The sequence below is a fragment of the Tetrao urogallus genome (genome assembly GCF_951394365.1).
Source record: "Tetrao urogallus genome assembly, chromosome: 1".
NCBI classification, from domain to species: domain Eukaryota; kingdom Metazoa; phylum Chordata; class Aves; order Galliformes; family Phasianidae; genus Tetrao; species Tetrao urogallus.
This window is the reverse complement of record NC_136813.1, coordinates 144,482,927-144,606,626: the sequence shown is the minus strand read 5'-3', so window position 1 is coordinate 144,606,626 and position 123,700 is coordinate 144,482,927. Positions and strand designations below refer to the sequence as shown.

The following is a 123,700-nucleotide window of genomic DNA, read 5'->3' as shown; positions in this document are numbered from 1 at the left end:
CTCTCCCGAGTCCTCGGAGGGAAGCGAGCGGCGGCGGCGGCGGCCGGAAATGAGCCAAGAGAAAAAAAAGGGGGCGTGGTCAGCTCCGGGGGGGCGGGGCCCGGGGGCGCTGGCGCACACAATGGAACGCGGGGGGCCGGCGTGCGGCGGCGGACGGGAAGGGTGGGGCTGCCGCAGGGTCACGAGACCGCGCCGACGAATCAGCGGCCGCCGTTCACCGGCTTCTTCCGCAAACTGCGTTGGCCCCGCCCCTTAAAGGGGAAGTGCTAAAAAAAAATAAAAAAAAAAATAATAATAATAAAAAAAAAAAAAGCTCCGTTTTCCTCCTTCCTCTCCTCACGCACTTTTCTGTCGGCCGAGAAGCGCCCGGCAGCGGTGGCTCGGAGCAGGCCTGCAGCACCGCTAGGCTCCGCCCCGGCCCTACGCCGTCAGTCGCGTCCCGCCGGGCCCAGCGCCCAACGTCACTCGCTACAGCCGTAACCCCTCGCAGCCCCTCAGCCATTTGACGGTTTAACGGGGATTAGCGGCTGGCCAGGGGTTGCTCAAACCTTTTAACGCACATCAGCTGTCATTAGCGAGAAAACGCCCCAGCCCTGCTCTTCCTCATATCTGTGAGGCCTTCACGGCCTCGGCATCCCACCTCCCCTCACCGCCTGCTCCGAGCCCTCTGCAATCCTGTACTGACGAACGGAAGCAGGTATTCAGGAAGAGGCTATCACAAAAACCACCCCGTGTGACAAAAGCAGCTGGTGGAGGTTCCCAGCCCTCTGGCTGTTATCCTCCAGCTCCCTCACGTACTCCCACCCGTGAGCTTCCCGTATTTGGGCTTTATTTCAAGGAGAGCTGTCGCTGTTTCCCTCCAGCACCAGACAGAAAACAGGAGCAGGGCTCTGCTCAAACAGTTACAGAAGCAATCAAAGATTTGACGTGTCTTATCTGTCCCGAAGAGTTCTGGAGCAACAGCGTCCAAAGCCATACGTTTAAAGATGAAGCTGAAGACATCTGGCAAAACAAAACAACAAGCAGTAGAAAACAGTCTGAGATCAGAAAGCGTATTGCTCCCAGAACTAAAGTTGCTGGGGTTAACAATGACCGAACAGCATCACCTTAGAGACTGTTATGATTCTCGCTGTTTTTTTGCCTCTGATTGCTGCTAAATTCTCAGAAACATCCCAGTCAAAGAAGTCTCGTATTACCTCAGTTTATTTTGTCAGATTGAACTTCTTCCCTTGCTTGTCAAGCACTTCATTTTTTTAACCACAGCTGAGACTAATTTTTAACCTTTTTAAAACTTTTTAAAGTCCCCTTAGAATTAAAAGCTGACTGAAATAAGTCTATATACAGTTTTCAGACTCTCCAGAGGCCCTTAATCCATACTTCAAGAAGGAATTAGTGCCAGCTTTATAAAGATACCAAGGTGCACATAAACACCTACACGCTTTTAAAAATCTGGGCCTTACTAAACAACAAGTTTGGAGGAAAGCAGATGTTTCAAATAAGAGTTTTGTGACATTAGTCCCTATCTAGAGGCTTGCTCCTACCAACAGTTGCATGTAGCACATAGTTCCACTGAAATCTTACTGTACTACTTGCCGTAGTGAAACTGAGCACGTGTGCTCACTGGATCACAGCCTAAAAGTTAAGAAACTGGGTAGTTATTTGCTGCTCCAGAGAGTATCATAAGCATCAGTTGGTTTAGTTAAGCACTGGAGGAAGCTGACAGAAAAAAAACCCACCACAATCAAGTCCTTTACTTGTGTAGATTCCTCTCTGTTCAGCCTTAGAACAAACTTAGTGAACTGTACCTATCTTACCCAAACTGTGGGAAATATATATCCTTGGTGAATGCTGTCAGACCCGCATCTGTATTCTTCACATTAACGTACTGATACATTAGTACAACCATATCTCTTGCAATAGAGGTTTCACAGCCAGAAGAATATGTTAGTTCCTTAGGTGTTAGCTTTCCACATTTGGGAAATAAATATAAGCTGAAGCATATGGAAAATAAATAAATAATAAAAAAAAAGAAATCAGAACGAGATGCTACTTGTCATTTTTTTTCTGGGAAAAAAAACAAAACAGAACAGAACAAAAAACAGCTCCCTAAAACAAGGAAAGGAGAAAAAGGAAAAAAAAAAAAAAAAAAACAAAAGAAACTATGTAAATAGAGTAGAACTAAATAAAGAAATGGGAGAAAGCCTTCAGCATCTGTTCATTTTCCTAAAAACATTGCAGCTTTCTTAAATGAACCTCAATACAGAAGCACAAAACCAACTGCTGTTAAGTGTTATCTGCCAAAATAAAAACATTTTAAATTACTGGAAAACAGTAATAAAACAGAAAGTATTCTAAAAACCAGATACACAGGCCTATATGAATAACATTAAGAAAAGATTCAACTAGTTTAAAAAAAAAAACCAAAAAAAAACAAAACAAAAAAAACCCTATTTTCTAGAGAACAAGCACCTCTCCCTCTTACCTTAGTTTCCATATCCCCACACTGAGGACAGTAGTATTTATTCCTTGAGAAATAATACCCAGATGAATTAATTAGCTCATTATTGCCAGTAATTACAGTGGTTGTTATGTGCTTTGAGATAGCTGGGTGAAAGTACCGTAAGTCTGATTAAAACGAGAACCTGCTCAGGAAAGCAATAAGAAGAGGAATGTGAGGCATTGAACTTTTATCGTGGGATCTTGTTTGGCCTTAGCTGGTAGTAGTTGAAAACTGTAAGCATGCCCAGCTGCTCTGAGGGCTACAGGGAATGAGATAACATCCTGTTGTGCTACGGGAGTCAAGTGCTCAGAACGTGGTGTCCTAGCATCAATGCACAAGCATTTCTCCATCCCATTCGTGCTTGGGATGCTCCTATTTTCTTGTCTAGTTTCCAGCTGTTTTCCCTTCCTTGTGAGCTTTCCATGCCTGATGCCTGTGGCTAGCAGGTAATTTCTCCTCTGTGCCTCAACTGCCTCTTGCTGCTGCAGCTTCTCCTTGCTGGGAAAAGAAGGAATGACCCTTGCTTCCAATGAAAGACGGGGATCTGTATGCAGAGGGTCCCTCTTGGAGTGGGTCAGAGGGATGAGGAAATGATTTAAGGCTGCAATCTTTGCAAGCAATGCCAGAGCACATCGATATTTCTGGAAAGCAGGAGCCAGCTGTGCCTGAACAGAGAGCACTGCTCAGCGCAGTGTCAATGTTGAAACCCAGCGGCATTTTGATATGAGACATATTTTATTAAAACCATAAGAAGCAACCAGTCAATAGCTGGTTCTTGCAGCTAGCGTATACATAAAAGAAACGTCTGGCTGGCTGACAACAAGCAAAATGCTTGCAGTCCTCGGCCCCAGAAATGCAGGCTTCCTTAGTCACACAGCTTTCAATAGCTGCAAACACAGAGCTATGTTGCTAAATGTTAAGGGCTCAGCTGTTTACCAGAAGAATGTTTCCTCCTCGGAACACATGTTTTTGCTTAAAAGAACTTCTCCAAAACACTTAATTTCATTAGCAAATGCAGCATTATAGTCCTAACAAACATGCCATACAGTGTCCCTTTGCAAAAGCAAAAAGAGCAGTGTTGACTGCTGGGTGTAGCAGAGGGCAGAGGTGGGCTACATGTAGGAAACACCACTGCTTGAAATCTGGTGATTTAAAGCTGATCTCACACTCTGAAATGCGCTTATCGTTATGCACTGTTTTCATATTCTGTTCCACGTCAAAAGCACAAATGTGGAATAGCACCAGTGCTGTCCCAACATTGGCAAATCACCATCTTTCACTCCCGAGGCTCAGCTCTTCCCTTCAGCAGGGAAGTGATGCTTCCCCTCTTACATAAAGCACGTTGGGATCATTACACGGGAACGTCAGTGCCACTGTTTCTGTGTAAGTGCTCTTCTGTCTTCTAAATGAAATTACATTTAAATGAATACATTTACATTAGCAGCTGATTTATCCTGGAGTACTACAGAGATGAAAGCAGAAGGTTATAGAGTGAAAACATCATATTTTTAGTTAAGTTGCTTTGAGCTTGTGGATGGTGAAGTGATGGCCAACGTCTGACCAATTTGGTCAGCTCAGCACTGTGATCTAAAAATGATCTTTATGCAATGGAGCTCAAGCTAATATGGGAAATCTGTGCTGAAAGAATTACAGTGAAAGGAATGACCCTGAGGAAGCATGCTGTTCACATTCCTCTTACTTCTTTTGATTCTGGTATCCAATGGGAAAGTTCTTGATAAGCTTTATTGTACTGCAGAAGGTATAAACAGTGTGTTTTGAAATCTTCTGAGCTTAAATCCTAACCTTATTTTTTAATTTGCTTCTGAATTGTCCCACAGATATATCTGTCCACCTATATGTTTATAAAGAGCAAAATAGGTTTCTGTTATACCTTTTTCTAAACATTGTGTTCCTGAATGAATTTTTTTTTTTAAAGTGTACTGCAATATTCGTCTATATACCGAACTGCAATGTATCGCTTGATGTTTGCAATCAAAATTTAAAGTAGTAACATTTTTCTGATTTACTCATTTGCATGCTTCAGAGTATAAAGTGATTCTTGCAGTAAGGTCAGGAAGGAATTTACTCTTCAGCAGAGAATTGAACTAAATAGAGTGGCGTTCAGTATGGAGGGCATTGGCTTTCAGACGGAGCTAATGGGACCCTGTTTTTCACATGAGCCTTCGTGAGTGCTTTCCTTCTACACATAGGTAGAAGTCAATAATTAACCACAAACACCAAAATCCAAGTGATACTAATGCAACGCCTTGGTGTAAAACAATAGGGTTAATCATCAGTTACATACTTTCCTAATGCATTTGGCTTTATCACTTCTCTTCCCAGAAGGTCCATCGTGAATCCTCATGTTGCAAAATCCATGAGGTTTTTGTTCTCTCATTCTTTTCTATTAAGTGATGCTGACATCAGGTGGCCTTGGACTTTATGCTGTCATGAACTAAGTTGCTAGCATCCTCCGACTGCCTCGCACGAGGGGCCATGGAGATCAGGCTCTGATGGCGTTATAGCTCTATGTACTGTCCCACTGCAAAATTGCAGTGAACTTTTTAATGTGGTTTTCATCATACAGACATGAAGAACTTTGTTCGACTTCCGTTGTAGCTGAAGAAACATATAGGTAACACTGGGGGAACATAGCGGGCTTTCCCTGGTGATCACAGAAGTGACTTGAAGTTTGATGTTAAATCACAGAATCGTAGAATGGCTTGAGTAGAAAGGGACCTCAAAGATCATCTGGTTCCAACCCCTTGCCATGGACAGATCAAGCACCAGATCAGGTTGCCCATGTCCCCATTCAACCTGGCCTTGAATGTCTCCAGCTGTTATTACTTGATTCTCATTACTTACACAATTGTAAAAACTTTTGCTGTTTAAGAACCAGCTCCAAGGAAGAAAAACTGTGAAGTGGGAGATGCACAGAAATCATAAAATGCTGGGAAGTTCGGATTAGCCTTCCACCAACTCACATGTTGGAAGCAAGGAGTAGACACTTGGCACAAGGGTGTGGGCCCCATGAAAGAGACTGGGGCTCGGGGGCTGTGCCTGAGCCATCACTGCACACTTACTCCCTTGCAAGAAAAATCTTCATGACTTAGTTTGGCTGAGGTGGGTGCCAGGTTTATTGGGACATGGGCTGCATTGGGCCCATCCCCATGTGTGGGACCAAGGCAAGGGCTGAGGCACGGAATGAGGGGTGCATAGCTCTTTTCTGGGTGTTTTAATTAAATGATGGAGAGAAAGTCCAAGAAAATGCCTAAAATGGCCTGAGCCCTTCCTCCCTATCTGGAAATGGAGGCTGGCAGTTGGCACAGCCACCCCCAAGGGCTGCATTTCTCCCCTCTCTCCAATGCGGTGCAGACAGCCAGTGCTGAGGCGACCACTGCTCACATGCCTGCTCTGATGGTAATCCATCATCCCCCATCCCACAGCCTGGCCTAGGATGAAGCGATTGAAATCTGACAGGGCCCAGTCCTGCTCACAAGCAGAGGGCTGATTTTAAGAGAGGCTGCTGCAAGCCTGGAAACAAAACCCAATTAAAGCCTGTCATTGACAGAAATTGGCCACAGACCAGGCCTGGAACAGCTTTCCCAGTAAAAAATAAAAAAAAAATTAAAAATGGCTTGTTTATAATTTTTTTTAAGCCAGCACAAAGTTCAGGCAGTACATTCTGGCCTTGTCACAGAGCTAACAGATATCAGTGTCTGTAACAAACACAATTAACTAACAGGATGGTTGGGAAGGCCACATCCTGTACTCATCTATCGTGTGATGTCCTCCGTGTGTAGATCCAGGACGTGGATCCTGCATTTCTGTTACAAAATCCCCATGCATCGCTACAGGCTTGGGGCAGTGACTTTGAAAATCTTTTCCAACCTTAATGGTTTTATGATACTATGATCCATACCACTCATGCAATGGGTGGTCTTTGTGTGTCCAACACTGCTGGGAGATGGCTTCATTTGCAGGGTGCGTGGGTTATTGACTAAGGAGATGCAGAACTGATCTGCCTGCATGGGCCCTACTGAAAGTTGCTGCTACCCTTTGGTTTGTGACCTCTGTTCAGTAGGGTAAACTTGCTTTGCGTATTCCTTGCAGATTTAATTAGTAAGAGTCAGCAAATGGAGGCACACCTGAGCAAGGGTATTGCTAAACTAATTCATTAGTTTTACTAAGCTAAATGACGGCAGACCAATGAGGTGATCACACCAAGATCGTGATTAAGATTGAATACATAAATCAATAGTTTCAAATGATCTGGTCATCAAATTATATATCAGTCTATCCAAGTGATTTCCAAAGGTGCCACTGCAGATATCACTTAAGATTTAATCTCATCTAAGGACACTTTGAGGGCGAGAGTGACTCCTTCTAGGCTGAAACTCCAGTGAGCTTTCCAACAGATGCAGTGACTCCACCAGTGAAGAATGTATGTTGTGGAAGTTGTATGTCTTGGGGAAACGTGGCCTCCACTCCTGCTTGGATTGTTTGCCAAGATGCAGTACCTTGTCTTAGCTCTGTTTTGGGGCGTAAGGTGATACTTATCTCCACAGCAATTTTCCTTTAACACTTCCTCCTTAAAGCTAAAACTTATTTTTGAACTTTGTTGTGTTGAATGCAGCACTGAAGTCTTCCTCTGGGTGCTCGAAATGACATCTGACATGGTCCCTGAGCAGTCTTGTGCAGCGTGGTGTGAACCTTTGCCCAAGTCCAATTTGTCTTCCTGCATGAGTTACCCAATACAAGACAGAGACATGGTTCGCGTGGTGTTATTTTGGAGAACACATGCTACCAAGAAACGTGCTTTCCATGTTGTTACCGTTTGAATAGATAAAATTTCTATGAAGGTCAGCCTGTGTGGTTAGTGGACCAGTTGTGAACACTTATGTTTGAGCAATAAGGTTTTCTCAGGATCAGCCACAGTCTTCTCTGTGCCTGTTTTCTTGCCACAACAGCCAGTACAAAGTTGAGAATGTCTTTGAATTCCCAGCTGATGGGAGCTCCAGGCTTGCGGGTGATGCAGTGAAGGCTTTTCACATTTCTTTGTCACTAATGTGAGTTATAGTGCACCTGAGGCAAAACAGAATACTTCAAAATAAGAAATGAAAATGTAAAATAAAGGATGCCTTGGTTCCCTTTCTGCAGAAACAGCACAAATCAGGAGGCGAGCTCTCCACAGTGCTCTAGTAGAAAGCAATTTCCTGATTTAGGGAGATATGTAGCTATAAGGATTTAGACTGATCTCATCTATATGTATATTCAGTCTTTCCAAGATGTTATTGGTAAGAACACCTGAAATTTGAGTGTCTTATTTTATTGTATAAAACCTCTTTTATATTATTTTCTGGACAGTTATCCGTGTTACTTGCAGCCTGTCACAGCTTTAGGTCATCTGCAACTTTAACAAACCTCATCTTTCTTCCAGAAAGCAGCTGATTTATATTAAACCAGTGCATGGTCATCCACCTGAGCTGATCCTGACTGATCCTCACCCAGTTCAACCTTTCATGTTGATTGTGAACCACTGCTACAGACTGAAATAATGCAGAGTTTTGCCACCTGGTTTCATCCAATGACTTTCCCTGCCTGGTGTAGGGGAGCATCACTTGAGACCATGTGGAAGCCTTGCTGCCACTGAGCTGTGCCACATCTGGAGCTTCTCCTTCATCCACAGAGCCTGCTCTTCTCTCTTGGAAGGCAGTTCAATTGGGTTGGCAGGGCTAGCTGTTGACAAATCCAAGCTGCCCGCTTCTCTTGTTGCTGTCTCCTAGAAATTTGCAAATGAGCAGATTATTTGTTCCAGATTTTTTTTTCTTCTGAGAGTTGAGGTTGAGCTGGCTGGCCTGTAATTCCCTTGTCTCCTCTTCTCTTCCTTTTTAATGTGGAGATAAATTCCTTTGCCTTATTTTAATCTTTGGGTGCTCTGACATGTCTGCCACAAATTCCCCAAATTAACCACCAGAAGATAACTTGAGATAATATCCATCATTTCTGGATGAAATTTATAGAATTATAGAATCACAGAATTCCTTGAGTTGGAACAGACCCTTAAAGGCCATCTAGCCCAACTCCCCTGCAATGAACAGGGACACCCACAGCTCGATCAGGGTCCCCAGAGCCCCTCCAGCCTGACCTTGGGTGTCTCAAGGGATGGGGCACCCACCACCTCTCTGGGCAACCTGTACCAGTGCCTCACCATCCTTATAAAAGCTTTTTTCCGTATATCCAGTCTAAATCTCCATTCTTCCAGTTTGAAACCATTTTCCCCCATCCTTTCCCAACAGACTCTGCTAAAGTATCTGTCCCCCCTTTTTTTTTGCAGCCCCCCCCGTTACATTCTGAAAGGCCTCTCTCAGGTTTCCCCAGAGCCTTCTCTTCTCTAGGCTGAACAGCTCCAGGTCTCTCAGCCTGTCATCAAGGCTGTTTTTTTCACCCCCAGAATCATTTTTGTGGCTCTCTTCTAGGTGTGCTCCAATAGGTCCACGTCTCTCCTGTACTGAGGACTCCACATCCACACAGTGATTCTAAGAACGTTCTGCTCATCTGGGTGCCCTCAAGCCAATTCTTTACTCTGGGCTTACATCTCACTCTCTCTCTTAACTTCCTGCTTGGCAGTGATGTTTCCACTGAAGATCAATAATAGAAAAAGTATTAAGCACTCTGACTTCATCAACATTATTTATCAATAGTATTTGCTCTTTGCTGAATAGCAAAGCAATACTTCTGTGTGGTCTCATCTTTTGGAATGAGATGAAGTCCTCTTGGAGCTGTGTCCCATGATAGATCTAGAGGAGTCTAAAGCCACCTTTTTCTTAATCACAGAATCACAGAATGCTGTGAGTTAGAAGGGACCTCAAATCCCATCCACTTTCAACCCCCTGCCATGGGCAGGGCTTCCACTCACCAGGTCAGGCTGCCCAGAGCCCCATCCAACCTGGCTTTAAATGCCTCCAGGGTGTTTAAAGAGCAGGGGGAGAGGGTGGAGGAGGGCAGATTTTGTGGTGCCAAACTGGTTCATCCTGGCTTCTGCTCATGGGCTCACTCAAGTTGAAATTCAAGATGGCGAAGATCCATTTTGGCAATGAGATCTCTTCCCCAACCTGGACGAATTGCAGCTCTGCTGCAGACACATCTCTAGAGGATCTGCAGTCCCCAGGTCCCCCGAGTTCATCTTTTGGTGGGGAGGGCAGCAAAGAGATCACAGAATCTCAGAATTGCAGGTTTTGGAAGGGACCTCTAGAGATAACATTGAGACCGACCCTCCTGCTAAAGCAGGTACTACAACAGGTTGCAAAGCTAGGTGTCCTGATGGCTCCTGGATATGTCCAGACAAGGAGACTCTACAGCCTTTTTGGGCAGCCTGTTCCAGTGCTCCTTCAGTGACTGAAAAAGTTCTTCCTTGTGTTAGAATGGAACTTCTTGTGTTGCAGTTTCACCCTTTGTTCTACTGCTGCACACCACTGAAATGAATCTGGCCTCACTGACTTGGCTCCCACGCTTTAGATGTTTATAAACAGTGATGAGATCCTCTCTCAGCCTTCTCTTCTCCAGACTGAACTGTCCCAGGTCTCTTAGCCTTTCCTCGTATGGGAGATGCTCCAAGTGCTTAATCATCAAATCCTTGTCTGTCCCAGCCCCCATTTCGGCTGCTTGTGCTCCTCCACATGCTTCGGACGCTGGCGATGCTCTCTGCATCCTTTCAGAAGCCCCGTCGCTATGGTGACTGCATGCAGCTTTACCATCAGGTTGTTGTCCACCTATTTTCATTGGAAATGCTTCAGGAGCTTTGATGTTTTTAATGATTTTAAGTTGAATCACTACTGGATGGTTTTAGGTGCAAGAGGGAAATGATGCGCTGCAAACAGAAACTTTCGGAAGCCTTTGTGGTCTATGGTGACGTTCATTTATTTTTTAATGACTCCAGGAGTGTTTTCATCAATGTTGTATCAAGTTTGTGTCGTTGTCACTGTGTTCCTCAGAGCACATAGTGGAGAGAGAGAAAAATCTTCACTTTGTCCCCTGGGATGGATGCAGATAGCACCAAATTGCATCGTCATTGCACAGTTGGTGGCACAGAATCACAAAATCATAGAACTGTAGGGGTTGGAAGGGACCTCTGGGAATCATCTACTCCAACTCCCCTGCTAAAGTAGGTTCTGTACAGTAGGTTGCATGGGAAAGCGTTCAGGTGGGTTTTGAATATCTGCAGAGGAGGCTCCACAATATCTTTAATGGCAGAGCAGGGCACAGTGCTCTCAGGTTTGGTCTTCTGAAATGGAAAGAAATTCTTAAATAAAACTGCTTAAGAAGCACATGGCTTCCTAGGCACTTCAGCAACAGGTTTTGAGAAACATTTCAATTTTATGGACAAAATCCAAATGTTGGGAACCTGGTGTCCGCAGTCCCTGTGGAAAGGATCTCACCCCACGCATTAGGGGCTCCTCTGAGTCGAAAGATGTCAGCAGATGCTTTGAAGACATGCAAACAGCCCCTGGCCCAAAGTCTGCAGGGAGCTGTGCTGGGTGCTTGGCCTCTGTACACAAGATTGCTCAGCAGTGACGAGGAATCTCCTCCTGTCCCATGACTTTGGATTTTAAGAGGCTGCTGCTGCAAGCACTGAGCATGCTCACATTGGTTCAAACACTATTAAAAATATTTTCCAAGCATCTGGCTGGCTGTACATATCAGTGACAAGGCTGCTGGCATCAGAGGAAATCCCAACTTTTGTTTGGAAGAATGTAAACAATGGCTGTTCACAAAAGGGCTGCTTCATTCAGCATCCAGGAGAAAAAAAAAAATAAAACCTCCCTGGACGTTGCTTTGCCACTGGGTTCTGCTCACTACCATCCTGTTCTTCTGCCCAGGGGCTGAAGCCTGTGTAGGGACCAACAGTGGGGCTCTTCGGGAAAAGGTCAAGTTGAAATGCAGCATTGCACACAAAAAATACATGATGAGATGAACTCTTATCCCAAAGAGAGACCTTGTTCCCATTCAGTAGAGCTCTGAATACCATTTTCATTTTTCCTCCTTTTAGCACATCCTTTGTGAGGAACAAAGTTCTGAGTGAGCTCAGAGTTGTGTGAGTTCTCAGAGATCTGGGACATCTGAAGGGCTGTAAACACAAGAAGTGCAAAAGTCTTAAAAATCAGAGAATCTCAGAAACGTGAAGGTCAAAAAAGACCTCTAAGATCACCCGGTCCAACCTTCAGCCCAACCCCACCATGCCTACTGACCACGTCCCTCAGTGCCACATCCACATGGCTCTGGAACACCTCCAAGGTCGGCGACCCCACCACCTCCATGGGCAGACTGTGCCACTGCAGCACCACTCATCCTGATAAGAAATTTTTCCTGGTTTCCAACCTGAACCTCTTGGTGCAACATGAGGCCAACGCATCTTGTCCTACTGCTGTTGCATGGGAGAAAAGGCTGACCTTCACCTCACCACAACCTCCCTTCAGGTCCAGGATCCCACACTGCATGAACCACCCAGTGATCTTGGCACAGAGTTCAGCACTTTGTCTCAGCGTTGCCCTTGTTCTCCACTGCAGATAAAAGGTGTCAATTTAAAAATCCCAATTTACACTTCATTTTCATGTGAGGGAATTGGAAGAACCACAGTTGAATTCAGGACAAAGCAATAAATTATCACATTGTTGATCTTTTTTTGTTTGTTTCTTCTTCCAAATAACCCTTTTCCAACTATAAAAACAACCATCTTTTGCTCACCCTTCTTTGCTTCAGGACTGTCTCAAGCTGCTACCATCTCTTTTGTTGGACCACTTCAAAACACTGTAATTGGACTGAGACATAACTAGCTGGACTCCCAGGAGTGAACAGAGATAGCTGTGCTTGGGATTGGCCCCATGGTGGGTATGACACAAATCCATTCTAGGGGACCAATGGGTGCTGTGCAGGAGGAGGGCACATCTCCCATCCACACATATGAAGCAGGGATATAATCTGGCTTGCAGATAGCTGACGGTGGGAGATCTCAATGACGAATGTTTTCTCCCTTGTACCCTTTTCTGGGGTCACTTTTGGGATCAGGACAAAGCAGGGGTGCTGCAGTCCAGTCCTTGAGTAAATATCTTGGCCCCATTGCTACTTTAAACCCAGTGTGGAGAGCATGAGAACAGCTAGCTGAACTCACTGGGGTTTTCAGCTGCCCCTCATGTTCACCTCACAGCAACCCAGTGATCCTTGTCTTGGTGCTTTTCTAAGTGGGGCTGTCTCCATGGCCCATGTTACTTTAGTTTGTTGCTTTTAGAGTCCTTGAATATCTTTGTGTCTCAAGGAAAGCAGTTTTCAACAGCGGCAGATGCTGTTGTCACAAAATGGCATGGGCTGAGAGTAACTTGAAACTCCCCTAAAAAGCCTGGAGACCCTCAATAAGCCTTCAGGCGCTCTGTCATAGGTTGATGGTTGGACTAGATGATCTTAGTGGTCTCTTCCAACTTTAATGATTCTATGATTCTATTCAGAGATTGTCCATCCTACCAAGCTGTTGTCAGTTGATAAACCCTTGGCTTTGTTCCATGGCCCCAGACAGGCTCAGACCATTGTGCCATTAGGATGAACAGAGCCCTTGTGACGCTGCATTGCCTCTGCTGCTGATGCCATCATGGGACAATAGGAGAGGATGTAGCAATGGTAGTGGGAGGGCATCCAGACCAGGAGTAATTGGTGTTGGCTCCCAAAATGCCAAAATCTGAACAGTTTTGTCATCTTAGTATTTCGTACTATGGGGCACACAGCTGTGCAGAGGGCTTTGTATTTGCACTGGTAGTAAAACCCTTTGTTGCCTCCTGGTCCTAGCACTGTCTGCCCGCCCCGGGGAAAAAGTAGGCACAGCTGATCTTGCAAGAGCAGGCAAAGTACTTTCACTTAAGCAAGGAAGAATAAAAAAAAAAGAGAAGATAATAAGAGGAAGTGAGTAATTTAAAGCAGCAGGATCCAGAGAGTTCCCTTATCACAGAGACACTTATATACCAGCAGGGTACTGGGGTTGTGAATGCCCTGAAGGACAGCAGGGAAACCCTTCTATGCAAGAAGGCATGTATGCCGATGGCAAAATGAGCAATCTGGACTTTGCTAACTGCTTGCTGTGTTTTTATCCTTTCTGTGAGCTGAAAATTGCCTGCCACCGTGATGGCTTTCCCTGGGGTTCTTATCACAAGGCCCCAAGAACTGTTAAGTCCAGGCTCTGAGCTTCTCCAAGTTGAAGTAATTCCTATGGAGAAGATCTTAGAATTACAGAATCATTAGGTTGGAAAAGACATTCGAGATCACCAAGTCCAACCACTTCCTATTGAGAACATTCAGCATCGTATTTTAAGATGTTTGGTTGCCTAAAATGTTGATAGATTCATTAATTTTCCAGGGCACTATGCACCTGGAAGCCTTTAGCACAGCATTCTGGTTGCCTCTGTAGCTCTAAACCATGCCTCCATGACACTACCTACTCTGAATACCCCAGGGATGAGCATGTCAAGGTGGCAATCTTGGCATTTCCATGCCCATTGTGATGGCCTTGGTGCAGCACCAGGATGGAAACTGGGCTCCAGGAGATGAGGGCTTGGCATAGATGGATGTGCTCATCCAGCACCAGAGGGGATGAGGGAAGGAAATGCTCGTAGCTTCTTTGTAAACCAAGGAAAGAAATCATTTCAGGTTGGAATGATTTCTGCTCTCACCCCAACCTCAAGGGACACCAATACGTGGAGGCCCGTGGATGATTTTGCAAAAGTCAAACGTGCTGTGGAATGAGCAAAATGAAAATGAGCTTTAAATTCTGTGCAATTAAAACTGAGACACAGAGATGCTACAATTGAAAACCCCAGAGAACATAAAACACTGCAACCATTGCACTACAAGGCTTTGAATTTCTTTTATGTACCCCTCTGGTAAGTAAAGGCCTGATGTTCCTGCAATTAATTCAGTTTGCATTTCTGACACTGTGCAAGGAGAAGGAGAGAATGGGCATGTAGATTCTGTATTCTGGGTAATCCATGAGAAAACCTAGCACATTTTGGGGAGGAGGAAAAACTTTCTGTACACCCAGTCTAAATCTCCCCTCTTGTTTGTTTGAAACAGTTTGAAACCATCTCCCCTTGTCCTAGCCCAACAAACTGCTCAATAGTCTGTCCCCCTCCTTTTGTACATCCCCTTTTTAGATACTGAAAGGCCACTCTCAGGTCTCCCCAGAGCCTTCTCTTCTCCATGCTGAGCAGCTCCATCTCTTTCAGCCTATCCTTGCAGGGAGGAGTTCCATCCCTTGGGTCATTTCTGTGGCCCTCCTCTGGACACACTCCAGCAGGTCTGTGTCTCTCCTGTGCTGAGCACTCCACATCTGGGTGCAGTGCCCCAGGTGAGGTCTCGCAGCACAGAGCAGAGGGGCAGGATCACCTCCTTCTCCCTGCTCAGTGCACTGTTTTGGATGCACCCCAGGACACAGTTGGCTCTCTGGATTGTGAGGGCACATTGCTGGCTCATGTCCAACTGCCATCCACCAGTGCCCCCAAGTCCTTTTTGTCTGTGCTGTGCTCCATCCTTACATCCCCCAGCTTGTACTGATAGTGGGGATTGCCACAACCCAGGTGCAGACCTTGCATTTGACTTTGATGAACCTTTGATGAACCTGCAGTTCTCTTAGGCCACTGCTTGAGCCTTTTTAGGTCTCTCTGGATGCATTCCATCTCAGGTGTGTCAGCTGCACCACTCATCTTGGTGTAATCTGCAAACTTGTTGAGGGTGCACTCAATCCCACTGCTGATGTAACTGATGAAGATATTAAAGAGCATTAGTCCCAGTACCGACCCTTGAGGGACACCACTTGTCACTGACCTCCATCCCGACACTGAGCCATTGACCACTGCTCTTTGGGTATTGTCTCACAGCCAGTTCCTCGTTCATCAGACAGTTCACCCACCAAATCCATATCTTCCTGCCTTGGAGAGGAGGATTGCAGAGTACTCTGTCCAAGGCCTTAGTGAAGTCCAGATGGATGACATCAATGGCTCATCCCTTATCTACTGACACAGTTAAGCCATCAAGGGAAGGGGCTGTCCAGAGTGCAGCTCTGGATGGGAAGTCACAGATGAATTGCTTTTGGTTTCACTGTGACTCTGTATAGAAACTTCCCTGGCTTATCTCTTCTTTCCAGTGTGTAGTCACTGAAGACTAATATTTTTTTTAATCATCAACATTAGAAAGCAACCCAAACACACACAAACACCAACTGATTACCATAGTTGTGTACCACAAATAATAGAAATGTTTGCACTGCAATTCTTCTCCCCAGAGCACAGCGGGCTCTGAGTAACTATCTCTAACCTTGTGCTGCTGGGGTTGTTCATGTTACTTTCCATGGGAAAGCTGACCAGAAGAGAACACGGAGTCAGAACAAGAAAGCATGGGTTTTCTGAGATTCTAGCTCACCTTACTGTGTGCAGTATTTTCAAGAAGGCAGAGCGAGGCCTTGTTTCCATTCCTGCTGCTCCTTTGACCAGCATTCAATGTGAAGACATGCTTTGCATTAAATATCTCAAGGCACATCCATTCTGGTATGTGCCCATCACCTTGCCTTCGGCAGGCAGCCTCTGCCTGGATCATACTGCAGCTGGACCCAAAGCAGAGGTGTGGAGAGAAACAAATGATGGAAACAATTCATTGTATTGGGGGGCTCCTCATGTTGGGGGCTGCGTGAAGGGTTGCTCTAAAAGATTTCCCTACTGGACTGAGGAAGAACAAGAAGAGGTTTTAGATGTTGGGGGTTCGGTAAGTGCTGCTTTCAGGTCTGTTCATGGGGGTTTTAGGGACAGTTGGCTGTGCTAGATGGATGGATGGTTGGACTAGATGATCTCAGTGGACTTCTGCAATCTTCTGTGATTCTATACTTAAGATGTAAAGATAGCCCAAGACAGATGGAAAATTTGGAACAAAATTGAAGGACATTACGCTGTTATGAGCAGATATACACTCTGCTCCTCTTTCAGAGATAAGCGGATTTTATAGCAGATCTTTCTGGTTTCTATCTTCATATTTGTACTTCCTGTAGTGAAATCTCCTCTCTAGAGAAGGTGACACCTGCACACCCACCTTGGAGCCTCTGCACATCCAGCTGGGGAATGCCATCTCCTTAAAAGAAGTTATGAATAACTGTAGAATCATGGGATCGTTAAGGTTGGAAAGACCTCTAAGATCATCAAGTCCAACCATTAGCCCATGCCTGTCACCACTCTCACATGAGTGAGTGATCTCACATCCCTCAGTGTGACATCTAATCTTTTCTTGAACATCTGCAGCCACTGTGACCTCATTGCCTCCCTGGGCAGCCTGTCCCAGTGCAGCTCTATTATTTCTGAGAAGAAATTGTTCCTAACACCAACCTGAACCTCTCCTGAGGCCATTCTCCCTAATCCCATTGCTGTTACTTGGGATAAGAGCCTGATCCCACCTTGCCACAGTCTCTTTTCAGGTTGTTACAGAGAGGTATGAGGTTTCCCCTGAGCTTCTCTTCTCCAGACTGAACAACCCCAGTTCCCTCAGCTGCTCCCCATCAGACCCGTGCTCCAGACCTCTCACAGCTCTGCTGCCCTACTCTGGACACTCTCCAGGGCCTCCATGTCTTTCTTTAGTGAGGGGCCCAGAACTGAATACAGAGCTCGAGGTGTGGCCTCACCAGAGCTGAGTACAGAGGGACAGCGTAAAGGTCTTAGAAACTGTATTGAGAGCCTCTGCAGATCCAAAAGCCAGCCCAGTTACGACAGCACTGCGATAAGGAATTCAGCCTACTCTTACCTTACTCCACCTGCAGGTGCTCTGCTCAGCTTTTACGATGATCAGAAATGAAAACACAAGCTCAGGAACAGTCCTAGATCCAGATTTGTGGTCTGATCACAGTATAAACCGAACTTAGTTGGTATTTTCAGCTCCAGCCTTGCTCAGCCTCCAGCTTTTAAGCACTCACACATCAGGAAAATAGTGTTCAGTGCTACCCAGCTCTGCCTGGTGGCATCTCCTGGGATGTGGAAGGCAGCAGCCCAGTGCTTTGCAGTCAGATGCTGCCTGATGCTGCCCCTCTCAAGGAGCCTCTCACAAACTCTTGTAGCTTTCTGAGACTATTTTGTTCAAGGAAATAAATATTTTAGGACTCTGTCAAGGAATTTATTCCAGTTCATCTTCTATTTTGGATGCAATCTTTTAGTTCTGGCTCTGCCCTTGCCAACATTATGGGCTGTTATTTTGTTGTCATTCCTGCTAATGAAGAACATAGCTTTGCGTTCCAGCTCATGGTAATAACAGAGCTGTATCCCTAGTTTGTCTCGGCCAAGGCAGGCTATTAGGATGTTTTGTTTTGTCATGTTTCATTTTCTGAATCACCTTCAACAGGAGAGGAGCTGCTGGAAATGCACGGAGCAAGCTGAGAGGGAAGGAAGGAAAAATACAAGACCAACCCGTAGCTCCAGGCCCTGCAGGGAGAATAGCAATGACACTGCTTGCTTCCTATCGGAGTGCAGAGCTGTGTGCAAGGAAAGGCTCACTCCTGAGGCCCCGAGAAGCTGTGGGTGTCCCATCCCTGGAGTTCAAGGCCAGGTTGGATGGAGCCCTGGGCAGCCTGAGCTGGTGGGTGGCAGCCCTGCCCATGGCACAGGGTGGGACTGGGTGGGCTTTGAGGTCCCTTCCAACCCCACCATTCTGTGATTCTGGTAGGGGGAACACGGCCCCACTTTTTCATCCACCACCTGTAAGCTGGGGTGCCATGCCCACACAGACTGCACCAGTGGACCTTCTGCTCTGCAAAACAAACCTCTGAGAGGCGGTCAGTTCGCTGCTCACAGCGTCAGGTGGTGTTTGAAACTCAAGAGATTTATTACCCAGTGTCTATAAACTCTGCAGCAAATCAAATCTGTGATGGAAAAAAAAAAAAAAAGCAAAAAAAACCCCGTCTGTAATGAAAAGATTCAACACAGGAAGTCTGATAAACTGTTAATTTTACTTAGGCTAATTACAGTATTTACATCTAGGTAGCACTGACAGCTCAGGGCTTTGATATACTCTAATGTGATTTATAGGCAGCAGAAAGGTGATGGGGGGAGGTTACTCTCTTTGCCCGGGATTATCAGCTTTATATGACAGTCCTGGAGGAGCACTGTGGATCCAACAGACTGCATCCTGCACATCATCTCTAGGGCATGAGCCCAAAATAGTGTGCTGATCCTGGGAGAGACAAGTGGGAGAGGAGAAAGGAAAAGAGGCCACATGATTTTGCAGGAGCTGCTTTTGATGCTTCAGCCCATGGTTCATCATCAGCAGCAGCAGCCCTGGATATAAAGAGGCTGCTGTCGTCACCCATGGCTCTGCTCCGCCAGCACGACCTACAGCATTGGACTGTAGGAGGAGACAGCCTCAAAATGAGGAGTGGTTGCAGCTTGGATGTTGGTTTCCAGCACAAATGCTGCTGCTGCTGTGAGGGACGTTGGGGATTTGCTGCATCCATCTCTCATCCTCTCCCCTGAAGGCCCCCAGCTCTGAACGGACCCAGCCAGGGCTGAGATGCCAGAGGTGGTGTCAGTCCAGGGCAGAGATGAGCACTTTGGTTGCAGAAATGGTTAAAGCAATTTTTGAGGACGAGGAGCAGAATAATGATGGACTCGATTCTTCTCCATCACCTCTGGGTGTCAGTATCAGGTTTTAGAGGCAGTCTTGGACCATCAGGTTGGGATTCACAATGACCTCAGCCCTGTAAAAAATCTCTTGCACAAACACAATGAAATCTGTCATAAACCTCCTCCTCTGTGTTCCCAGCATGCCTAGAGAAGGACGCAGTGTTCCTCCCTTTGCTCCTCATTCTGTACTGAGCTGGGAACTGGCATGGAGGTGTGTGCCATTTGCCTGCCATGTAGCAGAGAGGTTCCAGGGCTCATCCCCAAACCCAAACACATGGGAAGATTGGTGGGCTTTTTTGTGGGAAATGCAGTGACTGACGTGCTGGAACTGTACAAAACTGAACTCATGTTTTGCAGAAAGAGCTGCAGCTGCAAGCTGGGTCATGGTGAACAGACCATGGTGAACAGCCCATCAAAAAAGCCACAATACTGAAATTCAGGCAAGGGAGGTATCCAAAACATCAAAAATAACCCCATGTTTTGCATGAAAAAATCATAATGTTTCCTGTATAAAATATCAGCATGATTCATTCTGATGTATCTAATATGACTGGGATGAAAAGAACACTGCAAGGAAATGCCACCTCCCTCAACACACATACGGAGACGAATGCCTGTTTTGCTTCGTGTTGTAGCTGATGTCTTTTAGGACGTGGAAGAGGAAGAAGGGATGATAAGGATACTGAGCAAGCTGTGCTCTGGAGAAACCTTCCCTTAAAGTCCATCAGCGCCCACTTGAGATGCAGCACAAGACAGAGAAAAGAACAACCAAGGGAGGCACACAGCCAGAACAGGGTACGTTCTCAAAGACACCACCAACGTGCTCAGTGATCTAGTCATCCACCCATGGCAGATTGGCTGAAAACACATGTTCCCACAAACAGAAAATCCAGATAGGTCACAGCCACGCAGCTCTGCAGTCCCATTTGAGTTGTGATACCTGCACTGCTAACATGCTCATAGATGTGAATGGGCAAACCTCATGCTGCTGCAGGTCTGGGAGAGGGTAAATCCAGCAGGAGAGCAGGCAGTGGTGTGTCTCCGTGCCTGGATAGATCCTTTCCAGAATCAGCTGTTGTTAATTGCATTAAAATGTTAAAATACATTTGAGGTTTCTTCTCCAAGCTATATTATTGCATGTGTGGTTGGAGTTCCACATCACAGTGCAGCTGGAGCAGCCCTCAAGGCCCCCCATGTGAGCTACATGCACAGTGCCACCCAGAGCAGTCACAATCCTTTCCCGGATTTCTGGAGAAAGTAGTGGAAAGGCCAGAATTGCCATTTGCTCTATTTGGATACAACAGATCCCTCTTACCTTCACTTTATGCCACTGCTGAAGACTGCAGCCACATGCTGTGCATTGGGTCGCTACAGAGATCAAGCCTTTGCTATAGGGGTATCAGCAGCAGGGATGCTTCGACTGGCAGCAGCTGAAAAGCCACAAAGCAGAGGGAAATGCCTGCGCTCATGGTGTCTGTCCAGTCAAGAAAATACACTCAGGACAGTGCTAAAGGCAGACAAACAACAATGATGTGACTGGACCCAAAACAGAGATCTTGAGGAAGTAAATCCCCTGATCAGTGAGCATCTGGGTTCCAGGTCCTGAGAAACCCAACACTAAACAAAATGGCCTGTCATAACAAGAGACATCTGACATTCAGACAGATGCACAGGGCATTCAGAGGGGAGTTCACATTCCAGGGAATGGTATTTAACCTAACTACAACCATTTTTATTCCCTATCACTCTGCTTCATTAAAGTTAAATATCAGCTATCAAATCTCCTTTCCTCAACAACTAGGAAAAATGTGTTGATGGAAAGGTAATGTCATGAACAACCAACACAAGAATTGTACTGGATCTACCACTGTTGCCATGAAGTGCCACAGCCTTCAGTAGCAGGAAGAATTGCTCTGACATTGTTCAGGTTCCGGGCATCTGCTGAGGCTGTCAACATAGGGACCAAATTTTGATGCAATGAGGATACCATCTGATACAGCAGGTACCAAATGAAATGTGATGTAGTTTTCAGAGTAACAACATCTGGCCAGTAAGAACTGTGGGTAGGCTTGAACCGAGAGAATACCAGCACAGAGTGAATTTGTTCACACACTGCTCATTTTTAGCTCTGCAGTCAATCTTGCAGGTGAATTTCCCCAGTGTACTTTCACCTGACACATGGAAGTGTTTTACGACCACTGATAAAATCTAACATTTAGTTAATGTCTGCAAAGCTAAATGCTTGAAACTGTGAGCAGGTAATGAAATTTTCCTCCATAGGGGAACTGGTTTAGTCAAACTAAAGAGCAGAAGCAATAGAGAGTAGTTTCTAATAATGACACTAACCACTAACCATACATACCATTATTTTAACTGAACTGCAAGAAAGCATGTCCATATGAAACGCTACCTGCATAAACTACCTTAGCTGGGGCCATGTCCTGCATCCACTGCAGTCCTTGAAAGAGCTTAATGACGACTTTGTTGAGCCAGAGGTGTAGTTCTAAGTCATGTGGGAGTCAGACCAAACCCACAGCCAAAACCTGGGCACGATGACAAGAAGAGCTGTCCTGCTTAAGAGCTGCCTGGTTTAAGTCTCCAGATAGCTTTCTTTTCATTCGCTGACTTACCGCTCAAGAAAGACAGACAAAAACTTAGATGGGGAGCTCCTGCAAGATTTTATTCAATGGTACACAATAGGGCAAAATTAAGATTAAAGCAGAATGTATACATTACTGATTTGTCAAGCTGCTGAGACAAATCCATACTGACACCAACAACGGAGGCTGACAACATACGAAGTACGGTGACCTTCTCTAGTGTCCATACCTGCAAACACAGAAATACATTAATGCTTAAAAAATGTGTAATAGTAGCACTGATCTGGACAGACCTCTTCTATCACAAACCAATCTGCATGTAAATCAGATGAGGTGAAATGCTATGCTATGAAAACCTTAGGAAACTCTCCATACTTCACTTCCCCAAACAGTCTATTTGGATATTAGTTAGATGGGAGACTGTTTGTTATTCTCCAGGATTTCATAAGCAAGAGGCCCTTGGTATCCTTATCTTTTGCCCTGAATCCCACTTCACATATACCCTGAGTGCAAATGAGGCCAAAGCCTGTGACATCCCTGGATGTATCACTGAGCACTCATCAGATATTCATTCCTGTCCCCATTGCTCATAATGCTGCCCGTGCAATGCCACTAGCCAGGCAACAAGGGCTCACTTTTCATTAGGTGTTCACTAAAACACTGCAATATCAAAACACTGGTTAGAATTAATGTTTTAAAAAAGAAGGAAAGAAAAAAAAGGAAGGTGAATTCACAGTTAAGAAAAGAAAAAGGGATAAATTGCCCAGAATGAAGCAAATAACAAACCTCTTAACTGCTATCAATGTACAATTACCCCTCAAAACCACATCCCTTTACCTCCCACTCTTATTCTAATAACAGAACTTTGAAGAATGCAAAGCAAAACAAAAAAGAATGTTTAAATAAAGAATAAATGGGTCAAGGCTGTGACAAAGGCTACGTGGACATCTACTTTCAGAATACTAGGAAATCAGCTGTATTCATCTTTGATCCTATTAGAATTACAAAACGAATCATTGCAATACAGAGGGATCCGATAAGACTTCTGGCACCTCTATATAAATGCTCTGGAACACAAGAAGCATAATTCGGGTCATTTTCTAAACCCAAACAGCCCACAGGGCAGCACTGCATTCACCCAAGGCTCCACTTCCAGTTAATTCCATTTTCTGCTCACTGTTGTTTTGAGAGAATGTCAATAGAAACCAGTGCCTTTTAACAACTTCCACATCCACCACAACTATCCGGGCTTCCTTCAGAGCTCACTTCACACCAGGTCATTAAGGGAAGTGAGATCAATCAGCGAGGCGGAAAAAAAACAACCTTTCCCAACAGCAACTATGTGAGACCACAAATGTGAGAGTATCCACATATCCGATATTCATTTCTATCAGCAGAAAGACAACTGGATTTTTCATCTTGAAATCTGTGCAGGATACCTACTTTTGGAACTCCCATTCCCTGTTGTCCAGTGGGCATACTTGGCGAGTTTTGAGCCAGCGAGAGATGCAGTGGAAGTGGAAAGCGTGCTGGAAGAGAAAGTCCAAATCACATCATACTTCAGAACACACAGACATATCTCAATGTAAAAATTACCGTGCAAAGCATCGTGGTAAGAACAGAGCAACTGTTTGCAGACAAAGTTGGGGAGGACTGATCGTGCGCCTCACTGGCAAACACCAAGGAACTGATCTACATTTTCTGAGAGGAATGGAGCGTGAGGGAAATGGCAGCAGGGTGCCTGCTCCACACTACACACAGCGGCAAGCAACTGACTTCTGATGAAGGAGAGAATACAGAGTTTAGCAGCTGCTAAAATTGGCAGAGCAGATGCTGATAAGAAGCATAATCAGAAAGACAACAAAGAAGATTTCACAGTGAGCAGCAAGGACTGCACGTATGTATGTATATATGCTGAAGCTTTCTGCAATCTTCTGGACAAAGTAATGCTTGAATATAAATGAACTTGCAAAACTAGAAAAATCTCTACGATGTGTTTAGTACAAGCACTCTCTTCCATGCCTTAAACAGCTCCTAAAAACAAGCTTCCATTTGTGCTCTCTCTTGCACACAGAAATCTCCATTTTGACATGAGAATATTTTCACGTGGTGAAAAAAATCACTTTCCTCTTTCACAGACAGAACTGAACAGCCACATTTACAATCTTTCTCCAGTATTATCTCACTGTAACTTGGTCCCACAGCACAGTGAGGAGGGGGGGAAGGAACAGGTAGTTATTGTTCCATTATGGAAAATTAGGTCTTCCAGCTCAGGTCCAAGCTAGCTCAGATGTGCTGTGTGTTTGAGTTCACGCGCCAGTGGGACTGCATGTGAAGGAGTGCATATGGCAACAAATGGAGAACAAGTGGAGATGATACACTAGAGCTAATTTCACCTTCCTTCAGAAGGGAAAGCAAACCACCTAGCTACTCCATATGTACTCCTTGGATCAGCCTGCATAAGGACAAATCAAGCGCGCTGCTTTTAAGTAATTTAAGTAATCCTATTATCTGGGAACAGATAAAAAAAGAAAAAACAACATAGCTTTGAGGCAGCACCTTGATGAGGGAAAACCCGCTCAAAATTAAACACCTATTACAATGCCAAAACATCCAGGCAATGGCTCATCTTCCTCCCTTGTCTTTCACATATACCTTTCTACCTTCCACTCCTCAGTTATTTTTCTCTCTCCTTTACACATGCCACTGAACAGATTACTTCAAACGGTGCATTGTTTCGTGTTTTCTCCCCAGGAGATATCTGAAATATTTCACAGAATAATCTTTGTCCCTGGTCATGAAAAAGAGGGCAACAGCACCGCACGCATACTCAGCAATCAGAGCTTCCCTTACATTGCAGACGCCCCATGCAACTGTGCACTCTTCAGATGTAGCCGATGCTTGGTTTGCTTGACATTCTATGCCTGTAAAAACAAAGATTAAACATACATATGCAGGAGTAGAAGACGTACATGCAATACCAACTGGTAGATTTCTTCGTTATAAAAAGCTGAGGTGGGGAAACTCTTTGTTCTCTTGCATTTATTACATGAGAAAGTGTCAAGAGCCATTGGTTTCACGAGTACTGCTTTTCTGAAAGTACCAGATTAAAATGTATTTCATCCTACTGTCCTTTCTCCTCTACATGTTTAGTATTCCAAAGCTCCAGACAGCGAGAGTAGTTAGCTCATCTATCAGTGACATTTGTCTGCTTTCCATACTTTAAGGATAAATATTTTTCATTTGTTCTCTTGTGTTTTAATGCATTCATCCTGACAATCAGTTGCAATAGCAACTAGGTGAAGAAACGTTCATCCAGATTTCTTATCCTGCTTTCTCTAAATAGAAATTAATTGTCTTGTCAGACATTTGTCAGTTATATTTACAAATGAATTAGCTCACATAGTGATGAGGTTTTCCTCTCTCCTTTCTGTAGCCTTGTGACAGGTAAGTATAGCCTAAAAATACATAGTAGAAAAAAAAAAAAAAGTTTTGAATTGCTATTTTGAACTTTTTACAGCTAAGAGCTCAGTACCTAGGATGATCCCAAAGATTATTTATGGTTTTGTCTTGGGTTTTAAGTTTTGTGTCAGGTGGTGGTATGCCCAAGAGCACAAGGAGAAAGGAAGGAAGGACACCTCTAGGAAAATAAATCCAACAATGATTGGATTCTCCATTCTAGAGCCAAACCAACTCACAGCTCCAGTTCAAGATGAAGCTTCAGAAGAATAAAAAGACATTTCCAACTTCTTTACAGTCAGCAGCACAAACCTACATGACCAATATTTTAATTTAGCTTCCTGCTAAAGGATGCTTCTTCCAAAGGTCATGCCCAAAAGGTTTAGGAATGATCAGTTTAGAACTTGCTACGTGGGTTTGTTGCTTTATTTTTTTGCAGATCTGTTTTCCTGGCAAAGAAAAGGCCTGAAGGAGTTCCAGTCCTCTGATTCACAAATGAAGGATTAACAAAATAATTTTCAAGCCCATGCATTTAGCTGAAGTATGTGATCTTTACTTTTTCCTGTCCTATTCATCCTCTCCTTCATTTTCCACACTCCTTTAGGTGTGGAGGTGAACAAAATAAGAGGAAAGACAATTCTTCAAGAGATGTGAAAGGGACTGGTTAACCTCAATCACAGGATATCATTCAAAATAAGACAGACATATAAAGAAACTGAGTAGCAACAACTGTTCTGCATTGCTTGAATGAACCCATATTATATGTTTTACATCAAGATATGATGTACAAAAGCAAGAAGTCCAAAGCTCAGTTCTTGGCCTGCCCAGGGGAGAGAACAAAATCCAACAGCTGAAGAGCCTGATGTCTTCATTGCATTCAGCATTAGAAATAAATCTGATTCAGAAAAGGGAAGATGCTCAAGGACCTTGAAGAGCTTCAATCATTTTGGTGAAACATGCACTTGTTAAAATTTCCTGCTCAGTATTGCTACAACAATCTTAGTGTTACTGCAGTACAGACTCGCGGTATCACAAAGTATCCTGGGGGGTATAATTTTAGTTTGAAGTATTTGCCACAAGTCTATATGGGAAAATGGTGAGAAGATGAACAGTGAGAGAAAGAGCAAGAAAAGTCAGCTGTTACACAAACTTTAACTGAGGAAACCTGTGAAATTACACAATATACTTATTTTGTTTTTTCATATCTTTCCATGCAAACGATGCTGACCAGCAAGAATAATTTAAAAGATGACAGACCCCAAAGCCTAAAAGAACAGATGATCTTACGCACACATAGCTGAGGAGGAGTTCTCTTGTGGTGACGTAAGGCCCTCCCAACACAACATTCAGATTTAACTCCCTCCTCAAACAGGCCAGATGCTGCTGCTCACACTACTACCTTCAGCTGCCAAAAGCAGGCATTCCCAAAGCTGAAACACCTTCCGGTCTCCCAGTTGCCTAATTTCAAAAAGGGGCAACATATCACCTCTGCAACAAAAATGAGCAAACTCTCAGAAAACTGAAGCTGATGATTCTGGCTATGGAATAAAGATGAGCTATTTAATGGCTGCTGCCCTAAGAGATGATAAGAGACAGAAAGTAACTCGAGAAATGCTGAAGTATTATTTTTATGCTTTGCTTTTGATGGAGTGAGAGCAGGCAGATACAGCTGGAACCCAAACTACCTGTAAATAAGTGTGAAAGAGGCAATGGAAGCATTTCAACTCAGGGAGATAAAGCTGAAGTCACAGCCCACTGAACCAGTGAATTTTATGACAGAGCTTTTCAAAATGGCTTCTGCTTAAGCAAGGGTAACCACTGAGGGATTCCCCTTTCTCTTTACCCAGTGCTTTCTGCAGTTACACCCTGAACATATTGAGTTACTGGGGAGAACAGAACGAACTGTACATACCTTGGCTAACAACACATACTGTACTACGCCAGGGACAGAAAAAGACAAATAACCAGACTAGGAAATCTGAAGTACATTTGTTACCTCCATCATGCAGAATGAGCTCTTGATTTTTCAAACCCCAGAGGGCTTTCTGAACTCTCTCCATGTAATTTTCTCAGTTTAAGAATGATTTGAATATTCACCCTAGGTTCCTCCCACTATGTTGTCGTATGATTTCTTCTACTTATAACCCCTTTGTACGACGCTCAGTATTTCCTCTGAGTATCACACTCTCAAGATATTTGTGCACAGCTATCATTGTCCACTCCTACTTACGACTTAGCAAACTATACATACATGACTTAGCAAACCTCATAGACTTAGTTCAGTTCTTCTGCCCTTCTCAAAAAGCCAACATAAACCAACCTGCAAACCACTCTGAGATTTTTCTTTGGATTCTAATCAATTTGTCTACCTCTGTGACACCAGAATATCACATTTGATACTTTCCATCTTACTGTCAGAGAAAGAGACCACTATTTCAATGGCACATTTCATACAGTTCAAAGCACACCAATCACCCTACAGTACCACATTCCACGGATAACCGACTATTCTGATCATGGTGTTTCTTAACATTCCCCAAACTTGCCACATTGCAACCATCGCAGCAGAGAGCAAACCCTGGATGAAATCACTGCACAAAGAAAATCTAAATACATTCCGGGTCCTTTCAGAAAAGAACAAAAACCACTGGAAATCTACTCATCCCTTCTATGTGCTGAACATGAGCCACAGTGAGGGCCAGGGGAATCCTTTGTCCTTGTTATTAGCAACCAAGTTGTAATGCATGTGCATTAGCAGAACTGCACGAAGCCTTAACATTGTTATATCCTAACTTTTGGATGCTCAACTTCATAATGTTAACAATCTTCCATTAGCGTGGCTGGCGTTACTTATCACTGTTCTAATGTTTTCCCTTTTAAGGTTCCTCCTCATCACTGGGAGAGGGAGACATTCCTGGCCTGCACTTTATCAAACTGAATCTTGTGCTGTTTTTCCCTGCGCAATCTAGTCATTTTTTCCTCTATTTCCCATCACTTCACATCTTCTGTTTGAAAATCTAATTAAGATGTTGCTTAATATCATTAATGATCTGTAACAAGGAAGTAAGTAAATCCAGAGCCAACGCTGAACTAAGCACACCAATTTAGATACCACTTCTACTCTGTATACTGTCAATTTTGGTCCGTCATTTGCAGTTTGGGCTTTTGATAACATTGATTATGCCCTAACTAATAAGGTGCTATGCTTGAGCAACTCAAAAAGCAAAACAAAACAAAAACTAAGTTACCCGTGCTCTCTTCCTTTGATGTTCTTCCACACATGTCTATGCCCTTTCAATTCCACCCAACCTCAATTCTGGCAGGCCTCTTTATTTATTTATTTATTTGTTTATTATTATTATTTTTTAATTATTACTTATTTTAAAAAGAACTGACAAAGGAAATTCACCACTGGAAAGTAACATCTGTCCACATTCCTTCCAGCTCCTCTGAATCTTCCCTTCATCCTCTTGTTTCCTATTCGCCATTTATCAAAGCCAACAAATACATAAGACTCTATTTGATCTCCCGTAAGAGGTGGCATTAATTTTGGGGCAGATTCGCAGAAGGAAACACACCAGCATCCCACTCGTTTTGATTATCTTGAATTACAGAGCTGTACGTGTTTGTTTATTGCATATATAAATTCTATCAACGTAAGTTACGTTCTAACCAATCTTTAAAATGCCATTTACCCATCAGCTATATATTTCCTCTCTAGCAAATCAAACACCTAAGATAATAAGTTGTATTCAATGATGTCCACTTTTGGGATGGTACAGGTTTGAGATTCTTAAAAAGGAAATCATTATGTCAAAGGTCCTCAGCAGCCACTCCTCTCACCTCCTTGCCTTCAGTGTTACCACTCCTTTTCTAATGAGCAGGAATAAAGTGAGCGATGGACAGGCAGCAGCCGGCTCAAAAGAGAACAGATCTGACTCAAAGTAAAGAAGTCAGCTTGCTTAATCCACTTTCAGCCCTGCATGGCACAGTGTGCTCTTTTTTTTTCCCTGCTTCTTTCAATTTTCACATAGGCTCACTGACAGTAAGTTACCATCAGCAGCGCTTCCAAGGGCTACTAAAAAGAAAGTGAAACAAAGCTACCACAAAGAAATCATGACTGGCCCTTGTCATGTCCTGAAGGTCTTGCTTTTTGAGGTACCACAATCCTCCCATATTAGTAGTACAGGTGACTTCCTATCTGGGGTATGTTAGAAGGTGTTCTGTGTCTTACCACTGAAAGAACATGGACAGTTACTGTGCCAACAATATACTGTCAGAGTTTTGAGGATAAAAAAAATGGTTCTGTTCTTATTACCAATCCTCAATTGCACCAAAGCCAGAGACTTTATGTATGGATACCTATTTCACAATAGAATTTATTATACTTACTCCCACTATCACTTTATTTTCCTAAGTAGTAAGTATATTTGTTAATTGGACTGTTGAGAGTATACAGGAAAAAAAAAAGTGAATTAGTACTAGCAATGCTTGGTGTTGGTTTCAGGATTTTATTATTTTCTTCATAAACAATCAGGTGATTCTCTAGGCAGCCATAGAATTCCCTATAATATAACCCTAATTTAGGCAAGGTAGCTTTTGTGGAATGAGGAGTCAAAAATTCAGTGGTCTGAATCTTTTCTGGTCAGTCAGACACAGAAAGCAGAACATGATTTCATTCTAATGGTTGCCATCAAAAAGCTGATACCTACTCCAACATCCCGACCCTTACAATCTAATACCTCTCTTTGTAAATGATACCTGCCAACCACGAATAATTTCACTTTCTACAGACTCTGCATTATTACTCTGTTCCTCTTTTTTTTTTTTTTTTTTTTGCATTCAAAATACACCAAGCAGCATCATCTCTTCTGCAGTTGTGATACCAGGTGATTCTATTTTTTAAAAGAAAAGGGTGAGTGGAAAGCAGAATGACAGAGGTCACAAAAACAGATTACAGGACTTCAGCATTACATAGAACAGGGTTTAGTAGTGGTACTGAAAGACTTAGTTCTGAACTGAGAACCAAATTTGCTGAAATACACCCTGAACAGTGGAAATTTCAACTGTACATCTTGTACACATCAAAACTGTAAGCACTCTTCCCCATCATTTACTTACATAGATCCATAATATGGTTTCTGCAAATGGCACAGTTATCAACCACAATGTCCCATGCCCACAGAGCTACTGCGTTCCACTAGAGTGAGGGGGGAAAGAAGAAAAACATAGATTTTATTCAATATATAACACACGGAAATGCTTGTTATTCCTCAAGATCCCATTTCTTTCTGAAATGGAGAAGTTAGGATATTAAAAAACACACATCTTACAGCTCTAGAGTAATTCTTTCTCGCATACCTCTCACACTCAATGTTTCCTTCTAGTTTCAGAAACAACAGATACCTCTCCCAGTCTCTCTGTTCTTTTTTTCCTGCATTCTATTTATAATCTGGAGGCAAGGATGCATCTCATGCCACATCCTCAGGTCGGAATTTCTATCGTTTGCAGCAGTTCTCCTAGTAACCATCCCTCAGAACAGATGCAGCCAACAACCAGAATCACCTCTAACTTTGTCCCTCAATGACTCCTGAACCATCTTCATTGCAAAAATAAATTAAAAAAAAAAAATTGGAAGTGCTTCCATACAAACCTTTCAAAAACTTTACTTAAAAATATGAAGGAAAGAAAAGTGGGATATCTGTTCTGTGTTACTTCAGTAGGACTGGCTAGAAAATTCCATGACAACTTTAGAAAATCAATTGAGAAAGACTCTGACACAAGCTATGCAGAAAAACATAGCGCCTTTTTCTTCTTCCTCACCCCAAAAAGAACTAAATCATCCCAGCATAATTAGGTCTTTTGTAAATTGACAGAACTCACGGATTGTTTTGAATACTGAAGGCAAACTCATCTATACACTGGTAGACAGATAGTCTTCGTTTCTACTTTATAGAATAGACTGAATATTTTGCTTCTTTCTGCTTCTTCAGTATTTTATTGATAGTGTATCTTCTCTGCTTTATTCCATTTACATATAAGTGTTTCTATTGCTTCCTCTGAGCTCCAAATTCGGAAGGATGAAAGCAGACTCCCAAGTGTTGCTAAGTGTTTTTTCATTAGTACCACCAATACTATTACTAGATGTTTTGGGAAATAAGTGAGTAGTGATCTTCTTCTCATCTAACAAGTCCAGCCAGCCTTCTGGCATAGATTTCATCTCTCAGGGTCTCCATCCATACACCAAGGAGTCACTATAAAGCTCTCAGCACCTTCACAGTTGGATATTAGGAAAAATTTCTTCTCAGAAAGATCGGTGCAGCAGTGGCACAGGCTGCCCAGGGAGGTGGTGCAGTCACCATCCCTGGAGGTGTTCCAGAGCTGTGTGGATGTGGCACTGAGGGATGTGGTCAGTGGGCATGGTGGGGTTGGGCTGACATTTGGACTGAGTGATCTTGGAGGTCTTTTCCAACCTTAACAATCCTGTGACTCTGTGGCTGCCACACTTTGGCTACTGAATCCCACGACCTCTCTTGTGACCCACAGGCCTGTACTGAGCCACACATGCCTCAGGCAGCCCTCAGCACCTCACAGGGGAGCAGAAAATGCGATAGTGAGGAGTGCGATAGCTGTATGGTAACTGCTACAGATGACAAAGCACACTGAGGGTGACTCTTGCAAGCAGCACTATTGCACTGGCACTTCATGGCACTGCTATCACCTAGAACTGCATATCCTAACTACCTCTGGGCCCCGCTGAAGTGAACCTGGGGTCTTTTACCACCATTCAGCTTGCAGCCACACTGGAGCCGACTTATTATGGTTATAGCCATATTATGGTTGTTTAGGGGAAGCAAAGAAAACCAGGGTGACAAGACAGCATTTGCTGACCGCCTACGACTTGGTTTGTGCAGAATACAAAAAGAAGCAGCCACACAAATGCGTGCAAAGCACCCTTCGCACCACAAAGGGCCACTGGGACAAGTGAGCCAGAGCGGCCGGGACTGAAGAGGAAGCAACAGCCCGCCAAACCGCTCCCTCAGCCCGATCAGCCCTCGGCTCGGGGCGGCGGGGCCCAGGCAGAACTAGCCCCGCCCCGCCCCTCCCCATCCCCTCGCCCGCGCGGCGGCGCCCTCTGATTGGCCAATCTCCGTTCCACGCGCGGAGATCCGCCTCACCCATTGGCCCGGACATACGCCAATAAACTCCGCAAGCCCTCCCCCCCATTTTGCAGCGCCGGTGCGGAAGCGAACGCCCGGATCCGTGAGGGGAGCAGCAGGCGGCTCGCGGCCCGGACCTGCTCGTAGCCACCTGGCCGTTCCCAACCTCCCTTCTCCCGCTGGGACCGGCCGAGTGGAACGCGCCACGCCAACGGGTCTCACTTTCTTCACTTCGAAGCGCTTCTTGCCGGCGCCGCTGTTGGTGCCGCTGGGGGTGTCCACATCCATCGCGGCCGCCATTTTGGATGCGTGAATAGGCCGTTCCGCTCTGTGCGCATGCGCGGTGGAAAGGGGCGCAGGGAGGCTTGAGCGGAAAGGGTAGACGGAGCTTCCGCCAGGCCCCGCCCCTCCCCTACCAGCTCCGTCACCAACAGGTGCGGGGACGGCGGCAGCGCGGCGCCCAGGGGAGGCCGGGAGCGTGGTCACGTGGGTGGGCGTTTAAAGGCGCCGCGCAGGGCGGGGTTCCCTTAGTGAAGAGCCCTGGCGGGGGGCCGTAGCGCTGTTTAGAGCACAGTTTGAAAGATTTCTTTACGTGAAAACATTAATTGTAACCTTAAATCTATATGGTGATGCCACCCTAAACTCAGCAATCATTCTGGACGTTAACAAAGCGTGCAGTGGTGCGTACGTGTGTCAGAGAAATTGCAGTATAATGTTACAGTCATCCCAACTCGGCTGGTGTTACTGTGGGGAGGTGGCTGCCAGCAGGTAACAGCCACACAGCAGCAATCATACTGCCTGGAGTTATTATCCAGTGTAAAATCATCCTTTATTGTCTGGCAGCAAAGAGAATCACAGAATCCCAGGAACACCAAGGTTGGAAAAGACCCACAAGATCACCCTATAGCTATCCACCTATCACCAATAGTTCTCGTTAAACCAGATGTCCCTCAACCAGGTGTCCCTCAACACCAAGTCCAACCGTTCCTTGAACACCTCCAGGGTCTGTGACTCCACCGCCTCCCTGGGCAGCCCGTTCCACTGCCTGACCACTCTTTCAGAGAAGTAGTATTTCCTAACGTCCAGCCTAAATCGCCCCTAGCGCAGCTTGAAGCCATTCCCTCCAGTTCTGTCACCAATTACATGAGAGAAAAGGCCGACCCCCAGCTCACTACAACCTTCCTTCAGGTAGTTATAGAGAGCAGTAAGGTCTCCCCTGAGTCTCTTCTCCAGACTGAACATTCCCAGCTCCTTCAGCCGCTCTTCATAACGCTGTGCTCCAGACCCCTCACCAGCTTTGTGGCCCTTCTTTGAACCCACTCCAGGGCCTCAATGTCTTTTTTTTGCAGCGAGGGGCCCAAAACTGGACACAGTACTCGAGGTGAGGCCTCACCAGAGCTGAGTACAGGGGGACAATTGCTTCCCTGTTCCTGCTGGCAACACTGTTTCTGATGCAAGCCAGGATGCAATTGGCCTTCTTGGCCACCTGGGCACACCTCTGGCTCATGTTCAGCTGAACATCAATCAATATCCCCAGGTCCATTTCCTCTACACAGTATTCCAACCACTCTGCCTGTAGCATTGCCTGTGGTTGTTGTGGCCAAAGTGCAGGACCCGGCATTTGGCCTTGTCGAACCTCATCCCATTGGCTTTAGCCCAGCTATCCAGCCTGTCTAGATCACTCTGTAGGAACTTGCTACCCCTAGACAGATTGACACTTCCAGCCAACTTGCTGTCATCCGCAAACTTACTGAGGGTGCACTCAATGCCCTCATCCAGAATAGAGCAGTGCTGGCCTTTAGGGAAGAGGTTGCTTTGCTCTTCAGACCTTGCTCCCTTCCCAGCCCCTCAGATGGGCAGAGCTGTGTATCCTTTGTTACCATGTCAGCCTCAGTGCTACCCCATGCCATGGGATCTCTCTGGGGCACTCAGGATGCACTCAGGAATTAAAATGTTCTGAAAGAAAGCAGGAATTCACATCCTTTGTAACACTATTTAGAGCAATATTTTATTGTACAGGATGTACAGCAAGGTGGGGCTTGGCCTCTTCTTGCAGGTGACTGCAATAGGACGATAGGTGATGGCCTCCACTTGTGCCAGGGGAGGTTCAGGTTGGATATTAGGAAAAATTTCTTCTCAGAAAGAGCAGTGCTGCAGTGGCACAGGCTGCCCAGGGAGGAGGTGGAGTCACCGTCCCTAGAAGTGCTTCAGAACTGTGTGGATGTGGCACAGAGGGACGTGGTCAGTGGGCATGGTGGGGATGGGCTGACGGCTGGACTGGGTGATCTCTCTAAGATTGGCTTTTGCCAACCTTGATGATTCTGTGATTGTATGATTCTGAAGTCATAACAGACTGGTCTCCAAGGTCTTTATGTCTGCTAGGAGCAAAGCGCAGGGAAAGAGGGATATAGTCCTTAGCTAAGTGCTTACAAACCTCAGGTTTACAGCTATGAATGACTTGCTGCTGCCTTCCTGCACGTCACCTCCTCAGTGCTGCAGGTGTGATTCTGATGATGCTCTAAGCAGCGTGTGATAGGAATTAACTGGTATATGAGTCTGGTTTCTGTACTGTGCTTGCAAACCGAGGGGTAAAAATGAAGTGCATTTTATTACTCTTCAAAGAACGATAGGGCTGGCTGGCTGCCCTCCAGTTGCTGATGCCACTAAAAGTAACTTATTTGACTAAGTTGGGATTTCTAGCAGCCTTTGCTTTTGTGAGTGTCCAGACAGACAGCACTCACAAATGGTACCTAATCTACTGTCTCTCCACATTGCCACAAAACTTCTCAGAGTTCATGAAGTAAGCAAACAACTTCTCTCCGAGACTCTGCAGCATCCCCAGCTGATCCAGAATGCTCAAAGTAAACTTGAATTCATAGAACAGAGCCAGAGGGGGTGGGTTAAGCAATATATCCCATGGATTTTTGGACCAGATGATGATTGGTTTCTGCATGAACCCAGTGCCTCTGTCTCTGTGTGTGTTTTCTAGATGATGGTCACCTTATATTCCCATATATCACCATTGTTTTTTCAATCTGTTACTAAAACCTCAGGAGAGGAATGAAGCCTCCTGCTCCCCATAATCTGACTGAGATGAACAGATGAAATTCAGAGAGAGGAACGAGTTGCAGCATTTCTTGGGATGGTGACTAATTGCTGCTCTTTCTTTCTCGTGGTATTGCACCTCAAGCTGCTTGATAGCTTGAAGATAAAATAACAACCAACTGTCATGACTCAAAACCAACCTGCAGGTTACCAGGTGCTTGCAAAAAGCATGGTACTTAATGACTGTGCCCAACCTACTGCAAACAGCCTTTCCTCATGCATGAAGAAGAGCAATGGGAAGCGTGGTTCTATGCTCAACAAATAACTTCGTCTCTGCAGCAGGCATCTCAACCCTCATCACACCCTGCTATCAGCTGCTATAGGGAAATATGACTGGGACAGAAGAGTCTCAGTGCATGACAGTGAGGATGTTGGGCTGACTAAAAAAATGGGGATGCTCCAAGGAAAAGACATGGGAAAGAGGGAGAGCTTGAGGGCTTTAACCTGAGCTAAAAGTCTGGAGAGATGACAGAGAGACAGGCTGCATTTGTCATCTGGGGAGAGGACAAGTCTTTCAGCAGGAGAAGTGATTGTTTTTAACCTGAATGCAGACAGCTGACCATAAGACAAGTGCAAGGTGACTAGAGGAGACGGGGCAGACCCAGTGCAGGAGACAGCACCGTCAACCATAGCAGCAACAGCTTTTTCTCAGCTGAAAAGTGATAGGATGTGAGGAAATGGCCTCACATTGCATCAGTGATGCAATCCTAGATGCATCCTAGATGTCAGGAGGAATTTCTTCGTGGGAAGTGTGGTTACACATTGGTACTGGCTACCTAAGGAAGTAGTGGAGTTTTCATCCCCGGGGGCATTTAAGAGATGTCTGGATATGGTGCTTAGGGACATGGTTTAGCTGTGGATGAGGTAGTGTTAGGTGGTGGTTGGACTTGGTGATCTTATGTGTCTTTTCCAACTGAAGTGATCCTGTGATGTGAGCACTGGGTCACAGTCTGGACATCCCACATTGCTTAGGCAGAGTCTTCAAAATGCCTTTTATCCATTTAGAGAAGATTAAACAAACAAACAAACAAACAAACAGAAGTGAAAGTTATGATAGCTCAATACAAGTAGTTATATGCATCTACTGCTACATGTAAGCAACAATGGAAAATGTGGCAGGCTGATTACCAGTAGTCGGGTAAAACCACAGGGAGTAACCAAAGCAGTAACACAAGTTTGTCTGCATATAAATCAACGAGCTCCTACTGAGTAGGGAAATCCAGGAACATTCAGTAACACGAGGCAGTTCCAGACTGGTGTGTGGGAGACATGAAAATACTGTTTACAGATATTCTTATCTACAGCTCCTCCCTGATAGTCTTGAATGTGGCACAGCCTCAGGAGAGGGAATAAGTACTAAAATCAGAAAAAATACTATCAACAAGGGAGGTCTGGAAGCTACTTCTGCTGAGTCAGGGTGGAGGGATGCTTTCTTTTTTTTGAAAGGAGATGAGAAGCATTGAGTTACAACTTTGCTTTTGCTTTCCCCCATTAATACTTTGTCCTCCCCCCCCAAAATAAGACTAAACCAAAATTCCTCTAAAGATTACTTCTGATTGAATCATGTTCCTGTTCAGCGTGACAGAATTCCTTAGCCTCTACCATCCTTTGGTCACAATGGGAGAGATGCTGCTACGGGTAGAAGCATTTTGTCAAGGCCCTTGGCCAGCAAATTGGTAATCATAGCACAGGCACCATCTGGCATTTGAAAATAGTAAAAGTCCATATCCAAGATTTTTCTTTTTTTTTTTTGTTTTTTTTCTGGGGGGAGGAGAGGGGGGAGATGGAGTTCAGATGCAATTATACCACTTCATCATGACAACCCTAAAAGAAACTGAGAAAACAAAGTAGGTGGCCCACAGACACAACAGTGACTGGTGCAAAAACTAGATGGATATTATGAGAGAAGCCCAGAGGGAGGGAGCCAGGAGTCCCCTGCCTCCCATACCAGCATAAGCAGGAACAAAAAATTGTGGTCCCTTGCTCAGATAGTTTTCAGAAAGCAGAATTTCAAGTATTTCTGATGCCTGTTTGCTCTTCCTCATGATTGCCTCGATGAAGAGAATACACTGAATTTAGCCATACTTTGGACTCCACTGTGAAGCTCATTACAGTATTTAGGGCAGTGAATCTCACAAGAGAGGTGTTCTGCCTGAGCGTCCTATTTTTAACAATAAAATAAATTAATACATTAGCATATTCCTTTGCTGAATGGATTCCTATACCTTCAACACATCTGCATCAAACATCCTTTCCGTTTATCTCAAAGCTCAGCTCAGTTGGAAATCCCAATGGGAAGATGGTTGAAATGAGATTGTAGTAACATGGGGGTCAGCCTTTTCTCCTAGGGAACAGCAATAGGGAATGGCCTCAAGTTGCATCAGGGGAGGTTTGGGTTGGATATTAGGAGAAATTTCTTCTCAGGATGAGTGGTGCTGCAGTGGCACAGGCTGCCCAGGGAGGTGGTGCAGTCACCGTCCCTGGAGGTGTTCCAGAGCCGTGTGGATGTGGCACTGAGGGATGCAGTTGAGGGCATGGTGGAGACGGGCTGGCGATTGGACTTGATGATCGTAGATGTTTTTCCTATCTTAATGGCTCCAAAGGCCATGAGTATTCACTGATCAGAAGGCAAGAGCTCTCCAGTCCTGGCAGCTTCAAAAAACTAGTAGTGAGCGGAGAAACAGCTCTTGGTAACTCACCATTGCAAAGTGATGACATTCCTCCTTCCACTCTCCCTCCCCACCCCCGGGTATTTTTCTTTTTTCTTTCTCCCTCTGCTCAACACACTCATGAATATTATTTTTCACCTCATCTTCAAAGTCACTAATTTTTATCTGTGCTAAGAGGAAGGGGATAAAAACCATATTCAGCCTCAGGAATACTCTCCCAACCATCTACTGTTTCAATGAGTTGAAAAATGAAGGATGGGACAGAATGCAAGAGCTTCAGGGAGTTTTTACCAAGACACGCACAAAACTGTACAGGGTGAGAGTTTACTACAACAAGCTGTTTTCTTTACCTCATGGTATAGAAATACTCTTGAGTTTATCATGGAAGATCCTTCTATTCATATTCACTCACATCGCATAACACTCTTTTGCAGACAGGTTTGCAGTCATTCAAGATAACTGGTTGTACAAGTCTGAATGGGAATATTATAAGTAATCTGAGGAATCAGGAAAGGTGGGAAAAGAAAGAGGCCAGAGGCCTGAAAACACCACATGAATGCAAAACATCAGCTGCACCAAACCCTTTTCATTCCAGGAGTCAAAAACAATGCCCCAGTCTCTTACCTTCTTTTGGTCACAAAATGGGATAAATTGCCTGCATTTACCTACATTTCTCCTGCTGGGGTTGGACCAGCAAAGACAGCCTCTTCAGAAGACCATCAATCAGCTGCCTTCAGTTAGAAAGGAGCCTGAAGCTGAGAAACATTCCTTCTAACCCTTCTTTCATATAGCAAAACTGGTAATTAAAACCACTATAAGGAAGACTACAGTTTCTCTTTGTTGTCCCAGGGGAACAAGATGACAGGGAAATGGAGAAGATGACAATTTATCTGAATGAGAGTGGAGTGGGGAAGAACCAATAACCCCCAGAAGCTCACAAATGAAATGCTCACTCCCATGTTGGCTGATTTAAGAGTTACTTATGCGAAACCGCTTCCCCCTCACTTTGCCTTGCTATTTCTTTCTGTTCTCACCCTTGCTGTCTCTTCATTGTATGTTTGTATTTTACTGTATTTTTAAATGTTATAATCAGAACCCAGGTTGCACGTTTGTTGATATACAGAAGTTACCAGGTAATCTGTCCCTTCTACAAACACATTTCACGCCATCTTGTGTGCGTTAAGAATCAAATGGAGTGTGGTTCATTTTGAAATCTCCCCTTCCTTTGCTTCAAGACCAAAATGTATGAAATTGCCCTGCTGACTCAAGGGTCATCAAAAGGCTTCTCTGCAGTCCTGCAAAGGTCTGCGGCGTTGTTTTAGGAGGGAGGAGTAATGTGCTCTGCAAACACCAGGGCTGCTGTGATGGCAAGCTAAAGGCTGGATATCCTGGTGTCCCGGTTCCCAGAAGGCGCGACGTGGTTGTGCTGCCAGAGGATTTCCCTTAAACACACTTCAATTCTCTTTAGGCTAGGGATGCGGAGGCAACCCCCTCCTGCTGGAATCTGGGCAGTGGTGGTGTCTGTGATCCACCAGTCTTGTTCACTGCCATTAGAACTGCCAAAAAGTGGGGAAAAAACAACAGGAGGTCATTGGACAATAAAGACAAGGTTGGCATGCGGCCTCACTGAGGCCTTCCTGTACCTAAAAGGAGCTTGTAATCAGGAAGGAGAGCAACTTTTTACACGGGGAGATAGTGATAGGACAAGGGGGAACAGTTTTAGACTAAACAAGCTGATATTTAGATTATATATCAAGGGAAATTTCTCACTGAGAGGGTGGTGAGGCACTGGCACAGGCTGCCCAGAGAAGCTGTGGTGCCCCATCCCTGGAGCTTCAAGGCCAGGTTGGATGGGGCCCTGAGCTGCTGGGTGGCAGCCCTGTTCCGGCATGGGGTTGGGGCAGGGTGGGCTTTGAGGTCCTTCCAACCCAACCATCCTGTGATTCTATGATTCTGTGGTATGCAACTCTTCTCCGAACACTGGGTGTTTGCTGGGAAGCTTTTTACAGCCGTGTTTTGTCACCCCTCCCTTCCTGACTGGGATGAATGGATTTCACTCAGTTAACCACATCTCCCTCAGGTACACTTTCAAGTGAAAGAGAAACTTCTCAAAGAACTTTGAGGGCACATTTGGGACTTGCACACAACACAACAGTAGTTTGTTTGCAGCAGCTTAATTTAAATTGGATTTCACTTCAATTCGTTGAACAGCTGAGGAACCCCGTGTGGACAACACTTATTTGCCTTAAGTGTTGGTTTAAAATCAGTTCCTAATCGATTTAAGCTCCACTGATCAGATTTAAATATATATGTAAAAGGTCAACACAACCTTTTACGTTGATTTAATGAAACGATATTGAAAGCAATGTTTGAGTAAACCGGTGCAGCCCTGTGTAAATGCTGTTTGAATTAGTATAATATGGATTGTCACAAGATGGAAAAACATCTCTCCCCTTCAAAGTCTGCAAATTCAATCTCTTGATTGAATGCTAGAAAGACAGAGTTTGGTGGACCCGTGTATTGATTTTATCATTAGCTATACAAAACAAATGGCTAATTCTGTAATTTCTGTAATAGGCACATTTTATGGCGTTGATCCACGTACATGTATGTATCTACATGTATCTGTGTATGTTTATGTTCAAAAATCACAAGCATTCCCTTCTCAGTGTGAAAGTTCAAAATTCAAGCCTAGGAATGCTTTTGAAATGATGATCTTTAAAAGATTACTATCTGGAAGAAGAGGACTTTCTTTAAAATTTAGATATATTACAGTACAAAAGTATCACTTATGTCAGAAGCCTATTTCACTGTTTAGCAGGTGCAGATATTCATCATAAATTAAATTTCATTTGTGCTGAGAGGTTGAATTGGCAAGGAATCACTTTATTGGTATGTGAAATATTTACTACGTATAGCTGGATGGCTTCCCAGGAATTCTGATGAAATACATGAATGCACAAGAAAGCACATCCTTTCTTCACAAGTCTTGTGAGGGAAGATGTAAGCCTGCTCTTCTCAGTATTTGTGCAGTTTTTATCAACTGTCTGAATTGTCCATAGCAATTTATCTAGAATAACTGGTAAGAAAGAGCTTTTCATTTCGAAAGTTCTTTCTGTTGAATAAAGCTGCTGTTAAAGACTTGAATATACTATTTAAAGTAAAACACACTTTTATTTAAAATATATTTTTCTGCACCCTATTTAGAAATTGCCTTTTTCTTACAGAAGGGTGAAAAACCACATGTTGCTTTAAGCAAGTTCAGATGCTTGGAAGAGATGAGTGATATTGGGATCACTTCAAAAAGCACATGAACTTAGAAGCCAATGAGTTCCATTTGGCTGGGAATTGTTTGCACGTGTCCTTTGTATAAGAGGCATTATTTGCTAAAAATGATTTATTTATAAAAGTCATCAATCAATTTCTGCCACCTGAGATACAAACAGTGTGGGGTACAAAGGTAGGAGAGACTTCCAGTTCTATCTAAAAACAGCCCTCAGTTACCTTCCATAATAGGTGATCTGATTTGCTGCGTAGAATAATCGATCTGCATGACAAATACGGGCCAGTTCAGCTCTTGGAGTGTTAATATATGTAGGAAAAAAGGATGACAATAGTGGGTTTCGTGTATCTGGTGAAGTCTTGGAGAAGTCTTAAATGAGCGCAGGCCACATTCCTTACAGCTGAGAAGCCACATTAAAAAAAACCAAACAAACAAAAACTAAATTAAACAGCAATAAAAATCAACATCAACTGTTTTATACTTAAAAGTTAATACGAGAGTTATGAAAGTTCTAGAGTTTACATGAGCAGCCTATAAAATATTACTATAAGTAACACCAGGGAACCTTGTAGAAACCACCCCTCTACAAATCCAAAGTGATATTAAAAAACAAACAAAAAAAAACAAACAAAAAAACCTGATTTTTCTTTTTAATTTTGAATTTTATTTTCTATTCTTGGCTCTAAACTACACACATGCAGGTTTGAGGATGGGGATCTCTGAGATGAAGGCAAGTCCTCCATCCCACATGTTACAAACTGCCTTGTAGCTTAAGCCATGTAACCAGAAGGCGAGCAGTACAATTGCATTTCCATTCTCCTAACGCTGTGGCCGTGCGCTGATCTGCACATGATAGGCTCCCATCTTGCCCTTGACCTACTCTTTTGGATTGGATAAGACCAACAGTATTTACATTATTTTTGCACAGATGCTCTGAATACTACTTTAAAATTTCATGTTTTGTTTGAATTATAGAAAAGACAAGGTGCTCACAGGCAGCACATCACATTTGACTCTAGCACAGGGACATTTCATGTTCTGAATGGTCAAGGGAAAGTGTGAAGAAGAACCAACAGTTTTTGATTTAGCTGCTGAAAGCAGTCAGGTTCACATCTTTCAAGTCTTTTTTTTTTTTTCTTTTTCCAATAAGATACTACCTCTAACTCCCAAAGCTGTGAGTAGATGGAGCATTTCTCCATGAGCAATGCATGCATCACCGTAAAAGCATTGTGCTACTTTATTTGGACTCTAAAACTGCAGAGTAAGTGAGGAAATAATCTTTTTATTATAATGTTGAGTATTTTAATTAAAAGGGGAATTAATTGTGGCTTCTGCCGTTAGTGCTTGCACATTCATAGAGATTTCCATAGCAGATCCTACTTTCATTCTACAGACGTGAGTTCTACGCAAACTCATGTAGCTGGTAGCCTTGCTGTATGCAATTAACAGAGAAGCAACCACATGGAGAAGCGACCTTTGAGTAAAGGAGCGGTCAGATCACTTGGGAGGAACTTTTTCCATAATCCGAACGCATCATTAATATTTTAAACGCTCATTGGAGTATGACAGAAAACATCAGTCACTTCCATGTCGACTGCAATTCGCAGATACAAAAGCCCTATCCTAACAGCTAAAACACTGATGGAATGGCACTGGAAACTCTTGTTCCTATTTCCATAGGCTCAGCAATACTTCAGTTGGCATTTCTATGAAGATCAGCTGAGGGCACGACATGCAGGAGGAGTCGTACTTCAAGACAGAGACTGGAGCGTGCCAGTTTATTTCAAGAGCAGTCTAATCTCATCTATTTACTTAGGAGTTTACACACTTGTGAGCACTGAAAAGGGTACTTCAAAACTTTTAATATCTTAAACAGTAACAAAACTAACTGCAAATCATATGCATAACATTTCTAAATCAGTTCATTTCCTACTTAAAAATTGACTCTTTTTCTTTAATAAATGTGTTCCTCGAGGAAAAAAAGCCAGAAGTAGGAATTATCTTCAGTCTCAGCCAGGTCTTCATCCTCCATAAAGGTTTTCAATCTTCTAATTTTAGTAATGATTGAAGGAAGAGGACATGAAAATCTGCACCAAGTATAAATTTCAAGAATGCTTCTATTTGCCATTTGCATGTTAGATAATATTACTTCTTCTTTTGAAGAAGTAATAGACGTAATAAAAAAAATAACACAAATTGCTCTTTCTTGACACTGCAGATCTCTGAAAACTGCCTGAAATGGCGAAACAGTATTGTCAGTCCAGCTGCCTTCAGATAAAATGAAATAATGCACTGTGGCACAAGCAGGTTATGACAGTCTGAATGGAAAAGCCTGAGCAGAACAAAACTCAAAATGGAGCGAGGCTCCCCGACAGCAAAATCACAATGTGACCGACTTGAAAAGACAGAGGGAATAATGAAATCAAAACAAGTAGTAGGGACTTGTAGTAGTGCTCAGTTCGCTGCGCAGTTTGATGGTTACTTCTCTTGGATTAATTACTGAAAAGAGGAAGATAGGTGTGTTTGTAGGTCACCCTATGTGAGCTGGAAGGGCGGAAGAGCACATGGTGCTGTGCAGGGCTGGTATACAGGATTTCTCACCCTTCTCCTTCAGGTGAGGAATTAAGATTCATGGAGGCATCTTTTGGTCAGTGCTTGGTGCTGGGAGTGGCTGCTGGCTCAGCCTCCTTCATGCCCTCTCAAAACTTTTTCCCAGAGCAAATGCCAGTAACGAGCTCTATTAAGAGGGCATCCCTCCTTTTACTATGTTGAGTGGTATACATACCTTCCAGTATTCAACCTGGAGCAAGCTTTCTAAAGGAAACCAATCCATTGCACTGAAAAAAAATCACGTAAGGGAATGAAAATATCTCCCTGCACAGCCTGTTTGGTCCCTGTTAGACATGTTAGCCAGATCAATACTAGCTTACCAAGCTGGCTGGAAAAAAGTTGGAGCTACGTGAAATTTGTTGAATGCCTGCTTGATATCAAATAGGAAACGAGAACAATACATGGATATCGAGGATTTCAAGGAGAACCTTTGCTGTTGGGGAAGTTAAAGTGATCAAATGTGAAAGAACACAGACAATGACAAGAAATCTTTTCTGGGACACTAAATCCTGAGCTTGGGATGATGCAATGACAGCATCAGCACATGGGAAAACTCAGTTCTTTCCCTTGTGCTTACACTTCAAAACTGGGGCTTTTCCCTCTGCACTGATGTGAGCAATGTGAGATCTGCACAGCCAGGTCATTCAGGGAGACTTGCATGAGGTCTGGACTGTGCTCATGTCCCACACAATTGCTCGTTTTACCCGAGCAAACAAAAGACAGCCAAAAGAGGGAAAGGCCCCAATAAAGAATGGGTTCAGGTCCAGAGGAGCCACTGTGCAGTGCTTCCTGTAATTTGCATTTAATTTTTAAACATATAAAGATCACATCAAGTACTAGGAAAAAGAATTAAAGAGATTGTGATACTGGAAGACTTGATTTTCTTTTCTGTGTGTGTGCAAGATCTTTCCTACCAGGGAAGAGTCATGCAACATGTATGTCTCTCCATTGCTTGTTTTCTGCCTTTCCTCTCTGGTTCTTCATCGTTCTAGATTTGCTTTTGCTAATTCTCATCAGATAAATATGACTGACAGAGGAGACAAAGTTCAGAGTCGCAGACATTTTCATAGAATCACAGTCAGAGTTCCCCTGTCAAGGCAAAAGTGAACTAAGAGCAGAGCAGAGCTCTTCATGAAACAGACTAAACTGCTCCTTGTCCTCTCTATAATACCTGCAGTGGAAGTGAAAATAAGTTGCATGGGTTTGTAATGAAAAGGAGTCTTTACAGCTGAGCAAAGGGCTGAATGAAGCAACTCCCCACCTCAGCATTCTCCTCCCCAACATCCCCCTGAAGGCCCGATGCCTTACCAGGAATCCACTGCTGTCACACATGAGCTACCAGGCTTGGCAATAAATAAAGCAAGTAAAGAGCAATGGTTTTAATAGGAAAGCATTCAAATTACCTGATCAAAGGGTGCCTCCTACTCTTCAGTTCTGTGTCACTGTTGGCTGAACGCAGGCTGTATTATAGAAGATGTTCACGTCAGTTCTGTTAGCTTGTAAGTCAACAGAAATGGGTACACTGAGAGATGTGGTGTTTGGTGATTATGTCTTTTTGTCTTAAACAAGCCTAGAGAAGCAGATTATCAGTTTTGTGTACATTACTAACATCACTACGATTTCAGAGAGAGCTGCACACTGAAGGAAAATAGCAGCTCGTGGTTAATGGCTGGGATTAATATGCAATTATCATTATATTAAGATTTTGGGTTTGCACTACAATCCTATTTTTCATTAATTGCTGCCCTTGTCCTATTTTGTTTCTCTGGGAAAATAAGATAAAACGATACATTTTTGTTCTGTTTTTTGAGAGTAATAATGACATCTTTCAGACAGCACATCCTTACCTCCCTTTGGAAAGGCACTCACCAGGTGAGAGTCACAGAATGGAATGCTGTCTCCTCAAAAACCTCACAGAGCGGGGAAACTACATTAAACAACAGGAGGAAAAATGAAGATGGAGGCAATGTTAAGGCTACACGGCAGTGATTTACAGTAAAATATACTGCAGAGATAATGTAATTGTTCAAAGCCCAGAAACTATAACCCTTGGATGTTTTAAGTTAAAATCAAATTTAACAAGAAAACCAAATGAAGCATAAAGAAATGCAAAGCCCAAACATCCAAAAAATCTCAATTATGCTTGGTTAAAAGCTCTTTAAAATCTCTAACTAGCTAAAAGGCACGGCATTTGTGTGCATAATATGTGTGTGTTTATATATAAACTAATACACGCATGCTTTTGAAGATGAATCATGCATTTCCACTTCATACTTTGTAACTAGAAATTTGTTAGAAATCTCTTTCTGTTTTGCAGGGAAGGGAAAAAAAAAAGAAAACGAAAAAGAACTGCACGCCTTTAGAAATCTCTTAATCGTATCCAAGTCCACAACTGTAGAACCATCTCAATACGAATGGTACGTTTTTGCCTGGTTACAGTCACCACAGTAACACCCATGTAGCTGCTAAAAAGCTCATTTCCTGGGGAAAAAAAAAAAAAAAAAGAGCAGGGGAAAGCATACATTGGAGAGCAATATATGAACCAGATATCTGCAGTGCATCAGAGGGACCTCAACAAGGCCTTACAGAATCTGACAACAGTGCAAGGCGTGCACTGGAGGCTACATGCATCTCTTTGAGTTGCAGGAGGGTATCTCTATGAACCCAAAGGGAACAGCTACAGATGCAAAGCCTCTGTGATAGAGGCAGCTACTGTACGAGGACTGGAGATTCCTGAGCCATCCATAGGCACTCTGCTCCTCTGGGAAGGAGAAGGCTTGAGAGCTGGGCTGAGGGAATGTGTGTGGTGTGTGAGGAGTCAGCCAGACCCAGCTCCACAGTTCGGCCCTGTGATGGGGACTGTCCTAGTCCCAGGTGCCACACCAACCTTGTCGATCCAAGAGGCAGCCCTGAAAATGTTAAGCAGTTGTTAGATCAAAATTGGATCCTGATGACATGGTAGAACAACAGCACAGGCATATTGAGGTGAATGATGAACCTCCCCTGGGCTGCTGTATAGAAATGATCAGGCTGTCATGAGGAGCTAAGGAGGGGTGTTCAAAGGCAGCATCAGAAGCACCAGTTTTTATCATGGAATAAGATCTGTACTGACAAAGCTTAAAAGCCTGCCCCTCCTCTACTAGCAACGGCTGGATTTTCCCTGACTGACTACATTGTCTGCTCCATGTCCACAACTCAGGTGCAACATTGTTAATTACAGAGGTATTGGTTGTAGCCTTACATAGCTTTGCACTATTATGTGCATATTAAACTGGAAAAACACAGTTTACTTTCCCCAAACTAAGAGCAATACCTCTATCATGTAAAGGATTAACATGATAAGAAGCTACCTGACATCTGCTAGTATTTCCCTGTAGGAGAGTCAGGCTGCTTAACTTCGATCGGTGGCCAATGCCATCATGCATTCAGAAGCTTTGCTCTGCCTCAGAATAGAAAGTCTCGCTCTCTTGCACACATCATTGTTTAAATTGGTCAAATGCACTGATTAAAAAAAAACAACAACAACAAGCAACAAAACCCAAAAGTACTTCAGTGAGCCTATTTTTCTGAGAAGAACTGCATGTTAGCCAGTTTGCTGTATTCCCATCTTCTAGTACCTGCTCAATGAGTTACAGGCTGAGCGTTTCAGTTCTCTGCTTCCACGACACTCCTGCTTGGATCATGACAAGAAAAAGCTCTTTAAAGAAAACCAACTTGGGTTCTTTGTGGTCCCTAGAGGAGAAAACCAACACAGAGCTTCAGACATAGTCTGTTCTGGCCTATAACAACACACTGGAGACCTGCACTCCCAAGAAGCTCCCAAACCAAGACCACACATCAACCACACAGCACTGCTTGGTTCCCCAGCATCCAAGGAACGACGCATTTTAAACCCTACAGAAACCATTCTTCCTTGTCTACAACCAACTTTTCTTTCACTTTTTCTTTGCTCAGAGCTCTGGTCATCAGACTTAGCCAGGCAGGAATTAATTTTCCTTTGTGATTGTTAATGGATAACTCAATCATGGTCATTAAAAAAGCATAATGTGGTATGAATCAGCAAGGGACAGTGACACATGGAGGACCCGGAAATTTTTCCTTGTTCCTTTCTGCCCATCTTCAGTAGAGCCTGGCTGTGGTCAGCCAGATATTGGGTGGTGCTTTGGAAGAAGCAAGCAGGTGGGCTGAGACATAGCTTGTCCCAGGAAGACAGGGCTTCTCTGCTCTGTTTCCTGCTCAAGGGAAAGCTCAGAGCTGGCGGCCAGGTAAGATAGACAGCAAGACAAACTGAGAAGGCAAAAGGAGCTGAAGGGAGAGCACTGTTGAACTTACCCTGCTTCACTATCCATTTGTTATAAGCTCCGATTTAAAATGCAACTTATTGTTTTTATCTCTGAAATACAATCGATTTTAGTCAGATGCGACCCCAGAGCCAGTGCTGTCCAAACAGCCATTTTTAACAAGCAGAGGCTAAGCACGTGTGAAAGGAGCCCACACAGCAGAGATGCCGCAACGATCTCAGAAACAGTAGAAACTGAAACGAAGTTTAGCTCTGCATGCTAATGAAAAATGCCTATGCAGGTTCCTAGACAAACCAGTTGAGAAGAAATCAAAGAAGGTCAATTTATTGCAGTGCAGACTTATGTTATCCAGTTACATGAAGAACTCATCATAATTAAAACATTTTGGTCGTTTATCTCATATGGATTTTTTCTAAGTTTAACCCTAACACTTTTTAGCTTTACAGTAATTTTCCTAAGAGTAATTACTAAATTTCAATAGCAGCAATTTGGAAGCTCAGAAGTATATAACCTCAGCCTCACTCCCTCATCAGTGATGATTTTTGCCTTAAAACCTGCTTTCCCCAATTCACATTTTTAAAGCGTGACACATGATCAATAATCTGAAAGCGCAAAAAACTTTCTCATCTGATAATTCTATTGATTTTTAGACCAAATAATTAAACTAACTGTTAAGACCACGTTCATCAATACAATCTGACTGCTTTGTTCCCCCCCCTCTTGAGCAAGAGGAATCAATCAGGGTCTCCTGGCTTGTGTAACCAGTCACAGCTACCACACTGCTCTGACATGATACCCAATAGCCATTTGACACCTGACTGTCCTCACCTTGCTCTTATAACCACTTACCTGCACACCCCAGGTTCCAAACTCTGCCCTCCTCCTGAATCCTCTACATTGCACTGTACATTCCCAGAAGCCTCCATCTCCATTCTGTCCTGCGCGCTGCTTTCTACACTATCAGGTTGCTTTGTGAAATGTCAGTTTTAGAAGGCATATTGTATTTTTCCACAGGTAACAGAGATTGAGTGGCAAATCATGCTAAACGCCAACTTTATTTCCATTTTGGCGACGGAAGCATATCTACAAATTAACACCCTCTGCTCAGACCGCACTTTAACAGTTGGACTTTACTACCACCCAGTTTCTGCAAAGCAGAGCAGGTTGCTGGTAGAGTATGAAATGGGAAAGTCAAGAAGAGTCTCTGAGGCTTTCTCTGAAAGCCAAGCAGCTTCTTCTTAGGGATGGCTCACTGAACTGAAAATTTCATCTCATTCTCTGATTCACAGAGATTAAGATTTGTGGTTTAGTTCCAAAAAAAAAAAAAAAAAAAAAATCCCTCCCTAACATGTCTTGCTTATACCTGAGTTTTTGCTGAATCAAGAAGTCCAAGAAAACGTGCCTTAAGGTTATGCATATCCAAGCTCGTATGAGCCAGTGAAAGAAGTGGATCCTGCACTGAGGATCTGGAAATGGATTCACTCTCATCCGGCAGATGACAACTTGTGCTGCCTCTGAGCTGCTCCTGCACCCAAGCGGTTGGAGCGAGGAATCTCTTCAAGGCAGTAAATTGGGATACGACTGGAGATGTACGTCACTGTTACGTGCAGTCAGAGAAAGGATTCTTTGTGCTGGTTTCCTGATGAGCAATGTGTAAAGTGTTCACAGATTTGGTTGTATTCAAGGGACACAGTGGCACGTATGTACATACCAGCTGACACTGTGATTATCTACCTCTGCAACAACTGAGAGAAAGCCCTCAACAATTTCACTGGTAACACTCGAATTTGATACACTCTATGAAATGCACTCTCATTGGAGCAACACATCCAAAACATTTGAACTGCACAACACCAGTTTGTGCTGAAGAGATGGTTAGAAACTCTGGAAGATTTGTAGAACATGGAGCAACTCACAGCCTGAATCAGGCACATTGCACAGCAGAGCACAGCAGTCAGTCCTAGCAGATCCAGTACTCCCCATCCAAACACTTCTTCACTGACAAACGTTCTTCAGCATTCCTAAGATCAACTGGTGTTTGCAAGTTGCAGGAGAGATAGAAATCAGTATTTGCCTATATTTGACAATGTTATTTGAAGTACAAGATAGATTACAGATAATATTTAAATCTCTCTGAAAAATAATGGTTTCTGAAGTTTTTAGGTCATTTTGATAGCCATGCAACTTGATGGCTCAATAAATGACCTTCTAGAAAATGTATTTTTAAAATCACTTTTAAATATGTATTCCAAAGGCTTATTTACAGTACATCCAACCATTAACTGCAACTAAGCACAAGTACAGATGTGGTCATCAGCAGACACGGATTTTCAGCTACTTACACAGCTCCAAAATCCAAGACCTTTCCCAGTTGGTATGGCTCTAACAGGTGCAAATGGAAGAAAAATGGGTTAGATTGGAAGGACATCTAAAGTAATGATCAGTTCTTTGCATCCACACTTGACAAGCCTCCCTTCTAACAGTTCACACTGTGATGCACAAGTACCTAACAGTAACTTCCATCAGAGATTAGTAGATTTTCCCTTCTAGGTGAAGCTTGCTACATTAAACTTTGTGAAAGCATTCATTTTTGACCACGTTTAAAAAACAAAACTACAGTATGTCTTGGCTACCTTTCAAGTGCCACATTAACACCTTGGTGGCTGCACCCTACTTCCATTAAAAACAATGGGATATGCATGACACTGCCTGGCCTTCACGAAGTCAAATGAGAGGAAGAAAAATTAAAAAAAAAAAAAAAAAAAAAAAAAAAAAAAAAAAAAAAAAAAAAAAAAAAAAAAAGGGGATTAAAAAGAAATTGCTGTAGGTTACACAGCAACAGAGCCAGAAGTCAAACTCGGGAACCCTGACTACCATTGCTTACATCTGCTGTGGGGAGTTAAATGGGAACAAATGGGAAGAGGCAGTGATGTACGCTAAGAAGAAAAGTGGGTGCTAGGAAATTGTGATATTATGGTGCATCAAGACAAGAGAATACAAGAGAATAGAGGAAGAGAATTAAAAGAAAAAGTGGAGAGGAAAATACCTAAAGCTGCAATTAGAAAAGAAAATAAAGATGATAGGAAGGAAAAGCCAACATAAGTAACAGGAGATATATTATTAGAGACATTTTTCAGATGTTAAATAGTTGACTGTCAAAATGTCTTCAGGAAATACACAGACAGCATGTTCGCCTCAAATAGGTGTATTTACTGTGGCATTACAATGCTTTGGGTGATATGCTGTTGCTGACAGGAAGTCTTCTCTTTACTCCTCAGCCATCCTAGCCACAAGTCACATTTGCAGCTGCCTCAAAAATACTATCACAAAGCATTCATTACTGAATTACCAGAAGTGCTCATGCCCTCAGTGTTCTGAAAAGGCAAATTATTTAAAATACGTGGTATAAAACTTGCATTCTTCATGCTGCTTTCTTCATAAATGCACTGCTGAAGTGGCTGACGCAGCATAAGCCAGAAGGATGCTTTGACTGTCCCAGAACTGATCAACTCACATCCAGATGACAACCAGCATCCTGCCAGTGGAGCCCGGCACAGCCAACATGTTACTGGCTTCACAGGGCAGTGGCAGGCTCAAAACAAGAGCCTGGAATGGAGAGCGGTGATAAAAAGAATGGAATGTGGAAGACTAGAATGAACAACCTCCAGAACTCAAACATTTCAATAAGCTGAAAGACTCGATGAGGTGTTTTCCTCCGCTGTTGGCTTACTTTGCATCTGCCTGAACCAAACCCAAAGATATCCTTATTCTTAAAATAACAAAAGCACTCTGCACAAGCTTCAGGCTACCTCCCAACCAAACTCATCTTCCCAACTACCAAAACCTCTCCGCCCAGGGTTCTAAAGTCAAAAGTGCTTGAAATGATTTTATTTTCCAAAAGCAGCATTTTTCAGAATTTCACTTTTAAATTCTGACTATTGTGTAATTACTGCAAAAGGGTAAACAACAGGACCCAGGTCTCAACAGTTGCACTACTGCATCTTAAGAGGAACCAGGCTGAAGCTGTGCTACAGGCAGCACTCACAGAGTCCATCTACTGAACGGCATCAGAACAGATGGACCCACACAACAGAGGGATGAATCCACCCCCACGTTCTGCAATAGCTCAACATCAGCAATAGTCAAATCAGAAGAAAAATACACATAGAAAAGGTTGCTTTGCTTTTCAGCACTCAGTGCCAGAGTCTTTTGCATTCCATTTCCCAGCCTCAGATTTGGAAACAGCCATCAACTCTCTCTCCACCATTTGACAAGTGCAGCCAGTTACAGGGATCTGCATCCCTGGAGGCACGCATCTCCTGAGGAGGATATCATGAGCTGCGGCCACAGATCTGCTCGATATCGTAGATCTCCTTGGGACAGTCAGCAGACAAAATGAGAGGTGAATCATCTGCTATCACAACATCATCCTCAATGCGTACACCAAGGCCACGAAACCTCTCTGGGGCACTCACATCATCTTCAGGGATATAAAGTCCTGAAAGAAGGGAGGGAATTAAAACATGCCACACTCCCTAAAAACCTTTCCCTCGCTGCACCCACCATAAGAACAGGGTAAGATTTTCAGCAGTATCAGAAGAATTTGACCTTGGAGAAGTTTAATAAGGAAAACTGCTCTCTTTCTCTTCAATCACAGCAGCTGGTAAGCAAAGAAAGGGCAGTATCTGACAGTGCCTATGGACACTAGCACATTAATAAGAACTTCCAGAATTACAGCTGGTCCTTTGGCACCTTTTGCTCTCAACTCTGTTCACAGTGATGATTTTAACAGTGTTCCAAATAGAAAGAGAGAAGAGCCAAGCATTAAATATCAGTTTTCATCTGACAGCTCCAAAATAAGTGACAAGAGGAAATAAATACTCACTGTGAAATGTTTTGTTTGCAAAAATAAGTTGTGAATGCTTGTAATTGCAGGCTGCAAGGCTCAAGAAGAACTTACACTATAAGCAACTGGTAGTAGTTTAGTTACAACAACACAGACCACAGCACAAATGAATTTACTCTGCTTCTCTGCACTGCAATGACCTGTAATGCTGAGGATCAAATACCAGCAGTCTTAAGTTCTAAGTTACTCTGTCTGTTGCTGCACAGGCACTTTCTGAGTATTCATGCCCACACGTTGGTTGTATTTAAGATGGAAACACAATTTTCAAATATCCTAATATTTTTGGGAGGGGTGTAAGATAAGGTTTTCTAACACTTCAATATTTTCAAGTTCAACAGGAAAGGACCTGAATGCTTTGGTCAGAGGAAGCAACTAACAACTCAGAGTAGTACTGTTATCCTCAATGTTATATGATTTTGTCCACCACTGTATCTTTTTACCTGGTTCAATGGTTATCACCATGCCTGGCCGGAGTGGGACAGACCGGGATACATCTGGGGTATCATGAACATCCATGCCCAAGTAATGGCCCACATGGTGTGGGCAGTACCTTCGAACAGCCTGACAGAAAACAAAGCAAGCGTTATGGAGGTAATTAAATGCAGCCAGTCTGTTGTTCAAATGCAGAAGATGGGAAGAAGAGAGACAGCAGTTACGTGCTGTGCTTAGTTACCTGCTTGTCTCTGGGCCCTCGATTTACCAGAACTGAAGGGCCCTCAAAACCTAACAGTACCAACTGCCTATTCTGAATGCCTTTCTACTCAAGCACAAGCTTAAGCACATCTACACCTTGCATGACAGGCAAGAACTTCAGTTTTTATCTCACTGACCTTTGCTGCCCCAATCCTTCCCATCCCTTAACTATCCACACCCTGTGTTGCTCCTATCAGCAGACCCTGACAAGTGGCGGCAGCCAGCACAGCTGCTAGGTGCTATGGTGAAGCACTCACCTATGCATTAAAGAAAAGGAGCAATGCCAATTTCATTCAGCAGCTAGCAGGATTTTAACCCATCTCTACTGGGCACTGTTACCACCTCCACGCGCACCATCCTAATCCCCTCCCTCTAGAGAGGAGCAGGAATCAAAGAGCTAATTCCTCCTCTGTCCCCTAGCTCCTCATATTCACTGGGGACTGAGCTGCAGTCCTTACTCTCATCTGGCTGTGCTGCCACCTGCCGAGAGAAATTGGCATGATCGCCTCCATTCGGAGGGGAGAACTTGTGCTGTTACCGTAGTGACACTTGTAGGACAATTAAATCTGGCAGAAGTCTGTACTGCTGCCCAAGGGATAGTTCTGCCACCTGGTCCCTGCCATCTTTCTGGTACTGGCATCAGCAATCGTGCAGATTTGCTGTGAGTGGGACCAGAAAACTTTTCTAATGGCAAAACAATCCTATTTTACCTGCAGGTTTAGCTCCAAGGCAGCCCAGTTCCCCACTGTGTTCTCCAGATAATTCTGTGAATCCCAGCAGTGACACCCAGAGAGAAGCAGGCGGAAACAGAGAAATTGGGCTGCACTTTTTGGTGGCACTGCAGATTAATGTTACTTTAAACAAATCTCAAAACTCTAACTAATTGCCTGCAGTCAACCATGCACGCAGCCTTCTGTGTCAGCGCCAATGTTTCCCTAGGTTTGTTTGGATTATTTGTACTTTAAAGCTACATCGACGTTAATAAGCAGTGCAGACCAGTGGGAATGGATTTGCAGAGGGAAAAAGCAAGTGCCAGAGGGACAGTGTCCTCACTGCACATGTGTAAGGATGTTATTTCAGACCAAACTGTGGGCTGAATGCCCTTTAGGGGTTGAAACAGATCTTCCAGTTTAGCCTCACCTGAAAGAAATCCAGTCCAGCACTGAGACCAGCCCACAACACAAACTAAAGCACATTAAGTAGGGATAATTAAAAGATTTGCTTCAAAAGCGTATTTCTGATCTAAACTAAAGCCACTAACATAACCTACAGATGCAACAATCACAGTGGGGAGAAGCTGGATTAAAATAATCTTCGTGTACCTTAAAGAAGTGGCTGTCAGTGATGCTGCCCTTTAGGATCCCCAAGTCTTTCAGCTTCTGTCCAATAAGGCTCAGCATGAGGCTGTAGATATTTTCTAGACTCACACCTGGGGAGCAGAGGCTCAGGCAGGACTTCTGGATGTCCAAGACAGCCTGGTACAGTTCTGCTTGAGGTTTGGTGAACCTGCAAATCATTGAGAAAAGGAACAAAGCACATTTCTCCCAATGAAGTCCTCCACCCAGAAGCTGTTTTAGAGGCAAATTCAGTTTAGTGCTGAAGCAAGGGAAGTCAGAAAGGAAAGCAACTGTCTCCTTATGGGAAATGCCAGGCAAGGTATTGCCGAAACATGCCCTTCAACACACTGGGTAGAGGCAGGGATTCTACTTGACTTCCTTATCCCAAAGCAAGCCAAGGCAACACTACTGCTGGAGACAGGACACACTTGAGCCCAACATGCAAGAATCAAACACACAACTACAGGGACACTGCACCAGCCGTGTACTGCTCAGCTAAACTCCTGTTCTATTACACTGCGTAAGGAACAGCTGAATGCACAAAAGTCAACTCTTCTCCTTAAAAATACCAGAATACCTGAAAACAGCAGTAATTAATGAAGCAGAGGGAAATACAGCTTCTCACATTGAAAGATTTGCTTACATAATTTCATTACCCCAAAGAACAACAGAATGGGACGTATTTGAGCTACTGTCACAGATTACACACATACACTCAGACTGTGCATTATTTGAGAGCTTCTCACACTCCTTCAAAACAGCCCTGTCATGACATACCTTCCATTGATGGGCCAGGTTCGTGTGATGTCGCTTACGTAGCAGGAGAACTCACACCCACCATCCAGCAAGACCATTTCACCATCCTGAGAATAACAGGAAAAAATGCCTGTGTGGATCAGTGGGTACTGAGTGAACTGATGCCTCAGAGAGGAGGAAAGGAGACAATGCAGTGATTTTTGCAAAGCAGCTGCAGAGCTGTGAACTCCTTTTGCAGAACAACACGCCAGCTGCTATTACTTATAAATAGGCTACTGCAGTTGGATTGCTTCTCTGCAAGACTCTCTCTCTCTCTTAGGCTTCTCTATAGTCTGAGCCCTAATACACTGATGTCAAACACTTTGGAGTAAAAAAGACATTTTCCTTGAGCTATTCTGTGCTCCGAGATATCAGCCCCATAGACACTGGAACTCCTATTCCAGCAAATTACACAGCTGACTCCTTTCACCACCAGTTCTCTGCTTGGGACTGAGACAGAAAGGTTCTGGAACTACTACTACTGGAACTACTACTACTACTACTTTCCATTTAAACTTAAATAAACTTTTTCTAAACAGCTGGTTCAATTATTTAAGTAAAATATGAAATTACAGTACCTGTCCTAAGTCAGATTCTAACGGCTAAGGAAATTCAGCCTGTGGTCTGACTGTTTGCTGCCTCGTTATGTCAAGTATTTTGTCCTCTTTCTTTAAAGCTGAGTCCACTACGTGATGGACTAAGTCCACATCTGGCCATACGCAGCCTTTGGATACCTTCTAACTTAGATACCTTGTCAGCCTATTTGACAATAAGACATGTAAGAGGCAGCTCATAAAGGAAAAATCAAGTTTATGAGTTTAACCTCCTACTTGCTAGTTTAGAAAAAACACAAGTGACAGTTGCTTAACAGATCAACTTTAACAGAAGCAACTGAAGTTACACGTGCATGCCTGACCTTGGATGACAGAACAACAAAAGAGGTTTATTTCTGCCAAAAACAGTCTGTCATATCTTTTGTACATGTGTCTCTTCAGATCATTTCAAGGTCTGCTTGCATGCCAGCTTCAAGAAAAAAAAAAAAACAGTGCTGGCAAGAAAAGTTTCATCCTGCATTAACGTGAAACATAAATATGCTCCACTGAAAATACTGAATAGAGCAATAGGGTAAGCATTCTGATTCTCAGAATACTTACCTGAATCTAAAGGTGTTTTATCAGGAAACCTGGAGAGGGTTCAAATCAATGCTCTGAATAATCAAAATATATTCATTAATACATTAATTTACCTACAACTATTTAATTTGTCCCTTAGTGTTTAACGCTAGACCTTTCTTGTTCCCCTTCCCTGCTTTATTGGCCTACATGGTGTCTGAAATGCATTTCAGCCTAGCCAGAGAAGGAATGCACTGCTGCACCTTTGCTTGCAAGGCAAGGTCAAGAAATGCAAGTGACAACAGAAGGATTCCAGAGTGCTTTTATTCTGCCTGCTACAGCTGTCCTCTCATCTGTGAGGGCAGCAATTCACCCAGTACTGCACCACTGAAACACGGTGTGCAGCTGGCACCCTTGCTAAATTAAATATTTACAAGCTTGTTTCCAAGTCCCTCCACCTTACAGAAAATACAACAGCAAATACGCAGAGGAGAGAAAGAGACCAGCAGGAATGAAGTTAATCTATCACTGGCAGTAAAGCTTACCAGGAAAGAATCCTTTTCCCCCGCTAACTTGAAAACACTGAAGTGTTTTGATCTGTTCAGCCAAAACAGATCAGCAAGGGGATGCATATGGGGACAGTGTGTCACATAAATACATTTCAAGTAACTGGATGGCGTATGGTTTACCTTAATGAGCTGATTGTTCTTCACATAGTGCAAAGTGTTTGATCTATTGCCACCAGCAACAACAGGGGGGTAGGCCAAGATGTCAGCACCACGAGCTCGGCACTCAAATTCAAACTGGAAGACCAATTCAAAGAGGAGGAGGTTGTTAGTGCTGATCCTGGTGATTAACTGTCCTGGAGCTATCATGATTCATGTCCTGCAAGTCTTTTTTTTAATTTGTACAATCAAAGTGAAACTGTGAAGTGACTTCATCACGTGGAAGCAGCCTAGAAAGTTTCCCAGAGCATTGGAGGAAATACCACAGAATTATCCATTCTTCAAGAGAGCATTTTAAACCTACACACAATTTCACAGAAGCTCTCCCTGGTACAGTCATACTGTCTCAGAAATTCATTATGTTATCATAAATCCAGGTGAGAATTTGATCCTACATAAAGTTTCACTGTTAGCTGCTGTACAGGTTTGCAAATTATCCATGAAGACAACAGCTGTGTTTTGATGTTTAGTGTATTTAGAGCAGTAATGAATAAAAAGGTTATAAAGCATGCAAAAAATAGATTTTAATTCAAGAGCTTTACCTTTCTTCAAAGATAAGCAGATGAAATGAATAAACTTGTCTGTAAAGCCCCTCTATATCCTCAGTATACTACTAGCTTGTCTTTTCTGTAATTAGCAAAACCCCATAGGACAGAATACTCCAGAATGCCTACGTGTAATGAAGAAGGTTTTATGATCCTGACGTGGAGTGGGAAACTGAGCTGTAAAATACACTAAAGTTAAAATGATTTTCTTTACAAGTTGGACGTGTGTCTCAGTGCCAACTCAGCACAGGCTCATTTGTGTCAGAATGGAGGGTCAAATCCTGCTGACTAACTCAAACATGCATCTCACTGCATTTCCTTACAAAATTCCTTGCCAAATGTGCAGGCAGGTGTCTACACTGCTTCAAGACAACTGTGGCAAGCTGATGTAATGAGAGGCTAGAGTCAAGAGAAGCAGGCTTTACAAAATGCTCTTACACGTACTTCCATTTTGTACAATAGAATTGTTTTACAGAATACAATGAGAACTGTGTCTCCAGTTTTGGTTAGCTGGTTCTGTAGGTATGGTAGAAAAGGACATCAATAGCAGATAAATTTAGACCTTCAGTAAAGGTGGGGAGAACACTGCTAAGGAATTCCTCACACTTTGTTGCAAACGCTGCAGAAGTTCCTCAAAAGCAGACACTACACTGCTAACAAGTTACACATGAATTAGATACACCCTTCTTCAGATGTGAAAGGTGAAATTCTTCTGCATACAAAAGACAGAGATTTCACTGAAGTGGTCTCCCAGTCATCCCAAACAGCCTCCCAGCTAGGAAGAGCTCCTTCAGTAAATGAAAATTTGCTTTTTTCCTGTTTTTTCCACAAAACTCCAGGTGTTTTTTTTTTGTTTTTTTTTTTTTCCCTCCCTCATTGCCTTGGTGATAGTTTGTAAAAAGGATAGTAGAAAACAAACTGCATTTGATTTACACAGGTAACAAAATCACACACCTTAAAGGAAGTAATTTCTTGAAACTCACAGCCCTGTATTAAGCAAAAAGCAGATAACTAAAACATAACAGTAACTTATTTCCTTTCTCAATTATCATTTGCTGCACGATCTATCATCAACAGAGAATTATCTTTACTGCAGATATAATCTCTCTGCACATTCAGTGAGGAAGATCCAAATGTGTCACAATTCTCACTTATTGTGGATGGAAATGGTAAAAAAAAATTCCTCAACTGAAAGCTTACGTTCAAACTCAGGATTTTTCATTTACTGGGCTAGGATCTATGCATACTGATAGCTCTGGAGACATAGGGCACACTTTGGACTCTTGTCCACGAGACACACTTACTCAAACACAGATGTAGCCAACCCTCTCTTTTACAACTTTTCTGGAATTAGCTGTTATATTTTGTCTCACCCTTTATCTCTTATTTTCTTTAGGCCTCCTCACTCATGGCTTTCCTTTGCTTTTTCTCCCACACAGAAACTTCCCTCACACAAACTGCACTCCTTTAACCAGATCTTCATGCAGTAGCTTCCCCCCATCACTGACGGGATTACCTTGTGTCTTGCCCCAACACTGAAGGTGCTCTGAAGAATCAGAGCAGCATCTTCAAAGAGGGATTAGAGAAGAAGCTTACTTTCCAGTTCACTTTACCCATCCCCCGCTTTTTTTTTTTTTTAAATGCCTTTAAATTCATAATAATCATTTGTGGAGCTTTGACTCCATCTTCATTGACTTTTGGAAATAAAGACAACAAACAAAAGACCTCCAGAAAGAATATTTTGTCCTCAGCATAAGAGCACTGAACTTTGGAGCCCATCCATATGTGAGAGAACAGTTCTAGTATGGCTACCAGGTACAAGATATATATCTGTAGGGAAGGGAAAACATTTTTGCTATTATAAGCTCCAAATTCAGATTCTGTTGACATCTCCAAGCACACTCCAAAACAATCTGCTGCAACAGTGCAACTTTTCTTAAATCAAAAGAGTTGTTCAAACAAGGCTACAGTTCTTGACTGAGGGGAGTTTGGGGTATGCCCAAGGCACCATGAGAGTTGGGTGAAACAGAAATATGTATTTCTTTTTCATTATAGGGAGATTTGACATTCCTAGTTTCCTGGAAGAGTAAGAAACATTTAACCCTTCCATCCCACCCCCAACAATGACACACTCACCTTTGCATACAGAAAGGCTTCATCCACTGGAGATTTTCTGGCAAACATTGTCTCTATGAAAGCCTACAAAAACAAACAAACAAATAAAAGGACCTTTCAGTTAGTAAAGGACCTGCTCTTACCTGCTGTCTTTTGGGGAATACCTAAAAATCAGCTGTTTCCTTGAAAATAATGTAATAAATGGAGAAGAAAATAGCACGGGGAAGGAGAAGTTGAGGAGATGGTACAAGGGGCACCACTATTCCTGAATAAACACAACTTTAAAACAGAGTCTAACACCTGCTGGCTTATTCTGGCTGAGGTTACGTTAATTGAGAGAAGAGACATTAATTGAGCTGTCTTCTTGGGTCTCCTTGTGCAGAGGGTGCTGAGCCAATAGCTGAGAAACAGCAGTTCAGTAACTAAGATCAGGTCTTATCCTTCCAACCTAACTCATGCTGTAACACCCTCTCTGCTTTCTTGTGCAAAGGAATGTAGTGGTTCTTTCTGAGAGTACACAGCTGCGTACCTCTGATGTCACTCGTCCAGCTATTTTCATCCTTTCAATCTCTGCAGGAGATTTAATCAGCCGAAGGTTTTGCACTAGATGCCGGATGCCTTGGATATGATTTTTGCTCCGAGCTTTTATTTCAGCCAGGGGCTGCATATAGTCAGCGTGCAGTTCCTTATGCACTGGTTTAGTCACATCATACCACACCTTGTTTGATTCACCTGGAATACAAAACAAATATTGATGCAGATGAAGATAAATTCAGAAATTCTCTCCTCATATGTACAAAATCACCCCTCCTAAGCTACACCTGTAGCTGCCCTGGTAATTTTCGCTGAATATGTATTTACAGATCATATGTTTACTGCCAGATAAAACCAGATACATAGTCAATGAATACAAATACGTTATAATTATGACATAAACAAGAAAGTTTGGCAGAGCGAGTTACAATAACAAAAAGAGCACAGATAGAAAGCTTACCCACATCCTGGGCTTGCTACAGAACTCCAAAGAAGGGATCTCCAGAAGAGATCCTTCCCTACTGGTAGCCAGCTCTTAAATGGGTCTAGGAGAGATCCTTCCCTACTGGTAGCCAGCTCTTAAATGGGTCTAGGAGAGATGGAGCCTGGCTCCACCCCTTCCGGCAGCACAGGTGAATTGCCTTCAACTGTGCTCCTCTGGCTGACTCATGGCTCGCCTCAGGTGATCAATCAGAGGTTCAGGCCGTGACTCAGTAGTTCCCATACACCAGAGATCCCTTTAAAATCCAGAAAATTAGCAATGCATAACATGTAGATTTGACAAATCCCCATTTGTATGCAAATATTGGGTTTTCTGCTGTCACTGATCTTGCACAGATAAATGTAGCTCACGTATCAAAGTTGTGGTGGTGTAGGCAACCAAGTCACTGCACTGCAGTGGGACATGTTTTGAATCCTTCTCTCATTTATCCTCTCAGTTATTCACTGCATGGAATCAGGGTCATTACTGACCACGTTTCAGTATATCTTTGGTGAGCAACTGCTTATTTCAGCCATTTACAGGAGATGAACTTCCTGAGGGCAAGGATATTTACCTATGTGAAAATTTATTTATCAATCAAAGATGTCAGTCTAAGTAAAATTTTCTGTGAATAGGGCAAACACGGAATAACAGGCAGGAGCAGAACTGCCTCTTACTTGTACAGACCACCTCTCAGTTTACAAGTCACTCAGATCAGTAACTGAGGTCATGTGGGACAGAAGGTGGGAGTTCATGCTGGCTAGCTTTAGATGCCTAATTTAAGATCCTGCATCTTTTTTACAGTCACCCAAGAGGGATATATTACTTCTAATGAGAGTATCTTAAAGCACTTACATGAGACCTCCTTGCTTCCATCACCAATACAGGCTCACAGATTAGGTATTTAAGGGAGAAGCCTACACCTACTTGGCACAGTTTCTTCCCAGAACTATTCAGATGTACTTTTCAGACCCTACAACCCACACCTCATCTCATCCCCCCTTCATTTTTGTTACCTTTCAGCTTGGCCACCAAGTGCCCAAACTCCTCAATAGTGTAAGCTTCATCTACTCCTGTCAGAGCGATGGCCCCATCTGTGCCTGACCTGGGCCCATCCCACAGCTCTCGGCTCGGATCTCTCCGGGGCACAAAAAGCATGGCCTTGTGAGAGGGCAGCGCTTTACCAGGAAGGCTCTGCAGCACCAGGATGCTGTCAGGTTCCTGGAACCCACAGAGATACAGGAAGTTCGTGTCCTGGTGGAAAACGTAGGGGATGTCATTGCTCATGTAGTACATGGGGTTGGACAGCAGAATCACTGTGTGGTCCAATCCTTCCCAACCTTGGGCTTCCTTCTGGATCAGTGTCATCAATTTGTGTCGGCGAAGAGAATATTCCACCTGTGACAAGCCTGGGGTTACCTCCCCTATAAACCAAAAAAAATACAAATCAGAACAAAAATTCAAGTTCCTCGTGATATTTTACTAATCACATGCCTGATTTCTGCTTGCTTCCTGAGGCCTTTGTATGCATGGCTTCACTGCAGTCCCTGCTAGCCTTTCCATTGCTCTCTCCTACATCTTCTCAGCTCTCACCCCTGCAGCACATCCTAGCTTACTCTGCTCCTCCACTGTGCAAAAGGGAGGAATTTGTTTTAAACGCTTAAGATTTTCTTGATATACATTTCTGTGCAAAGGCAGAAATCACAGAAGCTGGTAGATCCAGACAATCAGCCAAAGCATTCCGTGAAGAGCAGTTTGGTAGGAGTGATTTTCAGAAAGATAAGGAAAAAAGAAGAAGGCAAGACAAACTGAACTTTGCTGAAAACAGATGGGATTTTTATAGCATTTGGACATTGAACCAAAGATTACCTTCTTACCCTGAGCACTGATTTCCTCAGACAAACCTGGAATGTGTTCAAATACACACTAAGTCAACTCATAAAGTCACTAGTCCTAAAGCCTAAGGGGCAGACTGAGAGTTAGATACAGGGAGAGGAGTCAGAAACACAGAGGTTCTCCCTACAGGCTTCCAAGCAGAAGGAAATCACAACCCATAGGCTGGCATCACTCTGATTAAGAGAAGGAATCTTTCCTGAGGAAGATGTAGCTGCTCTCAATAATTACAGACCTGGATTTTTCTGAAGCTAAATATTATATTCCCGATGACTCTAAACAAATGTTTCCTTTGATGAAAGTCTGTTTCACAGTGTACCAGTCACAAAGGACAAGAAGCGAAGCAACCAAGAGATCACCAAAAGCGGACTGAAGTCAAAAGAACCACCAACAGCTGTCTAAGTATATATTTTTAAGAACTGAGATTTCTTAAGTGTGCTATAGACTAAGACATGAAACTTGTCAGTGCTTTGGCTAATATCCTATTTTAACATAGGATTTAACATAGATTGCATTTTCATACTGCTAAATTATAATTTCATACACTCCTTAAGGTATTGGCAATTACAGGAAAGAAAATCAAAATTTGACTTTTACTGTAAATGGATTCTTGCATGAGTAGGACAAAAGGGGGAGGCTCTCTGCAGTATGTTTGTCTCTGACCAAAAAAAAAAAAAAGAAAAAGTGACATTTTCCATTTGCTTTCCATTAGACTTTACAGCTTGGTACTTGGGATAGAAATTTTCTTACTTTGTTTTATCTATAGATATAGAATGACACAGAATACAGAAACTGTTCCAGTGCAATCTGATCCCACGTTTCTGCAATATTATACTGCATATTTCCTATGCTCCACTGCGTTCCTGTCAGCTAACTACTGCAAATTGCAAACAGTCCAGTAAACTGCAATAGAGTGGAACCTGGGAACCTCAGTTGCCTTCCAACCGTGAGGCCCGGAGTCTTTTTACTTTAGGCATTTTCTTTTCAAATTAATAACTGCAGCACAGCAACATCATCTTATTTCTGTAGAAAGGCTGAGAGTCCTGGGACTGTTCGGCCTTGAGAAGACTGAGAAGGGATCTTATCAATGGGTGGGAGTCAAATGGATGGGGCCAGGCTCTTTCCAGTGGTGTGAATAGAACAAGAGGCAGTGGGCACAAATTAGAACACTGGAAGTTCCATACAAACATGAGGAAGAAATTCTTTACAATGAGGGTGACAGAACACTGGAACAGAGTGCCTAGACTGGTGGAGTCTCCTCTGGAGATATTCAAAACCCTCTTGTACTCTTTCCTGTGCAACTTACTCTAGGGAACCCACTTTAGCAGGAGAGTTGGATTTGATATCTCCAGAGGTCCCTTCCAGCTCCTAAGATCTGTGTTCCCTGAAAGTAATTCCTCCTATTTTATTGCGTTGCTCCATGACGCTAGAGGTGATTGGTGGTGGTACAGCAGTAGATGTTGAACCTTCACACCAATATTCTGTTACATTTTGTTGCTGTGCTACAGTGGGCAGCAAAGGGACATTCTGACAAAATGGTGTCTGCTATGGAAGAGTGCATGAAGCAAAGGTGTGTTATTGAACTCCTCCATGTGAAAAAATGGCACAAGCTGACATTCATTGATGCTTGTTGAACGTTGAACAAAGTGTTGATGTGAGCACAGTGAGGTGGAGGTGTGTGGTGGGTGGTGCATTTCAGCAATGGTGACAGTGACATGCAAGACAGGCCATGTTACAGAAGGCCATGCGGATTTTTACAAGCACAGCATGCGGGCTCTTGTTCATTGCTGGTGAAATTGCATCACTAATGGTAGCGACTATGTTGAGAAATAGTGCTTAATTGAGAGAATTTGCTCTATCAAATAGCGTTATTGTGCCCTTTGTATCTGTTGCAGTTTCTAGGGAAATAAATAGGAGGCATTTCTTTCATAGTACTTTAGGCTTGACCTACATGTTAATTTAAGCTAATCATAAACAAATGAAATCAACAGACACACGTACAGTGCAACAGAACAATATTCTGTCCTAAGCACCACAGAAAAGAAGAGAAAAGAAAAAATACCAGTGACTGAATCATGCTGAGCATGAACCTAACCTGGTTTAAGTAGGTGTGGGTGTGTAAAGGGGCTGGGCTGGCCCAAATATCGGTTTGGAATCTTCTTCTGCTGGGCTGGCTGGATGGAGAATCTCCGGAGAACACATGACTTGCAAACTACAGGAAAAGAAATGGACCATGTCAAAGGAGAAGAACTTTCCAATCAGAAAACTTCAGAATTATAATCAACTGACCTTACTCCTAGTAGCATTTACTTACCTCGTATCACAAAAATATCTCTATTACACTTTCCAATATGTTACATAGTCAGACTGAAAGCAGTTTCTCAGAAGTATGGCTGCGTATCCCATTTCCAAACCCACACAGAGCCAAGTAGGCAATTTTTAAAAGCAATTACATTTGTGTATTGCACTTGGGAGCTGTGGGAGCGCACAGTAAGACAAAAGCTAAAATTAAACACAGTTGTAACAACTTCAGCAACTTTGGATTTCTGTCACAGCTGATGGAGATGGCAGTGAGCCTAATGGCTGATGTTCAGAGAATTGTTTGCCTTTTATTTTGCCTGCCACGCTAGTTTATACTGCTGTGCTACAGTACCAGGTTCTGAGAACAGACAAAACCAACTCTTCATGAGCATAAGCAGGTCTGAAGCTGCCTCACACAGCAACACGACTCAACTGAGAGCTGCTGGGGGAGCAGCGTGACACCACTGACTGGGGTTACTTACACAGCATGACCGATAACCACAGCTTGAAGCACTCGCTGTGCAATGACTGACTGGAATAACAGCCCAGAGATCCAGGCCAGGAAGTATAGTTACAGACCGAACCGCAAAAAATGGAAGTTTTTCCAGCATCTTTACCTACAGAGAGAACTACCAAGTATCTCGCCACAGGACAACACAACAGGCGTTAAATAAAGCAATACTATAAAGGCATTAGGAAGCTTTCCAAATCGTCGTTTTATTTCCCGAACAGCGGTAGCTTCGGCTCCAACCGCGCCTGTGACCCCACACCCCTCCCACCCACCGCAGCGCCCAGCAATAACGCCCGGCAGCGCGGCAGCCCCGGAGTTGGCAGGGCCCAGAGGCACCGAATCACTGTGGAGGATTCTCTGACCTGCGACGCCGCGCCAGCCCCTCACCGCCGCCAGCAGGCGCGACATGGCCGGGGGGGGGGCCTTCCCCCAGTGCGGCGCCGCGCCGTGACCGCATCAGAGAGCGCCGCGCCACCATCTTAGGCGCCCGCAGAGGCCGCCTGCGCGGGGCCTGAGGGGCGCAGCCGGCAGCCGTAAGGTTGAGCCCGCGAAAAAGGCGGGACGGCGCACTGAAACGGCGCGCGACCCCTCACAGCCCACCTAACGGCCACCCCTGCTTCTAGAAAGTTCCGGCCGCCGCGCGGCGGAGGGGCGTGGCTTTGGGGGGCGGTGGGCGTGGCTTTGGGGGGCGGTGGGCGTGGCCAGCGATCGGGCTGGGAGCTTCCGCGGCGCCGCGCGGCGGTTGGGTAGGGGAACGGTTGGGTGTTTGGAGCCGTCGTTCTTTGCTCCGCCACCATGGACTCGCGTAAGCTGAGCGAGCTGCGGGCCTTCGTCAGGCTGTGTAAGCAGAACCCGGGCCTGCTGCACACCGAGGAGCTGGGCTTCCTGCGCGAGTGGGTGGAGAGGTCGGTCATGGGCGACCGTGGGGAGCGGGGCTGGGGAGGGGGGGGGGGCGTGCCCGGTCATTAGCGGGGGGGGGGGGGGGGCGGCACGTGGCGGTTCGGGGCCCCGCCGCGTGGCTGAGGAGGGGGGCGGAGGGGGCGCGTTGCAGTGGTCGCGGGTTCGAATCCCGCCGTGGGGAGCGTAGAGGCACCGACTCCTGCGTGCCTGAAACTGCAGTCCGCTCTCCTCACGGCGGTGCCTCAGCGTAGGGCCGCCCTGGGGCTTTCTCAGATCTGGGCGGGAACCTGGCTATGCGTGCGTGCGTGTGTGTGTGTGCGCGCGCGAACCCAAACAGTGCTACTGCATGGCTTTCCACGCTGCTCCAATGAATTATTTATTTCGGTTCCTGTGCAGTGATGCTTGAACTTTTTCGTGCGTCTTGTGCCGTTGTGGGAGTATTCCTACTTCACTCTGCTTGGCTGTGCGGTGCCCGCAGCACACGTGCATAGGAAGGAAAGGTGCAGAGTGCTTGAACCTGCTGCGGGCCCTCGGTCCCATTGCTAACGTGTGGAACCTCGCCCTGGGTTACATCCATCCCTCGGTTGTGCAATTCTGGGTGTTTTGGGGCGGAGGAAGAGAACGCTGCTGCCTTTGGCCAAAAGAAGCGTTAGGGAATGGAGAAACGATCTCCGATTTGTCATTTTTTCCATGCAATGCAGAGAGCTCTACTGTGCAAACTGTGTTTTCATAGAGGCTCTTTCTGGTTTTGCTCATGTATTTGAGCTAAATATTTGATGAAGTTGTACGCTTGGGAATGTGGAACGGTGGTCACAAAATTACATTTCACGTGGCGTTCTGGCAGTTTGGTGAGCTGCCCTCCCTTCAATTACAGGCTCTTGTAGGGTCTCCCCTTTCTCTGCAAATGGCCTGAAGCTTGTCACTGCCTGGCTTCAGGTGGGAGCAAACCCGATGAGTCTTCTGTCTGTCAGTTTATCTGTGGTAACCTGTAATTATATAGGTTAGTCACCAAGGTGATGTTGCAAGTGGTTACAGAATAACAATTAAATACTAATAAAATTCTGATTTGTTTTTGTTTTTCTTAGACTCCGTAGTTTGTGAAATAGCACAGATGAAACTGTGGGTGATCTGTATATGTTAAGTGCATCTTGTAAGAGTTCAGAGCTTGGCTGGGGCCTCTTTTGGGGTATGAGGAAGGTAGAGGAGACTGACCGAGTGCTTTTGGTCTTGAACAAGGTGCCAGACTAAAATGAGCTGATCTTGAGCCCTGTAATTTGGATTTGTTCCAGAACCCAAATCTTTTAGCTCAAGCTGTTCTTAAATATATGACTGAAAGGTGGGAAGGTTATTGACCTACTTGAATTGGAAGCTTCGGTCTTTGTCTAGTAGATATAGCCAGTAAACCAGGCTTTGAAGAAGTCTTACTGGGTTTTTTGTTGTTGTTTTAGTAGGGTCCGTTAGACGAATTTATTTTATTTGTGAGTGTTGTTCCTGAAGTTGTCGTTTCTTACGGATGTGCAGCCAAGGGTCACCCAGACGATCCCCGTGATGGCCAATTCTTCTTGAACTGCTTTCTAAGAAAGGGTTATAGAATTGTATGCCTTACTATTGGCCTGCAATGGGTAAATAAAAAAAAATAAAAAAATAGGAGCAACAGTTACTACATGTAGTGTAATTTTTGCCTAGCTCTCCAGTGATTTATCAGATTGCAGTTGTGCAGTTCTTGGAATATGATATAGATTAAGCAAGGGCAATACACCAGAGGTGCATGCACATTTTTGTTATAGCTTCCCAAGATGCTGTTTGTTTGTTTGTAACTTGTGACTTTTTCTTTTTTTTCTTGAGATCAGTCCTTATGTATGACCTGCCCATCCTGCCATCTACCTTTCTCTTGCTCTTTCTCCACAGGCTGTGTCCCATCTGGGGTTTTCAGCCCTTTGGGGCTTGACTGTGAGCTGATGCCATAGGGGGGGAGGGGAAGGCCTGACTTAAGAAGCTGTAGGATCTCAATGCTAGGATGTAATCTAGTTGTGCTGATTCCTCAAAGCAAAGTCCTGTGCCCTTCTGGGTCCTCCTGCATGTGTGCCCACTTCATTCGCCACTGTGTCAAACCAGTTGTGTGGTTCCTCATTGAGCTGGTTGAACCCATTGAGATGCTGGACACAAATGTAGTTGTTTTTTTCCTTTTGGAATATCCATAGCCAAAGCAATCAAGAACTGTCCGAAGAAGAATGTAGAGCAGAGTGGATGGGTGGAAAAGTAGTCCTAGGAGCAGCCTGCCAGTAGATATGATTAGATGTTATATGAAACAGCTGGAGAATTCCACCTGTGCTTATTTCTGGCTGCTAAATCAAGTCAATGTAATATAGAAGCTTATTCTATATTGAGGGAATACTGTCTATACAAAGAATGCTATTTAATGGGTAGTGGGAGAAAGTCACGGATATTGAAATGCATAAAAGAAATGAAATGGTTTTCTTGGCAGCATTTCTTAAAAATTATATAAGCATTTTAGATGAGAAAAATATGGTAATAGATATTTTTTAGTTCTCTTAAATGTTTTGATCTGTTTCAAAAATAATTATAATTTTAATGGGAACTATAATAAGAATACCTTGTTGTGAACTGAAAAAAAATAAACTTGCATTTTCAGGGGAAAAAAAGGGTGTTTCAGCCAAAAGGCAGCTTTCCTTTGTGAGAAAGGGTGGTGTGTGATACACATGAGTACAGATTACGGTGGAGACCCAACGTTCATTGCACTGCGCTGGGGAAAATACGGTTCATGTGTACTTTTTAATTGCTTTTACAGTGAATTGCACTGTTGTATTTTTTGTCATAACAGAAGGCTGAGATTATCAGCAGGACTCGAGTCAATAAAATACTTGGCATTGTTTTGTTAATCTTATTGTCTTTTCTTTCCCTAATTTGCTGAAAAGCATGGGAGGCACAATACCACCTGCTCCAGCCAGTACTTCCACAGATGAGACAAGTAAGGTGAGATGTGAAGAGTTTGTACACGATAATGTTTGGACACTGCAAAAAATGATTGGGCAGGAAGAGAGAAGCAAAAATTGCTGCTAAGTTTTACCCAGACAGTGTGGGTGAATGCACGGGTGAATAATTTTGGGAGGTAAGACTGAAGTCTGCTCCACTGCATCGTGTGGGTGACGGTTTGTTACGGATGGCTTTCTAGTTTGTTTCAGTTGTTATCATGCTCCATTTCCTTAATCGTGAATGCCTGATGTTCTCAACAGTGCAAATGGCATACAAAGTCTTGATTGCTCCTTTTTATGCAGTCATTACCAGTTTATAAACCTCTTATGTAGCCATTGCTGGCTCAAATTATAACTTCACATGACAAGAAGTACTTGCAAGCATGATAGGTGGTAAAGAGTTGAATTGTCAATTTTTGAAGACAGTATTGTAGAAAAGGTTATTTTTTTCAGGAGAGATAATAAATTTGCCTTTTAGATATTCATAGGAGAATTGCCTCGAGCTTGAAATTATTTTTGGGAAAAGCAGAATGCTTATTTTGGGTTTAGCAGGACAGTGGTACTGGAGTACTGGTTGATAAGAACTGAACTCTGTCGGGGGTTGTTTATGTGTAGTGAGTATAGTCTGTGGCCCTGAAAGTACAAACACAGCTTCTGCCTGTCATAAAGGAGGATGTGCTGTGTGGTGGGATGCAGAGGAACATACTCAAATAGTTGGAAGCTGATAGGAAAATGTTTGAAAGAATATTGTGTGTGTAAATAGCAAATATCTCTTGACAAATAAGAAAACAAATTTTAATCATTGATGCTAACTTATTGTTCCCTGTAGAGGACCTTAGCTTAGAAGTATTAGGTTGAGAGAATTTTTCATCCAGATGATGCATCTGGAAGATTGCAAGGGCTAGTTGGTATTCATTGCAAGACTGAATTGGGTATTATCTGAATCATTTTGTTTTGATTATTGAATTATACAGTCTGAAAGACTGGCTTTACCAATAATAGAAGTTCCTGAGTCAAGATCTGGGCTTTGAATTATTTGCATGCATGACAGACTTAATCTCAGAAGAGGAAAAAAGGAGATCTGTATCTGGAAAATAACTGTTTAGCCTTAGAGCAGTTGTATTCTTTGAAGATTGGTTCTGGATTTTTCAATGCCCTGCTATTTATTAGAGTGGGAGTAGAATCTCAGTCAGAAATACACACTTACAAATGCATTTCTTTTTCAGGGTAAAGCAGAAGAACAGCCGGAGGAACCAGTTAAATCTCCTGAGCCAGAAAGTGAAGAGAGTGACTTAGGTGTGGAAGACAGTTGTCGTTATCATGGTTAGAACATGATTCTGGAAGTCTCTGTAAATGTGGTCTAAATTTGCTTTTTATTTTTCCCCCAGAAATTGACAATGAGGGAGTGATTGAACCTGATAATGATGACCCTCAAGAAATGGGAGATGAAAACGTGGAGGTAAGCACAAATCCTTCAATGGCTGTTGCAGCAGGAAAGAAGGGGAGAGCTTTTGAGTTTAGTCAAGAATAACAATCAAGGGGGGGGAATTAGTACTACCCATTAGCACTAATAGGTATCCAGCTGCTACTTTGAGTCTTCTAGTTGAAATCATGGTGACTAATATATCTCCAAGATGGAAGCAGAAAAAGAATGCTTTTTTTCATACTATGATTTAAATCTAAATTAAACACAAACTTCTGAAGTCAGAAAGGTGCAGCTTCCTTTGGTGCTGTCTCAGTGTGACGCTTCCAGCCTGGACTCCGTAACCTTTGGATTTCTTCTGTGCGTTCCATTCTGTTTGCTTATTTTCTTAGGTAACTGAAGAGATGATGGATCAAGCTAATGAGAAGAAGATGGAAGCTATCAATGCCTTAAGTGAAGGTGATACATTGTTTGTTTGTTTTCTAGTACATATTAAGGGACGTAATGCTTGGTGCTCCTTTTAAATACAACAAAAAGAAACAGACCTTAATAAAGTGTCTTGGACCTTTGCAAGCACCTCCAAGAAGCAGAAAGCTTACTTCGTATTAGATATCCGAAACTAACTAGAACATGAAAGCTTTTTTAAGTACAGTCTTCCCCATGTGGCTGTAATTTGGGGAAGTATTGCAGCACCTTAATAATACATCAACTGCTACAGTAGTTCCCTGTGTATTATTAATGTCTCCAGTGGTTTGTCTCGAAAGAAAGACAAAGTTTTGTCTTTGCAGTGGAAAGCTGCATAATAAAGAGGTGGCTTCCTATGTGATTGCATATGAAGTCAAACATACAAACATAACTCCGAAAGGACACCCTCTCCTCATGGTTCCAGAATTCACTTCGGAGTTTGTTCTTCAGTAATGTGGCAAGGATGAAAAATTGATTTTTCCTTTGATAATGTTCCATTCAAGACGTAGCTGGGGAATAGCACCATGTAAGGTGTGTTTGGCCAGTTGGGTGTCGTTGCTGCATAATGATGGAAACTTCACTGGTGCTCTTTTTCAGGTGAACTTCAGAAGGCTGTCGATTTGTTCACAGATGCTATCAAGCTGAATCCTTGTTTGGCTATCTTGTATGCCAAGAGAGCAAGGTAAGTCATGATAAACTAGTGATGTATATTACTGTCCCAAACTTAAATCAAGTCTTCGTTTGATTTATGTATGGTTGTTGCTTTTTTTGTATTTTTTTTTTTATCTGTTTGGTAGGGGCTGGTGAAACAAACAATACATTGTATACTCTGTGTAATTAAAGTATGGTAGTAAATACAGCAAGTTAGTTAATTATTCAGAATCCAAAGGCTGTGGTTCTCCACACAGTGTTTTTTTTATTACTTGTATTAACAAGTTAACAACAGGAAGCACCTGTTTCTGATCTGTTATTGAGTAGTCTTCTGAAGGATGGTCCAAGTCTTAACACTGAGAGCACTTACAGCAGGTCAGTCCAGCAGCACACCTCATCCAGCCTTCTGTCATTGTCAGTGGTTAGCAGTCACAGGTGCCTGTAGAATAGAATATGAAAACAAGGCAAGAGGGGTGATACTCCTGCAGTTTTTTTCAGCCTTTGGTTCATCTCATCTCATAGGATTGTTTGAAGCAATATCTTTATACTTAATAGCTCCTGATGGCTTTTTCTTGTCTTGCTGTGATGATGTCAGTCTCCTCTTGGAAAAACAAATTAGTATTTGCAGTGTTCTCTGGCAAGGAGTTTGAAAGCTTAACTAAATTAATTATGTGATTCTTTGCTTCTTGCCTTGAATTTGTTGTTTCATTTGCTTCCTACTGATGTATAAAGGAACTAGGACTGTTTAAAGGTTTCTTGTTCTTGGTCTCCCTACTACCTCTGATTTTTATAGACTCAAGTTGTAGTGTGTGTTTTTTGTTTGTTTTTGGTTATATTTTCTGTTGCAGGCTATAAGGTCCGAATCTCCTTCCTTGTACAGAAGGAAGCAGCTCTGTTCTTAAGATGATGCTGCTGTTCTTGGAACTTTTTTCAGTTCTATTACAGCCGCCTTTGAGGTGGAAGAACCAGACCAGAATTTCACAAAGTATTCAAGTTGAGGTCCATTATAGGTTTAGACAGTGATTTGGTTGTGTTATATTTTGATTACAGTCTTTGTTTTTTTGACATTTCTGTATTGAGAAGTTTAAGAAACTGTTAACAAGGTGTTGAAATCAGTGTACAGTGCTGTATTAGTTTGTATTTGTATTAGATTGAGCTGGCAAGGCTCAACTCTGAACACTGAACTCTCCCACTTCTTGCTAATGATTCACATACCACTGTGGGGGGAAACTAAATTTCAGTGGCTGTTAGCACTACAAACTCTTTCTGAATGTAGCTTTTTCAAAAGCATCTCATTAGCCTGCCTGTTAGTCATCCAAAATTATTTCCAGCTTAAGTTAGTAACTTGGTATTTCGATACATACAATAAATGTTCTTATTCCCACAGTGTTTTTGTGAAACTACAGAAGCCAAATGCTGCCATTAGAGATTGCGACAGAGCCATCAAGATTAATCCTGACTCAGCACAGACTTATAAATGGAGGGGGAAAGCGCATAGGTAATAAACTGCAACTGATGTCAATGTTCTCTTACTTGGAGAGGAACGGTTTTGTTTGTGCTTTTTCTTTCTCTGTTTCTCTGTGAACTGTCAATATTGTATGTGAAAGAAGTAGTTGTGAGCCAAGAGTCCAATATCTTAAGTGTATATCTTACAAGAAAGAAAAGATGGTGGTGATTTATTGATGGCGACTTAAGAATAATCCTGGCACAGTCTTTTCCTTTTTTTTTCCTCCCTTTAATAAGCCATCTTCTAATGACTTACTGTCATTCGGAAAATTGTTTTCTAATCATTTGCTAAAGATTAGGAGCTTTGGCAGCGTGGGATTTATTTGTGGCGTGGAGCCTAACTGAGAAGGCTGGAGCATGGTTTGGATTAATGTCTGTGAGATGAAGCACTGTGACCCCTCAGGAATGGCAGCATTCACTTAACTCTTTGATTATCACAAGTTTGTCTAAATGAATAAGAAGTAGTGCTGCATGGTAGTTTTGATAACTGTTGGGTTAAGACATGGTGCACTCAGGTAGGTAGGATGTTTAAATGCTGAGTAAATGTGCACTTATGCTGGATTTGGTAGTAGCGTAGACTTGTACAGAGCACTGAATGTGTAGCTTCACATTGAGCATCTGCCTGGTTTTGCTGAGTGTTTATTGATGTGCTTTATGTGTTTGGGTAGAGTACCTTCTCCCTGGGAGACCATTCTTGTTCATAGCAAAGAATGACATGAGCCCATTTCATTTTTTTTTCCTGATTTTTACGTCACACGAGAGTTACATTAAAGATATGAAGCAAGCAAGCATACTCTTAATAGCATTACAGAGCACATATTACAGAAAACACAGTGATTATTAAATTTGGAACCATGTGGGTAGCTGTGGAAAAAGTTACCGAATGCTACGTGGTTGTAAGTACACAAAACAAGTGCTAACTGTTTGCTTTTTGGCTTCTGAATGCTGTCTTCTGAATTCCAGACTTCTGGGTCACTGGGAGGAGGCTGCTCATGATCTTGCTCTAGCCTGTAAACTGGATTATGATGAAGATGCTAGCGCCATGCTGAAGGAGGTGCAGCCAAGGGTAAGTGGGAAGGTGATAATGGAGGTCCCTCTTTTTGTCTCGACATTCTTGGGATATGCATGGTGCTATGGGAACGTTCATGTGTCAGTGTTCATCTGACACTTCAAACTGAGTTTAGAAATGATCCTACCTTCAGTCACTGCTGTTTTAACTGTTTGGAAATGAGGTCCCTGGGACTAAGTGTATAACCTAACAATGAAATGTTCCTTTTTAAAACCTGAACAGAAAAGTGTGATGTAGTTATCCAGCGATGTTATCACAGTGGTGATGTTTTTTGTTTTTATTTTTGCTGTTCTGGATTTTTTTCTTTTCCCCAAAATGTTTCCAAACTAATCAGAGCTTCATCCTATATGTTCTACAAAGGAAGCCTTCTTTGGCCGTGCTTTCATTTGTCTACCCCATGAGGGCAGCATAATTTCTTTGAGACCTACATTCAGTTTTCCCCAAGTGATTGATCTCAATGCTGTTCTAATAAAGTGCTTGTGTAACATCTGTAAGAACATGGATTGTAGGCTTTCTTTCTCTTCTCTTTTACATGTTCCTTTGAAGCGATTCTTAGACCACAAGTTGCAGTTGTTACATTGTACTGAGTTTACATTGCAAGGTCTGGAGGAGGGTGAGGATGGGGGTTTATACCTGTGGTTTGCAGAGCCAGTTCCAGCCAACTCCAAAAGTGGACCCGCTTCTGGCCAAAGCTGTGTGCATTGCAGCTCTGTGATGATGTGTATAAGAAAGGGTAAAACATGCTGTGCAGCAGCTGTGAGAAGGAAAGGAGTGAGGAAGGAGAGGGAAATGATCAGCTGCATAGACAGCAAGATCAGTGAAGGAGGAAGGTGCTCCAGGTGCTGGTGCAGGGGTGTCTGTGCAGCTTGTGGTAAAGCAGGTTGTTGCCTTGGAGCCCATAACCTCACTGTTGCTCTGAGGGAAGATGCAAACTTTGAAAGGCCCCCTGCTCGGAGGCTCCTTGCAGGAACTGCAGCCTGTGGCAGACCCAAGCCAAGCATTCTGTTCCTGAAGGAATGTACCTGCATGGAAACCTGTGTTGGAGCAGTTCATGAAGGACTGTGTACCATTGGAACAGAAGAAATGTGTGAGAAGGCGGGAGCAGCAGAAAGGAGCTGTTACAAGCAGGCCACGAGCCCTTTCCTCAGTTCTAGCTGTGCCACTTGGAGGGGACGAAGTAGAAGAATGAAAAGGTTGAAGTTGAGACTGGGAAGAAGGAAGGGTAGGGGAAGGTGTCTTTAGTTTTGTCATTGTTTCTTATCATTCTGTTCTAATTGGCAGCAAGTTGAATTGGTCTTTCTCCAGTTGATTCTATCTTGCTAGTGACAGTCATTGGTAAGGCATTTCCCTGTTGTTGTCTTGACTCATGAGATTTTTTCATTGTTTCTTTTCTCCTGTTGTGGAGAGGGAACAAGAGAATGGCTCAGTGGGCATCTGGCAGTCAGCTGAGGTTAACCTGCCAAATACATAAACATTCCCATAGCAAACAGCTCAAGTTTTCAGTCTTCCTGCCTTGCCTTTGCAGAAAACGCTCTCGCCAGCAAAACACCAACTGAAACCATCTTACAAGCCATTAGTCTTCTGTGTCAGACTACTGATCTGTAACACATCTGCTAGATCTTATGTCTTGACCTTTTTTTAATAAGAGGTATACTTAATGATTTGCTGAGAGGGAACATGCACAGAAAAAGCAGAGTATGCCTATGATGTGTTGAGACTTACTTGCTGGAGGTGTGCCAGTTTGTAGATGTAGCTTGAGGAAAAAAAGTGTATGATTTTTCCATGAAGTGAAAATGCTGGTCTCTTCCAGCTGAACTATTCACCATCTTTTGTAGTACTTCTTAATTAAGTAGCACTTCTAGTTTGAGTTACGTTCTGAGAATGTTTAACTTACCCTGAGAAATACTTAAAAACCATGAAAGTTAAAACTTTAGGAACTTTTGTTAAACAAAAAAAGTAATGGAGCTATTTCATAGCTGTAACATCAGATTCTGATGGCATATACTGCTTGTGGTGTCAGTCCTGCTGCCTGCAGTGTGCATTCTCTGGCAGATGTACTTTGAGAAATATATGGTAGGAAATCTGTATCTAATGGTTAAAATAACTTGTATCAAAAGTCAACAACTTACAAATCAGTTATTCTTTTACAGGGTATTTTGAGGGAATAAAAGAGTATGCGTATGTAGGAAGGGCTTCCAGCTGTAGTTTATTCTAGTTCAGTACTTCTCTTCCTCAACTTTTACTTACTGATTTTACTTTTTTAAATTGCTAATGTAAGAGAACGTTAGAGTACCTGTCATATATGGTATTGTCCTTCAAAGCTCTGCAAATTGTGAAATGAACTGTGTTTTGTAACAAAGAAGCATTCTGGTTTCAGGAATGGTGCTGCAGGTAGCGTTCTGTTATTAAGATGAGCCTGGAGCCAGGAGCTTTAAAGAGTTCATTGTTAATGAGTCTCCTCCTCTGGAGCTGGGCTGTTGTTACCTTTGAGAAGAAGACAGGAAACAAACTTGCTCCCACCTGCCCTCCCTTGCTTTGATTCAGATATTCTTTGGCCTGCTTAAGACTGACTGTGTATGCTGCACCTGGAACAGCAGTAGCACTATCTACCAAGTGTGTCTGCGGGAGGAATTACACTTCCTGTTATTGTGCCAGTGAAAATTCCTTTCTCTAGGGGCAATTGCTGGTGTTAGCCTCATAGAAATTAATATTTCAGCACAAAAGCAGGAAGGAACGTGAAACTACTAAATGTTAAAGTTCTAACTTTAACATTTGTAGGTTTAACACAACGTAGGTCCTAGAGCTTTACAGGAAAAAACATACTAGAGTGGAATGCGTGGTCTGGTGAATCCAGTGAGGACATAGTATGTGCAAGTAACTGATTGTGGTAGAGAGGAAGTAGCGCTTCTGGGATGTGAAGTCAAATCTTATTTTTAAGAACTGGTGAAAATAGATTATTACAACACTTGCGTGTATTTGATATTGAAATGTGTTATGTAGTGTACTAGGAAGTGGCTGAAGTCTTGTAATTGTATTTGCAACAGGCTCAGAAAATTGCAGAGCATCGCCGAAAGTATGAACGGAAACGTGAAGAAAAGGAGATCAAGGAGAGAATGGAAAGAGTGAAGAAGGCACGAGAGGAGCATGAGAGAGCACAAAGGGTGAATGCTCAGGCTTTAATGTTGCTTACCAGTTTGGAGAGTGGTGTAGTTATTTTGTTTTCAATGAGTTGCATGGGAGAATTGCTTTCACTTTAAATCTTAAATCTTAGGGAGTTACTTGATTTTTTTGGTTACTTGACTGATGATGGAATCTGGAGAAGAGGGCCTTTTGCTGTATCTGTACCTGTTGCTTATGGCAAAGATAAGCTCTGGTATCTCTAGGAATCTGTATTTCAGGAATTCAGTTACTATATGACTGTACTAGAATATTATTCACCTAGTATTTATTTCCAAAACTGGGAGGTTTTAACTTCAAAATAATCCTTTGTGTCATCTCTGCACTTCTATCTACAGTTCACTTTTTTTTTTTTCCTGTTCTACCACTGTATTTTTACAGCACGTTAGGGGTGGGAATTGGTTCTAAAAATTAAGCTAATGGGCTAAAACTGATCATATATTTCATGGTCAGCACACTCCATGTAACTTAACTGCAACAACGTATGAAAATAAGAGGAGCTATTGCTGTTTCTTGTCTGCGGCTTTATGTATTGAGAAGTGCTTTATTTGATAATTCCTTTAGCCTGTGAATATTAAACAGTCTCAGCTTTTTTTTTTTTTTTTTTTTTTTTTTTTTCCTCCTAGAACCTTTTGAACAGTAGAAAGCAGGCTGCAATTCCATAGCTCTGTTTGGAATTATATGCTTTTTTCTACAGGAGGAAGAAGCAAGGCGACAAGCAGGAGGAGCTCAATTTGGTGGTTTCCCTGGTGGCTTCCCAGGTACGTGTTTTTAAGCACCAATACTTGTTACTTGAAGTGACTGGCTGGTTGTTTTTCTTTTCCCATATACAGTATTATAACCACAGTGTAGATAGCATTTATTCTCAAGATGGGGAAAGGAAAAATGTTTTATGAAGTTTAAAACTTGTCTATAAATAAATCACTGAGCATTTATGAGTGGGGGGACAGATGAGAGATTCTTTCTCTTAATTGCATTGCTTCTGGGTAACAAGTAGAGGGAAGACCAATCAGTAATCATGATTGATGGAGTGAAAGGGTTTAGGCATGAGAAAAGAAAGATGTAACATTTGCTTAGTGCATATATATGCTGAAAACATAGTATAAAATTTTCTGAATTACTAAGGGTGACTTGGATGCATCCTGCTTGAGAACTAGAGTTGTAAAGCTGAAAATTGAGTTGAATGTTAGCTTCCAAACATTGCAGTTTTTCTTATAGTTTGACAGAACAGTTTCTCAATGGAAATGTTGCAATTTTTAAACAGTTCTGTGAAGATCAGACATTGTGTCATTTTTGGGTACAGTCAGTTGCAGAGAAGCAGTAGTGAGTGCTTGAAGATCAAATTGTAGTTGTGGTGGGTTGAATGCATGCTCCAAATAAATTGGCTTCAAGGGAGGCAAATAGCGACCATATCTGCCTCAGGGATTTTTTTCAGTTATGATTTTGACTTTTTTTTCCCCTTCCAAATGTAAAGCTCTTACCGCACATTGAATGAGCTTGGGACACACTGCTACTGATTCAACTCTGCTCTCAATTGCTCATCTCTTGCTTTCAAAAGTCTGAATTTCTTGACTCGATATGTACATCAAGTTAACTAGAAAGTAACTGTATTTGTGTACAAAGTGCTAGACCCTAATTAGGTCCTCCTGTTCGATTGGGTTAAAAACACTGGAAACAAATTGCAGGTTTTCACAAAGCCCCTGCTTTCCATTCTTTGAAACAGCCCTTTGCTCTGTGGAAGGCATAAAATTGGGGTGTATGAGTGGAAATGTGTTTTGTTCTGTTCTGTGTCAGTGAGAGCTCCTGCACAGATGAGTTAAATGTTCTTCATCACGCATTCTTGTGGCTTGGGCTTTGCAGGTGGATTTCCTGGGGCTATGCCTGGCGGTATGCCGGGAATGGCAGGTATGCCAGGTCTCAATGAGATTCTCAGTGATCCAGAAGTCCTTGCGGCCATGCAGGTGAGTATTTGATTAGAACCAAAGCTAAAAGCTCACAATGAGGGAGGAACAGCTTAGGGGAGCCAAGAGAAAAAGATGTGACCCACTGAATAGCAGTGAAGGTGCTTGCTTACTTCTGTTGTGAAATTTTCTCCTTGTGTGTGTAGCTGTTCCAGACTGTCTGGAATCTATTTTTTCAAACTGACAGGGACTTAATTAAAGGTGTCGTGTTGTCCTCTTTTTTTCTTTCCCTACACATCCTTCCCACTGCCCCAGCCTTATGCTTGCATATAATCAACAAAATCATGTACTGGATAGAGTTTTAAGCTTTTTTTGAGTCTCTGGTTATCTTCTATACAGTGTGATTCATTTCCTCCTTTTTTGTGAATGCATCCACACTGTGGTGAGGGGTAATGATGCACAAATGAAAAATTATTGTTAATATTGTTGCAACACAATGTATTGCAATAATGTTGAGAATTGTCTTTCTCCTCTGGGAGTGAAGAGGCAAAATAGTATCAGAATAGTTCTACATCTGGTATTTTCTAAATGTATGTTTAGAAAGCCTACTTCCTTAACTACTCAGTTGCTCAGTTGCTTAGGTCATTGAACAGCTGTGATTGGCATCTAAATAAATAAAAGCATTGCATGGGGCTGTCATTTGGTATGCCCTGAAATCATGAAAAAGGCATGGCTTCTCATGCAAAAATTCATGAGTTCCCTTAGTAATTGCTGGTTTATGGAAACACACCTTTATTTACGCTGCCACAAACAACAATCAAACTGTCCAAAACAAACAATAACAACAACAGAAAACCCACAACTTGCAATTGCATTCATGACTGGCTCATTTATGCTGTAATACAGGACTTTGAAAGTGGCGTTGTGGAAAACAGCTCTGAAGTGCAGTTAAATGTTGGGTGCTTAATACATGCCTTTAAAAAGGCTCCACTGCATGCTGATTATATATGCTCCAAAATGTTTTGGTATTCTGTTGCAAGAACACAGATTGATGGTGTTTTCTCTAGAGTCTGTTAGCAAAGCTTCAAGATTCTCATTGACTTCTTTTGCACAGTATTTAAATCTAAGTAAGATTTAAATATCTGCACTACCTGCTCCTTACTAAAATATTTGATTGCAGTCTTATATCCTTCCTGAATCAGCAGCAGCACAAGCTGTAGTCTTAAAAGAGTAGGTTTTACTGCTTGGCTTGATTCTGCTCAGTGCAGCTATGGAATATGTTGAAGGATGATGGAAGCTGATAGCTGTTACTGAGGCTAGCAATGAGGTTGCAAATAAGTCTGAAGATTCTGATTCACACAAGTCTCCCAAATCATTTATATCAAAGTGTTATTTTAACTGAGAGTGTGTAGAGTCTTTTCATAGCAAGGAGTCACTCCTGAAACTGGTGTTTTCTGAGAGTGAAGACCTTCCCAATCTCTTCTGGATTAGTGTCTATTAACATCTTTATGACAGCTCCCCTTGAGCTTACATCAGTATATGCTTCTTCTAGTTCTTTTCAAGGCTTAACTGAACCAGATGTGATTTTTCTGCAGTGAGTTCTAGTGTATGTAGCTTGCTCTGAAATAGTGCCTCCTGCTTAGTTCCGTGGGAACTACAACAGACACAAAGAGCGCAATACTTGATAGTGTTTTGTAACTACTTGTAATTCGCACTAGTTTTCAACATAGTCAACACCATTAACTATGCTTTTAGTTCAGTGATGAGCAAGAGCCTGCATGCCACACTTGTAAAAATCTGCATGGCTGGCTGGAATGTGGCTTGTCTTTCACATCACTGTTATCACTGCTGAAATGCACCACCCAAGACTTCACTATGCTCACACCCACTGTTTGGTCTCCATAAATGTTCAGCAAGCATTGGTGACTTTCAACGGTTGCTTTTTTTTTTCCACATGGAGCAATTCAGTCAGATGCCTTTGCTTCATCTGCACTTCCATGTCAGACACCATTTGGTCAGAATGCCCCCCTGCTGCCCTCTGTCACATGGCAGCAAAATGTAATGGAATATTGGTGAGAAGGTTCGGCTTCTACTGCCATACCACCACCATCTGCCTCTTGACATTCTGGGCCCACATAATAAAATAGGAAGCATTGCTTTCAGAGCAGCCCTTGGGCAAGTGAGATGAAAATAATGCATGAATTTATAGTCACCAGAAGAAGTAGCTGAAATGGGTAACTTGAGGTGGGACATCTGGGGAATGTTTTGTTTATTTTTACCATTTTGGCTGTCAGGAGGGTGTTGTAGTATTTCAGATCTTCTATGCACAACTTCTGAACACAAATGTCATATTGTATATAGAGAAACACGAGTAGTCATAATCAGATATAAATTCTTTTTTAAAAAGAATGATGTAAAGCGCATCTAAGGGCTGTTTACTTGCCATATGTTGAACGCAGACTTGTGCCTAAATGTGTAACATAGGAAAAAAAGAAAATTGTGTTTTCCCTTCACAGTGTTACTCATTCTTCTGCAGCTGAAGACAGGGCCACTAGAAAGCTGGATGTTTCATTAGTGCCATTTATACTGTCATTTCCCTTCCAGCTTTCATGCTAAGTGATTCCATGTGAAACAGTTGACATTTAAGTAACCAGCTTTAGTAGTATTGCTCATCAGTGTGAAGCTTTGGATGTGTATCAGCCTTAAACATCTTAGTAAGCACTGTCAAGTGTTTGCAGGCTTTTGGGGAGTCGCACAACAGTGGAATAACTGAATTCATAACACATAGAACACCTAGTGTGAAATTGAACACTTACTGCGTATTTAGTTGTGCTTTAATAAGATTCAGTGACTAAGCTGATTTATCTTCACGTTCAGGATTCATATACACGTGTGACAACACAGATATAACAATACAGCATGCTCTTCATAGTCTTATATGCTATTATGAGATTGGAAATTGAGGTTTGAGTTTGTGCGAGTCATCTTCCTGTTTTTATAGGAATCCTGTAAAGTGGAGGAAATATATTCAGAGCCTTTTCTTCTGAACCCTACCATCTTAGAGAATTGGCAGATTCCCTTTTGTGGGGGAGATAAAACTCGTATTTCTTTTGTGAGAAAGATGAGACTTGAATCTATCAGTTCTCAGCGTGTGTAAAACGTGACTTAACCACATGGTGATGTTGGAGTGCACACCCACCAGAGGCATTTTTGGATCAGCCCTTGTTTAAGGGCTGTAGTCTGTGTCTGGTGCTAAAATAGATACATGGTGAGTGTTACTGTTTCACAAACATCTTCTGAGGAAAGATTGTATCCCTCAATGGAACTATCTAAATGCTAGATTGAACAGAAGGTAAATTTATAGCTTCATACTGCACTTAATAAACAGCCTTTGTTTTTTTTTCTGGATTAAAAATGATTCTACATGGGTCACTGAAAGTAATGCCTCCTATTTATTTCAATGGAAACCACAGTAGATGCCGAGCAGACAATAGCACTGCTGAAACACACCGCTCACCACCTCACTGTGCTTAACATCTGCTCTTTAATTTGCAAAAACCTTCAGCAAGTTTCAGTGAATGTCAACAGGTGCCTTTTTTTTTTTTTTTTTTTGAATGGAGAAATTCAATGATACATCTTTGCTTCATGAGCACTTCCATTTTGTCAGCCTTGCCCTCTGCTGCCATCTGTCACATGGCAATAACACATAACGGGGTGTTGGTGACAGAGTTCTGCTTCTACTGTCATACCACCACCATCTGCCTCTGATGTCATGGGCTGATATAATAAAGTAGGAGGCATTACTTTTGAAGCAGTTGTTATGGTTCAGTAAAGGCCAAAATTATGCTGGCCATACAGGAACAAGTATTAGTGTTTTGCATACTAAATAGTGAAGATGATCTGTGTTCTTTTGACCAGTGTCTTTAATGTATATGTGAATGCATTTATTAACTATGACACAAAAGTGCCACGAGAGAAGATTCTCTTCCAGTTGTGATTTCCCAGAGAAAGTGGGGAATACCTGAGAATCAGATGTCTTTTCAAAAGCCAGGTGCTGCCGCGTCATCTGCTCACAGTCTAGCAGATTAAAGTTTCTGCTGCTGAAGGAAGTTGGATGAAAGGGATGTGTATCAGCTACTGCATGGAGGGGGGTATTCTGCCATAATTGGTATGCATGCAGATCTCTGTGGTAGACTTCTAAAAATGCCCTTGTTTTTGCTTTTTTATGTCCTGCAGGATCCAGAAGTTATGGCTGCATTCCAAGACGTTGCCCAGAACCCAGCAAATATGTCCAAGTACCAGAACAATCCCAAGGTCATGAGTCTCATCAGTAAATTGTCTGCTAAATTTGGCAGTAAACCATAAAATCCCCAGTTCATAAAAATAATTTTTGAGTGGGAGAGGTTGATTTGGCTAACCAGTTGCAATAAAACAAACCATTGTACCTCTGATCTTCTTAAGAAGAGGAACTGTGTGTTCTAAGGAGAACTGCTCTCTAGCCCCAAATGTTGATTTTATTCAGTGATTGGTTTACAGCACTCAAATTATATTCAGATGACCTAGTTTAAGCCATGCCTCCTTGTCCAAGAATTGCAACGTTTCATGGCAAGTATTAAATACAGTTTAACATTCCTGTGAGAAATATTCAGGAGTGTAAGATAAAAGCCTCTCTTTTTTGTTTGTTTGGGTTTTTTTGGTTTTCTATCATTTCTTTTTTTTGTTTTTTTTTTCCTTTAATTATTTTTCCTCAGTGAACAAAAAGCAAGGAACTTAGATGAAGTCTGTCTTAATCTTGTTAGGACAGAGAAATTGGCCTACTCACGAGTAGGAAAGGTGGGATAAGTCTGAACAATTAACTGGATAAGGGTATTGCCTGCATAGTCCATATTGTTGGTTTTTTTTTTGTTTTTTTTTTTTTAAATGAGTGACTGACTTTATATAGATATTAAAATGATTAGAATAACCATGATAGTTAGTTACACACTGGAACTTCTGGCAGTACTGCAAATATTACACTATTTTGATCACCGCAGTTGTACAGCAAAGGTGCTTTCCTATCCTTTGCACAACCTGGTATGAAGTACGTACTGAAGTTTTGTTACTTATTCAGATATAGTCCAGCATGTTTATGTAATGTTGAGTTTGGGGTTTTTTTTTTAATCAGTCCAGGTATGGGAGAGCAGCTTACTGTCTGTGCTTGTGCTCTTGTCCTTGCCCAGTTGGCAGGTCCTCTTCTGGTAGCACTCGCCCTTGGGGCACGCTTGCCAGGTTTCATCTATTTGGAAACTTTAGGGAAGGAGTCTGTTCCCATTGCTACCTCTGTCTCATTGAATGCAAGCCATCCAGAACATGTAAATATAGAGTTATAAATTGGTGATGAGGAGAATATCCAACAAAGTTGCAGCTCGGGGTTCTGAATTGGTTTGAGTCCTTATGTGCTTACAGATAGAACTTATTGGTAAAAGTCCGCTGTCTGTGTAGAGATGATGACTCTTCCTCCAGTGCGTACTGTAGTCTTCCATCTTTTTTTTCTTTTTTTCTTTCTTTTTTTTTTTTTCTTTTTTCTTTCTTTTTTTTTCTTTCTTTTTTTTTTTTTTTTTTTTGTTAAGAAAAAGAGAGAGGTGGGGAGAAGAGAGAGGAAGGTATTTTTGTAATTTCATACTTCCATGTTTTCGAGACTTGGGATACAGAGGAAAAAATGAGTAACTAAAGCAGACAGAACGTTCTTCTAATGCTTACGAATTCTGAGCACGTTGTATTCTTGAAGCTGTTTCTGTGCTGTTAATGATGTTCATTCGTCTACTGTAAGGACCAGTGTTGCCTCTGCTTGTCTTACTTAAAACATCTTTCTGTGGAAAAGCGGTCACAATTAACTGTTCACTGCTTGAGTCTCAACATTAATTTGTTACTCTTTTGTAATTCTGTATCTTAAGCCATAATTGTTGTTACCAATTTTAATTAAATCTGGATTGGTGTAGGAATTAAAAAAAAAAAAAAAAAAAAAAAGTAAATCCCCAAATGCTTTTTCTCATGCTAATGACCCTGCAGAATAAAATGTGAATCTTTTTGCTTAAGAAATATAGTTCTGAATACTTATAGTAGCCTTTCAAAATAAAGTATGGTTTTGGAAAATAAAACTTTTTGGATTTGTGTAACTTTCTGATAAAACCTATTTTGCTGAAGTTGAATGTGGGAATGCTTTAATTAAACTGTGTATGTATGACCTGTGATTTAAATTAGAACTAAGTGCTTAATGGTTTGTCTTAGTGACCAAGCAAATTCAAGCTATGATGGAGTGTTGCTTTGTGCCCAGCTTTTGATCATTCTCTGATCTCCTGTTCCCAAGAGGAGAGGCTTGAAGTAGGCCACCCCTCAGCATAGGCTGAAGCTTTACTTCTGCTTCATTCATGCTGTTGCCTATATGCTCTGTGTGACTTAGTCTTTAGTACAGATTAATTCCCCTACGATTTCCTCTTACATCCTCTTGGCTGTTTGTATCTGTCTACCCATGGCTAGTCGGATGTCAGAAGCTACCCCGGTAGAAATGGTCATTTGTGTGTCCTGTCTGCTTGCTTACACATCAGTTACCCTTATTCAGAGCTAATTGATGCTAACAAAATATTCTCCAAATTCTTTTGGTTTTAGCTTTAGCAGCGTAGCTGAATTCTTTTGTCTGTTTGGGAATGCACATCCCATGACTCGTTTATGTGGTCTTTGTTTTCTTTTCAGTGCTATCTGATAAGATAGTTGAAGAGATCTCTGGACCTCATCTCAGTTTCCCAGGATGCTGCATTGACACCTAAGCAGCTTATCTGCTTTGAACAGAAGTGCAAGTGCAAAAACATAACTGCAGTGGAGAGGAGCAAAGATGAGGATAGTTCCTGTTCTGGGGTACAGGTAGCTATGAGCAAGTAACTTTTCTGTTCAGCACTTGCTCCAGCATTTACTGGCAGTCTTGAGGTTAATTGCTCCATTGCAGCACAAAGAAGGGATTGTGCTTATCAGTACAGTGGCAGTAATCAGCTCAGTTGACAACTTGACTTTGAGAACAGAATATTTTTTAAAAATTGCTCTCATTTCACTTTTGGACTGTGAATAAAGAACACTTGCCAAATTAGCTTGGTTTTTCTTAATTTGGAAGGTAGTAATTAGATGGGTGGGAGCCAGACTGTCTCAGATTTGGACAAAACTGGGCTGAATGTGTCGATAAATGAATATTAAAAAGCCATGCGAAAGTAAAAGGTAAAGCCACATGGTGAAGCAGCACGTTTGCTATTTGCAACAAGCTGGAGTTCCAGGTAACCCGTCTTGAAACATCACTGCGATTTTCTTGTTGCCTCACAGGACGTATGGAAGTAAGCAGTGTCGCTATGGGAGCTTGTAGAAACTGCTGTCTGATCTGCCTTCATCCAGAGGGACAGGAGGTAAGGGCCTTAGCCAGGATGAGCTGGAGCCAGATCAGCTTTGTGTACCTTCCTATGGGTTGGAGCATGCTCCTGATGAGAAGTGTTTGGACCCTTCTGGAAATCCCACAGGACATCTAGGATGAGTGCAGTGATTTTGTGATTGTAGAGCAGGTTGATTTGTTGGATTAGCAGTAAGGCTGGAGAGCTGTTTTATTAACTGCAGCCCAGTCTGAAAGTGGTGCCAGTGCGGAAGTGGATTGATGTCCTCAAGCAGGAGAGTAATAAGGTAGGAATATGGTAGCAGGATGTCGTTGTTCTGATGCTTGGAGAAAGACGTCTCATGAACCTCTTTCAGAGCTTTGCAGAGGTGAGCCTCGACCTTACTTTGTACAATGTTTCTACATACTGTAGAAATGTGATTCCGAATTAGCAAAGAGATGGAGTGAAAATAAAACTTCCACAGACAACTGTGTTGAGTATTACAGGGCAAGTCATGAGAGTTTCAGTAGAGTGATACAAGAAATGCAAGTATGGGGAAACAGGAACAGTTCCGGTGTGATAAAGAAATAGATCTGGTCACATGGTGACTGGCTGATTTGTGCTACAAAGCAACAAAAATTTTCAGGTGTCTCTGGGGTACGAATAGTTGTTCACCTTTCAAATCAGAGCTTAGGTAAATCTCATTCTCCTGGTGTGGTCCTCACAAACAGGAGCTTTGTGAGACAAAGCTTCCTACATCCCCTCTGACTGGAAGTCCTACTGAATGTAAATACCAAGGATTGTCCTGTAAATCTGAGTCTTGATAACTAGCCAAGTCAAGATGTTAACTTACAATTTTGCTAATTGTGTTATTACTGTACCTGACTGATGTACAAATATGCTTTGGAAATGTATAATTCTAGGTGGATGGTTTCAGACAAGCTTGAGATCTGCCTGTCAATAAATAAATGTATTTGCAGAATGTGTTATGGCTCTCTGTTAAGTGGGTGGCAAAAATTGGCACCGTTTGTGATTACGCACTTAAGTACATTAGCTTATTAAAAAAATAAACCAGCTTTTTTTAATGCATTAGCACTTTGGTGGCTACAAGAAGTCAGATTCTGCTAGCTGTGTATAAATGTGAAAGATTACAGGACTTGGGATAGCAGTTTACCATGGAACTTCTTCCTGAAGGACAGCGATAGAAGCAGAGATGGTAAGTATAGCTTGTACAGAACAAAAGCATTCAGAAGGAGAAGGTACTGTACATGAGCTGTGAAATAAACAGCAAGGAAGTGAAGTCTAAATCAGTAAGTAGGAAAGGGAAATCCATTATTAAAGCCTTCAGTTTCCTAAACCGAATGTTCTTACTTAGGAGGATGAGAGTCTAAAATTACTTTGCATTCTGTAGTCATAAAGTATCATAGCAGAAGATCAGACCAGATATCTTAAAACCACTGCAGTGTTTAATAAAATTACTTTTTAAAATAGGATGAAGGAACAAAATTATTAGAAAGTTACCAGAATTAGATGCAAAAAATATCAAGGCATTACATTGAGAATAAACTGGCTACTGCTAATTGCACTGCCTCTTATTAGAGAGCATGTGCTGAAGATCAGCCACTGACATCTAATACCCATCTGAAAAAGAAAAGCTAATGGTTTGTAAGGAAAAATGAAATGCAACTGTTCACTAAAAAAAAAAAAAAAAAAAAGAAAAGAAACCACAACTTTTTTTTCAGATGCTAGATATTTACAAGTGCCTGGGAAAGAAAACAAACAGCAACGTAACAAAGCTTGTGTTTGACAATTTAGTCTATGGAAAACCAAAACTGGCTAAGGATTATTTGATCAACTACTAAGGCTGTTGAAGTGGCATGAGAGGAGATAATACTTGCAAATGCAAGTAATTTAAAGCTGAAAAACTTTTCAACTTCTTTGCTGTCACTGGGCCTAAAAAAGGTGTGTAGGGAAAACTCAATGGTATTCCAGAAGCTCAAAGTCTGTTCAGTTGCTTAATAGGTAAAACACAAGCATGTATGCACTTAAGAAATGGGCTTTTAATATGTTTTTGATTGCAGTGCTTTATTCTGGAATAGGTTGGTGTTCCAACTGATCTTAAGTATGAACTGGCTGAGTTTGTACGATCAAACACTGCTGCTGGATGAATTCAAACTGCTGATCTGTAGTTGCTTTAATCTGTGTTGCCCTGAAAGTATGCTCCTAAGTAAGTTTTGCTACAGATTCAGAAAATACTTCTGAAAATAGTAATTCTCTTCACATTTCCAATCTCAAGAGAATTTCTGAGCAGAAAAAAGGTGTACGGTTCTCTTTTTTTTCTGTAAATTAGTATTTACACAAGAATATACAAAAGTATATACACAAAGAATGTAGCAGGGTAAAAGAAGTTTGAGTTCAGTGTTCATTTGCTAAGGTAAGACAGTGCAGAGGGAGTAAATTTGACTCTGGAGTCATTAAGTGTCATCATTCTACATACTGAATTAGGAATGGAATGTGGGTAGGCAAGAGAAATGTTGTCAATGGATGTTACTTAATTGTCCTGAGGTCCTTTAACTTCTTGTGTGAACTTCTTGCAGAGGAGAGGAAGTCTGACAAAATGGTGTCTGCCACGGAAGTGCACATAGGTGTGCCACTGAATTCCTCCATGCAGGAAAAATGGCACCCGCTGACATTGAACAGCTGTGGAGACCAACCAGTGGATGCGAGCACAGCAAAGTGTACATTTCTGCAGTGGCGACAGTGATGTGAAAGACAAGCCAAGTTTTGGGCAGCCATGCATGGCTGCACACCAAGAAATGAAGAGCATAGCAATTGGCTCATCAATGTGAATCAGCAGATTACAACCAGGGAGCTGCATATGGAGATGAATGTTGGCTTCCCTCTTGTGTTTCACGGTCTTACACCTGAGCTGCGGTGATCTTGTGAAGGAAGACAGAACTTCTTGCACCCACTGCACTTCTGTACCTTTGTGGGTTCTGCACATGCTAATATTCATATGCAATTTAAGTGTTGGAAATGGTGGTGGCACTGTTGGAATATCGCAAAGTTTGTGCTGGGTGTTCCACATATACTCCCATGGGAACAGAAAGAACGTGGTATGCAAGTTTGCTTGTATTCTACCAATACAAGGCTGAAGGTGACAATTTCTTGTATTGCATCACTACAGGTGGGGAGATGTGGTGTCACTGCTGTGAGCTGGAGTCAAAATGGTGCTCCATGCACTGATGACATTTGAATTCCCTAAGAACAAGTTCAAGATGGGTTTGAATGAAACAAGTTCCTTGGATAAAGTGATGTGCACCGTCTTTGGGGAGAGGAAGGGATGATCCTTCTGGATTTCCTGGAGCCCAGACAAACCATCAGCTCTGCTTCAGCTTAACACTGACTAAACTGAAGGCTTTCGTCCTATTGCAGTTACCCAGGAGAGGAGGCCGACCCCCGCCTCGCCACAGTCTCCTTTCAGGTCGTTGCAGAGAGCGATGAAGTCTCCCCTGAACTCTTGTTCTCCGGACCGACCAACCCCGCTTCCCTCAGCCACTCCCTGAGGCGCGGCCCCACGCATGCGCGCAGCTCCCGGGAGGGCCGGGCGGGGGCGGTGCTACGTGACGGCGCGGAGGTGCGCGGGAGGGCGGGCGCAATGGCGCGCGTGGGAGCGGCGGTCGATAAGCTGCACGTCCGCGCCACCGCCGCCTCGCAGCCGAAGCCCACCGGAGCCGCGGCCATGTCCTCCGTCGTCTCTTACGAGAGCCTGGTGCACGCCGTGTCCGGCGCCGTGGTGAGCGGGCGGGGCGGGGCAGCCGTGCGGCGGGTCGTGCGAGACGATGCGGTGCGTTTGGAGCGATCTGCTGCAGCGCTGCGTTTGGGTTACTGAGGGCAGCCGGGGCAGCCGGAGGTGTGCCGGAGCCATTGGTGGGCTGCTCGGCAGGGCAGGAGGCATTCAAGTGAGTTGTGGTTGGATGAAAGGCGCCAGGCGTTATGAACAATAAAAGCTGATTATATATTGGCCTGCCACGGAAAGCAAAATATAACTTTTAAGGTTTCTGTAGCACAAATAAACACGGAAACGTTCTCTGGTCTTTAGGGTGTTCTGGGTGTGCAGCTTCAGGAATCCGAGGCAATGGGGGTTTGTTTCCCATTCTGAGAATGGGAAGCCCCTTACACGAGCTCAGCTCACCGCTGGAATGCTGCATGCTTTCCCTTGGTTTGTACAGAACACAGCAATACTTCATGGCCCTCCCTGCCAGCCTCACACCTTTGTGAACAGACTGGGATAAATAGGCTGTGCCTCTCATCACAGCTTCTGATGCGAACCAGAACTATAAATCAGCGTATAAACTTAAAGCCTTGTAGAATGGCACCTCAGCACCCGGCTGGTCGTAGGCTGAAGGAAATGCCCTCTTGTGCTTCTCAATGCTTACGCCTGAGCTGCAGTGGTCTTGTGGATGAAGACAGAACTTCTTGGACCCATTACACTCCTGTACTCTTGTTGTTCTGCACATGCTAATATTCATATGCAATTTAAGGCCCCAGAGTAAGACCTTTTTCCAAAAACGAGCTGGCTTATTTTATTTCCCCTTTGTCCAAACCATGTTAGGCTGAAAACCTTGGCTTTTGTTTGTATTTTGTTATCATAAATGTGTATTAATCCACCTATAGATTTGTATGCTGCAGTAGTACATGAATTTTGTCAAGATCTCTTATGCAGGTGCATAGTTTAAGCACTGTCTCAACTTTTGTTTAAATTATTATAAGGCTGATGAGGAATGGGGCTGTTCAGCCTGGAGAAAAGAAGGCTATGAGATAACCTGGTAGTGGCCTTTCAGTATCCAAAGGGGAGATACAGGAAAGAAGACTCTGTAGCAGGGTCTGTAGTGATAGGACAAGGGGAAATGGTTTCAAACTTAAAGAGGAGCTATTTTAGGTTGGTTATAAGGAAAAAGCCTTGATGCCCAGAGAGGCAGTGAATGTCCCATCCATAGAGACATCCGAGGTCAGGCTGAAGGGGTTCTGTGCACCCTGATTGAGCTGTAGGTGTCCCTGTTCTTTGCAGCAGGATTGGGTGACCTTTAGAAGTCCCTTCCAACCAGAAGGATCCTATGATTCTATAAAAATGCAACCTGTGAACTGTGCTGAAGTGATGAATCACAGCAACACGTCTGATCACAACATCATCACTTTTGTTTTTCTTCCAGTTCCAGATGAAAGTCCATTTAAGCTCTGGACTACCGGGTCAAGTCCTGAGACTAATTAAATCAGCAGTACAGTGAGCAGAAAAAAAAAAAAAAAAAGCAGACTTTAACTGGATTATAGAAGTGTTTTTTTTTAATCTCTGCAAGGTAAAGTAACCTTGTTCCAAAAGCTATGGGAATAACAGCTTTATAGAAGTATTACGGCAGTAATTAAGCTGCTCTGAATATTGACTGTCAACACGCTTTTTTTTTACATCTGAAAAGTCTACAGCAGACTGTAGACTTTGGTCACGCAGACCTCTCCTTGGCAGTGAAGTCACTTCAGGCTGCTTGTTCTGACTGCTTACAACTACCCCCTGGTTCCTGCCAGCTGCTGGCAGTGCTGAGATGATGCTGACCAGGGAGCTGAAAGAGTGGCCTAGTAGGAAAAGTTCTGCTTTGGTCAGATAAGCTTCCTCGCCTTCTGCATCGCCATGTAGCTGCCCCAATAGTTACACCCACAGAATGGAGGTGATAGGGGAGCATTGCTTACCAGCTGGAATTGCTTAAGCCAGTTTGTACCTGTTCTGGAGATCGTTCAGTGATAGCTTGACTTGAATTGGCAGTGCTGAGCTTCAGCACTGACTGAAAGCTGGTGGGAAAGCAGAGTGAAATGTCCCCCTTTTAGCTGCACGGGGCTGGAGGCTGCATTGCGTGTACCTGCACACAGCAGTGACAGTTACTTTCTCCTGCTGGTATCACCATTCAGAGCCTGAGAGCACTTCTGTTGCTGAGGGGTGGTTCCACTCATCTCTGCCTCACCCTTCTTTCGGGTTGCCACTATATGTTACTTCTGGCACTCTTCAGACTGCACCGTTGAGTTGTTTCATTTACAAGCCCAGCAAAAAAGTAACGCTGCTTCTTTCAGCTTCTTCTCATCAGTTTATCTATAGGAGGGGGAAAGGGTACAAATTATCTTTCATTGGCTGTAATCTGTTAATCAGCTGAGCTAGCCCATGGCTTTCTCTTGAGCCATAGCTTCTTGTATGGTTTTAAGAAGCCTTTACCTTGTGCCCACCTATTTGTCTTGTTGGCTTCTACTCAAACCTTTCACAAATGTTCCCCCAGTTCTGTTTCTTACTTTAGTGTGAATGTTAATGTTGCTGTGGGGAGGATTGCCCTGAGAGTGAAATTCAGGCTAAATCTTGCTTTGGGTAAATTGAACATGCACCAAGTGCCCCTGCTGGTTAAGCTGAGCAGCTGGGTGCTGGGAATGAGGGTTGGTAGGAGCAGGGGAAAGCTCCTGGAGCTGCTGGACCATGCCCTGCAACCTTCCCACCGCTTGTTAGTAGCAGTATGGCTACTAATGGAAGAGTCTGGTGGCTTTAGCAGCCGTTTAATGTTAGCAGTCTATGGAAATATTAAATACAAGTTTATACCAAGCCACGTGCTTTTTGAGTTAGATATTTTCTCAAAAACTGTGCAATATTAATGCAGATGTGCTTAATAGGTAGGGCTTAATTATGTAAACTGGGATTTAGTACAGTGCTAGATGAAGTCCTGAAAAGAAAATATATATATATATTTAATGAGTGAGAGTTTGTTATTTGTGTTTTTACATTCTTCATTTTTATTTCTTTAAGAAAAATGGTCTCGTAGAACAGCAATTGCTTGTCATTCTTTCCTCCTAGAATCACAGAATCATCAAAGTTGGAAAAGACCCACAGGATCAGCCAGTCCAACCATCCACCTATCACCAATAGTTCTCATTAAACCATGTCCCTCAACACAACGTCTAAATGTTCCTTGGACACCTCCAGGGTCTGTGACTCCACCACCTCCCTGGGCAGCCCATTCCAGTGCCTGACCACTCTTTCAGAGAAGTAGTATTTCCTAACATCCTAACATCTTCCCTGGCGCAGCTTGAAGCCATTCCCTCCAGTTCTGTCACCAGTTACACAAGGGAAGAGGCCGACCCCCAGCTCGCTACAACCTCCCTTAGGTACTTATAGAGAGCAATAAGGTCTGCGCTGAGCCTCCTCTTCTCCACACTGAACAATCCCAGCTCCTTCAGCTGCTCCTCATAAGGCTGTGCTCCAGACCCCTCTCCAGCTTTGTTGCTCCAGGGCCTCAATGTCTTTTTGCAGTGAGGGGGCCTATTTCTTTGCCAGAAATAGGAGATTTTGGCTAGTATGAGTTAGGGAAAGTTAGCGGTATGTTTCTCACCTAACACACATTTTGTCTGCTCACATACTTGGGTAGTTTTCTCTTTGGACAAAATGCTTTGAATGGTTTTAGCTTTAGCTTGATATAATAATCTGTAAGTTAAAAAAGTCATTTGTAAGCATGGAAGCAAAACCCATTCCATCCATAAGAATATTGTAAGAATATTATGGATGGAATGGGTTTTGCTTCCATGCTTACAAATGGAATTTGTCCCTTCTTCAATCCTACTACACCAGTTTCTGGGTGAGAAGCAAAAGGCTACCAGAGAATTTGTCGGGTGTCTGTACAAGCAATTGATACACTATGTGGCCAATTTATTTATCTATTTATTTACTTTCAGGGCAGTATGACTGCAATGACTGTATTTTTTCCTTTGGATACAGCTAGGCTTAGACTTCAGGGTAAGTATCAAACTCAGTTTTCTTTGTACAGTGGCATTTGTGTTTTCTTGTCATGGGAGTTTGTAAGGGTTGTTGCAGGGGGAGCTATCTTGCATGAAGAAAAATCTCACTTGTGCAATGCCTTTTGATTGCTAACACCATGTTCCAGCTGAAGGTAATTATCCCTTGAGAGAGTATTGGTCAACCTTTTAATTAGCTGGAAAGACTGTGTGATCTGTGGCCAGATTTGACTTCTAAATGGGTGTCTTACCCTGAAAAGAAAGAGATGTGACATGACACAGGATTACATGTGTGTGGTGCTGGTGTTTTTGGCTGCTGAGAACATTTGGCACCGCAGGGGCATGTTGTGAAAAATGAGCCTGGAATTATTGCTGGGAAAGGTATAAAGGGAAAAGTCTAGGTGACACTGCGAGCAGGAACTTCTGGTATTTATACAGTTTCCATCTGTTCTGTTCTAATGCTCTCTCCTAATCACAAAAGTCACAGAATTAGCAAAGACCTTAGCGCTGTGATTCGAGTACTGTTGAAGCATGAGCCAGGTGGTCAGAAATGTGTGGTGGAGAAGTTCACACCGTGCTGCTCTTGAGCAGTTTTCCACCCAGAAAAAGGCAGTGCAGTTGGTAACTGCAGACACACTGGTGCCCAAAAGAAGCTGCTCGCTGGAAGTGCCAAGTAGCCTTACCCAGCAGGTGTGAGTCAGGAGATGCTTTCTGGAATTTCTGCAGAAATAAGCTGTGTGTCCTGTACAAGGAAAAAGAAAAAAATAAGCTGTTTGGGGATGTGTTCAGAATGGGAAGGATAAAGAACTGAAAGTGAGTCCTGACCATCGGCACAACCTAAAAATGTGATTCTTCTGTTTCCCAGTTGATGAGAAGCGAAAGTCCAAGACGACACCAGCAGTTTTACTGGAAATCATTAAAGAAGAAGGCCTGTGAGTAGATCCTAATTTTCTCCTCACCCTTATGTAGGCAAACTCTAAAACATGGTTTGAATTTGCTTTTAAAGTGAAGGAGTTAGCCCGAATCTACATGAACACAGATTTCTGCTTTGAAGGGAAATGTCCCCGTGTCTAAGTGAGATGAATGGCAGAAGCTGCATTTTTTCACCTTGAGTTAATTGGTTTAACTTTCTTGGGTATGTTATGCAATCAAGCTGTTTAGCCCTGTAACTGTGCCTCCATGAGTGAGGGGGCTGTGCTCCTTCAGAAATGAAGGTATGGTTGCACACAAACCTGCATGTACCTGATAAACCAGCTTTGTCTGCCCAAATTCTTGGGTGTGTCCATTTCTCCTAGCACAGATGAAACTCTTGGACAGCTGAGCCTCTTTGTGCAAGAGAATTGAGACATGTTTACCAGCTGGAAATTTCTTCTGGTAAGCAAAGTGGAAGGAAACAAGTGATTCTTTGTGCAGTGAGATTCAAGGCTTGTGGAAAAGAACGTAACTTTCAGCAGAGCTGTACTTCAGTATTTGCCTGCAGTCTGTGCTGAGTGGCTTGAAGGCAGCTGTGCACGTGTTCTTGTCACAACTGATTTCCTAAGCAAATCCCTGGAACTCAGAGGTGGGCAAGAGTTTCCAGAACACCGGTTTAGCTTGGCCAATAACTCTTTGGTGGCTTTGAACGTGAGCAGTTGGCAGCTGTGTGCATCAGAACCTCTCAGAGGTTAGCACTCTCCTTTGTTCACATTTCTACACTCACTCATTTGTCTCATGAGGGTGACAAGTCAGCTTCAGTTAAAAAAAAACACAAAAAAACACCAATAAATCATTGGTTGTAATGGAACGACTGCAAAAGCAGGCATCCATCCTGCATTTCTGGTGAAGGAAACATCAGTGATTGTGGCACGAGGGGAGCAGTGCTTCCTCCAGAGACCCTGGCTGAGCAGTGCACAGACTGTAGTGGTTTTAAGGAAGTCTGGATTCACACAGGAAGAGCCTTAAACCAAACTAACCAACTAAAGGAAACCTAACAGAGTGATGTGAGGTCGTAAGCACTTTATTGACCATAGCTTTTATCCATCTTGTCTCATAGTACACTTTTTTGAGAACACTTTGCTCCTTTGGATGTAATGTAATGTTGACTCAGCTTTTCATCTGTGATCAGTATAGTTAAGTTTAAGCAGATAATGTTTTTTTTCTCACATACCTGACTGATTTGCTCTAAACTTTACTGCAAGGCGTTTACTAGAACTTCCTTCCACCTTGAACTCAAGAGTTCAGTCCGATTTCTGACCAATAATAAAGACATGACTGGTTATTATTGTTTGTAGTATATGGTGTTGTATCCCTGGGGCCTTCAACATGTCAAATCAACCTGCTCAGATGAATATTTTGCTGATCCTTACCATGGCTTCTTACCTTAACTTTTTTTCTTTCCACTAGGTTGGCACCATATCGAGGGTGGTTCCCTGTCATCTCCAGCCTTTGCTGCTCCAATTTTGTTTACTTTTATACCTTTAATAGTCTCAAAACTCTTTGGGTCAAAGGTCAGCATTCAACCACTGGCAAAGACCTGGTTCTTGGGGTTGTTGCAGGTAAGAGAATGTACTGAAAATATACCTCTGGTGAAACTGAGATTTTTCATAATTTAACATTTTCCTTTATGAAGTCCACCAGAGATCTCATTCCTTGCCTATCTCTGTATACCAACAAAGCATATTTTCCAGCCCTGATGGCTCTTCCATGCCGCCCTCTCCACATGATAAGCACATATAATTTGATCATGTTGTGCTGTTGTGGTCTTGTATCCTGTTTGTGTGTGGCATGTGGTTTAGTATGTGCATTTGATATCAGGGCATCGTCATTTAAGATATTGGAGAGAAGCAGCAGGGAGAGAGAATAGTTTTTTTTTCAAAGGCAAGGCAAATGACAATTCCAAGGTGTTTTCAGTTAGGGTTGTTAGAGTTGTTGAAGGTAAGGATTTGCATGCCAGTTCTTAGGTTCTTTCTGGGTCATACAAAAAGGAAAAGGAAGTCCCTATGTGTATGTAAGGAGAGTGAGAACCATGTGTTCTTTTCATCCCTTCCTCCCCTTCCTCTCATGTGGACACTCAGCAGCTTCTTTGAAGGAGTGACAATGCCAACACCTTTATGCAAATCCAGTGTGGTAAAACTACTGCCGTATGTCTGTGTCTACTGGTACTATTCTACAGGATCAGTGGCTCATGTGACCACACTGAAAAGACTGTGATTTAGAGGGTCTGGGGGGGGTTTTTCATGTATTTTGGCTAGTTTCTTGTTTTATCTCCAGTGTTGGTGATGGGAGAGTAGTTGGGGGGAAGGTAAGGAAAAGGAAACTTGTAGAGTTGGCTGTATCAGTGGGGTAAGTTCTGATCTAATGGCATTCTAGATGAAAGGCTGCAGGAATCACGGTAACAGCTTGTCATTTAGATGATTAGGTTGTGTTCAACATCAGTAATGAGTATCTCTGTGGAATAATTTCTGGTGTCAACTGAAGAATTCCACTTCAGGTGTTTGCAAATTCTCCTCACCAGTCTGTCACTCCTCTTACTGGTAGCAAATACAGACTGGACAAACACCAAAAACAAACAGTAAATACAACACCAAAACCCAAAGAAACAATAAAAAAATCTGTCTTTCCTATTTGGATGATAACATTTTGTGTCTTCTTTAACAGAGTCAGCCCAGGGGTCTGCTCTGAGTGACATCCTGATTAATATAATCGTAATTAATGGTCAGGATGATGAGGCAGAAATGGGCAGACAAGAAGCTTGTGCAGTGTAACAAGCGGTGATGCAAAGTCTTGCACCAGGGAAGGAACAACTCCATGCTCCAGTTGAAGCTGGCATTTGTCTGGGGAAAAAAGCAGCTTTGTGATGATGGGCCCTTTGTGGTGGACTAGAAATTGAATGTGAGCCATCAATGTGCTCCTGCTGCTAAGAAGAGTTAATGTTATCCTTGGCTGCATTAAGCAATGGCTTGTTAGCACTGAGAAAATGTAATTGCCTTTCTTCAGTGTTGGTGAACCATGACTGGAAGCGCTGGGCACAGTTCTGGACCCGCTGATACAAGTTACATGGAGATAGCTGTGAGAGTCCAGGGGAGAATCAAGATGCTGATGAAGGGAGGAGAGCACCTCCCCTTTGAGGAGAGGCTGCGGGCTGAACTCTTTGGGGAGGAGAAGGAAAGGGGCCAGCACACAAGCAATTGCTGGTTTTTGTGATGCAGAAACGTTTTTAAGGGCTCATTTCTACGTGGTTAGTTCATGGCTGAGCTGGGAAGAGCTGTACCAGGTGATTGCAGAAGTAATGTTACTTAATCCTCCTTGTTATTGCAAGGTGCAGTTCTAAACTACCTCTCTGTTGCAACCTTACGCAGCTGTGTCTGTTTCTCCACCCCCCATACTTATTTCTGCTTCTCAGCTTCCCTGCTGGTCTGTTGTGTTTGGCTTTGTGTGCAATCCCTTTTTACAGTGCCTTAAGAATCCTGTATTTTGCACACTCGAGTGTGCTTCACTTGTCCACAAGGATGAGTTCTCTTGTTGTCTTTCATTTGGCACTGTGGGAGCTCTTTGCTGGTAAACAACACGCACACGTTTATGTGTTTTGATATCGTCTGATAAAAAAATCCTTTTACCTTGACCCCTTTGTGCTTTCTTTCTGAAATGAGCCAAGCAGTGTACCATACCTGCATCAAGTAGGCCATGTGCAAGTAGAGCAACTGGGGTTCCAGAGTGATGTGCAATGCAGCAAAGAAATAAATTCACTTAAAATTCCTTTACCATGTCTGTATTTTGTTTGTTGTTTTTCATTTTGGAGAAGAGAAGCAGGATTATATTCCCTCTACTATTAATCTGTTGCATATGCACGGCGCATCTGATGTGGGATGCCTTTGGGATTTTCTGGTTCACACTGATTTTCCTCGTCTTGTGTTTGCATTAGGTGTTGTGAATGTACTCCTGACCACTCCTCTCTGGGTAGTGAACACACGGCTGAAGCTGCAAGGAGCAAAATTCAGAAATGAAGACATTGTGCCGACCAATTATAAAGGCATCATAGGTGAGCATCTGTTGTCCTCAAACAAGGAGGAGCTCCTGCAGTGAAATCCCACAGCAAGGACTCTGAAGATGAAAGACTCCTATTTGTATAACAGATCTCCTGGTGGAATCTCTGTGCTCCCTTATCACTTTGCAGTCATGCAGTTTGACGGGAACCTGGACTGTGCCATCTCCGATGGTAACTGAGAGTTTGGTCTGTGCACGTGTAACCCCAAGGCTTTCTGCAAAGGCACACGACATCTTATCCAAATCCTGCAGGAGCCCAGTGAGCCCAGCAGTGTGCTAGCTGGGAGGTCTGCCTCTGGACAGACCACTTGCCAATTTCCTTGTTGCTCACTGTCATCTCTAACCCACCCACGCCTTCAGGCTGCCTTGCTGTGTACGGAAAGAAGAAGGTTGTTGGGAAGAGGGTTCAGAAACTTAACATTGATTCTGAGCGTGAAGTGGAAAGATGAAGGCACCTGCATGGCTGGCAAGCTTTACTCACGCTAAGAGCGGTGTGAGGAAGAACCTCCTCTGTCACTGCTTTGCCATTAACTTCCCGTTTAGAAGAAAGGACAAAAAATGACACAGAGATGAGTGTTGAGGACTGTAATAAAAGCGGAGCATCAGCCTTTAAATACAGCTTCACTCCTCTTCTCTAATCGGAATGTTGTGCTCATAACCATAACGGCTTTTTTCTACCTTGTTTCTCAGATGCCTTCCATCAGATCATACGGGATGAAGGAGCCTTAGCTTTATGGAACGGTACTTTCCCTTCCTTGCTGCTGGTCTTCAATCCTGCCATACAGTTCATGTTTTATGAAGGCTTTAAAAGAAAGCTCTTAAAAAAGCAGACACAGGTAAGTATGTTTTGAGACCAGGTGATGGACGTTCTCTGTGAATAGAGAGTTTCTTTGGAGAGATGTACATTTGCTTCCGTTTTTTGTTGTTATGGAGGTGTGGATGTTTTTGCTTTTTTTTTTCCCCCCCCCCTGCTGTTGGGTTCAAGTCAGTGTATTTTTTATACAGGCATGTGATTGTGATGACAAGTGAGCTCTGGGTCTTCCCATTCTGAAAGAAGTTGTTACTGTGACAATTCTTCTTTCTGTAAAAATAAAGCTGCACCTCTTGTCCTCATCTGTTTACATTTACTTGCCACCCTTGATGTGCATTAGGCATTTAAATTCTAATGTATCTGTTTGAGAAACAGGTAGTTATACCTACCCTGTAACCCTCCCTGAAGTAAACTAAATATGTTGGTTTCCCATATTTCTATGTGGAACCATCCTACTTTTATAATTTAGGGAATGCTCTGATATGGACATCTAGTAATTTTTGTTAATAAATTCACAGAGATGTGAGCTTCTACACTTTCTTCTGCTGAAATCCATTCTTTTCACCTGCACTGATTTCAATGTCTTTGGTGCATCCTGGACCATGATGGGTTTTGGAGGTGAGGATGGACTTCCTCCATGTGCAATTAACTACTGAGGCATGGAGTTTTTTATCCTCCGTTGTCAGGACTATAATTCTGCCTGAGGGGCGTAGTGGTTCTCTCAGGATCATGTATCTAATCACATTCTAGTAGACATTCAGTCCATCACCTCACCCCAAGACCGTGTTGTGGATGTGTTAGTTTGTGTGTTCTGAAGCCTGACCTGGTTGTGAATCGAGGGCTTGCTTACTGCTACTATACCTTATACTGCTTCCCATGCTGGTGCTTTAAGTTTGATTCAGTTGTATGGCTTTATCTTCACTTTGTTTCAGTAAGCTAGCTGGAGGGTACAAGTGAGAAATTCAAAAGCTTGTGAGTAGGTAGAAATTACAAACGAACTCCCATTGTGGGGAAGCTGCTTGGTCACCCTGTGTTTTGACTCCAAAAAGTGAGATAAGCTCAGGCTTCATTATACTTCTTTTATTCCAGAGATGCTTAGAGAACCTAGAAGCAGTTAATGATACTGAACTGTGAAAGATATGCAGGTAACTGGCTGACGGGGTGCTTTGTGTTCTTTCTGTATTGAACAGCTCACATCTTTGGATGCTTTTGTCATGGGTGCAGTAGCCAAAGCAGTTGCCACCACCCTCACTTATCCTTTGCAGATGGTACAGTCAATCCTGCGGGTGAGTATTCTTCTTGTTTTCTTCTTGTCTGTTCTTTGAAGGTGGGTTCTGATGGAACTTGGCATTGCTGTTCCAAATTGCCTCATGAGCTGTCAGGGTCGACAACATAATGCATTAGTATCATGTCCCTCAGAAGCTGGTACCCCATGCAGCTTATTGGCACTGCAGGATTGTAGCTTTACTTCTTTGGCTATAAACTGAAATTGTCTCAAGTTGAAACTAAAATTAAATCCTTTAAGCCCTGTTTGTTTCCAGATGACCTCGAGCTTTAAAATCTTTTGTTTTTATTTAATTTTAGAACTGTTACACATTAATTTATATTTTCCACTGTGCAATTGTTGCTACCCTCATAAGATATTAGGTGTGTCGGCCCAGCTTTTCTCAGCTTCCCTTCCTTCCCACTTCTCTACATATTCCTTTGCACACAATGACATCTATGTAGAAATTTAGTTTTGATAAAAGTCATTTCTTCTGAAACTTTCTCAACTTGTGATCATCAGCACAGCCAGCGCATTCATTTGCTGTCCTATCCTGTTTAAAGAGACTGGACACATCTCAAGAGTTAAGTTAATAATACAGGCTTTTATTATTTAAATGATAGATTAAAAAGAAAATGACATTTAAGCAAACGTACCTTTATTTGTGTTCACTGCAGAATGGACTGTTTTTAATTTGTAGTGCCTTTTCTCCTGGCATGAATGAGAACTGTCAGAAAGCCAGAGTGTTCTGTTTCAGCTTTAGCATTGCACGGTGCTACAGTTTCCCTGGGTCTGTGTCAACAAAACAGCCTTAGCCCTCGTTCCTTTCCATGGTTGCAGCAGAAATAGCTGCAGTTTTGTGACTCAGTTCCACGTTTTGTTCGTCTCCTCCTGGCTTCTTGAACAAAGTGCTTCTGTCTCTTGGTGGCACTGTCATTCTTTAAAATGAGAGCTGCTCTGGTAAGTTGTGCTGATGGTTTGATGACAAACCAACTGCTGCCTCCTGCTTGCTCTAGCCTAAGGCAGCCAGTTTTTTGCTGGCTTGCCTGGGTGGTGAGGAGTCATCTTTAAGGTAAAGCACAGCCTTGCCGCCGGTGTCCCAGTGCTGATGTGTGCTTCTCACAGGGACCCATGGTAGAAAAAGGTGTCCTATGTGCTGTTACTTCATGGCAGCCCATTCTTTCCCTGTGGTGCAAGGAATGCTTCTGCATGAAAGTTAAGTTCTGTCCTCAAAGTTGAATTACGGGGCTTTTTCTTCTAAAAATCTTCAGCTTTCAGAAACTTCCTGCTCTCTCATAGTTATCAGGGCTCCTTGTAATGAGCTCTCTACACCTTTGCTTTCCTCTTCCTGGCACAGTGCTCTTCCTTGTTCTCATGAAATGAGCAGTTACCTGTGTCATTGATAGTGCTGAGCAGCTTCCAGCTTTGCCTGTTGGTATGCCTATCTCCCTTTCAGTCATTAAAAATACATGGCACTGTTGTTACTGATTATGTGGGGAAGCTGCTTCTTCAGCACCTTTGTGGATAAATTAAGTTCCCACTGGAGAAACAGCAGTGCTATTGGTGAGCACAGCGTTCCAGGGTGCAGATGTCCTCTTTAAAACTCATGCCTCATTTCCTGAGTTAGAGAATGCTCTTTCCTTTGGGAAATCTTTAACTTTTTGTTTCTTGGTGAAGCTCTGTTTGCAATACATCAGAGCAGTGTGATGGTAGAGAAGAGACGAGAAGGAAACTCCCAATCCTGGTGGTGTTCAGACACCTTTGAGTAACATGGGCTGTAACTGGCACTGTAGCTTGAACCTAGTTAGCATTTGAAAATGGGTAGAGGTGTCTGACTCTTTGACAGTAATGCTTAACCTTGGTTTTTCAGGATCAAGTGGGTTAGTTGCTGATGACAAGTCACTGCTTGTGAGAACCTCTTCACCTAAATAATTTCCAGTACGCTTTTGTTGCTGCTGTTTTTCAAGGCACATAGCAAAGAGACTTGTGTAAATCCCTCACATGTTCTTGCAAGCTGAGCTTTTGAGATCCTAAAAAATTTTCTCCTGTAGAAAAACTGAAAGACAGCAAGCATGGCCATGTGTAATGCTTTCTTGGAATCTGTCTTAAAACCAAAACATTTTATGGTATCACTGAGTACATGAAGCTGAGTAACGAGCTTTAGCTTCATACCTTTGCTGACTACTATTAAAGCCAATTACATTTTAAAAGAGCTGTAGGATAGACTCTTCAGGCTTTGTTACCATGCATTGGGTTCTCAGCCAATTAATGTGGGGAACTACTGCACTAAAATGCTGGTGCTTCCTTTTATTTTTTTTCAGTTTGGACGCCACAGATTGAACCCAGAAAACCGAACACTGGGCAGTCTTAAAAACGTTCTCTACCTTCTTCGAGAGAGAGTGAGGTGAGACTTCTTTGTATGTTATTGGTTTTTTTAATATGGTATACAATGTTTAAGTATTAGTAATGTTGACAGTATTGCTGGGTGTGCCTCTTGTTTCCTTTTGCCTGTCCACCACAGCCTGAACTTGTCATTTGAATCAGCCTGATTTTTGTTTTTTGTTTTTTTTTTAATCATACTATATTGTAGAAATACACAAAACTGAATTCTCCTTAAAGTCTCTGCAGCAGCTGGTATATGGGAAACCTATTGATTCAGCTCTGGCTTTAAAAAGAAGCAAGTTTCTTGCCCAAAATACTTAACTTGTAGACTCTCCTGTGAAATGCTTTTAATCACAAAAGTCAGTTAAGAGATCAAGAATGAATTGAAGATCCTTACGGTTGTCATTAACTTGTAATAATTCTTCTTCTTCTTCTAGACGTTTTGGATTAATGGGACTCTACAAAGGCCTTGAAGCAAAGCTCCTGCAGACAGTTCTTACTGCTGCTCTTATGTTTCTAGTATATGAGAAACTGACTGCAGCAACCTTCAGAGTCATGGGATTAAAGCATTCGCACACACATTGAGAAAGGAACCTCTGCCAAAGGTTATGGGCTCTAGAACAATGTATTTGTTTTTGAGACTGCACTTGGGTAGTAACGGGTCCTCACTTGCTCTTCTTTAGCCATCTCCATTCCTTGAAGAAGTTCTGAATGCCATCTGTAGGAAGTGTTGCCACAACTTTGGGAATAGCCCATTCCCTGCTCTTCTGTGGACTCACTGTGTTAAGAAACAAAACAGAGACCTTACTCAAACACTTGAAATGAAATTCCTACTGCTTTGTGAATTGGCAGACAGTCACGGTGAGAATGATTCCCTCACTGTGCTGAACTTTCTGGTTTTCCTTTGAATTACCTTCAACTACTCTCCCTGTCTTTACCTTCTGTCAACAGCCGGTGAGGCCGGTTTCTTGTTATTCTCCTCACACTATGTTTATGTCACTCAGTAATGTGGATCATTAAAACAATTCAGAAAGATCAAGATTTTGACACAGTTTTCTTTTAACATCACATACATGTTTGCAGCACAGAATGACTAGGTGTTCTACCAGAAACCTGGCACTGATGTTTCTGAGCTGCTACTGTGAATGCTAGCAGCAAGTAGGCACAGTGCTTTCCAGAGCCCACAGGCAAATATTCAGTGCAGACACTGGGTAGAAAAGGGGAGAGTATCCTCATGCTTTTACAAGGTGAGTGCCTCAAGAAAGTGACTCTCTACACAGAAAAAGATACAATTCTGTATTTTCAGGTTCCTTGAGGAGAATGTGAATTCATGTTCTCATGCAGACAGGGAGCAATAGCCTGTGCTTCGTCAGTGGCATGCCTTCCCAGAAATGGGTTTTAGTTGTTTTTCCATGGATCTTCCCAGACATTTTCTTGACCAGAAGGCCAAAGGGTCGTAGTTGTTGTCCCAGCTAATGCAAGCGTGTATGTTCTTTATGCAGAATTTTGTTTAGTCATCCTTGACCATAAAATGCACATAAATACTGCTGTCTGTCAAGAAGTCTGCAGCAGAATTCTTCTGAAGTACCGTCTTATAGTTGAAGTACTGAGAAAGTCTACAGTAGTTTAATGCCAGTGAAGTCTGGGAGAAGTGCTGCAGGAGGTTTGTTGAACTGTGAAATGGTGTCTTCCTCCCCTCCCCCCCCAATTTGGATCAATTCTGCACATGAAATGAGAACGTCTTTCTGCCTTCATTTGCACAAGAATAAATTGGACTTAAGGTTCAGAAAGTATTGGGAGTATCAGTGTACAATAAAGCTGTACTTTGTGCTCTGTTTGGTTCTTTTCAGCCCAAATGGCATTTGCATATGACATCCAGAGGAATGAGTAAGCACAATGAGCTGGAGTTATACTTTGCTAAATGACAGGAAATCTCCTGAGATGATGTAGACCTCACTGGTGGTAAAGAAGCAATCACACTTCTGAGAATTGCAGTGAAAATGTTCTGTTGACTGAAATGAGGGATCACTTAGAAAGACAATGTGATGTGTCTTGCTATTTCTAATAAGAAATTCCCTGTTGTTGGAATGGCTCTTGGTAAACCACTTTGGGTATAGAAGGATCAGAGGCATTCTTGCTCAGAATAATTGCAGATGAGCTGGAAGGCTGCTGGCTTTATGTAAATGCCGAATGTTTCTGATACCACTTCAGCTGAAATCTGTGGCTGTTGGAAGCTCTAATGCAGTGTCTTGCAGACTTTTTGGTCTGTGTTGACGTTGCAGGTGTTTATGCTGACAGCCTTAAGACTGAGATTGCTGCTACCACTGCACTGCTTTTCTCCTGTGTGCCTAGGAGCTAGCTGCATGTTCCAGCCAAAAACTGCATCCTTTCACTTCTAGAGAACACGAAGTGTTTTCATTTCAAAATGAAAATCAGTCTTTATAAAAATACTGTTATGAAAGGAAGGATTGTTATGAAGGACAGCAGCAAAATCTGAGCCAAGTTACCTCACGGGTAACCGTTCCTTCTTTTGCTCGGTGTAGGGAATCTAAATTGAATCCCTGTCCCATCTTTTCTGTACCTCACCCCAAGCCTAGACCAAAGTGAAGAGACATCTGTGGCAGCTTAGTTTGCTAAGAGAGCAGCTACTCAGACACCTTGATGTTAGGGGTGCTTTCTGCTTCTATTTACATCTTTGAACCCGCCTCGTTGCTGCACTGATTGATTGCCTGTATGAGTAATAGCAGAACTGTATTTAATGTGGTGGTTGCAATCCAGAAGGACCAGTGACCTGCTAGTTCTTACAAGTCTTTTTTGTACTGAATGTTGATTCTGAGGATACAGATTGAGAGCTGATGAGGTATAATGTACCCTCTTTGTCCTAAATAGTGTCATCAAATTGCTGAATACTGCTCCATGTCCATTCCTGCAGTAGAGTCATTCCCTTGCACGGTTTGCTGGCTAACCCAAAGAAAGCTGATATATAACCTGTGCAGAAGTAAGAACAAGATTTACTTCCCATCTGTCCAAGGGGAATAGAGCCTGCTGGACTGCAAAGCCCCTGGTACAGATTAATCTTTCCATTGCGCTTCTTATTGCTCATCTGCTGAGGAAGGAAAAGGGGAGTGCTTACCCTGCTCCTCGTCTACCTGTTGTGAAGGCAGGCAAACACAGTCAATTCCTAGAAGTGGGAGCAAACTGTCATAATGGGTATTCCTGCCACAGGGCTTTGGTGGAAAATGCAGTGATTGCCTTCACCATAATCGTCTTTCCATTGCTTGTGAAAAACATTTCTCACCTGATGAGTGTGTAGCAGGAGAGTACAGGGCATGGGGGTGGTGGAGCTCTTTGGGGATTGGTGTCATTTATGTGATGGTGAGTTTTATATTTTGGGTTTTTTTCTTGGATCAATATGATCTAAAGCAGAATTAAGGGGGGAGACAGTATATCTAAAACAGTCATTTTCTTAGAATTATTTAAACCCCCAGTGACTGAACTGTGCATCTTCAAAGACTGTACCAGACACTGGGGAGGCTGCCCTTTGCCTACCAAACCCCCTGCTGCATGCAGCTGCTGTGCCTCCTAGCAGATGCCTCTCACCTTTAGGGCACGCTCCAACAGGGCAAGCTGCAAAGACAAAATCGAAGTGAGCTTCCATGGTATGGAGGGGTGTCAGGTCACATTGCTAAGCAAATAAAGCTGTGCACATCCATATTGCGTGCACAGAGCTGCTCAGCCCCCCAACTGTAGGCCCTGATATTGCAGCAGGAGGAGGGGACAGTAGTTATCTGGGGCCCTATGAGCAGTGAGAGCCTTCACTTTTACAATCACTAAAAATACAATGCATATTTTTCTGGAATTGGTTGGATAGGGATGCTTTCTTGCAGGATACCACATTATTTTGTGCTTTTCATTTGCAGCATAGCTTGTCACATTTGGCTGCATTTTTTTTTTTACCTCCTGCAGGATGTAATGTGTGTCCCCAGGCTTTTCCCTTGGGGCTTGGATGCAAAAACAGCATGAAGGTCTTTAGGAAATCTCCCAGAAATGATGACATTCAGGTGGTCATCTGAAGTAACACAAAGGCATCCCGATTTGCAGGAGGGAACCACATTAGTCTGAGCTCTCCCAGAGATCCGCTTATACAAAGAGAGCTGCAGTCGTCAGCGCTCTTTACCCAGCTGCCCTCACTGTGGGTGCTGCTTTTATTCTTAGCAGAGCTAATCTCATCTGTGCACTTATGTCCAGATATGGAGCACGTTTGATTTTTTTTTTTAGTTTTCCTTCCGATAAGATTTATGTGGAATTAGACAAATGCTGAGCACTTTGGCAGAATTCCCTGTGGCTTCCTTGCTGAGAATTGTCGCTTTAAAATTCATGGTGTGCCCTTGGCAGATCTTAATCTGGGATTGATAGGTGATCTCAGCCTGTCTAGGTAGATTACACATGTGGTGGGGCCCTCCTTTGTCTCAGCACAATGGTGGGACATTGAGAGGCATGGAGTTGTCCTTTTGTACAAGAAATCTTGTCTATGCCCTTGTTTTGTGGAGTGTGTCCTTCTTTCAGAGTCCTTGAGAAGCGGTGCTGACTTGCTGATGTGAAGCTGTTACAAAGTGCTGCCTTTCATGAATGCTGATGGCAGAAAACTAATTTGATGGATTTTTCTCATCATCTTTCCCTGTGCACATGCTCCTGCAGCCCTAAGCCTCAGAGCCATCCCTTGCATATGAAATAAAGCTCTTCCTCCCTTTGCAATCATTTATCCTTCGTTTCTCTGAATCAGTTACCCAGAAACAAGAAGAATACTCACCCGCGGGATTGACTGTACAGTCTGCAAAGGATAAGTGAGGGTGGTGGCAACTGCTTTGGCTACTGCACCCATGACAAAAGCATCCAAAGATGTGAGCTGTTCAATACAGAAAGAACACAAAGCACCCCATCAGCCAGTTACCTGCATATCTTTCACAGTTCAGTATCATTAACTGCTTCTAGGTTCTCTAAGCATCTCTGGAATAAAAGAGGTATAATGAAGCCTGAGCTTATCTCACTTTTAGGAGTCAAAACACAGGGTGACCAAGCAGCTTCCCCACAATGGGAGTTCGTTTGTAATTTCTACCTACTCACAAGCTTTTGAATTTCTCACTTGTACCCTCCAGCTAGCTTACTGAAACAACATGATTACAGCCTATTTCATTGGAAGAAAGTGTGAAAGCTCACATCTGTGTGACTTCATTACTGAAAATTAGTAGGTGTCCATATCAGAGCATTCTCCAAATTATAATTTACTTGAGGAAGGATTACAGGGTAGGTATAACTGTCTGTTTCTCAAACAGATACGTTAGAATGTAAATGCCTAACGTAGATCCAGAGCCTACTTGGCATCACATGCCTGCATAAAAAATATACTAAAACCCAACAACAGGAAAAAAACCCAGTCTCAAAACATACTTACCTGTGTCTGCTTTTTTTAAGAGCTTTCTTTTAAAGCCTTCATAACACATGAACTGTATGGCAGGATTGAAGACCAGCAGCAAGGAAGGGAAAGTACCGTTCCATAAAGCTAAGGCTCCTTCATCCCGTATGATCTGATGGAAGGCATCTGAGAAACAAGGTAGAAAAAAGCCGTTATGGTTATGAGCACAACATTCCGATTAGAGAAGAGGAGTGAAGCTGTATTTAAAGGCTGATGCTCCGCTTTTATTACAGTCCTCAACACTCATCTCTGTGTCATTTTTTATCCTTTCTTCTAAACGGGAAGTTAATGGCAAAGCAGTGACAGAGGAGGTTCTTCCTCACACCGCTCTTAGCGTGAGTAAAGCTTGCCAGCCATGCAGGTGCCTTCATCTTTCCACTTCAAGCTCAGAATCAGTGTTAAGTTTCTGAACCCTCTTCCCAACAACCTTCTTCTTTCCGTACACAGCAAGGCAGCCTGAAGGCGTGGGTGGGTTAGAGATGACAGTGAGCAACAAGGAAATTGGCAAGTGGTCTGTCCAGAGGCAGACCTCCCAGCTAGCACACTGCTGGGCTCACTGGGCTCCTGCAGGATTTGGATAAGATGTCGTGTGCCTTTGCAGAAAGCCTTGGGGTTACACGTGCACAGACCAAACTCTCAGTTACCATCGGAGATGGCACAGTCCAGGTTCCCATCAAACTGCATGACTGCAAAGTGATAAGGGAGCACAGAGATTCCACCAGGAGATCTGTTATACAAATAGGAGTCTTTCATCTTCAGAGTCCTTGCTGTGGGATTTCACTGCAGGAGCTCCTCCTTGTTTGAGGACAACAGATGCTCACCTATGATGCCTTTATAATTGGTTGGCACAATGTCTTCATTTCTGAATTTTGCTCCTTGCAGCTTCAGCCGTGTGTTCACTACCCAGAGAGGAGTGATCAGGAGTACATTCACAACACCTAATGCAAACACAAGACAAGGAAAATCAGCGTGAACCAGAAAATCCCAAAGGCATCCCTGTTGCTTACCAGCAAAGAGCCCCCACAGTGCCAAATGAAAGACAACAAGAGAACTCATCCTTGTGGACAAGTGAAGCACACTCGAGTGTGCAAAATACAGGATTCTAAAGGCACTGTAAAAAGGGATTGCACACAATGCCAAACACAACAGACCAGCAGGGAAGCTGAGAAGCAGAAATAAGTATGGGGGTGGAGAAATAGACACAGCTGCATAAGGTTGCAACAGAGAGGTAGTTTAGAACTGCACCTTGCAATAACAAGGAGGATTAAGTAACATTACTTCTGCAGTCACCTGGTACAGCTCTTCCCAGCTCAGCCCTGAACTAACCACGTAGAAATGAGCCCTTACAAACGTTTCTGCATCACAAAAACCAGCAATTGCTTGTGTGCTGGCCCCTTTCCTTCTCCTCCCCAAACAGTTCAGCCAGCAGCCTCTCCTCAAAGGGGAGGTGCTCTCCTCCCTTCATCAGCATCTTGATTCTCCCCTGGACTCTCACAGCTATCTCCATGTAACTTGTATCAGCGGGTCCAGAACTGTGCCCAGCGCTTCCAGTCATGGTTCACCAACACTGAAGAAAGGCAATTACATTTTCTCAGTGCTAACAAGCCATTGCTTAATGCAGCCAGGGATAACATTGTCTCTTCTTAGCAGCAGGGGCACATTGCAGGAGCATGCACACTTAGACACCAAGGATTAACTCTTATCCTTGCTGAGAATCTGAGTTGTCAGTCCAGTATAAAAGTTAACAACCTGGTAAAGAGATGCTTACATCTCCAAGGATAACAACTCTGAATGTAACTGTGGTGATGGTGGGCAGAGTAGTGCAAATCAGTGAGGTAAGTGAGAAAAAGGCACTGCCTGCTTAAACCTAACTAAATGGATCACAGATTAAATGCTGAATTGGCGTGCCTACCTCAACATTTTATTGTTACCTCATTTTTGTGATGTTGACTATAACACCCCAGCAACTGTCCCACATCTCCAGCCTCTGCTGTAATACATCCAAAATGGACAGAGATGTGCACCTTCATTGAAGCCACCAGGCAGAGAAATTGCATCATGTTAGGAGAAGGAAACTCCTCAATGACCAGCTCTAGTTATAAAGGTATTCTGGCAGTCTTAAAAGTGCTGGAAATATACAGAAAATGAGAAGAAAGACAAAGATGAAATGCTGGTAAACTCAGCGTTCAGCCACTCTTTTGATGCAAACACTCGGTTTTCCATCTTAGATTCTACGAGTGCTTCTTTCTCAAGAATAGCTGGGGATAAACATTATTGGGACTGCTTCCAAAGTCATAATTAAACATTGTCTGTGTATGCAATTATTCCTCAAAATTACATCAGGATTTGCTTTGGTCAGTTCTTCTGTGCTGGAAAAGAAAGGGAGAAACTCCCTCTGCAGAGCACATCCAGAAGAGGAAAGTGTTCTCAAGAAAGTGTACTACGAGACAAGATGGATAAAGCTATGGTCAATAAAGTGCTTACGACCTCACATCACTCTGTTAGGTTTCCTTTAGTTGGTTAGTTTGGTTTAAGGCTCTTCCTGTGTGAATCCAGACTTCCTTAAAACCACTACAGTCTGTGCACTGCTCAGCCAGGGTCTCTGGAGGAAGCACTGCTCCCCTCGTGCCACAATCACTGATGTTTCCTTCACCAGAAATGCAGGATGGATGCCTGCTTTTGCAGTCGTTCCATTACAACCAATGATTTATTGGTGTTTTTTTGTGTTTTTTTTTTTAACTGAAGCTGACTTGTCACCCTCATGAGACAAATGAGTGAGTGTAGAAATGTGAACAAAGGAGAGCGCTAACCTCTGAGAGGTTCTGATGCACACAGCTGCCAACTGCTCACGTTCAAAGCCACCAAAGAGTTATTGGCCAAGCTAAACCGGTGTTCTGGAAACTCTTGCCCACCTCTGAGTTCCAGGGATTTGCTTAGGAAATCAGTTGTGACAAGAACACGTGCACAGCTGCCCTCAAGCCACTCAGCACAGACTGCAGGCAAATACTGAAGTACAGCTCTGCTGAAAGTTACGTTCTTCTCCACAGGCCTTGAATCTCACCAGCACCAGTGTGTCTGCAGTTACCAACTGCACTGCCTTTTTCTGGGTGGAAAACTGCTCAAGAGCAGCACAGTGTGAACTTCTCCACCACACATTTCTGACTACCTGGCTCATGCTTCAACAGTACTCAAATCACAGAGCTAAGGTCTTTGCTAATTCTGTGACTTTTCTGATTAGGAGAGAGCATTAGAACAGAGTTTATACCCAGATGGAATTTGTGTAAATATCTGACATTCCTGCTCCCAGTTCTGCCTCTGAGTTTTCCCTTTATACCTTTCCCAGAAATAATTCCAGGCTCATTTTTCACAACATGCCCCTGCGGTGCCAAGTGTTCTCAGCCAAGGGTTCTGAAACACAGAGTATAAACATAACCATCACAGAGAACTGAGGTGGGCAGGGCCCTCAGGGTCCATCTGGTCCAATTCCTGCTCAAGCAGGGACACCAGAGCAGGGTGCCCAGGATGGGTTTTGAAGGGTGGGTCCAGGTGGATTTTGAAGATCTTCAAGTAGGACACCCTACTGTAGGATACCCTACAGCCTTGGGTCAACCTTTGGCAGTGCTCCGTCATCCACACAATGACAAATTGTTTCCTGGTGCTCAGCAGGAACCTCCTGCATCTCCTCTGTGCCCATTGCCTTTTGTCCCATTCCTGGGCCCCACTAAAAAAAAGGCTGTCTCGGTGTTCTTTGCAGCCTTCCTTCAGGCATCTATCCAAAGGGATGAGATCCCCCTGTGCCTCCCCTTCAGTCAGGAGCCTGAACTTCAGAAGAGCAAAACTCCATCTGTTTAAAGAATTATTGAATGAGATCTCCTGGGAAGCTGGGAAGCAGAAGGAATGGAGCAGAGCTGTCACCTCTTTAAGGACACCTTTCTGAGAGGGCAAGAGCTCACTGTCCCCCAGTATAGGGAAACAGGCAGAGGACTTGACAGAAGGAAGGGATGCCATCCAAAAAGACCTGGACAGGCTTTACTCAGAGGGTGATGAGGTCCTAGCACAGCTGCCCAGAGAGCGGTGGGTGCCCCATACCTGGAGGTTCAAGGCCAGGTTGGATGGGGCCCTGGGCAGCCTGAGCTGCTGGGTGGCAGCCTTGCCCATAGCAGGGGTTTGGGGCTGGGTGGGCTTTGTGGTCCGTTCTAACCCAAACCATTCTATGGATCTGTGACTGATAGATTCTATGACAATTGGTAGACTTAAACCTCATCCCGAACACTCTGCTCGCCTGAGCTGTAAGCAGCACCTGAGTTCTGGCTGTTAGTCCTTCCTCACACCTGCCTTTGCCCACAAAGGCAGGGATTTTCCTCTGCTCCATTTGTGCAATGAGAGGGGTGTTCACACAGCCCAGACACCCACTCAAAGTATTACAAAGAACTGGGGCATTCATCTGTGGCTCTGACAGCTTCTGCTTAAGGGCCCTTGAAGTTTTGTGGTGGCTTTTTGTCATCTGTGGAAATGAAGGGAAAGTCCTACTGGGCACAAGTGCACAGCCAGGATTTTTATCATGCTTGCCTGTGTCAGCTCCTTTGTTGCTTTTGTTCCCCAGTGCTGTCATGGGCTGGGTGGAATAGAATGCTGAGTTTGTGTTGTATGAAAGGAGAAGGTCACTGTGAAGAGTTTTCTCTGGAAATCTCTCCCTGCCCTTTGTGGGCAAACCAGCACATGGGTTTAGTGTGCTGGGGCCACCACCACTGGGTGCTGCTGGGGATGCCAGCAGCTGGTGCTCCACAAAGCCACCCACATCACTGTGTGGATGAAACCACCCTCTAAGTCTCTTCTCATCTGGACTAGGCCAACTGCCTTCCTCCATCCCACTCATCATGACTGTGGGGGATTTCCAATGGCAGTGGTGTGATGCAACATTTCACAGTGCTGCATCCCTTTGGAGCCCTTCCCTCTCCACTCCACCTTTTAGCACGAGTCATTTCCAAAACTGCTCTTTGGCAGGTCCTGGGGAGCTGATCTCACCATCATCCCTCTTTCCCTGGGTGTTCGTTGCCCCCCTTCAATTGAGCAGTCCCAAGAATTCATGTGGTCAAACTGCTCATGGCATTCTTCCTACCAATCCTTCCAAGATGTTACTTGGCTTATTTTCCATCTGCAAACTAAACTTTCCACCTGTGGTCTAATGAGCAGCAGCACTGTCAAATCTTTATAGCTTTTCTTCTATCTAACATGTTTCCCAGCCAACAGAAATGCATCAAATGCAGTTTCCTGAGCAGCACAGGGGTAACAAAACATGTAGAACCTCAAATACAAGGTCTGCCTGGGAGAGAAGCAGCAGGGACAGGATGGAAAGAACATGGGATCCTGAGGGTGCTCTTTAGGCCGTGAGTGAGCTGATACTCAAGGAGAATCTCTCCCCTTCACAAACAAATCTCTTGGACCACTTCATGCTCAGCTTTGTGTGATGGTCCCTGGAGAAACCATAAATGGTCGGGACCATGGGGACTGAATTTTGCTATGGCCTCTTGGACATGCTCCCACTCAAACAAGGCAAGGCTCAGCTGCATCAGGGCTGTGGGAGAGGAGGAAGTTTTTAACACAGAGGGTGGTGATGCACTGGAACAGGTTGCCCAAGGAGGTTGTGGATGCCCCATCCCTGGAGGCATTCAAGGCCAGGCTGGATGTGGCTCCGGGCAGCCTGGTCTGCTGGTTGGCGACCCTGCACATAGCAGGGGGTTGAAACTAGATGATCACTGTGGTCCTTTTCAACTCAGGACATTCTGTGATTCTATGATTCTATGAGAGGTTACAGTCAGCAGATAGAAGGCCTACACCACCGGGAGTTGCCAGTATATTAAAGTAAGTATGTTCTTCTGTTGCTCTTTGTCTTGTTCATGAGAACTCCATCTTTCACTGATCCTTTCTGACATGTGCTCATGGGTCTCCTCGGAGCACACAGATCTTTGGGTAGCCTTGATGAACTCGCATTTAGTGGCAGCACCCATTTACAGAGCTCTGGCCCTCCTACCAAGTCAGTTTATTCACCTGGGTGGAAAAATCCTTTATTTTTATTAAGATATTGAGATACTGAGAAATGTAACAGGCATTTTTAATCACCTGAGCATGAGTGGCATCACCAGCAGCAACAGCAGAGTGGGAGCTCAGTGAGAATATAGGGCTTATTCCTCCTACAACAAGCCACCCCATGTGAATGCTAATCACAATCAATGCTATGTTAGCTTTAACTTTCTGCTCTGCTACTTCTGACACAAAGTTGAAAGGAAAACTAAATGTACATTACAGCTTTCTAAAGGTACACGTGGCTCCAGTGTCTCACTTGCTGATCCAGCAAGCCAAAAAGGGCTGGATCCCATTACGAAAGGCAGGAGTAAAAAGGAAACCATGTTCCTTGTTAAGATTCTCCAACACATTAACACAGCGAGTGGGTACCGTAGGTTATAAGATCCTGAGTAAAGGCTCAGAGCACTGTGCTCTTAGTTCCTGCATCTTGGCATGTGGAGGTGATGTCCCCAAAGCTTTTGGCACCATTGGACTACACACAGCTCTTGGGAGCATTCTTCCCAGGTAGGGGATGCTCTTATGCTCTTGGTACTGTTTTGCCTATTTAATATATTGTTATAACAACCAGGTGTTGTTACATTAATAATTGTTATCACGTTGAGAGAGACTGGTGCTGGTGCCATTCAGAGTGCCCAGTATCTGTGCTCAAGAGGGCTGTGAGGGAGGATAGAGGGGCTAAAACAAAAATCAGGAGGTGTGGGCAAAAAAAAATGGTGGGAGAAATTTGGGGAGAAGAGGATCTGAAGAGAAGAAAGAATGGGGCTTGGGAGGGAGAGGAAGATGTAGGACTTGGTGACAATGCAAGAGAGATGATTTAAGGCTATTCCTAGGCACCTTGCCCATTCATGTCTCCACCCCTGTGTTGGCTGAAGCAGCACAGAGACTTCTCCAACACTGTCCCCCTGTGGGCTGTGGCAAGGGCAGAGGATAAGCAGAACACCCTGGTGCATGTGGGACCAGCAGGGAGCTGCTCCTGTAAGAAAAGCCCAGCTGCAGCTCTTAGCTTTGCTTCTGGCTACACCCGTGGCTATCTCCAGCTGATCTTCTAACACAGGGCATACATTCAAATACTATTTTGGGTCATATCTAACGTTTTAGCATTTCCATCACTCAGACTGAATATGCTCAGTTACATCCTTTAAACCCCAGGAACGCTCCAGTAAAGGGAGATCACTCCAGGTGTGCTATTTTCTTAGTCTCAGCCCCTTTGTCTGAGGCTCTTACCCGCACCAAACAACCACTTCTCTCTGCACTTAAAGCTCACCAGGGAAAGCAGGAAACACAACAAGAGAAAAATAACATTGGTTCTGCAGTAAGAAGACAAATCACTGTTGTCAAATTTATTCGCCTCCATAAGTGGAAGAAGTACTTTTTATAGGCTTTTTATTTTAGTAACAGCAAATGATGATGTCTGCCCTTTACGTGCAATGCCCAACAGAAGGCTATGCTGCTCCATGCGTCATGGACTACACGTGCCAGCTTTCTGTTCACTTCGTATTTATTGCTTCTGGGGGGGTTCAGCCTCTCCCTCTTGGGAATTATTCAGGTCAAGCAGTGACTATTGTTGGCTCTTTCCCTGTGGTTCCCTAGGCAGCCACCATCGCCATCATTTTTCGGGTGGTTCTCATATTAAAAAAATCCTCAACAAGTGTGAAGCTCATAGAGAACTGGCAGTAGGTGGTACTCCTCCTCTTTCAAAATAACTGCTTGGATGAAAGGTTTTGTTTGGTTTCTTGGGCTTTATGCAGTTACTTATTTTAGGCTGCTTTATTTAGCTTACATTTTTGTTCCTTGTATTGACCCAAAGTTTTCCTTTTCTCAGATTTGAGTACTAATGGCTATCACACCAGCATCGTCACAACCTCTCCTCCTTCCTTGACATTTATACCATGCAAAGTTTTGTGTATAATCACCACGTTCTTTTCTGTGGTTGTCATTTGACTGAATTATACATTGAAGCAGTTCAAATGTCTCAAAGCATGGATTTGGCAGGGAAAATTAAATACCTTTTGAAGTCTTTCTGGACTCAGGGCACCTGTACTCAATACACAAAACTCCCTGTAGAGCAAATGTTTCTGACCTTTGGCTTGTTTCCTGTTTCCTGGCAAAAGTGTGGTCAATCCTTTCTTCAGAACAAGCCACACAAGGACGTACCCACAGGTGAGCAAGTCAGCAAGAGAGAAATTCCCACAGCTTCAGGAGAAGATTGCTGAAAAGTGGCTAAATATCTGCCTATGAGCACAGCAGAGAGAACTCGGGGGGGCTGGGAAGTGCAGACCTCCATGGCTTGGGGTTCTACATTGTGCCAGACACCACTGCCCATCTGCTGACAGATCCTGAAGAGGAACCACTCTGGAAAGACTGAAGAAGAAGATGTCTGGGACATGGTGGCACCAGAGGAAGTGGGATTTCTTCATTATAGCAGAAATGGCAGTAGAAATGCAGACAACAGCCAGGAGATGGATGATGACCAAGATGTGAGGTGGGACATTACTCACTGGAGAGATGCTCTGAAAACTGTGCTGCTGTGAAAACAGAAACATGGTCACAAAAATACATATTTAATACTTATTTTCTTATATTTTGGATGTAGACAAGTGCTGGAAAAAACATCTCAGTCAGTAGACCCCTATCTGTGTCCATCACATTGTCTTTCTGCCAATGAATGTGACCTGAAAGCAGTCTGTAATTCCAGCTTGTACCTTTACTAGGGCACCTCAGCAGAAGCAGAAACTCTCAGAAATAAACATCCCTGCAGGTTGCTGTCCCAACTGTGATAGAAAGCAGCAGCAGCAGATCGTACCCAGGAAAGTTCAAGAGAAGAATGGGATAATTTACTCACACAAGAAGCTACTTCTAGTCAAGGGCCTTCTGAGGTTGCTGCACACCCTGAAGCTAGTGGAATTCTATCCCTCAAATGTGAGAGAAATGATAAAAGCAAGAGCCTCTAATTATCTTTTTTTTTTTTCACTCTAATCCTATTTAAGACTTAAGCTAATTCTTGTTCTCAATGATAGTCTGCAAAACTCTCACAAATAACATTCCTCTGTCATAAATACGTTTCCTGTACACACATAACATCGTTCTGCAATAAATACATCTCCTGTTACCCATTTTACAATTTGTCACCTTTCAGGTTTGCTGAGTCTTTGTGCAGGATAGGAGTTATCAAAATCCAATACAGAACCTTCATAGTCTTTATCATTACCTAATTTTCCCTGGATGCTCCTTTCTGGATTTGTTATTCCACACAGGAAAAACAGGCCTAAGTGAGTCTGCCTTCTCCAGACAGCATTAGCAGTTGATCTTTTTCTCCTTTTATTGATTTCTTTTTCCCCTGACATTAATCAGAATATTCTGATTTCCCTCCAGAGTTTTCCCCTCCGCTGCTCTTACTATAGATTTTAAAATCTTTGTCATCACAACTGTAAATCCTGTTATTAGGACAGAAAGCCTAAGAAAGCCTACCCAGAGTAGGGAGGGTTTTGGAGATAGCAGTTTGTGGTGAGGAGATAAAGGCAAACTGAGGCAAGGGATGAGCGGTCAGGCTGAGCAAATGTTCAGTGTGCTCCACTGTCATACCACACAGTTCCCCATGTGTTGCTGTGAAGAATATCCATCTCAGCATTGTCAAGTTCCTCCTCTGGGGTTTTTTTTAATGCAGTGGCAGGCAAGATCAAAATACTGCAGGAACACTTTCCCAAGGCTGGTGCTTGCTTTCCCATGATAGTTCTTGCCTTCGTGGTCTTCTTGCTCTGAAGCCCCTGGGGTCATGATGATGCCCAGCTTCTGCTGGGAGCTTTGGGATCACACGTGGTCCTCCGGCACCTCTGCCAGTGTGGGTGCCCATGGTGCCACTGCCCAGCTCTGCAAACAACCTCAGATTTCTTGTTTGGAGAACATAGCTCCTTCAGAAGGAGACTTCAAGGTCTGAGTTTCCTCTGGGAAAAAATGCAGATCTGCTGTACCAGAGTGGGCTTCAACACCTCTTCCTTCTTCATAGCAAGCTGCTGGAAGAGCAGGCTCCATCCAGAAGACTGCTACAGCACCAGAACTCCCTCTCCAGCTCCCTCAGCTTCTTTCGACAAGCCCTTGGTGCATACACATGCCTCCGAGAAATTCATAGACTACTGCACTGACCACTGACCATAAACTGGTACAGTGACAATTGCAAATGCAACTAGGAATATAAGCGTAGTGATATAAACTAGACACAGACCTCTTCTCCAGGCAGCCATGTATTCGTGTGTTTGAACCATGGCGATATTACCAACACATAATCTCAGTGTTCCAATTCTTCTGCAATCCAGTCTTAATAGCAGGACAACAAGCCTGATCCCCTACATTTTTTGAGAAAATCATTTTGAGAAAACCACCTCTTTTGTTTATCTATCACAAGTCTAGAAAAAGGGCACTCCATCTATAATCTTGCCTCAAGTCCAACAGAAGAAAACCTGTTGCCAGGTAAGTAAAACCAGTGTGGAAATATTTACTCTTGCCCATTACTAAGACACGGGTTGCTTTGTGCTGTTCTGGGAACAGATGTGAGATGTCCTCCTTGGCTCTTGAAGTAAGCAAAGAACTTTGATTTGCTGCCAAGGAGGTTAGCTCTGACTTACTACTTCCAAAGGCTCCTTACCCTGTAATGCCCTTACCCTTCTTTAGCTGATGTGTCTGTCATCCTACACGTTTTTTTTTTTTTAATTAAATTGTTGCAATTTAGCTATCATTTCAGAGAGTGAGAGAGACTATAATGTTCCCTCTCTCTTCCCTAAAACCTTGCTTTCTACTGCAAGCCATTATATTGCATATGTGGATCCCAAATATTTTCCAGTGGAAAGCCAGAGTCATCAGACCTGGTAGGTCAAAGCTTTGCCCAAATTTACAACACAGCAGTTCAGGGAAGAAGCCTCTAAAATGAGGATGCAAGGAAATGGTCTCAAGTTGTTCTAGAGAACATTCCAATTGAATATTACTAAGAATTTCTTCCTAGAGAGGGTATGCAAGCCTTGGAAGGGGCTGTCCAGGGAAGTGATGGAGTCTCAGTCCCTCAGAGATATTTAAGAGATGTGCAGACATGGCATCAAGGGATGGGCTAGTGATGGGACTTGTAGATCAAGTTGATGATCAGAATTTGAAGGTTCTTTCCATCTTAGATGATTCTGTGATAAACAAGATTTCTAAGTCCTCTTCCAATGATTTGTCCATTCAATTTGCAGCAGATTCTGTGATTCTGTGAATAGACCAAGAGCACAAATTTTCATATAGCGTGTGGTTAAGAAGGTAATATTTATAACGTCTGAAGAACATTTTGCCTGAAGTTGGATTAGTGATTTCTTGAGTCATTGCCTACTGCCACTGCACTGCGGGAACACACTTGAGAGGCAGCGAAACACAATTAGGGAGTGAGTCAGGAGGAATGGGCAAGAAACGGGGTTTGGAGACACATGCTATAAACTCTCCTACTGTATCTCTGCGATTTGGGGAAGCTGCACTCACTGCAAGAGTCGTACGCCGCTTGACATTGTGAGTTTGGCTCCATCTATGGGAAGCAATAAAGTACTACAACAACCGCAAAACAAATTGGGGTCCCGGTCCTTTCAGCCCCAAAGATTACAGCCGACCTTCAACTTTTTATGTCAAGAACCACAGCACATCTCTACCTCTGCTTTTGAAGCCACGAGTTTATGAACAGTATTGCTTGCTACGGTAAAGACTTTTCTACCCATACGGAGCACAACTTGAAAGCCACAGCCTTAAGTTAATAATTCATGTATGGGTCAACAGAATATACTATATTTATTACACCTAAACACCGATACCAGATCACATACTTTTCACATGCAATAACCACTTTCCCGATAAATTTTTTATTTGGAAATTCTTGTGCTTGCTGTTTGCCAGTGTGTAGGGGCTTTCCAGAGCGCTGAAGAAACCCTTCCCAAAGGCACTTCTTTTACAAATCTTTTACACATCTTTTAAATATAGATCTACAGATCTTTTACAGATATTTCAATTTGCTTTCGCCCTCCTTTTTTTCTACATGTTACTATTTCTCAGAGCATTTGAGCACACTAGATCTTCTTTTCTTGAAAAGGAGAGATAGGAAGGAGGATCCCAGAAAATCTTACAATAACAGAAATACATTGGTGTTTACCAAACAAAAACAGCTGACCTCTTCAAAACAGAAAATCCTTACTGACGTAGAAAAAAAAAATGCTGTCTCTAATGCTTTAGACACGGCCACTGAACTACTTCTGTAAGAGGTTTATGTTCTCTCAGCTCCTTTCTCAAGATACATTTGTACCACAGGAATTACTAGACAGCAGTCAGCAACTGATGCACAGGACATGGAAAATAAGAACAAAACCATGCAAAGGATATGATTGTTAAGTGACTGGCCTCTCTGAAGGCAGGGAATTGTGTCAGACATTTCCTCCAGTTGCTTCTTATTCTTGCTTGTCAGGGCGTGATTAAACAAGACTGAGAACATACCATCCCCTCCTAGTTTTACAACACACAGTAGTGCAAACAACACAGCAGGACTCTGCTCTCCATTAGGAGCCAAATCTTAAGCCTCTACAGCCCACTCCTCCTCATCCGCATCTCAAATCCATATACCTGAACTCCAGGATCTGCTTCTGCACCCTCCTCTTCCTGCCCATCCCTTAAGGCACACCCTCCTCATCAACCTCTGCCCCTTTCAGCCACGGAGGGAGACAGAGGATCTGTACGATCTGGCTTGAAGCCATGGACAGATCTGCTGGGCTTCAGTGCTGTAGTGACTGGATATAAGCTGTCTGGCAGAAGAGCTTGTCCAGCCTTCATGCAGGCAATTATGGCCAGTCATTTCCCCGGGGCAGCGGTCAGGGCACCAAACCTGTCAAAAAGCCTATTGACAGTGCTTTCAGACATAGAGTTTTAATTTTGGGTGGTCCTATATGGAGCCAGGAATTGGACTTGGTGATCCTTTTTTGAGTCTCTTCCAACTCAGAATGTTCTATAATTCTAGAATCCCAAGCTCCAGCAGAAACTCCCTGCACATCTCGCTGGAGCTGA

At 43.1% G+C, this 123,700-nt stretch overlaps 4 protein-coding genes across 5 annotated transcripts; 2 read left to right on the top strand and 2 right to left on the bottom strand.

The window, feature by feature from the left end:
* Nucleotides 1-23,224: 23,224 nt before the first annotated feature.
* Nucleotides 23,225-32,716, bottom strand: RBX1 (ring-box 1; the record flags this gene model as incomplete). Its single annotated transcript, XM_079545064.1, has 4 exons — nucleotides 32,627-32,716; nucleotides 30,366-30,444; nucleotides 24,639-24,709; nucleotides 23,225-23,314 (listed from the first exon to the last, which is right to left on the bottom strand). The coding sequence occupies exons 1-4, from the start codon at nucleotides 32,702-32,704 to the stop codon at nucleotides 23,225-23,227; spliced, it is 318 nt and encodes a 105-aa protein (XP_079401190.1). The 5' UTR covers nucleotides 32,705-32,716.
* Nucleotides 32,717-52,703: 19,987 nt separating this feature from the next.
* Nucleotides 52,704-66,728, bottom strand: XPNPEP3 (X-prolyl aminopeptidase 3; the record flags this gene model as incomplete). Its single annotated transcript, XM_079544567.1, has 10 exons — nucleotides 52,704-52,870; nucleotides 53,719-53,839; nucleotides 55,294-55,477; nucleotides 56,086-56,171; nucleotides 57,905-58,018; nucleotides 60,622-60,684; nucleotides 61,130-61,332; nucleotides 62,632-63,039; nucleotides 65,604-65,720; nucleotides 66,683-66,728. The coding sequence occupies 10 exons, from the start codon at nucleotides 66,726-66,728 to the stop codon at nucleotides 52,704-52,706; spliced, it is 1,509 nt and encodes a 502-aa protein (XP_079400693.1).
* Nucleotides 66,729-67,115: 387 nt separating this feature from the next.
* ST13 (ST13 Hsp70 interacting protein) lies at nucleotides 67,116-84,770 on the top strand (the record flags this gene model as incomplete). Its single annotated transcript, XM_079549580.1, has 12 exons — nucleotides 67,116-67,225; nucleotides 70,157-70,214; nucleotides 71,440-71,509; nucleotides 71,602-71,672; nucleotides 72,029-72,095; nucleotides 72,699-72,783; nucleotides 74,140-74,250; nucleotides 75,222-75,324; nucleotides 78,372-78,488; nucleotides 79,202-79,265; nucleotides 80,365-80,465; nucleotides 84,642-84,770. 12 exons carry the CDS (start codon nucleotides 67,116-67,118, stop codon nucleotides 84,768-84,770), a joined length of 1,086 nt encoding a protein of 361 aa, XP_079405706.1.
* A 6,762-nt stretch (nucleotides 84,771-91,532) lies between these two features.
* Nucleotides 91,533-105,669, top strand: SLC25A17 (solute carrier family 25 member 17; the record flags this gene model as incomplete). 2 transcript variants are annotated; one of them, XM_079542815.1, is made up of 9 exons in its annotated part: nucleotides 91,533-91,586; nucleotides 95,546-95,606; nucleotides 96,471-96,537; nucleotides 97,988-98,139; nucleotides 100,506-100,622; nucleotides 101,318-101,463; nucleotides 102,629-102,724; nucleotides 105,024-105,106; nucleotides 105,522-105,669. In XM_079542815.1, 9 exons carry the CDS (start codon nucleotides 91,533-91,535, stop codon nucleotides 105,667-105,669), a joined length of 924 nt encoding a protein of 307 aa, XP_079398941.1. The 2 variants fall into 2 exon arrangements, with proteins under 2 accessions (XP_079398941.1, XP_079398942.1); XM_079542816.1 differs by lacking the exons at nucleotides 96,471-96,537; nucleotides 97,988-98,139.
* Nucleotides 105,670-123,700: the final 18,031 nt, after the last annotated feature.